Source organism: Caretta caretta, chromosome 7, assembly GCF_965140235.1.
Source record: "Caretta caretta isolate rCarCar2 chromosome 7, rCarCar1.hap1, whole genome shotgun sequence".
Classification (NCBI taxonomy): Eukaryota; Metazoa; Chordata; order Testudines; family Cheloniidae; genus Caretta; species Caretta caretta.
In genome coordinates, this window is record NC_134212.1 from 109931000 (window position 1) to 110075178 (window position 144179).

A 144179-nucleotide genomic window follows, 5' to 3' on the forward strand; every position below is an offset into this window, starting at 1 on the left:
CCACATGCTTGTTGACCCCCTCAAAGAATTCTAATAGATGGGTGAGGCATGATTTCCCTTTACAAAAACCATGTTGACTCTTCCCCAACAAATTATGTTCATCTATGTGTCTGACAATTTTGTTCTTTACTATAGTTTCAACCAGTGTGCCCTGTACTGAAGTCAGGCTTACCAGCCTGTAATTGCCGGGGTCACCTGGAGCCCTTTTTAAAAATTGGTGTCACATTAGCTATCCTCCAGTCATTTGGTACAGAAGCTGATTTAAATAATAGGTTACAGATGACAGTTAGTAGTCCTGCAATTTCACATTTGAATTCCTTCAGAACTCTTGGGTGAAAACCTGATCCTGGTGACTTATTACTGTTTAGTTTATCAATTTGTTCCAAAACCTCCTCTAATGATACCTCAATCTGGGACAGTTCCTCAGATTTGTCACCTAAAAAGAATGGCTTAGGTGTGGGACTCTCCCCACATCCTCAACCGTGAAGACTGATGCAAAGAATTCATTTAGTTTCTCCGCAATGGCCTTATCATCCTTGAGTGCTCCTTTAGCATCGCTGATTGTTTAGCATGCTTCCTATTTCTGATGTATTTAAAAAATTTTTTGCTACTAATTTTTGAGTCTTTGGCTAGCCGTTCTTCAAATTCTTTTTTGGTCTTCCTTATTATATTTTTACACTTCATTTGCCAGAGTTTATGTTCCTTTCTATTTTCCACACTAGGATTTAACTTCCACTTTTTAAAGGATGCCTTTTTGCCTCTCACTGCTTCTTTTACTTTGTTGTTTAGTCACAGTGGCTCTTTTTTGGTTTTCTTACTATGTTTTTTAATTGGGGGTATACATTTAAGTGTACATTTGAGCCTCTATTAGGGTGTCTTTAAAAAAATCCCCATGCCGCTTGCAGGGATTTTACTTTTGGTGCTGTACTTCTTAATTTCTGTTTAACTAACCTCCTCATTTTTGTGTAGTTCTCCTTTCTGAAATTAAATTCTACAGTGTTGGGCTGCTGTGGTGTTTTCCCCACCACAGGGATGTTACATTTAATTATATTATGGTCACTATTACCAAGCGGTCCAGCTATATATTCACCTCTTGGACCTGATCCTGTGCTTCACTTAGGCAAGAATTGCCTCTCCTCTTAAGGGTTCCAGGACTAGCTGCTCCAAGAAGCAGTCATTTAAGGTGTCAAGAAACTTTATCTCTACATCCCGTCCTGAGGTGACATGTACCCAGTCAATATGGGGATAGTTGAAACAAGGGGGACAATCAACATAACCACATTTCCCCTTCCATGAACCTTCTCATATGGCTTTGCTCTCCTCTGTGCTATGGAGCATACGTATGGCTAGAACCCTCAAATGCTGTGTCATATTTGGTCACTCTCATTAGCTAATGAGAACCATTAATCAGCAAAAGATTGAACAAACAGGACTAAGGTGCTGCCTTGTAACAGGTCTTACAGAAGTTCTCTCTGAGGCAGGATTGTCTATCCAAGACATCACAAACAGAACTGTGTCGCCTTTACATAAAGCAAATGACATTACTGTAATCACAGGAAGATACAGTATTCAAGACAATCTTCTAACACTGATTGAAAGCATTACCTTTCAGCAAAATCTTGTTGGAAGTCTCCTTGAAAGGCCCAGAACGGAGCAAACACTGGGACTAATTTCACAAGAAAAGGGGGGGGGGGAAATTTACTATTTAACAAAAGATCTTGAAAACAACCAATGTTTCTGACCTGAAGAAGAAGTCTGTGTAAGCTTGAAAGCTTATCTTCTTTCCAAGACCTGAATGTTCTTTCCACTTGGGAATTGCTACTCTGAGAGCCCTCTCTGCATTCAGTCATTTGATATTTTGTGTCAAAATAAATGTTAGACTAGAAGGGCAGTGGTGAAAATAACATTATGTGTACAAATATGCCCACCTGTTTAGCCCAGACAATGTGCTCAGCAACAGTTTGCGCTGCACGCAAATATAGTCCTTGATAGAGCAGGTGGACTTCTTATTCTACGCTGTGCCCTGTTGATGTAATTTACTGGGGCCTAAAAGGTAGATCCATTGGAGACAGGATTCTCTAAGAAAGACAGAGGTGGAGATGAGCTAATGGGTTGATCTATGTTTTTAAAATTTTATTCTCCTGGCAGAAGCATTTTGAAGGGGGGATTGAATGAGGAGGGAGTAAGGCCTTAGTGACCTGAAATGGGGACCATGTTCTATGCAGAAGGGGGAGCTTAGAAACATACCAAGATGGGAATGCGAAGAAAGAAACGCAAGGAACATGCACGTGCATTACTCAGACACTGAAATCTAAGTCTCAAACAGCGTGAATGCAACCAAGAGTATCTTTCCCTCTTGCACTATGAAGGAGACAGTCTGCCTTTATCCACATGTGTCTCTACCTTGGTTCAAACCTCCAGCAGCCTGAAAGGCAATCCTCTTACAAACAGCCTTTCATTAGTTTTGGGGTCATGCCAGAAAGAATCATCAGTGCATTGTTGATGTGGCCAAAACATCTCATGAACTCTTTGACCCTGGCAACCAGCAGGAATTTTTTACGTGAAGCCCTAATACAAAAAGCATTAGAGTTAATGAAAAAGCTCCAGACCTGCCTGGTGTCAAGGGTCAACAGAAGTTTAGAGACACCTTCACCTAACAGTCCAGTCGTGCCTGGCAGTTTGAGAGCTCCAACTTGTTTTCTGTGGGCTGTATGATGAACAACAACTATGATTCTCGAGTTCTGCTGCAACCTTCTCACAAGTCAGGAATATCTACTCCAATCATTTGCAAGTTTGGCTGAATAAAGGCCATTAGCCATTTTGTTATGTTAACTTTATCTGCAAGCAAAGAATGAATCTGTTGCATCCAATGAATAACATGCTTGAAAGGAAAGATGGGACACAGCAGATAATGAAGATGCTGAAAAGAAAGTTTTTTCAGTTTTTAGCTTTCTTCTGCCCTTTGTTTAAGAATCTCCACTGTGGAAGAAACAGCTGCTTCCCAGAACTTCTCAAATGCGGATGATCAAACACTTTAGAATCCAATACACTTTTCACCAAGAATGGAGTGTTAGATGCCAAACACAATCATTAACTATTCATACTATTTGTTTGGCATCCTTTCAAATCACAGTGGAATGAGAAACTGTTCTGATGAGTATTTTTTTTCATGCAGCTGCCTTTCCTATGAGTATGTATAGGTTTTTTCTTTAAATTTCAAAATAACCTGAAAAATATGACCTGTAAAAGTGGCTTGATTTCATACTCTTGAAATACATCTCTATCTTGCAACTAGCTCTAGTATGCCTTAAATATTACATTAATATACTGGTAGTTAAAATATATACTGCTTTATCAAATCAGATAAAATTGTAGTGTATTTTAATTCTCATTTAAAATGAAATTAAATTAATTTTATTATCATACCTGTACATTTCACCTTTATTTACTTGCCTGGGCAGTTGGGAACCAGGACTTCTTGTCTTCCCAGCTCTGCAGCAGCCAGGGAATTGTGAAGCTTGACAGCCAGCGTTCCTAGGCTCCTGGGTCCTTGGTAGCCCAGTAATTGGACCAAAGAACTTTCTAGTGATGTGCTCTCAAATTTTTAACAAGAGGTTTTTCCAAAAGATGTCTGCATCAGTCAGTAATACACAGGCCTCTCTTCGTTTGGATTTCTAGGCTAGCTTCACAAGGAAGAGGGCTAGGAACCCGTGTTTTAAACTGGAAACAGAGATTCTTTGCCCAAAGGCCAGCTATGTTAACAAAGGACTTTTGAGAGCCTCTGTGTGCTTTTGGCTCTGTTGTTAATGTCTCTTTCTAGTCTTCTTTTTCATTTTGCCACTTGCTTAGTCTGACCGCTGAATTTATTTACGGCAAGGATTCTCCATTTTTAATGGAAAAACAGTCACTCTGATTGGATCTGTAATTGTGGTGTCAATCTTACAGAAAACTTGGGAGATGACTAGATAGCAGTAATGGCTCTTGCTGACTCATGGCAATAATTGCCTTTCACACCTGGCTGGGAGAACCTTTTTACCTGACTGGCATTTCAGAAACGCAGTTACATTTCAAAGAATAGATATGCAGGGAATAGGAAGGCAATTCATTTAAAAGCAAGTGGTGATTCAGTTGTCTGACTTTCAGAAGCAGAGGGTTTTACTTAATTATAGAAAGATGATTGTTGCAATGAGCATGAGCTTTCAGCATTTTTAAAGACCCAGTTTACTAGGCAGGGAATAATTAATTTAACTAGGTTTTTAGGCTTCTCTTTATTACCTAATTGAGCTTCCCCATCACCCTGGCCTTTCCTGAAGTGATAGCAAGAGTTCCTGTATGAGGGAGTGAGAGACCCAGGCTGGTAGAGGGATGGAGATCACTGCTCAATGGTAGGAGCTCAGGAGGAGTTGATTCATTATGGGGTGGGAGGACCAGGGATCAGAACAAAGCACAGGAAGTAGGATTGTGTTGAGGGTCTTGCTGTTGTGTTTGCGTGGTGTAAGGTACAGCTGACCTCTGTAGCCTGCCCTAATGGCCTTTTTTCGGGCTCAGGGTACAATTGCTGTATTCCTTCAATGATCATTTAAAGGAGTTGAGGTGGTAGAAAAGTGAAGCTTATTATGTGGGGACTTGGACCCTTTGATCCCCATTGTGATAGGCCCAGGGACTCATTTTCTCCAGTCTTGGAGGGAGTGGGTGGAAGGCAGTAGGATGGATAGATGCATGGAGTATCTTTATGCTCTGATTTGGGTGAATAATAACTTCAGTGGACTTGGGTTTATATCAGACATTTTTTTGTGTCTCTGGATTTGTTTTACTTGGTTTGTTTTGCTGGTTTTAAGTATGTGTACCAGGGGCAAGAGCTGTTAGGACAGGCACCATAAAGAAATGTAAAGTGGGAAGGAATAGTACCAGAAGGAACCAAAGCTATTCAGTCTCTGTCCTAACTAAAAACATTAAAAGGGAAATTGAAGAAATGTTGTAGTGACAAAGGGAGATGGTTACTTCCTGTCTGACATGGAGAGGTGAGTGTTATGAAAGTTACTGGCCTGAGAGAGAAGCTGATGGTGAGATACTATATTTAAATAGCTTTATAACTTATTGTCTTTCCTATCTGGACGAATACTTGCTCACTTATCTTTAGACATACTAGTAAAGGGGAAGTGCTTGCAAAGTTCTGTTTAAATATGTTTTAACCAAGCAATGCTTCTCTTGTTGTTTCTCAGAATGTGTTGGTTTTAGTAGAGCTCAGTAAAACATATTACAACATTCTAACAGATAGACTTACAGATAGCTCATGCCATGTAATTCACTTATGGAATGGTTTCATCAAAGCTAATTTTCATCTGCACAAGATCTTGTGGGGTTAAAGACACTCAGTATGGAAGTGCTCAGATGCTACTGTGGTGTGCAGCAATAAAAGAGGTTGGGTAGAAGGATGAGAGGCAGCAGAGTGTCTATACACTTTCTTTTCTTATATCCTAAATCAGGTTACTATTTATTGCAAGTAAAATTCCTGTTGGAGGAGGCCTCTAGTTGAGTCAATCCTTCCTATGAGCCTTCTGCAGTGGAAGACATCCCATTGTTGGAATTTATAAAAATTGCTTAGTGCTTGTTGAAAGATGGACAGTGGACAGCTTTGAAGCCTGAAGTCCTCTACTTGTCCTCAGAATAGATTGAGCATAGGAGCAACAGTGCATATTTTCAGAGCCCCTCAACTCTCAGACTAGTAGTTGAAAACCGTTGAGGTGGGACGTGTTGCTAGTAATCATTACAGGAAGAAGCCATTTTCTAGGATCACCTTTGGGGAATCAGAGGAGTGATATTGGCCATTCAGCCTCTGGTCAACCTGAGACTGCCAACAACGTGTGAGCGAGTTTGTTTTTATTTGTTTTGTGATGTGCACACCATTCATTGGGAAGTGAGCTGACACCATCAACTCTTTGTATAGGCCATAGAACAGCAGTCCAATGGTAACTACTTTTGGTCACTGTTGTGCGAGGCCAAATTCAGAATGGTGATCTACAAAAGAGAGGCTCCATATACTGTTGCCAGTCCCCTAGGCCACCAACTCCATTTCCCAAATGTGTTTTCTAATGCGGATTATTGATCAGTGGTCTCCAGGCAGTTGCACTGAAGATAAGTGAGCTGAAATTGTGGATTGGTCCTGCTTTGAGCAGAGGATTGGACTAGATGACCTCCTGAGGTCTCTTCCAACCCTGATATTCTATGATTCTATGAAATCTCCTTCATGAGCTGAAACTAGAAGTATTTACTGTCTTTTTTCATCAATGTTACAGAAAGGAAAACGAAAGGTATGCTACCAACTGAAGTAAAGGAACAATTTAAGAGCTGGCTATCCTCTTAAGGCCCATGCGACTCTTACTAACTCTAATGGGAATCTCCATGCATGTGGCAAGCCCTCTAAAGTAGCAACATTTTGTAAATTGATACAGTCACTAGTATGAGTGCTAATGAATTTTACTTGGCTATTCAAAGCCTCCTGAAACTTGCAGCAGTGACACTAAATTCAAAGGGAGCCAAGGCAGTTTCATATCTCTCTGTCCTACCCAAAGCAGTCTCCCGCTGCGTGAAACAGTGTGCCTGCTTTATCTTCTTGCAGCCTCATAGATGGATGAACTGCTGTTTGGTGAATAACACATGCAAATTCTCATCCTATTGAAGCAGACAGATCCCAGCAGAAAGCACATGATTGAAAGGAGCAGAACGATACAGCCTTCTAGAAACGTATTTGTGAGGATGAGGAAAATATGCCTTCAGGAAATTTCAAAATAGTTCTCATAGCTTTTGTTTAATTTATTTATTTATTGGCACAATGGTTGTATTTTCTCATCCATTCTTATTCCCCTGCTAAGAGCAGCAACTGGCGAAAAAAATAGCAGAAGCAGCAAGTGTTATTTGAGAGCTAGTTAATGTAATTATGTGACATATCATACAGGATTTGAAAATTGTATCTGGGTAAATCTTAATTTTCAGAGCTTCATGTCTTGGCAAATAGTTTGTTAAAGATTAGCATTGCTGTTAATGATTGGAGTCCACTCTGCATCATTCCATGCCTTTCCTTTTCATATGGCACATTATGCTAATCATACTGTATTCCATTTTTCAATAAAAGGTCAGCAGTGCACTGTTTGTGCAGGATGTGCAATTTAAACTTCATGTCTGTCATTAGAGATAATCTAGGTTTGCTGTATCAAGTGGGGTTGTCATAGAAACTAGACCTGAGATCTCTGTTTACTGCCTTTGGAGAACAAACATTTTGCATTTATTTCACTGAAAAATAGGTGAACAATTTAAATAAGGTTTGAAAAAAAAACCATAATAGCCCAGAGAGAGATGTCATTCATCAAAAATCAATATATAAAACACAGTTGGTAAACTCTAAGCATTCAAGCAACTGACTGACAGCAATAGTGAAATATTTCCCATGGGTTAAGGAAGTAACTGGTAGTGTATCATAATGCCTGGAGCAGAATTAATTTAAATTTGCTAATGGGTTTTGTTCTAGCTATTATAACACTGAAGAATATTTGTTTAAATTTCACGTAATGTCAGATAAGGTGTTTTAATGTTATAACTTTGGACATTCATAACAGTACTGAGAGACTTTAGTTTTGATTCCTGTGATCTTTCATGTCTTCCTACTGAAGCTTGTACTTTTCTTCACATTTTGTAACAAGGCTCACAGAGATCCTAAAATTAGCTCTGCTACCTGTTCTGTTTACTTGGTAATCTTCATCTTTGAGCAAGAAGGCTGTAGGTTCCACCATATTTTTGGCTTATCCTTATTGTAATGTATTACTTACCTGTGGAATTCGCTTCCATGAGGTAGTAATATTTTTTAAAAGGATTAGAGCAGTATTTGGTTAAAGGTAACATCTGCAGTTTATAGCAGAAGAAAATTATCAGGACTATTAATTATGCCTCAGGGCATAATCATATCACCAGCTGGGTTTATGCAGGATATTTCTCAATGGCATAGAATTGCACTACTGTTTAAATGCATTATGGGGATTTTATGCCTTCTTCTGAAGCATCTCATGCTGTCTGGTCTCGGAGAAAGAGCATGTGTGTTTAGATGTATAGATGGACGTGTATTAACTAGGTCCTCCAACATTGTAATTGGGTTCCAGAATTGGTGGCTTGGTGCAGACTTTTGAGAAAGGGATGAAACAGGAAACTTAACCCAGATTTATGAATTTGTTACAGAAATTTACCAACCTAGGCACAAAGTCTATTGGTCCACTCTTTGCAGCTTGTTGAGCTTCCATTTTGACAAATGTGATGGTGTGATACAGTCATCCAGTGAGAGCAGCACTAAGGCAAAGCTTACAAACGGCTTTTTACCATACCCTGGTTGTAATGTAAGGGACTGGTGGTCCTGCCATTGTTGGAATGGGCCATTACCTCATTCAGAAAAACAAGAAAAGCATTATAATAAATATGTATTTAACCCTGTTCTAAGCTCTTTTCACAGCTGTAACTGACATTTTTTCCAGTTGGGCTCAACTGCCCCAGACGCCCGAGGAGGATGAACCAGAGCAACAACAAGAGTTTAAAGAGAGCACCTGCACTTCACCGAACAGCCCTGAAGCCACAGCAGGGCACGGAGGAGCACTTTCAAATGTGACCTCAATTAATGAGCATTCCTCCTTCTCAGGAACAGCAGTCGGTCCTAGGGCTTCACACAGCACCCTTCAACATAGTATGTAAATGGTTCTCCAGGTTAACTAGTTCTGTAGGGTGAAGTCCATTGTGGATTTCATGGAGTTTTCCCCTCTATGCTTTCTTGGGTTCTAAGACTCTGCTTACAACATTTTATTTTACAAACTTCTGATTGGGGCGCGAGCTGTAGCTCACGAAAGCTCATGCCCAAATAAATTGGTTCGTCTCTAAGGTGCCGCAAGTTCCCCCTTTTCTGATTGGGGCGCGAGCTGTAGCTCACGAAAGCTCATGCCCAAATAAATTGGTTCGTCTCTAAGGTGCCGCAAGTTCCCCCTTTTCTGATTGGGGCGGAAAATCTCTGTCCGAAAGGACGATCACAAAAAGTCCTACAAGTAGTTTAGACTTCAGTTTAGTCGAGTTTCCTCTGGTAGCAAATCCCACAGCCACACTGTCTTGAGTGAGAATACTTTGTCCCCAGCTCTAGTGGGTGGTGCTAACTGCATTCTCTCAGAGAAGCACTGCTGTCTTGGCAGGATGTGGCTAGAGATTCAACTGCTGATGTAGCTGAGCTTTGTCCTATTGACAGCCTTGAAAATCAGGACTAAAGCCTTGAATTGGCAACAGGACAGGTTCTGAGCCAGGGGGAGGTTCAGAACGCAGCAATGCTGTGCTTATGGTGGTCAGTATCATGGAGGAGGAGGAGGATTCTGCATTAGTGGGAGCCTCTGCCCTATATTCTCCTTCAGCCCCAGATATAGCAAGTTACGGTAATCTAATCTAGAGGTTCTGAACATATGGATCTCTGTGGCCAGACCTACACCTGAGAGGATGGGATGAAACAATCTTGCAAACTGAAGGTGGATGAAAGCTTTTCTTGACATTGTTAGCTATGTCTCCAGCCAGACACCGAGATGTTACATCACTTCAATAGCTCCTTTGGTAGCAAGAGAGGTGAGCACCATGGCTGCTTCTTTGGTCTTGCTAAGGATGGTTATTTGTCCATACCAACTATATGATACACACTTAAGTAACCTGGAGTGAAATTGTGGTTCTATTGATGTCAGTGTAAAACTCCCATTGACTTCCCACTGATTTCTGAAGGTTATACGGTAAAAGCTTGTTATCCGGCACGTTGGGGGAAAAGGAGGTGCCGGATCCGGGCAGCTCCCCACAAACGCCACCATATCCCTGCTGCTTCCAAGCAGCGGCATGGCTAGGCGGCTCTGCGCGCAGCCTCCACCTGCAGCTCCCATTGGCCGCAGTTCCCAGCCAACGGGAGCTGCGGAACCAGCGCTCAGGGCGGGGGCAGCACGCAGAGCCCCTGTGGCCATTCCTCCACCTCGGAGTAGCAGGGACATGTCGCCACTTCAGAGGAGCCACACGGAGCCAGGTAGGAAGCCTGCTGGTCCTGCGCCAACTGGACTATAAACCTGACTTTCAATGAAGATCAGAAATGCCGATTAATAGAGCTTTCCAGCTGGTAAAGTGCTGATAACACAGCTTTTACTGTATTTCTGAATGATTAAACATCTGCCAAACAAAGAAACACTTCTAAATAGCCTTCCTTTTGGGTATAGGACAAAAATAACTTCAATAAGAAACATTGGCCTAACCTGAAGTAAATGGGAGTGGCTCAATGGCTCGGGCCCATTATTTTATCTAAAATCCAGGCTAAAATCATGGGAATTGGCTGTCACTCCACAACGATTCATCCATAGCAATAAATACTAAGTCATGCTGTTGAGGAGCTGACACTGATTCCTGGAAATAGAAACGTTTGATTCTCATTTGCTTGGGAGAGAAAGGGGAAAAAATACATCAATGGGCTTTGAGTAGCTCTGCTCCCTTTTTCCCAGAAAGACTGCCACACTGCCCTCTTTGCCCTAGCAAGGAGTGCTCAGCTGTTACTTGGTTCTCCTGACTGGACACTTCCACACAGACTTTGCTTGCTCAGCAACTGAAAGATTTGACCCCAGCAACAGGGTCCAGATCCTGCAAAGTGCTAATTGGTTCTTGGGAGGTGCTGAGGGCCTTAAGCACCCACTGATTGCAGGATCAGGCCCTAAAACTCCCAGTCTTTGCCTACATATCACTGCAAGGGCCAGATCTTGCAAACCCTTTGGGTATGTCTACACTGTAATGTAAGTTCTGGGTTAATAGAATTCAAGTTAGCAGACCCTGGGTTTGTTAACATAGGGTTTGAGAGTGTACACTCATTTGTAACAACAGGTTAGGAACTGTTGAACCCTGGGTCCCAACCTGGGATTCCAGGGTCTACATTGCATTCTGTGGGCCTGAGTCCAACCACCCATATCCCAGATTTCCTAGCGCTCTCCCAAAACGTGGCTGCTCTAGTCCTTTGTTCATGGTGCAGCATGGGAAAACTTGACTGTACAGAGGACAAAGAAAGACAGCCTGTGGGATAGTTTTGGCAGATTCCCAGCATATAAATTCGGGGTGACTGTGGCTACACTGCAAACAATAGGGTTCAACCCTGGGTCTAAGCTTGACTCAGGCTCAGACCCTCCACTCCCATGGGGTCCTGGGACTCTGGGGCTGAGTCTGGGGTTAGCACTATTTGTATGTAGACGGAAGGTGGGGGTTAGGTTTCAGCCTGAGTTCAAACCCTGGGCTTACACTGCACTGTAGACATACGTACCCAGAGACTCATGAGTAGGACTACGGGCTCTAAAGAGGACATACATTCACAGTTTTTTTATTTGATTTTTCCTTTTCGTTTTTGGATGGAGCTCCATTGTGCATCTGGAGAAATTTTCTGGTGCAGAAAGAGTTCCTTTACCATATTTGTGATGGATTGCCCCCTGATGTGCTGAGATACCACTGAGCCCACCTGTTCTGCCAGCCTGGGCACCCTTTTTACCTGTCTTGCTGAGCCAGGCTATTAAGCCTCCTCCAACACACACACAGGCCCCACACCTAACAGCAGAATGACACAGACACGGAGATCGGCTCTGGTAAGATTCAACTTAAGGGACTTGCCCCAGCACTCAGGTGTCTGTCTCCCTTGGAGACATATTATGAAATCTGCCTCCTCCCTCAATGTGGAGGAAGGTATGCACAGCCTCTTACCCCGCCCCCAATTATGAATTGCACAAATGGGGTTATATAATAAACAAGAAATAAGTTTACTAACTACAAAAGGTGAATTTTAAGTGGTTAAAGAGATAGCAAACAGAACAAAGCAGATTACTAAGCAAATAAAACAACATGCAAACTAAGCTTGTTTCACGAAAGAAATGGTTACAAATAGTATTTCTCACCCTAGATACTGTTGCAGGCAGATTACAGAAGTCTTGAAAGGCAGCTGCACTGGTCTGCAACTTGAGACCTCAGGTATTATTACTCAAAAGCTAGATGGTCTTCCAGCTTGGGCTCAACCCTTCTCCCTCCAGTTCAGTTCTTCCTTACAGGTGTTTTTTCAGTGTCTCTTTGGGTGGGGAGGCAGAGGAGAAGCACAATGATGTCACCCCCCCTGCCTTATATAGCTCTTGTGTAAGGCGGGAACCCTTTGTCTTCGAGTGGAAAAACACTGGCATTCCAAAAGGGGAGGAGGGATATCCAGTACCAGGTGACTCGGACCCATGTCTCTTCATGGCTGTGGCAGCCATTGCTTGTAGGCTGTCTCGAGCGTCCACAGGAAGACTAAGCTCTTTTACAGTCCATTGTCTTTGCTAATGGGCCATTAGCCCTATCTGGCTTTCTCATTGTTGTACCTGAAGGCTAGTTGGGGGTGACACCAAAAGTAACCCATTTGAAATACAGATACATAGTCAATATTCCTAACTGAAGATACAGAAATGATACAGGCATAAAAATTGGATAATCACATTCAGTAAATCATAACCTTTCCAATGATATCTCACATGAGCCATCTTGCATAAAGTACATCTGTTATATCATATCCATATCATAAGCATATTTTCATAAACAATATGGAGTGTAATGTCATAATATTTCTCTATGAGCTATGTTTAATTGTCTTTTGAGCATCTGTAATAATGGTACTTCCATATCCCTACATTTTTCCTTTTGTAAGTCACAGCATGGTTAAGAACTTCCCTCTAAAATTGAAGTTGGATTTTCTCTTTTCTAAATTCAGGGCATTACTCTTTGTCTTATCTCTTGTAATTACCCTGAATAATTCCTTCTCTTCTGCTACTGCTCCCTGAGTATTTATAGACTAGCAGGCTCATCCATTCTCTACTGCCTGTTTCCCATGCTGTATGTGTCCAGTTCTTCCACTTTCACTTTCTAATTCTCGCTGTGGTGGGCTCTGTTTCGGAAGAACTTGGGAATAGGTAGTGATGATAGCTCAGGTTATTTCAGCTTCATTAAATTCTAAAGGATAAGCAGACAGCATTTTCTGTTCCCATAAATAGGCTCACATTGAATTTATGTATGTAAGTGAATTGTAGCAAGGGCCTTAGAGATTGTTCATGTGACAGTTATGAAGTCTGAAGGAGTTATCAATATATTTAAATCTTAGATCATACTAACTTCCATAGGTTGTGTTTTTCATTCAAACATTTTATAGTCCCATAGCCTATGGAGCTCTCAGCGTATTGTGGGTGGATGGTGCTTATAAGTTACATCACCTTTCCTCTTTCTTTATACCATGTTGTTTTAGAACGTAAGCTCCTAAGGGCTCGGACCATGTTCTTGTATGCAATTGTACAGTGCCCAGCAGAATGGGAGCCCTAATCCTGACTGGGATCGTTGAGTGTGATTACAATCTTTTTCTTCTTCAACATTTAGCTGAATGGTCAGCTGTAGTGATCGTTTGCCATTTGGTCCGTTCCTGTGTGGCTGTAAGGGCTTGACGAGCCCAGAGTGCAACGTCGGAACAGATTTGATGCACCCTTGTGATAGGGGATCTGCCTCTGGGCTGCCTCCACCCCTCAGTTGGTGAAAGAGAGACAACACACAAACAAAGGGAAGCTTTTCCCCACCATTTTAAAAAGTTCTAGCCCTCCCATTGGCTCTTTTGGTCAGGTGCCTGTTCTTTTTCCTTTACCTGGGGAACTTTGTTAACCCTTTACAGGTAGAGCAAACAGAGAACAGCCACCAAGAGGGACTTTATAGCTAACTGGCTGGCTGGGTGTCCATAAAAGGAAGCCACCTGCCCCTTCATTTATCACACACCTAAAACAGGGCAGGTGCTTCCAAAAATTATAGCTATAGCAATTACCCTGTGCAGAGAACACAGCGTTTCCACTTCCTAGTGCTGTTAAACCATTTGTGCCAAGAGAGAATGAAAATATTTAAATTATATTTACAGTATTTTTATGAAAGAGCTGTGTGCAAGTTGCAGGTCTCTACCCACCGAAATCAAGTTGACTTCTCTATCGCTTTGAGGGCCTCTGAAACCTGAAGAAGAGTGGGAGCTGAAAAGGTCATGATTACAACTGGCTGCAAAATGGAAATCCCTTCCTGCGATAAACATCACTTTTTGACAAAAATTTCATCCTGAATCGGGACATTTTTCACAGGAGAGGATTTCCATAGAAATTCAGTTTTGGGAGAATTGAAATGGAATTTTTTGCCTTGCTGGCTGCAGGCAGAAAATGAAATGGCAAGAGCCCCAGCCAGGGAGCTGTCCTCTTTGTTTTCCTAATTGATATTTTTTGATGAAATTTTCCTATGGACTATCATGATTTGGCAAAAAGGATCATCGGAAAATCATTCCGATGGAAAATTTCCAACTGGCTCAAGTCATGATTGACACTCATGCACTGAGCTACCCCCAGAAAGCTGAGATGTGACCCCAGTTAAAAGGCTTGGTGCTGATCATAGTTATTCAGTGATTCAGGCTTTAGCTTAGTCCAGAGGACTTTGCACAGGAGAAAGGGAGGGAAGGGCAGAAGCTGGTACTTAAGGTTTTTAATGTCTCATTTACTTTCCCCTAATATCGGACAGCACCATATGGAGCAGAACAGATGGAATGTGCAGAAGGGAAAGGGGGTGGATGGATTTTCTCCCCCAAGCCTCTCTTAAGAGGACAGGGAAAGTGAATTCTTTGCAGGTAGCTTGAACCTTGCCCAGAAAACAGCTTCTGTGATGCAGATCCTGCTGATGCTAGCGAGGAGTCTTTTTTGACCGTGGACAGGATGAGTGGCACTGTCAAGGTTCCTTCCCCACTCTGAACTCTAGGGTACAGATGTGGGGACCTGCATGAAAACCTCCTAAGCTTACTTTTACCAGCTTAGGTTAAAACTTCCCCAAGGTACAAACTATTTTACCCTTTGCCCTTGGACTTTCGCTGCCACCATCAAACGTCTAACTGGGGTTTTTATTAGGAAAGAGCTGTTTGGAAACATCTTTCCCCCCAAAATCCTCCCACCCCTTGCACCCCACTTACTGGGGAAGGTTTGGTAAAAATCCTCACCAATTTGCATAGGTGACCACAGACCCAAACCCTTGGATCTTAAGAACAATGAAAAAGCATTCAGTTTCTGAAAAAGAAGAATTTTAATAGAAGTAAAAAGAATCACCTCTGTAAAATCAGGATGGTAAATACATTGCAGGGTAATTAGATTCAAAACATAGAGAATCCCTCTCGGCAAAACCTTAAGTTACAAAAAGGCACAAAGACAGGAATCTACATTCCTTTCAGCACAGCTTAATTTCTCAGCTATTTAAAGAAATCATAATCTAATGCATATCTAGCTAGATAACTTACTAAGTTCTAAGACTCCATTTCTGTTCTGTGCCCGGCAAAAGCATCACACAGACAGACACAGACCCTTTGTCCCTCCCCCTCCCAGCTTTGAAAGTATCTTGTCTCCTTATTGGTCATTGTGGTCAGGTGCCAGCGAGGTTATCCTAGCTTCTTAACCCTTTACAGGTGAAAGGGTTTTTCCTCTGGCCAGGAGGGATTTTAAAGGTGTTTACCCTTCCCTTTATATTTATGACAGGCACTGACTCACAACACACTTGTGCCTTCTTATTACCAGTTCCCCCCCTCCCTTTTTTTACAGCACCCAGAAGTGCGCTAAGCACTTTACACAATCAAAGATTGGTTATTTATTTAGATTGAAGAACTCCGCACTGATGGGATGTTCAGCCGGAGTGCCAAGTGCCTTTGCACATTTAAAAACACCATAAAGAGAAGTTACACAACCAAACCAATGACAGTACTTCTCCCCCATCCCCAGCTACGTCTTGCACTGACATTCAGCAGACTTGGGGAGAATGGAAACTCCCCCACCCAACACCTTCTACCCAAATGGAAATCTCCCTCCCCCCACCCTCTTCCCATGCCTGCTCAAAGAGGCAGACTTTGCAGTGCGTTCAGATGGGTTCAGGCTGTTTTGGACTGGTGGGTGGGCATTCTAGAGTAAAGGGGTCTTTCCAGAGAACATCCAGCTAGCACCTCTTTTCTTCCGAGAGGGGGCAGAATGGTAGAGCTTGAGTGCTGATCTCGTTTGCAGTGGAATAGGAAGACTGTGGTGTAAAGGAGACATAGAAGACTGGAGAAAAATTCCCTCCAGTGCAAGAGCTGTATATGATTGATGGAAACAGCCCTATTATGCCACTGATTCCATGCATCTCCCAGGTAGCTTCTGCTAGCATAGCATCTATGGAGCCCCAGAGATCAAATAAACTTGTCTTCTGCTGGCACTACTGCTTAAACTCACCCCAGGGCAGCTACCCTCTGTTGGCAATGAAGCCGAGAGGGAGCAAGACAAGGGTACTGGATTGGCACATGCCAAGGTAAAGGAATCAACCTGAATCCCCTCCCAGCCCACTCCTTGCAAAAGAAACTGCTGCCAGAGAAGACAAGTGACACTATCACTTTTATTATGGTGCTAAGATCTCCCCACTGTTCATCCTCTCAACTCTCCCAGAAACTCCCGATGTGAGAAACAAAAATCCGGCATTAAAATAGACAGCTAGCCAGCATGTCAAGACACAGCGCTTTGCTTGGTGTTGGACATCATCAATACGTATATGCTAAGAAAATGACCCACTCTTGACAATGGGTCCCCCCGGGATTGGTGTTGAAACAGTTTAGCTGCTACTGCAGATGGGACCTATTCCTGTTCAGGACCAGTACCAGCATGATTGAGACCGTATTCTACCAAGCTGCTATCCTGCTTTCTGGGATGGTGTCCAAGAACAGGTTTGTCCCATTTGTGCTAGCAGTGACTATTCAATTCCAATCTGAAAAGTGTCAGCTTTTCACGACCATTACCAGCAATGAGGTAATTGTTCTAAAGCAGACAGAAGTTTGTGTGTTTGAAGGTAAAGTGGGGGGAAATTAACGTCAATTTGTCTTTTTTGCATCCATCTAGAGACTGTCCTGATAGTATCTAAGCATTGAACACCACATCTGTGCAGTTTCTTGGCACACCTATCCAGGGATAGATTTCCCATGTACTTACACAGTATTAGTGCAGAAGGAAGGAGTTGTGTCTATTGATCTGGGGACTGGGATTCCAGGTTTCTAGCTTCTCACATGCCTCAAACTTGACTTACTTCTCTGTGCCTCATTCCCACCCACCCCCCAACCCCAAGCTGGAGGTTGTTCCTTCCTCACAAGGTGCTGCCCGATTGAATTAGTGTTTGTAAAGCCCTTGGAGGTGCACTCTTAGGTGACAAATGCTGTACCGTACGTGCATATTACTACTTGTTAATAAAAGTCAGGGGGACCTGAGGTGATTCATTGGATACGTGCCAGTTCGGAGTGTTAAAACAGCCTAGGGAGTGCTTTACTGCACACACCCAATTTCTCAAAGCTGTCTAAAAATGTGTGGAAGGAATGCTTGCATAGACTTGTTCTTGCCCTTTCAGAGGCGTTAACTTCCCTTGTGCAGCTGGAAGATCCCCAAGCTAGGCATCCAATTCTAGAGCAGCAGCAGCCACAAACCATATTAATTTAAAGGGAAACAGTGACAATGCACCCATTTTCTATGGAAAATATTCAAGACAGTTGGGGTGAAAGAAAGATTGGAACAGGGCCTTCAAAGAATTGGACAGAGTGGGAGATGGGGGACCTTGAAGTGAAAGGTTCTCTAGTCTATCCTATTCCCAGTCTGAATCTGGCCGGGTTGGGATTGACTAACAAGTATTACCCCCTGATGGTTGCTCAGTGACCTATATGAAAATCAGTGTTTCCAAGTCTTGCATACTCCTCTGAGAGGGAGGCCTTGCTGTTTTTCCACAGAGATCAGGTAGGCCAGAAACTTTCATTCCCATAACATCCAGACCACGTGAATCTGAAGAATGATGTATAAGATGGTTCAAAAGTGATGTGTTTGTTCATTTGATTGCAAGAGAAAGTAATTTCCAGGAAAAGCACTAACAGCTTGTTACTGCTTGTTTAGTTACGTTTCTGTTCATTTTCCAGTGTAAGTTTCAAGACTTACCAAATCAACCATGGGGGAAAAAGGTACATGCACTGAATGCATCACGGGCACAAAGAGCAGCACACACTTAACAAGGATGGTGCAACATGGTTTGGCAGAGTTACAGCTAATAGGATGCCAACAGTAAGGGTTGTCTAGATGACCCTACAAGGAAAAAAAATAAGGCTAAAAGTGCAATGAAATAGCTATGGGATGGATAAGCATTTTGGATACCGGCATTTGGCAAAGAATTGGGTGGATGGAAAAAGTGGAAAAGACAAAATGTTTCAGAGTCCTATTTGTAGGTGTATTTTATAATGGGGTGATAGAAAGTGTTGATCATCTTGGGAGACATTGAGGCATCCGGTAGAGCATGAGAATATTGTTAAGGGAAAAACAAATGTCATTTAAAAGACATTTCTAAACACTTCATCTAACTTTAAAAAGTGTTGTAGGTCTAAAAACCTATCATTCTGGGGGCAGAATGCTACTGCTGGGTACAACACAGGAAACTCATCTTGCTACCAAGCAACCGAGCAAAGAGATTTTCAAAGTTTTTTTTGAAGTCCATTAAAAAAAAATAGACCCTAGCTCACAATAACTTTGTTTACATCTCATTTCTTGCATATTCCAACAGAGTGAGAGAGTTTCTCTGTCTCCATCTTAGCAGGTAGCTTATCTCCATTCTCTGCATGGCGATATTGAAACAGTGACATATTTCTAGAAGCTGTTTTTAAAAAGCAGTATCTTTAGCTAACTATGTGCTGTGTGTCTAAGGCACTTCAAGCAATCAACTCAGTCTTCCTTTAAATAGTGATTATGGGAAGGACCTGTGATGGCAATAGCATTGCCAGGTCTTGTGATTTTATTACAAGTCTCATGATGTTCTTTTAAAACCCCAGCTCCTGAAGTCAAGTGATTCCATGAGAAATCTCAGCTTTTACTTAAAAAAAGTTTCTAACCTTCCTGGTCATGCACATCACATTGGTGTGGTTTAGAATTCACACCCTTCTAATGTATGTCGCTGCACTGTGTAGACAAGCCTTAAGTCACTTTTGAAAATGAATGCTTCTGTCAACCTCATTTCCATCAACTAGGAAGGAGGTAGTCTGTAATGGGGTGCCTCACCTCTCACGTGCCACCCCCCCCCCAGTCAAGCGGATGCATGCCTGCAGTTTCAGCATCCGCTTGTGACTACTGCACTTGTCAGAAGGGTCTTCAGAGACTCAGCCCTCTAGCTGAGGCACACACAGTCCATGTGCAAACAAACAAACCCCTTCCAGGGTATAAGCCCAAAATGTCCTACTACCCTCCCCAGGTTCAGTCCTTTAACAGTCCAACAAGACCCATTATAGTGCCCTCACTTGGTCTGGCTAGATTGCAAGGCTCCTACTCTGGAATTGAGCAGCACCCCAAGGGCTTCTTCCCTGGGGACTCCTTGCCTCTACTTGAGTTTTCAGTGACCCCCCATCTTCTTGGTGAGCCACCCCTCTTGGACTCAGTTCACTGACCACAGCTCCCCACCAAGTTGCTCCCAGTAACTACCTACCTTGCAGTTCCTATAGCCAGCCCTGCTAACAACTGCTCTGGCCAACCTTTCAGCTCCTGCAGCTAGCCAGGAGCACCTCTTGCTCCCCCAGTCCCTACAAGCAGACCAAATTCATGCTGGCCCTGCAGCTCCTTTTATATGAGCCTGCTGGGCCCTGATTGGCTGCTTCCTGCAGCCCCTCTCATTGGGTGTGTCCCATACAGCTGCTCTATGCAGCTTGGAGGACCTCTCTGTTGCTCTTTTCTGGAGTGGGGTGAGGCAGGGCCGCAAGTCCTGCAGCAAGGGACCTCCAGACCTAGTCCACCTCATCACATGATTCTACAACATCAGAAAAACCCATTCCATTGGTGTAGACTGCATCTATGCTAGTGGTCTCCAAACTGTGGGACATGTCCTCCCAGCTGCAGCTCTGGTCCTGGCCTTGGCTCCTGGCCCCGCTCCTGGCCTTGGCTACTGGAGGAGGCAAGGACAGATTACATTTCAGGTAAGGGGGGAGGGCAAGACCTAAAAAGTTTTGGGACCACTGGTCTACGCTAAGGGGTTATGCTGGCATAATATAGTGTAGAGATACTATTAGTTAGAGACCAAGCTGGTAATACTTACTCCTAGGGTGTAAATTTTCAAAAGAACTTAAGAGATTTAGGAGTTTGAATTTCATTTTTCAAAGTGACTTATGGCTTGTCAACATGGTGTGGTAGTAAGTGTTATGAGGGTGTCAATTCTAAAGTGCATCAATGTATTGCTCGTGAACTGGCTCATGTAGACCTGCTGGTGTGCATTAATAGTTCCCGAATGCACCTGCACATGTAGACAAGCCCTTAGACACTTAGGAGCCTAAAACTCATTGAAATGGGCTTTTGAACATTTTACCCTGATGTTTTACCTGGGATGCTGGCAGACAATCCAAAGTGCTCTTTGTGAGCCAACATCTGGTACCGCGGTAACACAAATGACCCAACTCAAATGCCTGTAGTTTGTGTGTGTATATATATATATATATATATATATAAATTTCCCCTAAGGCAGGTGACGAGTAAGTGGACAAAGGGATGGTATGTTTCCACAATGGATGTGGTACATTTAACTTTAAATTTAGAAAACCATTTTGTCAAACCCCTGGCATCTAAAGCTGTATACAGAGCCCTGAACATTCCCTCCATATGGCTAGGAAAAAAAGAAAGCCAGAGGCTTCATTAGGGAACTAGTCTATCAATCCTGATTGAGAAAGAACATGTTCGCTTCCTGCAACTCCTTAGCAGGTTTCCCTGCCTGGTGTCCTTTGCGTTGGCCTAACCTTGGAGTTGTTTTTGCTGACCTTAGAGTAACTGTCATACAAGCATAAATTGGATGAGAGCTAATTAACTGTCAAAACTCAGGGCAAAAGACCATACACCCTTGCTTCACTTTCTGGTCGGTTTTAGTCCTTTCTCTTTGATGTGACAGCTTGTCCTCTGTTTCTTTTGCAAACAACTACCATTGCAGAGGAAATGCAATACAGCCAGGCAATCACTTATCATCAATGACAGCAAATAAACATGAAAAATGGGGTTAGAAACACTAAAGGACAATGATCAGAAAGGTTTATTTTTTCGTCCTAAAGCATGATGTTTAGTAGTCTGCTGTAGTATGAGAAGTTATTTATACATGTTTGGGCTTGTTAGGAGATATGTTTTTACATAAAGATAAATAATGGTTTTAATCAGACGACACGTGTATATTCTAAAGAAACAAAATCCCAGATTCTGTCATGTAACTATAGTTTGTGGAAAGGCAGTTAACAAATGAAAACCGATCAAGCTGACATTTACTTCAATGCACATGTAACCCACATGCTTATACTGCAGTAGAATTGAAACTATATTTTGCAGAACACTTTTCCATTGAAAAATGGAGTTGCCTGAAATTGAAACTTTTTGCAGGAATGTGTCAATTTCAGAGATATTTGTGACAGAAGAATGTTCTGACCTTATTTCAGTGCTGTCACTGTTTAATTTTGATGAATTCAAATCATTTTGTTTTGACTTTATTGGTTAGTTTTGATTTTTATACTATAGAATATTTTTACCATTATATGATAGTTAATATTTCATATTTTTTACATTATCAAAACATTTCCACAGTATTGAAATGAAACATTTTGACATATTAAAACCAGAACTATTTAATGGTTCAGAATTGATATTTTTTCAGAATTTTCATTTCACAGGAAATGGCAGCTTTGTTTTAATTCCAAATCAGAATAAAAACATCGGAATCCTTTTCAAAATGTTTCAGGTAGAGATTCCTCACAACTGACACAAAGTTTCAGTTTTGACAAATCAGCATTTTCCAATGAAAAAACATTTAGTCGAAAAGCTCCCAGGCAGCTCTAAGCAAGAGATGTATGAGCTGCGAAGGCTTCAGAGAGCGCTCTCCCGTCGACATAGTGCATCTTCAGCAGATGCGCTAAGGAGACCAAAGCTATTTGATTGCGGGACTATAATGGCTGCAAGGATCTTTGGACTGGTTAGCAGAGTTGATTCTGGAGTGTTTGGAGGGGACTGAGAGTCTGCCAGTCTCCTTAGGTTCTGGAGAATACAGGTGACATGTATCTATGTGCATTCTGAGGCCACGCTATAGTGAGTATGGGTCTGTGTATGCTGTAGCTGGAGGTGTAATTTCCATCGTGGGTAGACACACAGGTACTAGCTTTGATCAAGCTAGCATGCTAAAAATATCATGTAGCCGCAGTGGTGAGGGTGATGGCATGGGCTAGCCACCAGAGTATAATCCCATCCAAGACCCTAGGTAACTTCCTTGACCAGCTACCTGAGCCACTGTGGTTACGCTGCTAGTTTTAGTGCACAGCTTCATCAAAGCTCCTGGGCGTGCATCTACCTGACCTGGAAATTATACCCTCAGATGCAGTGTACACATCCCCTGAGAAAGCATATCTGTGAGACCAGAGTGGGATGTGTCTGTAGGTGTGTACCAAAACATAAAAGTGTGTCTAATGGGTCAAACCTTCACACAGAGGGTATCAAGATGGGCAGCTCTGAGAACTCCAATAGGTTTACTGCCTAATAGCCTTTGTTTAAAAGTTATTCTGAAGTATTCCAAATGCTATTTACAATGTTTTTGTGTGTGTATTAAATGTTTGTTTTGTTTAGTAAGTAATTGCAGCTCTCTTTGAAGCTGACTGGGAACTGTTACTAACACCTACGTTCAGGGTTTTGCACGTCATAGCTCTGAGGTTTAACTCTGTGTAATACCTTTTTGAAAGGTCCTGAACAGACAGAATTGTGGCCTGCATTTCAGCAGAGAGGTAAGATGAAGTGCAGGAAAAGAGGACAGGACTAGTTATCTTATTGCCTCTTGGCTGTTTCAGCCATGTCAGTGTTTGGACCGCTGGGTGATAAAGTTCTTTAAGAAAAACATAATGTAAAATGTAAAAATATCAAGCTTTCTAAAACATTGTAAAGATGTTTTATTTTATCCCACATAGGATAATTTTAACACTTTTGTGTATTTTAAATCCAAATGTTTCCAATGGAAGCAAATTCCCTGCACTAAAAGCTGCAATTAACATTTTTACATCCAGGGGAAAAATTATATATACAGTAGTTTAAGGCAATGCCTTTCCCCCTGCTGCTGGCTCTGGGCCAGATCCTGCTCTCAGTTTCACCACAGTAAATTTGGAGGATCTCCACCAGCTCCAAGGGAACACTCATATACACTGTTGAAACAGAGAACTGACTTGGTCCATTGCACGTTGATTTGTGGCTGACTGTGTTATCTGTTTGTCAGCCTGTCTGCTAATCTAATGTGTCAGAAATAGCCACCTGTGCCGAATAATAACATTTGGGAATGATGGAGAAGGTGCCTACTTTGAAAATGGACCCACATACTATGTACCTTTAATCTGCAGCTCACATTCATCAGATGTGCTGAAAGGCATCAATAAAGAAGTTTTCCAGCCTTGCCAGCTTCTCACTGTATTGACCTTAGACTTATACCCCATTTACATGATAGAAACTTGCATCAGTGTAATGACATAACTGACCTTGCTATAGTTACATGAGTGCAAACTCCCAATTTACACATGCTGCCTCTACTTGAAGTGGGGCCATACACTGATGTGGCTTAATCTGGTAATTTTCTTCAGTGCAGTGCATCTACAGTAGGGGTTTGTGCGGGAGTAACTACCTTGGTGTATTTGAACTGCTGCACGTGTCTCTAGTGCAGACGGCCCTTACTGGGCTATAGAGACCTGTTTCTGTATATGCTCCAGATGTCTTATTACAATGTGTCCATGATAACCATTCCTATTTCATCAGCTCTTTGGTAACCTCTATCCCATGCACCTTGTTGTACGGCTCCTCCTAGTTTACAAAAGGTTCTCCTGACTGATTATTTTTTGTTTGGATATTTCTCCATTTGCACCCTCACTGCAGTCTGTTGAAACCAAGCCTGGGAAATAAAGAGAGGTCGCTATCCACATTGATCTTTAGCTGCATGATGTAATTTTGTTACATGGCTTTCAGAATAAATGGGTGCAGAAAGGTGAACTCGCTGAAATTGCTGACTCAGTCACGATGCATAGAAAATATGGCAAGTTTGTGTGCCTCCGTAGATATGGTGGCAGGGTGGAGGCCCACCTGAAATATACTTGAAAAGCTGGTACATTTTAATATGTAGTTGTATGTTGAAATGTAGAGGTAAAACTCAAATCATCTAACGGTGGAAAGCACTGTAATTCTTCTGCAATTAACAGGGTTCTTCTTGTGTCACTATATAGTGTTAGAAATCACATGCATTGGTGGTGGTGTGTGATGAAGCGAATAGACCCTACATGGTGTCAATGTTCTTGACTCTCCACACATTCTATTGGCTTATCCAGGGAGTGTGCTGAAAGGACACCTGAATTACTCAGAGGGTGTGACTCTAACCCCGGCAGAGAGGACGATAGGAGAAGACATTGGGAATGTGAGGGGGATGTGATGTTGGATGGAATTTTTCAATTGACTCAGAGTTGTGATAAGTTCATCCCTTTTCTTTGTAGTTGGATCTGGGGTGACACAAGCATTTGATTTATGTTTAGATCCTGGCTGAAGAAAGCTTTCACTTTACATTGTTTGTTTAAAAAGTGGTTGCAAATTACTTTCTCCACCCTCCCTTATCCAACCAGTTATGGTAATCAAGAGACATCACAGAGGTGTCTTGTAGTTTAAACCAAACTATCCTTCTATTTCTTGGTTTTTAAATTGGCTGCTGGTGGAAATGTTTATACCTCAAGCCTTTTAAAATTCCAGGCACCTCACTTTTCCTCTCTACATAGTCCCTTTGTAGACCCAAACCTCTCTAAATACGTTCCTTTTTGAAGATGTTTTAAGAGATGCTTCACAACCTCTACGCTTCACTATCTGGTGACCATGCACTTCTTATGACCTCAAAAGCATTATAACTAGGAAGAGTTAAAACTTGCTAGTTGCACTAGCATTTGAAGGGCTTGTTTCTTATTTATATTACAGGTAAACCCAGAATTTCTTACCAGCTAGTGCTGATGAGGCTCAAGCATTGTTTCTCAGTGATGCAAGGAATCATATTTTTAAAAAGTTATCCGACACAATGCTGGCTGCAGCAGGCTACGAAGTGCAAAGTCAGTGTTACGTTAAAGGATACTAGCCAAGCATATTCCTTGTTGTCCTCTCTCCGCAGACGGTTTATGTTGGTGCCATCAAGCTGCCAAAAAGCCTAATCCTGCTCTTATTTTTTTATTTTAATAAAGTTGCCATTGATTATATTGGGAACAATAGTGAGCCCTAAATCCCGAATTAAGAAGTTGGACTTTTCTGCCACACTGAATATTTGCTGTGGTGTCAAATTTTAGCCCAGATTGTCAAAAGTGACTAGTGATTTTTTTTTATTGCCACTCTTGAGGTACCTTTAAAGGAGTCTGATTTTCCGAGGATGGGTGTTGAGCCCTTTCTGATCAGCAGGACTGCTTGCGGTGACTGAAGTTCAGCACCTGAAATCACTGGAAAATCTTGGCCCATACTCTTGTGCTGCCATGTGCTCCCCTGTGGTCTCTTCTTGATGTCTCTTCTCTGTCAGTGGGCTTCTCCTTCGGGAGCCAGCCTCTGCTTATTCCTAGGCTGCTCCAAAATGATTCTGATGATCAAACTCAATCCCAGTGGGTGTAATGGTGGTAAATAACTTAGTAAATAGGAAAGGAAAGACTAAAGCAAATCCTCTCTCTCTCTTTTTTTAAAATAGACTGAAAAATGAGTGGGTTATTTACAGGGCTTGTTTGTGGCATTAGGAAAACTTAAGTAGAAACTGCATACAGCAGGGGTTCTCAAACTGGGGGTCGAGACCCCTCCAGGGTTTGCGAGGTTATTACATGGGGGGGTTGCGTTGCGAGTTGTCAGCCTCCACCTCAAACCCTGCTTTGCCTCCAGCATTTATAATGGTGTTAAATATAAAAAAGTGTTTTTAATGTATTGGGGGGTCGCACTCAGAGGCTTGCTGTGTGAAAGGGGTCACCGGTACAAAAGTTTGAGAACCACTGGCATACAGCAAACTGACCATGTTAATTCTTCAGCACTCCTGCCTTGGCATATTCACAAGGATCTCAAACAAGATCCCATATCCATCCTACCTTTAGTGAGCTGGCTACCTGCCACTGTGAACTATCCTGCTCTCCTCCACCAGAAAAGAACAGGGAACTCTGTATTACTTTCCATGCTTTTCTTGGCTACTGCCCTATCATCCTGGTGTGGCTCTGCTTGCCCTACATATCGCTGATTCACGTTTCTTACACACACACCAGGAGGCATTCGGGTTGCAGACTGTAATGTTAATTGGATAGTTGAACTGAGGTAAAAAGATCTTGCGTTGGGTGTTCCAGTACCACATGCCTAATCAAAATGGGGTGGCACATATAACTGGGTGTGTGGTTTTAATTCCATTAAGAAATGCAGAATTCTTAAAACCACTCCCCCTGTCTCCTGATCCTTTCTATCATCAGCAACAAGGAGATTAACTCTGCCCTCTTTGATCATTACACCCCTGTAATGCATAAATAAGAGAAAACTGCATCTGCACTTAGAAACAAGAGCTTAATATTTGCAAATGATTACAATACCTAGGGAGACAGGATAGAGAACTTCATTCCACATTTCCCCCACCAGTAATATGACTAACCCATGGGAGTGAGTCAAAGATGAAAGGCTGTGGTCATGGACACCAGGTTTGTATAATTTGTGGTGGTGCCCAGAATGGGTCCAAGCGGAGCTGACCTGTCCATAGGACAGACCAGGGCAACTGCCCCAGGCCTGGTGCATTGGGGGCCCCACGCTTCTGGGAGATGTGGGGTCCAGGGTGGCCTAAGGGAGTTAGCGAGGGGCCTGGCATTGGCCCAGCCTCAGCCTGCCCTGCCAGCTCCCAGCATCGCTCGGGGGAGAGGGCGAAAGCTGGAAAGAGGTGCGGTGAGGATGTGTGGTCTTGGGGAAAGGGGCGGGGCAGGGGCGGAGCAGAGGCAGGAAGAGTCAGGGTGGGGACGGGGAGGGGGTGCAGCAGGGGTGGGAAGAGGCAGGACAGGACAGGGCAAGCGTGGCAGGCTGTGGCCGGGCAGCCCCGCTAACCTCCTAGGCTGCCCTGGACCCCACATCCCCCTGAAGCACAGGGCCCCCCAAAGTGCAGGGCCTGAGGTGGTTGCCCCAGTCCATCCTATGGATGGGCTGGCTCTGAAAATATAAGCCCAAACATTGGTGGAGCCGGGCTCACGTTCCTGAATATTGGTGGAGGACGAACACCACGGGCCCTTATAACTCGCTGCCTATGGCTGTGGGGTCTGAAAAGTAAACTCAGCTGACATCCAGGTTTGACAGCGCTGCTCTCCCCTCTTCTTTCTAAAGGAATGTTTTTGCTGCCCAGACGATCTTTCTCCGGACACCCATTTGTGCTAGTTTTTGTTATGAAGTCAAAAAAGCCTTTGGTGACCTAATCTTGTTTGCTGCAAAGCAAGAATCGGGAGAGACTGCAGCAAGGAAATATGCTGTTTCTTTTTCTGCCCCATGTCACCAGGCCAGGCTTCTCCCCTGCCTCACCCAGTCTTTTCAAGGAGGTTTATTTCTTTAACAGAGGTAAACAAACAGAAAACTGTCTTTTAACTTGCTGCTTATTCTCAGGTTTCAAGGCCACCCCTACTGAGCCTGTCTGCTACTCCTGCTCCTGTCAGCTTCCCAGTTTCAGTCAGCTTGGTGCCCAGCTCCCTTCTTGGAGCAGCAGCTGCAGGGCTGCTCCCTGAGCCCCTGACCCCTTGGTCCAGGGACCCACCATAGGAGCTAGCTCCACTTCGGTGTGATGTTCATCTCCAGGGCACAGCTTGTCTCAATCTGTTCTCTCCCAGCTGTCCAATAGCAGCCCTTTATAGGCCTGGGTGTAGCCCAGCCCTCTTTAATTGGCTGGATTGGGCTCACCTGTTCTGGAGCAGGGGAGTTGGACTTAGCCTATCCATAGGAACCAGCTACCCTGTTGAGCCTGCATGACCTTCCCTTTCTGCTCATCTCGTGTCTCGCTTCCCCAATAGATCACTGCAATGCAGAGCTAGAGGAACAGAATGATCTACGATGAAATGTGGAGCTCTAGCTAAAGAGGGCAAATATAAATCTTATCCTTTTAATGATCTGAAGAGAACATTATGACCCAGAATAATTTGGGGGACTGTGCTCTGCAATGATAATCACTGCCTGTGACAGAACAACACACCAGTCTGCTGGTTTGATGGCTTCCCTAATGGCCTCAATGTAAAAAGCTCCTCTCACTCTCTTGGAAACTATTCTCCCATCTCCGTTCAACTGTCCCTCTCGCTAGACTGGCTCTTGCTGCTTCCTCCTAAGTTCCAGTGGGGCTAATGCTTTCTGCATCATTTATTTGTGGTGTGTTCCCTCTTAAATTACCAGCATCGGTGCCATATGGCCCAGTAAGTAAGTAAGTAAATAAATAGATCCAGCATATGTGATGTAAATGTTTTCTTATGAATTAAATCACAAATGTGGGACTAATTATTTCATCAGGGAAACAAACTAAGTTTTGAAGACAAGATTTAAAAAAAAAAACCCTACTTAAAGTCAGTGCTGGGAAATCTATACAGACTCTAATGAAAGCATGATTTTAAAATAACCTGAATAGTTTTTTAATTACAGAAGTAGTTTGTAAACCATCTCTTTTGTCAGAATCTTTCACATCTATTGGGAAGTTAATCATATATTCTACAAATGTTTTGCCCAATACCTGCTTCATGCACAACATGAAAAATGTCAGCCCATAAGGTTTTAAGTTTGCCAAAGTTAATGGCAATAGATAACAAGTGGATAGAATGGGAAGTACTAGACAACTTCAATATAGTTGTGGCTACTGCTCTACCTGTAACATTGTCTTCCTCCAACTTAAACCCCTGCACACTCCAATTCTGTGTCTTTCTCAAGGACACACAGCTGTAAAACATCTATGAGAATAGCACCCAATGATGGATTTGAAGGTGCCTGTAATTATTTATGAATACTGTATCTTGACCAGGTTACTATGTTGGTTGTTGGGTGCACATATTGAGTTAATTCACTAGTAGGGCTACCTGGGAATTGCACCCAGGAAAAGAGTGGATCTTGTTATTCCCTTCTCTGCAGACACTTCAGGCACAATACAGAAGTCCATTTCTTACACCTTGGTTTGCTGCCTGAACCAATTTAAGCCAGTTCAGGAAACAAAGGCAAGAACAAAAAACCTTTGCCTGGATTAAAAGACTCCCTAAAGGAGTTAAGCCAGAGAGACAGTTGGGGTGCAGACTGACACCCAGAGATCTGGGGTAAGACAGGCCTGCCTGAGCCTTTAGGTAAGAGAGATGTGTGTAAAGACTGTCTATTGTTTTAAAGTCTTCTTCTGTCTATGCTCTGCCTTGTTCCTACTGTAAGATTAAACAATACTTTACTTTAAGAAGACTGGGGTCATTGTATCCGCCACTGGACACCAAATCTTGAAGGAAAGAGCTGCAGAAAGCATGGTGGAGATACAAGTAGCTGTTAGACTAGTCCATGGGCTACAGTGGGAGAATCACGGATCCCACCCCAGGAATGGGATACCTCTGGGGGGAGCACTCAGAGGCCAAGGAAGGGGTCCGAGGTGTAGCTGGCCATGAACCATGACACACCCTGTGTCTGGCTGTTAACAGCTTAGTGCATTGAAATATCACTCCAGAAAGATTGCAGCACTGATCTGATGGGATATAATGTTACTAGCACTGATGATGCTAGTAAACAGATGAGTTCAAGGGATGTCAGCAGTATACCAGTATGAGATGGCATGACAGGGTACTGCTATAGCCACCCGTAGGGGTGCATGCCCGAGGTGCCACCTTAGTAGGCTATATCTGAGCATGTTGCTTGTGACACCAGCATTCTTGCTCAGCACTATCTCATTTCTAAGCAAGAGTACTGAACAAACTGTACGTTGAGTACATTTTTTCAAAAGTGCTACTTCAGTGCTTAAGTCTCAATGAAAGTCAATGGGACTTAGGTTCCTGAGTAAATTAGGCTCTTTTGAGAAATCTACCCTTTGTCTTTAGCAGCCAGAGGCTGCTCCAGGAATGGGAGCAGGTGCAGCACTGGAACTGTGAGTACATCCAATAACTCTTGATTTTTCTTTGCAAGGCAGCTTTACGGCTGCGTGTGTTAAGCAGCAGCCAAAACAATAATCACTCTGTCAATAATCCACACGGTAAGATTACTTTTCAAAGTGCCCCTCACTTTCCATTTATTTCAGAGACCTCGCTTGATGACATTGCAACACCATTATAAACTCAGAAGTTTGATGGGTAATCTGGTCTGGCTGGGTTTTGGTTGAAGAGGTAGTATGGCTGTGCTGGGTGCATCGGACCTTAACTGTAGGGTATTTTTCCACTCAGAAACTGGATTGCCAGTAATTCTTGGCAGAATGGAGATCCTCTTGGTGTACAGGGAGCCATGCTGCACCATGGCATTACTGGCTGATCTTATAGAGTTCTTGTCCCATCTGGTGTTAGAATGGCTGAAATTAGTGGCAGCTTTGCTGGACCTTCTTCGTTTAAGCAGTGCCAATACAAATAGTATTGGGTTTGGAAAAGAGATGTCTACCAGAAATGTTGTTGTGAAATCTGGCCAGGAGCTGTAGTTAGATATGGAGTGCCAGGTTCTCAGCTGGTGTGAATCAGTGTAGCTTCACTGACATTACACCAGCTGAGAATCTGCCCTGTGTCATAGTCACAACATTGACATCCAGTTCCTGATACAAGTTGTTTCGGTTGCAGCTCTGAAAGCTTAGCCGTGCACTCTAAGCATGCTGCCACTTGAAAGGGGAAAGGTGCTCAGGTTCCCAAAAGGAAATCCTCCCCCTGTTTGAATCTGGGTGGGACAGGGCCAGAGGAAGTATGCTATCAAAATATCTACCACTGTGTTCCTCCCAGGCTGATTGAGTTTTTCCCCCCTCTTGAGTCTTTTAAGAATTTTGAGTAACAAGTTGATGTTCTACATCAGCCATAACATTTCATTGTTATAATCTACCCTGAGGGCCAGAATACTGCCTGCTCAAATAGACACCACTGCTGCTACTGGACTGATTTCTCTTTGGCACCAATCAAATTTACTTCCTTCGTAGAGGCACAGCCAGGAATTTTCTAACCTTTTAAAACTTTTTTAAGAGTAAAAATAATGTTTAGGACATTCTATATCTCTCTATGATCAATATCAAAGTTTCTCTAAGAGTCCAGATGGCTATTCCATTGGGTTGCTCTTAGAATCCGTCAGCACTATTGCTCTCACTACAACATGGAAAACTCCTCATGTCTTTATGTGGAATGAAGTATGTAAAGAAATGAATCCTCTTGAGCTCAGTGCAATATGGGCTTGGAATGATCTGCTGGCAGAAATTTAATTTTGTTTCCAGTAATTTGGGGTTATAGATAGGATTATATCTCCCAGGCAGAGAAAGACATTAATCAAGAAATTGGCCTCTTAATCCTCCTTTCAATTTTAATGAAAGACTGTAAAAATGCCTTTCACCAATGGATGTCAAGTATCAGTTGTGCTGTGATTAACATGCTTTTGTGATAGGTTTACTGTTGTACTATGTACCCAGTTATTCAGCAACCTAATTTAAGCTGTCTGTCAAGTGAAAATAACTACAAAGAGAGCATTATTTTTTCACTGAAGTTACAATAGAAGACTTGTGTTTCTATAAACATTTTATTTCTGAATGCTGGATGCCCCAGACACACTGACATATTCAACCTTCAGAATAAATGAGTAAAGGTTGATGTAACACAAATCACAATGTCCTCTAAATGGCAATTAGGAGATAATAAGAAATGTTGTTGAAGCAGATCTATGCCAAGGGCTTGTTTCTCTCACCACTGTAATTTGGGAATAATTCCACTCCAATTGTTTGGTGTAAAACTGGTATAAGTGAGAAGAGAAATAGGCTCTGTATCTACCGTCTGCTCTCCTTTCCCCTCCATCTTCTGAAGTCCAAGCCCAACTGTTCAATGGAAGCCTCATGGTCTGAATTGCATTCAGCTTCTTTACCTGATTAATGTGAGTTGATTATGTCAGATATGAACCTCCTAGTGGCTTAAAGCCAAGACCAGACAGACCATTCTCTCTCCCGGCCACTGAAATCTGAGAATGAAATGCCAAAGTTGTCATAGCAGTTGGTTTATTTTTAGTTTTTTCTGCTCTTCTAAAAATTAACCGCTTGAAAAATAAAGAACCCAAAGCAGCTCAAAGTACCAGAGACATTTAAAGTAGAGTTCAAGTGATCATAATGGCTAAAATGGTTAAAACCTGTTTAAAACCAAGTCTACACAGGACACAGCCAAAAATACAGGTCATCACCCACTAACATAAAAACAAGCTTCAATAGCTCAGCTAGTGGAGAGAACAATTATACAAGATTTGGAACAATTATACTAGGTGTCAGTGGAACATATACAAAAGGCAGCATAATGTACTGTCCATATTGGCCATTCCACGGTCAGCCCATCCCTTATGGAAGACAGCTATTGGTGATATCCTGCTAATTTTGCAAAGTTTCTAGACCAAGTATTCCTGGAATGCCAAAGTGGGAACCAATTATCCCTGTCAACAATGTCCCAATACCTCTTGGTTTGTTTTACTAGCCACCAGAGGTGAGGATGGTATAGTTGTGCAACAGCTCCTCAGGGAGCAAAACTGGTTGAAGCTCAGAGCTGACATGACATTCATCCCTTCCAGACACCAGTCTGCCCCCAGGGAAGTGGCTAGTCTGAGTCTGGGCAACTTTCTCTGTGGAAAAATGTAGACAAGGCAGGTCAGTGATTGTGTTTCCAGTCAGTGATTCACCAAAGTATTCACTACCCAGCCTAGTTCCACTGCACAGGATTTCATAGGGAAGAAAATAGTTTTCTTTTTTCCATGACAGCCATAGATTGGGATTTCACCCACCCTTTCTATATGTTGTACCACGGGCAACAGGGCTCTGACCTCCAGTCCATGTATATAATCTGTCCTGGGTACTTTGTACATCATGGTGACTACTTGTAACCTCTTAATGGCCATATTAACAACTCTTATTGTAAATGACAGGGCAATTAGTCTCAACATAGCTGCTTGAACAATTATGTTTGTCCTGCTATGGTGACAGAAAATTCAGTAAATGTAATAGGAAAAAACCCATCTCCTTGGGGTTTGTCCCATTAAGTGACTGTGTTGATTATTTCTCTGCCTCCCATTTAAATGGCTGTGAATGTATGTTAAGTTGAACAGTTTCTAGTACCTCTTTTAAAAAACAGTTGTGAATGAAACCAAAGGCCACTCTAACTGTAGGCAAACTAGGCAGCTGCCTAGAGTGACAGATTTGGCCTGGCCATCCCTTCTTTCTGACAGAGGGGAAGCTGAGCCAAATTTGAGGGGCTCCATGGGCCATGTATCTCTATTTCAGATTTTCAGGAGCACAGACGCTCGCTATCACTTACTGATGATCAGGAAAACCGGCTGCCTATCTCCTGAAGAATCAAAAGGTGGCAGTACCTACTGAATGATTCAACATACTGCATGCAGTCTATGGTTTGCCCACTGACCTATAGCAGTGTCTGGTAGAAGGATCTATTTTCTTCAACCATTCTCAAAGTGTTGAGCACTTCTTGGAGGATTTTCCACCATGGAAAAATAATCTGGTTTGTATATGCCATTTGGGAATTGCATATGGATTCGGCAAACCCTTTTGTGTATTCTTCTGAGAGCACAGACTGGCCTGGAGGGTGCTGGACACTGTATTTTTTACTTACACTGACTTGAGGAGCTCACCGCTTAGATGGACAGGACAGGCAAAGCACGGGAAGAGGAAACGGAGGCCTTGCTCAAGTGGCAGGGCTGGCAAGAGTGCCCTATCTTGTGACTCCCAGTCAAGGGCCCCGTTCACTCATCCATGCTGTTTTTGGAGCAGTGTGCAAGGAAGACTTGTGTGGACTGAGAGGCAGTTTGTCTATGTGCAGGCATTTCCCATGTGAGTAAACCGGCTCATTTTTTCAAGTAATTTGGGATTGGTTTTCCTGCACCCATCTACTCACTTCATGGCAGCATGCAGGAATCGCTGCATGCTACCAGGCTCCTATCTAGGGTCACATACCAACCCTAGCGATCATTCACCATTTACACACCAGAACAGCTCAAGGCCCTCCATACTCCTGGAGAAAAGGACAGGACTGGCTCCTACATGGAGAAAATTTCCTTATACAGCTTTTTTTTTTGGACAGGTCTGTGCATTCACCTTTCTCCATTTCCCTCTCACTACTGGCAAGTACAGTAATTTTCCATGTGCCTAAAGTCTGTTTCCCTTTCTGACCTGAGAGACTCCACGGGAGCTCTGTGGAGTTAGGGATTCACAAAAGAATTTGCAGCAGGATGGGGGTGGGGGGTAAGCGGGATAGTCATGGAGGTAGAATCATATTCCTCCCTCTCTGCATAACTCTGGTGGACAGATAGACACTTATAGGATTGCTTGTAAACAACTTGGTTGGGGAAGCAAATTGTCTTGCTTAAACTAACCATGATGTGTTTTCTCCTTCACACACAAACCTTTAAACCTTCTGAGGGTCTCGATTGATGGGCCATTGGATTTTATTTATTGATGTATTTGAAATATAGCTAGTGAGAGGATGCTGGTTTTGTGTGTGACAGCTGCTTCACTTTTCGGTGGAATCTATAATTGTGGCTATATATTAGCTCAATTAAAATATCAGGACTACATTTGGGATACAGGATCACACCATCTTTTTGAGCACAGTGGGGGCGATGTGGCAAAGCTGTCAGCTTGATACAAAGAAGCAGTAAGAATAAATGAGTTTTTAAAAATAGGACAATTAAATTTGGGGAGAGAGATGAGAGAATTCTCCTTCATTTTTATCCTGGTTTTCATACGATGTAAAACATGTTGCATCATTTTCTTCATTAGTACTGAAGTGACAAACTGGATGGCTTCCAAAATAGCTGGCTCCAAACTGCATTCATATTGACCTGACGTGTCAACTGCTATTATATTCTGCTGACCGCTGATCGCTACGGTAGCTTCAGAAACAATCTTCTCCTGCAGCTTTTTATTTTGTCTGTCTTGGTGCCTCATAGTGTTTGAAGTATGAAAGTCATAGGAAATGATAGTGCCTTTAATTTAAACCACCTCTCACTCCAAGTGAAATTAATTGTTAATCTTTTAGTTATTCTTAATCTGGTAGTTATTCATGTTGGGAGAGTACTTTCTGTGCAGACACATTGTATTTGCTGCTTCTAGAAGAATTCCATTTGACCTTCCCCTGTTCTGCCTCACAGACAAAGAACTGGCTAAGTACCTCTAATTAACTCCCCTATCATTTTTTAAAGAAAAAGTTAGCCTTTGACGGAACAATGTAAATTGCTATCATTACATGCAGCTAAGGAACCTGCCTTCGGGTTATTGGCTTATCCAGTGAAAATGCCCTGTAAACATACGCATGGGAAGATGTGGTTCTTATAATTGATGGCATGAAGCCTAATGTTACACAGGATGGACATCTTTTTATTCATGGATCAGATATGTACACGTGAAAGGAGAGCTTTTGGGTAGTACTCTTACAATTCATATGGAACACTAGGAAACCTTGGATAAATTATCTGGTATTATGCACTTTAGGGAACAATCTGATGTAGGCAGGGAGATGGACTTGATGGCCTGTAACAGGGGTGGGCAAACTTTTTGGCCTCAGGGCCACATCGGGTTACTGAAATTGTATGGAGGGCCGGTTAAGGGAGGCTGTGCCTCCCTAAACAGCCAGACATGACCCGACCCCCCACCCCTGCTTCTCGCCCTCTGACAGCCCCCCGGGACTCCTGCCCCATCCAACGCCCCCGTTCCCTGACCGACCCTGGAACTCCTGCCCCTGACTGCCCCCCACTGCCCCATCCAACCCCCTCCTCTCATTACTGACTGCCTCCTGGGAACCCCTGCCCCATCCAAGCCCCCTGTTCCCTGCCCTCTGACCACCCCAACCTCTATCCAGACCCCCACCCCCTGACCACCACTCCGAACTCCCTTGCCCTCTATCCAACTCCCGCTGCTCCCTGCCCCCTTACCGCGCTGCCTGGAGCACTGGTGGCTGGCAGCACTACAGCTGCGCTGCCCAGAGCAACAGGACAGGCAGCCGTGCTGCCCAGCTGGAGCCAGCCATGCTACCGCACAGCACAGAGCACTGGGTCAGGCCGCGGCTCTGCAGCTGTGCTGCCTGGCAAGAGCTCGCCGCCCAGAGCATTGCAGTGAGCTGAGGTGCGGGGGAAGGGGAACAGCAGGGGAGGGGCTGGGGTGAGCCTTCCGGGCCAGGAGTTCAGGGGCTGGGCAGGACGGTCCCGCGGGTTGGATGTGGCCCACGGACCGTAGTTTGCCCACCTCTGGCGTATAAGGTGTTTTTTATCTCTAAGTTTTGTGACTCTATGCAATAGATTATTCCTACGGGGTTTATATACATCCTTCTGCAGTTATTCTCCAGGTCTCTTCCAACTATATGCAACTTGCTAAACAAGCATAGAGGAACTGGATTCAGTACTTCTGGGTAGAATTTACATAAGATAATTAACCATAAGCATTTTTTCCATTAAAAAATAAACAAGCCTATTATTCTGTTAAAGGCCAGAGTGAAACATAGAGGATCAAAACAAGTTCAGTGAATCTACTCTTGAGACGCGGCAGCCTTCAAATGAATTACAGTATTAGGCCATCTTTACACTAAAAACTTTGGTCAATGGAAGTTGCATCAATGTACAGCTGCTGAAGTTTGTACATTGATCAAGCTTGTGCATACTTGGCTATTTGCGTCGGTGCTGCACATACTTAGTAGGTGTGCTTTTGTCTATGTAAAGTGCAGTGCACCATGGGTTGGTATCCGTGTGCCATGCACTACCACCTGGTGAAATGTCTTTTGGGACATTTTTTCAATGTTTTATGGGATAGTAATGACTCACCCAGGAATATCTGGGAGCTAGGGATCAAGTTCCCAACATGCAACTCTCCCCCTCCCATAGTACTATTAATTTTTTATAATTTTCATGCCTTTAAAAAAAAAAGCTGCACTTTTTGGTGTTCACTGTTTCTGACAGATGCAAGGAGCCCACAGAGTTCTGTGCTGCTCTTGTTAACATTGCAAATACAGGATGCACAATTCTCCTGTATTTGCAGACCCTTGGGAAGTACCTCAACAACCACAAACATGAGGATTTCTTCCAGGACGGTTTGCTGAGGGATATATCAAAAAGCACATCAAGGTTGTTGATGCTGTTCCTAGAGCAGCTGCAGAGGGTGGAACACTGTTTCTAGGCCTGAGAAGCTGGCACTGACTGGTGGGATCACATCATAATACTGATGAGCAGTGGCTGCAGAACTTTTGGATGCAAAAGGCCTTATTCCCGGATATGTGTGATGAGCTCACCTCAGCCCTCTGGAATGGGAGCTGCATTGACAGTGGAGAAGTGAGTGGCAATTGCACTGTGGAGGTTTGCAATGCTGTGTAACTACTGGTGAATGGAAAATCATTTTGGAATTGGAAAATTCACAGTGCCAGTAAGTGTTTAGGGCCATTTAATCATCTCCTGCCATGCAGGACTGTGACTGTCAGCAGTGTGCAGGATAGAGTAGATGGATTGCAGCAATAGGGTTCCTGGACTGTGGTGGGGTGATAGCATGCATATTCCTATTTTGGCATCAGCCCCCCTTGCAACAGGGTAAATCGAGAGAGGACTACTTTTTCTATGGTTATGCAAGTGTTGATGGATCACTGGGGCTGCTCCATCAATTTCAACATGGATTGGTCAGGGAAGGTACAGATGCAGTACATCTTTAAGAGCACAGGAGTGAGGTTTTTAAGGCCTGGCTTGACAAAGCCCTGGCTGGGATGATAAAGTTGGGGTTGGTTCTGCTTTGAGCAGGGGGTTGGACTAGATGACCTCCTGAGGTCCCTTCCAACCCTAATCTTCCATGATTCTATGATTCTTTCCCAACTGGTGGATAACCAATTATGATGTTGAAATGCCGATAGCAATTCTGGGCGACCCAACCTATCCCTGGCTCCCCTGGCTTATGGAGCCGTACTCCAGCTACACCAACAGCACCAAGGAAAGTCTGAGCTACTAGCTCAGTAGGTGCAGAATGACTATTGAATGTGCTTTTGGCAGATTAAAAGGGTGCTTGTGGTGTTTACTCTCTAGATTGAATTTCAATGAGAAAAATATTCCAATGGTAATAGTTGCCTGTTGCGTCCTGCATTATATCTGTGAGATAAGAGGAAAAGCTGCTGTCAGAGAGGAGGGCAGAGGCAGAGCAGCTGTCTGCTGACTTTGAACAGCCAGACACGAGGGCCATTACAAGAGCCCGATGTGGAGCTATGCAGTTGAGGCAGGTTTTGAAAGAGCATTTTAATGGTCAGCCACAGTAGTGCTCTCTGAGTTGGGTAGTGCTTGCAGTACATCTGATAAATATGACCGGGTGTGTTCCTGAAACTATGAATTACGTGGTGCCTGGTGTGCATTAGCAATTACTGTTGGCTTTGACAAGCACTATGCATTCTGCAGTATTTGTTATGAACTAATAAAATTAATTCAATTCTCCAAAATAGACCTTTTGTTGAGTGGAAAAAACAGTGCAGAAAATCAGTGTGTAACACCCCCCCCCAAAAAAAAGACAATAAAATGTTTGTGTCCATTTGAGTAAACAAGTATAGTACATTGTGTTTAGACATACACTAACCTGTGAGAACCACAATTGGTGCATGTGAAGCTGTGTTTTTTCTTATTGTTCCCCTGTGTGGAATGGTTGGCTAATGATGCACCCTGTGATGCCCCATGGTATTTTGGGGGGGGGGGGAATGGGTGGCACAGAATGATCTTGATAAATTGGAGAATTGGTCTGAAATCAATCATATAAAATTAATTTCAATAAAGACAAGTGCAAAGTACTACATTAAGGAAGGAAAAATCAAATGCACAAATCCAAAATAGGGAATAATTTTCTAGGCGGTGTTGCTGCAAAAAATGATCTAGTGGTTATAGTGGATAGCAAACTGAATCAACTTTTGTGAAAAAGGTAAATGTCATCGTTCTGGGATGTATTAGCAACAGTCTGTGTAAGATATGGGAGGTAATTGTTTCACTCTCTTGGCAGTGATGAGGATGCAGCAGGAGTACCATGGCCAGTTTTGGGCATCACATTTTAAGAAAGATGTGGCCAAGTTAGAGAGACTTCAGAGGGGAGCAACAAAAAATAAGAGGTTTAGAAAACATGACCTGTGAGGAAAGACAGAAAGAATTGGATATGTTTAGTCTAGAGAAGAGAAAGCCATGGTGGGACATGATAAAGGCCTTCAGATACATAAGAGGATGGTGGATAATTGTTCTCCATGTCCACCAAGGATAGAACAAGAAGCAATTAGTTTGGCTTGCAGCAAGGGAGATTCAGGATAGTTTTTCCTAATAGCTTTCTAATGATAAGGATAGTTAAGCACTCGGACAGGTTACCTAAGGAGGTTGTGGAATCCCCATCACTGGAGGTTTTGACCAACAGGTCAGATAAACACCTGTCAGAGAAGATCTAGGTATACTTAATCCTGCCTCAGCACAGCAGAATGGACTATATGATGTCTCAAGGTCCCTTCCTGCCCTACATTTTGAGGGTTTCTATGCCCTGGTCTACACTAGAACTTTTGGTCAAATTTAGCAGCGTTAAATCAATGTAAACCTGCACCCGTCCAAACGATGAAGCCCTTTATTTCTACTTAAAGGGCTCTTAAAATAGATTTCCTTACTCCACCCCTGACAAGTGGATTAGCGCTTAAATTGGCCTTGCTGAGTCGAATTTGGGGTACTGTGGATACAATTCGACAGTATTGGCCTCCGGGAGCTATCCCAGAGTGCTCCATTGTGACCGCTCTGGACAGCACTCTCAACTCAGATGCACTGGCCAGGTAGACAGGAAAAGAACCACGAACTTTTGAATCTCATTTCCTGTTTGGCCAGCGTGGTAAGCTGCAGGTGACTATGCAGAGCTCATCAGCAGAGATGACAATGCAGAGCTCATCAGCAGAGGTGGCCATGATGGAGTCCCAGAATCGCAAAAGAGTTCCAGCATGGACTGAACGGGAGGTACAGGATCTGATTGCTGTATGGGGAGAGGAATCCGTGCTATCAGAACTCCGTTCCAGTTTTCGAAATGCTAAAACCTTTGTCAAAATCTCTCAGGGCATGAAGGACAGAGGCCATAACAGGGACCCGAACCAGTGCCGCGTGAAACTTAAGGAGCTGAGGCAAGCCTACCAGAAAACCAGAGAGGCAAATGGCCGCTCTGGGTCAGAGCCCCAAACATGCCGCTTTTATGATGAGCTGCATGCCATTTTAGGAGGTTCAGCCACCGCTACCCCAGCCATGTTGTTTGACTCCTTCAATGGAGATGGAGGCAACACAGAAGCAGGTTTTGGGGATGAAGAAGATAGCTCACAGCAAGCAAGCGGAGAAACCGGTTTTCCCGACAGCCAGGAACTGTTTCTCACCCTGGACGTGGAGCCAGTACCCCCCGAACCCACCCAAGGCTGCCTCCTGGACCCGGCAGGCAGAGAAGGGACCTCCGGTGAGTGTACCTTTTAAAATACTATACATGGTTTAAAAGCAAACATGTGAAAGGATTACTTTGCCCTGGCATTTGCGGCTCTCCTGGATGTACTCCCAAAGCCTTTGCAAAAGGTTTCTGGGGAGGGCAGCCTTATTGCGTCCTCCATGGTAGGACACTTTACTACTCCAGGCCAGTAACGTGTACTCGGGAATCATTGTACAACAAAGCATTGCAGTGTATGTTTGCTGGTGTTCAAACAACATCCGTTCTTTATCTCTCTGTGTTATCCTCAGGAGAGTGAGATATCATTCATGGTCACCTGGTTGAAATAGGATGCTTTTCTTCAGGGGACACTCAGAGTTGCCCGTTCCTGCTGGGCTGTTTGCCTGTGGCTGAACAGAAATGTTCCCCACTGTTAGCCACGGGGAGGGGGGAGGGTTGAGGGGGTAGCCACGCGGTGGGGGGAGGCAAAATGCAACCTTGTAACGAAAGCACATGTGCTATGTATGTAATGTTAACAGCAAGGTTTACCCTGAAAGAGTGTAGCCACTATTTTATAAAATGTGTCTTTTTAAATACTGCTGTCCCTTTTTTTTCTCCACCAGCTGCATGTGTTTCAATGATCACAGGATCTTCTCCTTCCCAGAGGCTAGTGAAGATTAGAAAGAAAAAAAACGCACTTGTGATGAAATGTTCTCTGAGCTCATGCTGTCCTCCCACACTGACAGAGCGTGGAGGCAAATAATGTCAGAGTACAGGAAAGCACAAAATGACAGGGAGGAGAGATGGCGGGCTGAAGAGAGTAAGTGGCAGGCTGAAGACAGGGCTGAAACTCAAATGTGGCGGCAGCCTGATGAGAGGAGGCAGGATTCAATGCTGAGGCTGCTGGAGAGCATACAGTATGCTCCAGTGTATGGCTGAGCTGCAGCAAAGGCAGCTGGAGCACAGACTGCCACTACAGCCCCTGTGTAACCAACCGCCCTCCTCCCCAAGTTCCATAGCCTCCACACCCAGACGCCCAAGAACGCGGTGAGGGGGCCTCTGGCCAACCAGCCACTCCACCGCAGAGGATTGCCCAAAAAACAGAAGGCTGGCATTCAATAAATTTTAAAGTTGTAAACTTTTACAGTGCTGTGTGGCATTTTCCTTCCCTCCTTCACCACCCCTCCTGGGCTACCTTTGTAGTCATCCTCCTATTTGTGTGATGAATGAATAAAGAATGCATGTGAAGCAACAATGACTTTATTGCCTCTGCAAGCGGTGATCGAAGGGAGGAGGGGAGGATGGTTAGCTTACAGGGAAGTAGAGTGAACCAAGGGGCGGAGGGTTTCATCAAGGAGAAACAAACAGAACTTTCACACCGTAGCCTGGCCAGTCATGAAACTGGTTTTCAAAGCTTCTCTGATGCGTACTGCACCCTCCTGTGCTCTTCTAACTGCCCTGGTGTCTGGCTGCGCGTAACCAGCAGCCAGGTGATTTGCCTCAACCTCCCACCCCGCCATAAACGTCTCCCCCTTATTCTCACAGATATTGTGGCGCACACAGCAAGCAGTAATAACAGTGGGAATATTGGTTTCGCTGAGGTCTAAGCAAGTCAGTAAACTGCGCCAGCGCGCCTTTAAACGTCCAAATGCACATTCCACCACCATTCTGCACTTGCTCAGCCTGTAGTTGAACAGCTCCTGACTACTGTCCAGGCTGCCTGTGTATGGCTTCATGAGCCATGGCATTAAGGGGTAGGCTGGGTCCCCAAGGATACATATAGGCATTTCAACATCCCCAACAGTTATTTTCTGGTCTGGGAATAAAGTCCCTTGCTGCAGCTGTTGAAACAGACCAGAGTTCCTGAAGATGCGAGCGTCATGTACCTTTCCCGGCCATCCCATGTTGATGTTGGTCAAACGTCACAAAGTTCCATGAAAGTGCCCTTACGCATGCGAAAGTTTCGCAGCCACGGGGAATCGTCCCAGACCCGTAACACTATGCGGTCCCACCAGTCTGTGCTTGTTTCCCGAGCCCAGAATCGGCGTTCCACAGCATGAACCTGCCCCATTAGCACCATGATGCATGCGTTGGCAGGGCCCATGCTTTCAGAGAAATCTGTGTCCATGTCCTGATCACTCACGTGACCGCGCTGACGTCGCCTCCTCGCCAGGTATCGTTCTGCCAGGTTCTGGTGCTGCATATATTGCTGGATAATGCGTGTGGTGTTTAATGTGCTCCTAATTGCCAAAGTGAGCTGAGCGGCCTCCATGCTTGACTTGGTATGGCGTCCGCACAGAAAAAAGGCGCGGAACGATTGTCTGCCATTGCTCTGACGGAGGGAGGGGAGACTGACGACATGGATTACAGGGTTGGCTTACAGGGAATTAAAATCAACAAAGGGGGTGGCTTTACATCAAGGAGTATTTCAGGCAGGACTTCATGGAGGGTTCCAATAAGAAATGGTGCACCTAAGTAATTGTTCTTATTGGAACAAGCAGGTTGGTCTGGCCTCTGATTGATACATGGCTAGATTTACCTCGCTGCAGCTTCTCTGTGAGTGACTGCAGTGTGACCTAGAGGAAGGAGTCCCCTAGATGGGGGAGGGGGGGAAGCAAATGAGTACAAAACAAATCTGGTCTATTTCTTGTTTTGATACACTCCATCTATCTTTTACATCTTTGGCTGGCAGCAGACGGTGCAGAAGGACTGCAAGCCATCCACATCTCATGGCTGCTCGGCAGAAGATGGTGCAGTAGGACTGCTAGCCATCCTCATCTCTTGCCTGCCTGGCAGAAGATGGTACAGTAGGACTGCTAGCAATCCGTATCGCCTGCCTGCTCACCATAAGATGGTTCAATAGGACTGTCTGCAGGACTAAAGAGAATGATCTGGTCAAGTCACTCCAAATTTAGTCCCTGCACCCAAGTCTGCCCATGCGCTCCTGGCCGATGTGGCCAGGAGCACCTCGGACATGATGATGACAGCTACCAGTCGTACTGTACCGTTTGCTGCCATAAGGCAATGGGTTGATGCTGCTGTATAGCAATGCAGTACCACGTCTGCCAGCACCCAGGAGACATACGGTGATGGTTACCTGAGCGGGCTCCAGGCTTGCCATGGTATGGCGTCTGCACAGGTAACTCAGGAAAAAAGGCACGAAACAATTGTCTGCCCTTGCTTTCACGGAGGGAGGGAGGGAATGGGGGCCTGACGATATGTACCCAGAACCACCCGCGACAATGTTTTAGCCCCATCAGGCATTGGGATCTCAACCCAGAATTCCAATGGGCAGCGGAGACTGCGGGAACTGTGGGATAGCTACCCACAGTGCAACACTCCGGAAGTCGACTCTAGCCTCGGTACTGTGGAAGCACTCCGCCGAGTTAATGCACTTAGAGCATTTTCTGTGGGGACACACACACTCGAATATATAAAACCGATTTCTAAAAAACTGACTTCTATAAACTTGACCTAATTTCATAGTGTAGACATACCCTATGATCCTCCCGTCCTTGTAGAGGACTTCAATGGATGTTTGCCTTGCCCATTGACATCAGGATCCAGGGCCTTTGTGACTAAATGGAGAATGTCAGTGTCTGGATTTGTCACCTTTCACAAACACTCAAATTACCTTAACTGTGTTTATTAATTTAAAATAATGTGGGTATCCGACATCAGTACATCAGAAAACACAGGTAAGCAGTAGCTTCCTTAAATGTATGCTGCCATGTGCCTTTTCATCAGGGATTCTGCACTGCAAACACACCAAACCCACCACCCTTGATATCCGGTTGGTGGGGCCCATCTGATGCTTGGCAGTGGGCCATGGGAGAGATTGAATTCCCCACTCTGATTAGTGTTTGGAAAATTGCACTTTGATCTTGGTAGCTGGCTTCCCACTTCAAATATGGAGGTGGGGGACACACATCCTTATTCAGTTGTGGGGGCTGTCTTCCTAAACTGAAGACCATGTAGCCTCATAAGCTGCAAAAACTTCTTTACTACCTACATGGCATGTGCATCATCCTGCCAAGTGAACACATAACTCCATTGCTCTGTTCCTCTCAGCATTGTCCTTCCTTCAGTCAGATCTAGTTTTAATATTGACTGGAAGTTCTTTGGGACCAGGAGTACATCTTTATCTGTATTGCAAAGCACCAGGCTCATTGATGGTGTTATATGAGTAATAAAGAGGTATTTGCTGAGGTAGGTGTCTGTGTGATCAGTATATGGAGTATATGAGGCTAGGTTGGAAGGGAGCTGGGTAGGAACCCTCAGAATCTAGGACTAAGCCATATCTTGAGGAACAGCAATAGTGTGATGGACTGTGAGAATGTTAAGGAACTCCATGCTTATTTTCTCCCCATTTTGTCCTGGGTTTCTAAATAAGGAATTGAATATTTTCCACTGCATACATTCCACTCTTCCTTTTGGCTCTGGGCCAGAGCGTGAGCTGACCCAAAAAGAAAGACCAACTTTTATTTAAACAAAGTCCAATTGGGATTAGTTTGCCCAACAGTTTATTACAATGTGAGTACAATGGATTCTCTCTCTAGCAAAAGAGAACTCAAGTCACTATATTGCAGTGTTCTTATTCATCTTATCTAAAGGCACCACAAAGCAGAAGTTGTTAATACTTTTCTATGTGAAACTATTTTGGAGATACTAATCCTGGCAAGTATTTCAACTCCCTAAAACGCTGGATGTTGCACTTAAGTAATGTACCATTTTAATCCAGGTCTGTGTAAAGAAACACTGTCTTCTCTTATTTGGGAAACTCTGTTCTCAAAGCAAAACTCAAACATAGAAAACAAACTTTAAGAACAGTTCGGGTGGCTAAAGATGACAAATGATGCCCTACTCAGAACCACGAAACAGTGTAAAGCTACACACACAAGTTTCACACGTGCCTGCATCCACTCAGTGAACACATTCCCCAATGCAAGTATATCAAGTTATAAATCACCGTCACGGGTGTGACCCAACCAACCTTAACTCTGCTCTCTGTCAGGTAACTTTGGGATGATTCTTTTCCCATGGTTTTAATTTGGGCATATGGAACTTAAATTGTTTTTAAGGGGGTTTAACTATTTTGTAATGTTCAACTTCTGAACTATATTGTGTTGCTTTTAGTCAGGAGCACTGTCACATTTTTGTGGCTTCTAGAATAATTATTATTGATTTAGCAAGGAAGAGTTAGAGTGAACCTTGGGGTCTTTTTGTATGACGTCCAACAGAGCAGAGTTAAAGGTGTTTGGATGTCCGCTTGCTGAATGTTGATTTGCTTGGGGTAAGGGTGGTGTGTGTGTGAATACTTTAAACTTGGAGTACGTTGGTCTGAGGAAAAACAGCTGAAGTTTTCCTTGTCAATTGCCATGCAAAGATGCTGGTAAAGGCTCTGCTATTTTTCACCTCTCTGCAGAGAAGAAATTTGCCTCAGGCAGCTGTTGCTTTTATTGTTGTAATAATCTGTGGAAAGCAGCAACAGAATTGCACTTGGGGCTGGGTCCTGGATGACTGGATTCAGTAAGCGTTTTGTTATTGACTTTAATGGGTGCATAGGGAAGGAACTATGGCAAGTTAAGGAAAGTGAGGCATAAAGGATGCTGTAAATCATATGGCAAAGCTAAAGGAGGGATAGCCTTGCAGAGGATAGAGGTAGGTAAGATGATTTCCAAGATAAAACTGCTCCTGATGGATGAAAGCCCATGATTAATTGATAACCTTTTGAGAAGGAGAGTGGCTCTTGAAAAGGATCTAAAAATATCTTTGTTTACATAATTTCAAAATAATTAAAATATTAGCAGCATGATTATTTGTCATATAAAGATGATACTTTTTTTAGTGCAGTTGTAGAGGTGCCTGCATATCCATGCAGTTTGCCCCGAGAGGTTCATTTCTAGTTGCATAAATATCAACACTAACCACTCGTCATTTCTTCGTTAGTAGAAAGGAATTGAATTGTTTGTAACTTTAGCAAAAAGTACAGTGTCCTTGATGGGGCTCTCAGGTGAGGGGAAGATCCTGGTGACATCATTCTGATTTATTATTTGGATTACTGTGGGGCCTAGAGTCCCCAACTACTCCATTTTGCAAGTAGTAGTAGCCAAAGCATGCCCCAGGACTGTAACAGTTTCCATGCGGGATGTTACTGCACTGTAAACTCGTACTCTATAGATTCCTAACTGGGTTTGCCATGCAGTGATGTCCCATATAAACAAGCCTTAAGGTCCCATTGTGCTAGGCCAGTGGTGTAGTGGTTAAAAAAAAGTCTGTTAGCTAAGCAAAACTAAACGCCATATTCATCCAAATGAAAAGTGGGTAAATTCTGTTTACTTGCATTTAACTCTTGATGACATTACTACGCCAGGTGCTGCCCCCAGCAGAGTATCCAAATCATCAAGACAGCCAAAGTGTCAGAGGGGAAACAGAAGTAGAGAGCGGTGAAGTGGTTTGCCCAAGGTCACGCAGCAGGTTGGTAGCAGCATCAGGAATAGAACCCTGGACTCCTGACTCATCGTTCAGTTCTCTCCCCGGTTTAACTGCCTGCCTTGTTAACCTTCTACCACTCCATTTAAGGAAAGGTTGGGATGACTTCCCTGCCTCTATCTGAGTTCACCCTCTAGTCAGATGCTGTTGACTTATAAAGCTTTTCAAGAGCAAATCTGCCTCTAGAATGGACCAAATGATACACATTTTCAAACCTTTTCCCAGGAAGAGGACTGCACCATATCTTCTTATCAGGTCTTCACTCCAACTCCCTACCACTTCAGTGTATGTTAGCAGAATCCATATTTTTCAGGGGCAAAGGATAAATATGTAGCAAGTTCATCTTAACAGAAGTTTTGTTTACCTTCCTCTTTGAGTAGAAGATAGTGGCTTTTTTTAGGGTGCCTGTATGTCCTGTTTTGGCTAGGATAGTCCCTTTTTTAAGCCCTATTTTGGCAAAAATGGGGTGTGGAGGAACTTGCTGGGGGAGCGAGTGGCAATGCCAGCCCAACGCAGGAGGGCAGTCAGGGCTCCGGCAAGCAGCAACACCAGCCTCAGCCCTTCACAGGGGGGCCCTCGGGCAAGTGGCTCAGGTCAGCACTGTAGGAAGGGGCAGGGGGCTGGTGTTAGCCCCACACCGGTGTCCCATTTTCCCTTTGGGAAATATGGTCACCCTAGGCTTTTTGTTTAAATGGGTAAACGGACTCCCCAGTGTGTCTGTCTCAAGTCCCCAGCCACAGCACATGCGGCTTATCACAGACTAAGGAGTAGGTGGGGAGTTCGGCTGGAGCCCTTTGTTAAAATATTAGCAGCACATCATTGTAAAGCATAACATTTTAAATCCAGTTTTTATGACCTCCCACTCCCTTTGATTGTGGAAAAAAGTTTCCACCAAATAAAGGACCTGTAAATAGAAACATGCTTTTGTATGACACCTTGTTAGCCTTAATGACAGTTTTCTCCCTATAAATGCAGTAAAGTATGGAAATATTGCTGTGTTCCGGGGTGCAATTTTATGACTGTGATTTTCGTTGATAAAAGCCTTTAGAGAGTGCATTTCCCTTCCCACTTATCTCCTGTCAAAAGACAGCAACGTATATGAAAAATTCAGCTGTCACTCTAAACAAAATATGCAATTACTCTGGGTTGTTGTTTTAACAAAAATGATTGTCATAGCAAAAACCTGGAGCCACTTTCTAAATGCAGTGATGTTTGCCTCCAGATCTTTGCATTATGAATGTATCACCTGTTCTAGCTACTTGAATGAAAAGATGAGCTGTCATTAGTTAAAACTTAGTGCTTGGCCAAATTAAATATTTGTTGTGCTCTCTCTTGTTTGTTGCATGACTAATGTTTTGCATGGGGATGGGGGAGGTAGGGGGATCGCTTCTAACCAGCCAAAGCCAGTTATTTTAGGAAATTGAGTAAGTTGGCAGATGACGTTCAAGTAGTTGAATAAGAGAAGGAAACAGAATATATTAACTCTTCTGGAATGTTCCTGAAACAGACACATTGGTTTGAATAATTCTAAGCAGTAGTGAGAGGATTAAGCTTCAAATTTTGGATCTGGATTTTTACCATCTTGAAATGAAAAATGTGGGGATTTCTGTATCTTCTGATTTGCAAATGCCCTATATTTCCACACTGGGTTGAACCTCACTTCAGGGCATCTCTGAACTTCAGAGGCATTCAGAAATCCAGATCCAAATTTTTGTGACTTGATCCTATCTCTACCTCTTATAAATAGTGTGTGCTAGAGATGATAGAGAATGTAGCCTTAAGACAAAAAAAGTATTTGGTACTTATTCCTCATCAGATATTGCTTTTTTTTCCACACATCCTATTTTTGCTGAGGGGATTTGTAGTAACTGGAAAGCATCACACCACAGCCTGTTCTGCTTTTGTAGAAGCAAATATGAATTCATTCTCCTTGTGCAAATTTTCTTGTTGCAATTTAGACTTGGCTTTGGTAGAGTGACTTTTTGCACAGAAGGTTCTTATGAGTTAGTGACATAATCAGATTAGAAGTAAAGAATTTTGGATTCTTTACAATTTAAGGTTCAGGCAGCAAAGGAATGGAGAAAATCTAAATTTGGGTAAGTGGCATCTAGCTGTGTTATGTTAGTTAATAATCCAAAAATAAGCATTTGGCTTTCCACTCGGTGTAGGATTTGCTCAATTTTAGTGACCCAGTAGGCACGGACATTAGAATTGTAAGTGACATACATAGTTGCTGTTACAACCTGGGCTGGTCCTGCTCTCTGGAAGGAAACCAGTTTGTTGTGATGGAATCCAACTGCTTAAGCTCCCTGGATCTGGTTAGCAGCAGATCACTGTTCCTAGCTCTGGTTCTCTCAAGCTTACTCCCTGGTGCAGACCCTGGGTATGACAATTTTCTTGGGTAGTGGGACTATGTAGTCTGGCTGCCTAGACCCCAGAACCAGTGCTTCAGTCCTCCTGAGCCTCCTAATTGCTTAGACACAATCCTTACTGAAGTCCACCGGTCTGTGGAAGCTCTAGTTTCCTAGTTACGTCCTTCAGGGATAATATGGAAGTAAAATGAGGAACACAAGCTTAACAAAAGAATTTATTTATAGAATACACACACAGGCACAAAGGACCTGTAAACAAAGTTAACAAAGTACAAGAGAGTAACCAATCTAGGGAGAACAACAAAACCACAAATGCAATCCTTGAGTCTGATCATTCATGCCATCTGTGTGAGTCCTGCGCTTGGTCCAAGCCCTTAGGCCAGGTAGCCCTTCTGGCCTAACTTGGCTTGGCCATCTTGCTTTTGGTGGTGGAATCGCCCCTCTTCACAGAGAAGCCACCTGCTTTTAAAAAGAGCCTTTGTTACCATTTGTTCCCACATATTTCTATGGGAAAATTTCCAGGCTCCAAACTTCCACCCCTATTGGCTTGTGGGTAGAGAGTTAATTCAAAGTTAATGACCCTGCCAGTAGAACTCCCATTGTTATAGTATGGAAGAGTTATTAAATGTTGATGCCCCTTGATTGCTCTGTCACAGCTTCCCAGACATAGCCACAGCTATAAAACTGATACACTAATCCACCCAGATGGTTACAATCATAAGACACTCACAAAACAGGAGAAAGAAGGTGGGTGAGGTAATATCTTTTATTGGAAACTTCTGTTAGTGAGAGAGACAAGCTTTTGAGCCACACAGAGCTCTTCTTCAGGTCTGGGGAAAGTATTCCGAAGGTCACAGCTAAATGCAAGGTGGAAGAGATTGTTTAGCGTAGATAGTTAGGACATGTCCATTCAAGGAAGAGTGGTCCATTAACACCTCTGCAGTCACAGGACAAAAAGAGGGGGGTTAGTGAACCAATGATATACCTCAGGTACATCAATGATATTTTCATCCTCTGGACAGACAGCTTAAACTCCCTCATAGATATCCACCACAACTTCAAACCTCACCCCCTCCTCCTCATCCATTACACGCTCTGGAACATTCCCCCACCAGTATTAACTTCCTGGACACCACAAACAGCTTTAACAATGGAGCCCTACAGACAACCATGTACAAAAATCCACAAATCACCACACCTCCTCCATAGATCCAGTAACCACTCCAAACACACCAAGAAATCTGTTATCTACAGCCAGGCACTTAGATATCACAGAATATGCTCCGAGGAGAAAGTCTGGGATATGCACCTTAACACACTTAAAACCTCCTTCACCACACAAGGATGCTCCACCAGAGATATAGATCACATCATGGAATGGGCCACTCATATACCCTGAAAGAACTTGCTTCAATGCAGAAATAAAACCCCCTCCATCCACACACCACTGGTTGTCACCTGTGACCCCACACTGGAACCCATATGGGATATTGTAGAAATGTAGGACTGGAAGGGATCTCAGTAGGTCATCTAGTCCAGTTCCCTGCACTCAAGGCAGGACTATGTAATAACTAGACCATTCCTAACAGGTGTTTGTCTAACTTGTTCTTGAAAACCTTCAATGATGGAGATTCCACAACCTCCCAAAGCAATTTGTTCCAGTGCTTAACCATCCTGAGAATTAGGAAGCTTTTCCTAGTGTCCAACCTCAACCTCCCTTTCTGCAATTTGAGCCCATTGCTTCTTGTTCTATCCTCAGAGGTTAAGGAGAACAATTTTTTGCCCTGCTCCTTGTAATAATCTTTTATGTGCTTGAAAACTGTTATCATGTCCCCCTTCAGTCTTGTCTTCTCTAAACTAAACTACCCAAGTTTTTCAATCTTTCCTCTTAGGTCATGTTTTCTAGACCTTTAATAATTTTTGTTGCTCTTCTCTGGACTTTCTCCAATTTGTCCACACCTTTTCTGAAATGTAACACCCAGAACTGGACACAGTAGCTGAGGTCTTATCAGCATGGAGTAGAATGGAAGAATTATTTCTTGTGTGTTGCTTACAACACTCCACTAATACATACCAGAATGATATTTGCTTTTTTTTTTTTTTTTGCAACAGTGTTACATTGTTGGCTCATGTAGCTTGTTAGCTTGTGATCCACTATGACCCTCAGATCCTTTTCTGCAGTACTCTTTGCTAGGCAGTCATTTCACATTTTGTATGTGTGCAACTGATTGGTCCTTCCTAAGTGGAGTACTTTGCATTTGTCCTTATTGAATTTCATCCTGTTTACTTCAGCCATTCCTCGAGTTTGTCCAGATCATTTTGAATTTTAATCCTATCCTCCAAAGCACTTGTAACTCCTCCCAGCTTGGCATTGTCCCCAAACTTTATAAGTGTACTCTCTATGCCAGTGTTTCCCAAACTTGGGACACCGCTTGTGCAGGGAAAGCCCCTGGCGGGCCCGGCCGGTTTGTTTACCTGCCGCGTCTGCAGGTTCGGCCGATCGCAGCTCCCACTGGCTGCGGTTTGCTGTGCCCGGCCAATTGGGGCTGTGGGAAGTGGCGATCAGTATGTCCCTTGGCCCGCACCACTTCCTGCAGCCCCCATTGGCCGGGCACAGCAAACTGTGGCCAGTGGGAGCCGCAATCGGCTGAACCTGTGGACGCGGCAGGTAAACAAACTGGCCGAGCCCGCCAGGGGCTTTCCCTAAACAAGCGGCGTCCCAAGTTTGGGAAACACTGGTCTATGCCATTGTGTAAATCATTGATGAAGATATTGAATGGAACTAGACCCAGGATCGATCCCTACGGGACCCCACTAGGTATGCCCTTCCAGCTTCACTGTGAACCACAGATAACTAATCTCTGGGAACCAGTTATGCACCCACCTTATACTAGTAGCACCTAGGCTGTATTTCCCTAGTTTGTTTGTCATCAAACAACTACCATGCAATATTCCATGGGGACCACATCCTGAAAGAAATCTTTCCTGAACCTCCACTTCTGGCCTTCAAACAATGTCCCCCAACCTCTCCTCATCAGAAGCAAGCTCCCCACAGACCAGGACACACCAACCTCAAAGCGGCATCAGACCCTGCCAGAACAACAGATGCAACATCTTCAGACAGATCTCCACTGCTACAATGATCAGCCACCCCCACAACACAGCTCTCAAGATCCATGGATCCAAACAGAATGAGGAATAGAACCCAGATCTCCTGGCTAATGCTCTTTCCATTAGACCATGTTGTCTCTACAAATGTATGCAACTGATTTCAGAATGTTCAAATTTATCTCATGGGGTGAGGGTGACACAACTGTGTGTGTAAAAATACATTGAAGCCCGAGAAGTCTCAAATATATGAAGTTTCTTTGATTGCATTTAGTCTGAGAAATTGCCAGAATGTAGACTTCATTAGGAATAGCTTTTTTTATGCATATGACAGAGAAAAATTGTAGCCAGTGGTGTCTTCACTGAAAAGACTCCATTAGATTGCCATTAGTTTTTAGTAATACATCATAATTGTTCTTATAGGGTTAAGCTCATCTGTTTCCTCTTCCACCTGCCTTGCAGAGATAACCTCTAAGACTACTCTGAAGGTCTGTCAGATTCCAATTCAAAAGCTTTTACCCTAACTGAATTTTCAAAACAATTCATTACCTACAAAAGATTGGTGGGAATGTAAAGATATGGGTCTTTCTCTCTCCAATTTTCATTCTCATATGACTGCACTCAGTGCTTAGTCAGACTCTGGAATAATTTGATTTTTTTTCTATTATTATTAGGCAAGGGTATTCTGTATATTAGTGCAATGTCCATTCATCAGAACTCATCTCATTTGCAGTTAGTTGCACAAACACTTGACTGTATTTTAAAAATTTGCCAATCCGGGTTATGCGACAGTCTTCTGTCTAAAACATTGATTTTTATTTAGCAAATCTATCATGGATTTCAAAGGTCTGAGTATAATCAATGTTCATTTATAAAAAGAGAGCTTTTGAAGAGCTGCATTTACTCTAAAGCTGCATCACTCTGACTGTCTTTTAAATTCTATAGGTGTTTGCTTGGAAATAGTAACTTGACACGTTTAAAACATTTTTATGTTTACTTCTTCCAAGCGTCTTGTGACTACCAACCTCTTGGTCTCATCAGTCATGCCCAGTGTTAACAGCCAGTGCATGGCTTGAGTGTAGGTTTGTTACATTCATTTGAATTATTACATTGCTGAGAAAGTTGCAATTGTTGTTATTGGTATTTATATTGTACTAGTGTTTAAAGGCTGCAGTCATGACAGGGCCTCCTTGTGCTAAAGCACTGTACATACAATAATAAACATATTTAGCAAAAATAATGAGGAATCCTTGCGGCACTTTAGAGACTAACAAATCTATTTGGCATAAGCTTTTGTGGGTAAGAACCCACTTCATCAGATGCATGGAGTGAAAATACAGGAGCAGGTATAAATACATGAAAGGTTGGGGGTTGCTTTACCAACTGTGAGGTCAGTCTAACGAGATAAATCAATTAACAGCAGGATACCAAGGGAGGAAAAATAACTTTTGAAGTGGTAAGAGAGTGGCCCATTACAGACAGTTGACAAGAAGGTGTGAGTAACAGTAGGGAGAAATTAGTATTGGGGAAATTAAGTTTAGGTTTTGTAATGACCCAAACACTCCCAGTCTCTATTCAGGCCTAATCTGATGGTATCCAGTTTGCAAATTAATTCCAGTTCTGTAGCTGCCCAAATATATTTGTTAGTCTTTAAGGTGCCACAAGGATTCCTCGTTATTTTTGCTGATACAGACTAACACAGCTACTACTCTGAAACCTGACACACATTTAGATTTTACCAAAGTTTGTTGGAGAATGAGACTTCCACCCCTTCAAAAAAACTCATGAAAAATGTGTGTGTGTGTGAGCGGGGGGTGGGTGTGGGGGGGGTGTTGGTTACTTTTTTTTAACCAGCTCTATGGCTCACTAACAGGCAGGATGAATTTCCCCCCAAAATTTTTACAAAATCTCCCTCATCAGTTCAGTGAAAAGTTTAATTGACATTTGGAAAACTTTGAACATAAGAACGGCCATACTGGGTGAGACCAAAGGTCCATCAAGCCCAGTATCCTGATCTCTGACAGTGGCCAATGGCAGATGCCTCAAAGGGAATGAACAGACAGGAAATCATCAAGTGATCCATGCCCTGTCACCCAATCCCAGCTTCTGGCAAACAGAGGCTAGGGACACCATTCCTGCCCATCCTGGCTAATAGCCATCGATGGACCTATCTTCCATGAATCTATCTAGCTCCCTTTTGAACCCCGTTACAGTATTGGCCTTCACAACACCCTCTGGCAAGGAGTTCCAGAGGTTGACAATGCATTGCATGAAAAAATACTTTCTTGTGTTTGTTTTAAATCTGCTACCTATTAATTTAATTTGGTGGCCCCTTGTTCTTGTATTATGAGGAGGAGTAAATAACACTTCCTTATTTACTTTCTCCACACCAGTCATGATTTTATAGACCTCTATCATATCCCCCCTTAGTCGCCTCTTTTCCAAACTGCAAAGTCCCAGTCTTATTAATCTCTCCTCATATGGAAGCCATTCTATATGCCTAATAGTTTTTGTTGCCCTTTTCTGAACCTTTTCCAATTCCAATATAACTTTTTTGAGATGGGGCGACCACATCTGCACACAGTATTCAAGGTGTGGGCGTACCATGGATTTACCAGCCCTAGACTTCAAAAGAATGTCCATAAAATCATCTGATAATAGTTGGTTTTAAAATGGCCTAGACAGTCCCTGCCCCAGAGATGCCCAACTGTAGCTTCATGTCTAATATAAAACATAACAGGTGGGTGAAGCAAAAAAGAAGGCAAAAGGGGAAGGAGGACCAAGTAACAAAAGTAATAGGATGTTTTAGCAGAGAGACTAGCTGTGGGCACATCTCATAGCCAATCAGTAGCAGTAACTGCTGTAATTGGAAATTGTTACCTACTTAGCAAGTATGTCTGAGACTCTTAAAATGAGTTCTATTAATATTAATTACCTAACTAAATTGCTGCAGTTTTATCCATCTCCATTTAATTCTACTGCTTTTTAAAGGTGGAAATAGATTTTTATTGCTCTTTGTTAGTGATCAGTCTAGAGGACAAAGGCTTAGAATCTCGATATCACATTAAGAACTGGCACCTCACCATCCCATAGAGGAGGTTTCCCCTCTCATATGTTAGTGTTATCAAGTGGATTTTTCCTAGAGGAGGCAAGATTTCCTCTCTGATGTCATTACTCAGGACAGCAATGATGATTACAAGTGAGAGCATCTTCCCTAAACTACAGAGGGTCTCTGAAGTCAGGGCTGTCTTTATCTCATTGATCTAAGTAACTTGTTACTTAATCCAGGCTCCAAAACTTCAGAATTTAGTAAATTAGCTTATATTAATTTGGTGACTGTAAATGTCACAGAAAAATAATCTCAGATTCAGGATCAAATCAGGAAAAAAAATATGGTTCTAATACATATAATATAAAAACTATCTGACCCAACACAGAGGTTCAAAATCAAATAACTTGTTCCTCTCTCAAAACCAACACTAAGTTCAGGTTGAATCCACCTGGCACTGGAGAGACCACGATGGTCAAGGAGGAAGCTCAGGGGCAAAGTTGTCCCTGGATCCTCTCCTAAAATGAGAAGTCTGGTAAGAGGTCAGGAGAGAGACAGAGCACTCACAGGGGTGGGGTAGGCTCTGGTGATGTGCCCTAAAAGAAGGGCACAAACTGACTTTCCTGGGAGGCATTTAACCATGAAATGAAACAGCGGAAACTAGAGAGGGAGGAAACGTCAAACTCACAGAGGGCAGAAGTAGGTTGAAATCTATTCTTGTTGGTTTGTACTTTTGAGGGATTCCAGGGGAGGGCTTTGAGGGTCCTGGCTCTGAAAGGAGGGTGAACCTATAGTGGTTGTGAGGGAGAAGGCCTGAGAAGCTTAGCAGGAAGAAGTCCAGGGAGGTGGCAGCGAGAAATCTGGTGTAGTGAACCTTGACTGCCTGTCCTAGGGTCCCTGGAATGGAGGGGTTGGGTTGGGTGGGGTGGGTGCCCCTACTAGCCACTGGTAGGGTGACCACCCATCCCAAATTGGGTGGAACAGTCCTGAAATGCAGAGTTCAAGTCCTGATCCTGGGCTCAATGACTTGGGACAGCATTTGTCCTGGATTCTCTGTGGCGCTATGATACGGCCGCCCAAGGCTCAGGGGCAGTTCCAGCTTCTTCCTGGGGGCTGGGGGCTGGGGGTGCGGGGGGCGGCTGAGGTGGGCCTTAGACCCCCCCCTCGCCATGGGGCACTGCACCCTGCTCCTCCTCTCCCTCATCTACCCCTGAAACCTGCCCCCTGGCCATGCCAGAAGTTGGATCTGGGCAGTAGTAAGAGCTGCCCAGGGAGCCCAAGACACTGTGTGAAGCCCTGGACCCTCCACCTGCCCTGGGGGGCAAGGACACAGGCTGGGGACTACTCTTGAAAGGATTCCCCCCCCCCCAAAGGTCTGAATTCACTAATTTGAGCCTCCAACAAAACATGCAAATCAATATGGGAGTTCTGAGTGTGAACAACATCATGATGCAATGGCTATAGGCAGAAGTAGAAGTTACGCATGTGGCCATGTAGGTGCCCTCTCTCCACAGCAGAGCTCACTGATAATGAGACATGTCCATGGATCAAGATTAGTTTGTGTCCCTAGCCTTTGGCCCTTTGTTCTTCTCTTGAAATAAGAATAGGTATAAATTGCTCGTTCTTCCAAGTCATCTGGGATGTACTGAAAACTGTTAAAATGAGAAGCTATTACTTTGAATTATAAGGGGTTTCCTGGTCTGCTTGTAGGCTAGGGGGCTCAGAGGGAAGCCATGTGACTTGGGTTCTCTTGGACAATCTGAACAGGTTGGTTGAAGTGTGCCTCTGTGCCTTAGGTCTCTGTCTGTGTTGTTGTGAGTTAGTGTTCTGGGTTTTAAGAAACAAAGGAGTGTTATGTTGCAAAATTCCAGAAAGGGCATTTGTGTTTTTCTTCTTCTTCTCTGTGTGTATTCAGGTTTCAGAGTAGCAGCCGTGTTAGTCTGTATTTGCAAAAAGAGAAGGAGTACTTGCGGCACCTTAGAGACTAACCAATGTATTCAGTGGACATAACATCCGCCATCCCTTTCCCTTCTACCTCTGTCCCTTTCCAACAGTGTGCATCTCCTTCACTTAAATGTAACCACCTGACACATGTTGGGGCTTTGCACCAGCAGAAAAATAGTTTTTTCGCTCCTTAAAGAAGAGACGCAATACATTTCCATTTATATCACATGGCAAAAATTATCTACATGCTGTACATTTGAGGGCAGAGTAAAGACCCTGAAGTGCTAATGCTGTTGCTTTTGTGGCAGCCTTAATCTATGTATTGTTCAAGAAATTGATTTCCTTAGGAAGGGAACTCATCAGCAAAATGGAAAATACAACTCACATGCTGGGAAGGGCCCATTCGAGGAATACAGGCTCATTAGATCCATTTAAAATGATACTGTGTATGCCATTGGAAAAGCAAAACAAAGGTCTGGAAATCTTGGCAGGAAATCCAGCCAAGATCCACTATATTATCTTCCGCATGACTTGTTAGCAGTGACATCAATTGACGTCTGAGACTTTTTTGCTTACGTTCTAACATGAGCCCATCTTAATATGACCTGATTATGTTGCTCTATTATATGAAGTTTGACAAAATAACATTTTGAGGAAACTCCTACCAATGACCCTGAGGATGTCAGAAAACTCTCTTGGCTAGAATGTTTCTGTTAATGAGTAGAATGACCCAGATCTAGTTCATAAATATCTCAGATGAATGACTCCTGCATGCTGCAGTTTAGGTAAAGTTACAAGAGCTCTGTAGTTCCCTGTCTACATTTCCCATCTCTTAACAGCTTGGAACTGTTGAGTGTTAAAAATGTTGTAATTCTCCCACCCTCCTCAAGAACCTCTTAAGGACCAGTGACATCAGTAGAGTCCAGCTCAGGACAGCTAAAGAATGAGAGGAGATGAAATAAAAACCAATGTAGGGGTCAGGACTGTAAAATTTGAGGAATTATTTTGGCAAAGCTTCTATAAAACACATGAATGAGAATTGTGAATCCTCTGCTACTTCTGTCAATATCACTAATGATTTTTTCTTTATGGTCTACTTGTGTTTTAAAAACATTGCTGATCATCTCCGATCAGAGAAAAACAGCTGTAGACTAAGGATCTGATGCTGATCTCTTTTGCACCCATCCTGGCAGTAACTCTACTGATGTAAATGTACCAGTGTACTGTAAAGCCCTGATGTAAGTTAGGGGGGAATCTGATGCTGAATATTCACAGAAAATACTGAAGGGACAAGATTCCTTCCCTAATTCTGTAATTAATGAACTATTAGAAGTTTACCCAACTGGCTGTTTCTATGGGCAGGTTTACGCTAGAAACGCTATATTGGCGTAGCTGCACTGCTGTAGCGCATCTGGTGAAGACGCTCTATGCCGATGGGAGAACACTACTCCACCTTCACGAGAGGCTGAAGCTGTGTTGGCAGGAGATCATCTCCCACCGACGTAGCACTGGTGTGGACAGCACTTGGGTCATTGTAACTTGCGTCACTCAGGGGGGTGTCTTTTTCACATTCCTGCACAACGTAAGTTCAATGGACTTAGGGCAGGTCTATACTACCACTTAAGTAACTAAAGAGAGATGGCTGGAGAGACTTAAAGAGAGTTCCTATGTGTGTGCTATGTTTGGAAGAGTAGATTTAGGCAATATCTTAATGTCATTGTAAATCACAGAAATGGAAAGATTCCGGGTTTCCAGCTGTAACAAAACATATATCACTGAGAGCACATTTTTGTGTTTCTGAACTACGAAAATTATTCATCATCAACTTGAGTCAAATGAAAACAGTGACAAGCTGCTTTGGGATCCATATATTTATGCATGAACAAAAAAGTTAGAATGAGGGGTTTTTTTGGCACAAATTGCATGTGCCAGTGATGGATCAAACTTTTCCTTTATTGGCTGAAGATACACAACCCAGCAATGTGCTGCATACAACCTTGGAAATGGAGCTAGTCACCTGGAAAAGGGAGAGGATTCTAAATATTACTCTTCAGAAAGTGAAAAGTGAAAGTCCCCTATGGGGCAATACTTGCCCTTAAGCTTAGTGATACAGAGGCTGCAACAGGAGTGGATGTCTCTTCATCGCCCACTGCCCAATGGGAAGAGGGTGGAATGGGGTAGTGGGGTTGGTTCCGGCAGCAGTACCCCACTGGAAGCTTGGCTGCTGAGTTGGACAGATAAAGAGGATAGACAGCCAAGCCCATTCAGTCTGCTTCTGCTACTATGCCAATCATGGCAATATTTTTGAAAAGTCCACACCTACCTGTTATGAACTGAATGGCACTGAGCAATTTGTTTTACACTGGCCTCCAAATAACAGTTAGATGTTATCATTTTCAGTCACTACCAACCTAGGCTGGATTTGCACTGGTAAATTTAAGATGGAAGATTCCATATCCTCAGATATCATGGTGAAGAGTAATGCATAAAATCAGATGGAGCCTATTAATCCCTTGAGCTATTCAGTGCCCCATTAGTGACAATCTAACATAATGGCCCACTGGAAGTATATAATCATGATCTAATTAATCTAAAATGAGTTAATTGTGATTCATGCCCTAGGAATACCAAAGGAGTTAAGACAAGGTGGTCAAAGAGAATATGGCCTAAATTCTGAGGTGGTTGTGTAAGGGGGTGCAAGGTGCACTGCAGTTAGAGGCTGAGTCTTATTTGGCGTAATTTACACCAGTCCCTGGTGTATAGCTTATGTCACCTTTTGTATCCTCTGAATCTACCCCTCAGCATTGCCAACACAAGGATTTGTACAGAGCGTACTGAGTTTTCTAACCTGAAACCCAAGCTCTTCCCTGGTCACTTTATTTTTTCACTGAACATACATTAGAGAAAATCTACTCTTCAGTGAGTTCAACGAAATTAGATAATCAAAGCTTCAGCTAAGTATATGAGTGACTGACTGCACAATTGTCCATGTACGGTAGTGTATTTGGCTGTGTATGGGAGATCATGCTGCCCTGGTTGGGGTCGGCTCAAAGAGACTGGGACTTGCTGCTGCTTCCAGCTGAGGAAGCAATCTAAGTGGCAGAGAGGCCTGTGTTTATAGAGCAGAAAGAAAAGCTTCTAATCCCAGCTTCCCAGTTGTGTGTTTTATTTAGTAACTATATCCGCAGCACCTGAATTCATTACAGTGCATTAACACATTTTTGCCTTCCTCCAATGCATCTGCTCTAAGTGAGGAACCTGTTTTTTTTTTTCAGTTTACTTTAAAAAAAATGACCCACCAAAGCAAACATATGACAACTGGTCTTTAGAAAATAAATACCCAATATTTATTTTTGCTGTGTGCATACTTCTTAAATGATTTTTTTTTTACTAAATAGTTCATATTTTATTCCTTTTCTTAAGGCAAATTTGTAAAAGGCAAGGAAATCAGATTAAAAATATCCAAGGCTGCTACTTCTCAGAAAGCCCTAACAGTAAGTCATCTGACTTTTATAAAAAAAATCCCACTGTTGTACTATTCAGTTTGATACAAAAATTAACAAAATCAAATTTAGATTTGTGTAAAAGAGAAACTCTTACTCCTAAAAACGAGTCCAATTATATAAAACAAACACAGAAAAATAGCAAAAATGAAGCAGCAGAAAGCGTAACTGCAAAAGTATAAGTACCAGATTACGTGTTCAGGTATTTCAAGTCTTACGTTTGCTGAGGCTTACTTCACTTCTCAATAGACTAAATTCACTTCTCAATATCATCAGTTTTTATTTTCTAAGAAATTCAAGGGAGTATTTTTGAATTCTTAGAACAGCTGCAATACTCCAGGAGTAACATACTGAGCTATGATTGTCTATAATATTTTATGAATTACAGCTGTTAAAGATTTGTTTGCAAAACAAACTCCTGTATCTTACTGGCTTTGACATCAACTGGATGGAGTAGGTGACAAATAGATGTAAATAAATGGGAACTTCTGTGAGACTCCCGAAAGGAAAGTATCATGTAAAATACAAAGTAATCCAGAACCAATTGTGTGTGTAAAAAGAAAAGGAGTACTTGTGGCACCTTAGAGACTAACAAATTTATTTGAGCATAAGCTTTCGTGAGCTACAGCTCACTTCATCGGATGCATTGTGTGTGTGTTTCCCCTATTCACAGATTCATCTGAAGGAAGCATGCACTGTGTGTTTAGATGCTTAATGCAGTATAAATTCTAGAGCTCATTCACTGAGAGGAGACTTTCAGTATTTATTTTCCAGGAAGTCGTGCAAACAAGCAGATTCTAATATCATGCCATGAATCAAATCAATTTTATTTATTTTATTCTTTCAATTTATAATTCATCCTTACAAAATACTCTTAAGTGCAGGCATAATTTAAAATGAAATAATATAATAGATAAGTAGATAGTGTGCTAACGTCTGAGGAACATTTACTTAGTGGAATGAAAGATGCTGTGGATTAGAGAGGAAATGGGATAGAGACTTGTTTGGGAACCTATGGATCTTGCATAGAACGATTTTGTTGGCTTTTTTAGAAGTGATCAGGGCTGGTTCAAACAACTGATAAACATTAAATTAGGGGACCCCAGCTACAAGGCCCAAGATTCAGTTTATGGCCTTAGCACAGCACCAATAGCTCTGCCATGCCAGATAGAGGAAGGATTTAGACCCAGAGTGTGACAGCCTGTTTGGAATGTGTCCACAACTAGCACGTATCTTTCAACAGGACAGTTACACTAATCAGTCACTAGACTTAAAGCAGATTGTGCCTCCTACCAGATGACATTGTAGGAGGAGTAGCAAACATCCCGCTAAAATTTGGATGTATTGGAATTGTCCTGCTAGATCAGGTCAACGATCCATCTATTCCAGTATCCTGGACCTGACAGATACCAGTACAAAATACTTCAGAAAAAACCACAAGGATGGCCAGTTATGGAATTCCCATAAGGGAACTTTCTCCCCAACCATCAGTTAGTGTTTGGCTAATGCCCTGTAGCACAAAGGTGTATATTCCTTATGCTGTTTTCATCGTATCAAATATAACTGTGGATGTTCTCATTATTCATATAAATGCTGAGTCCTGCTAAACAACCAGCCTCCATTTCGTATGGCAATGCGTTCCATCGGTAAACTATGCACTGTGTAAATGAATTTATTTTATCTGTTTTAAACTCTCGTCCTTTCAATTTCACTGGACATCTCCTTTCTCTTCTATTATGGGAGAGGATAAATAGAAACATCCCATACACCTCCTCTATTGTTTTGTGTACCTCTGTCATTTCCCATCTTATTTATCGCCTCAATCTTTTCAATATCTGGTCACATGAGATTCCCAAAAGGAAAGTCTTGTGTAAAATATAAAGTAATCCATGGCTCTGATCTCTGGGTCTCAATCCCTTATCCATAAAAAGGAGGGGAATGGTACTTACCTACCTCATAGGAGGTGGTGGAAGGCTACATTTATTAATGCTTATGAGGTGCTCAAATACTACAGTGAGGAGAGAAACATATTAGTACCTAAATAGTGACTGTGATGACAGGATCTAATTCAGGAATTTTTGCATTTTGTGCATACTCAAAAGGGAGAAAAATACTTGTATTTTAATATCAAATCTAGCAATCTAAGCAGAAAGGGAAGTCATTATACATGAAAGAAACATGGTCTTTTGTAATTAGGTGTTTAAAGTATCAGTTTCATTCTAATCATAATTTTTTTTATGTTTAGATTTACCTTCTAATATTTTAATAGCTTTAGTATCAAGTAAGGAAGTCCTTTGTAGCTTAGCTCATGAACCTGTCCAGGACATTGCACTTAATGAGGTTTATAATTCAATAGAACTACATCTGCATCTTTAATTACGCCTAACACTTAATCTTCATTGCACCACTTGAATCGAAAGATCTAAAATTAAACCTGCTGCAGCCTAATCTAATAATAAACATGCATGACATTTTGTGCAAAATATGTGCCTGAATGGTGAATATGTGCCTGAATGCACCTCAGAATGGTGCACACTTACAATTTTGCTTGAAGTAACAAAACATAGTTTATTTATTTTAATTTTATTTTTCAGACATTTTAACATATCCATATAGACATATTCAAATACAATGACACAGAAAATACAGCAGTAGTACATATTTAACAATAACACAGTATGAAACATTGATAGATAAGTACTCCTGAGCATAATAAGATAAATAATTTCCTAAAAACGCCTCCCCGCATAAAAGAGAAGCACCAGAAGCCCAATTTACTTGGAGTCAGTTTGTAATGCTCTCATGAAAGACCAAGTGTCTTCATAGTTGGATCTTGTGCCTCTGATGAGGGTGGTGTTGGTTAGCTCAGTTAGCCAATCAAAGAATTGGGGGGGATTAGCAGATTTCCACTTTTGTAAAATGACTCTTTAGGCCACAATAAGTGCTCCAGCAATCCATTTCCTGGCATTACACAAACTGGGTAGATCTTCTAGAATGACCAAAACACAGGAAGACTGATGTAGGGGGAAACCTCTACCCTGGTTACCTTGGAGCACCACCCACTTCCTTCCAAAATGTGGATATACTTTGACATTCAAAGACTATATAAGACAGGTTTGCATTGGAGCTGTCACATCTCCAACATTTACTATGTGGAGCTAGTCCATCTATACGCAATCTCTCAGGAGTCCTATAATATTGACTTAGAATTTTGTTCTGAAAGAAACGCAAAAACATGAAAATATGGTGCCAGATATTATCCCACCTGTCAGAGGAAATAGAGATGGTTAGCTCCTTGTCCCATTTTTCTTCTATGGTACAGTCAGTAGGATAAATCAAGGAGTTCAGCCCACAAAATGTTTTTGGCTAACATGCTTTTTAAGGTGCACTTCAACTGGAGTACTGTTTGTGGCCTGCCAACAATTCCTCAGATGCTTTATAATTTTGAGTGGAGGTTTATTGTAGAAAGGACCTTCTCTGGTGGGGCTGGTATTTATCACAAAGGTATGTGCAGGAAGCTAAAGTTGTGCTTTTGATAATATCTTTTATGGTTTATATGGCCTTGGTTAGCCAGGGGCATTTGAGTTTTGAGCTATTAGCCAATGTAAACCAGGGACTATTCCAGATTGGCAAGGAAGGAGTTCATAGAATCACAGAATATCAGGGTTGGAAGGGACCTCAGGAGATCATCTAGTCCAACCCCCTGCTCAAAGCAGGACCAATCCCCAACTAAATCATCCCAGCCAGGGCTTTGTCAAGCCTGACCTTAAAAACTTCGAAGGAAGGAGATTCCACCACCTCCCTAGGTAACGCATTCCAGTGTTTCACCACCCTCTTAGTGAAAAAGTTTTTCCTAATATCCAACCTAAACCTCCCCCATGGCAACTTCAGACCATTACTCCTTGTTCTGTCATCTGCTACCACTGAGAACAGTCTAGATACATCCTCTTTGGAACCCCCTTTCAGGTAGTTGAAAACAGCCATCAAATCCCCGCTCATTCTTCTCTTCCACAGACTAAACAATCCCTGTTCTCTCAGCCTCTCCTCATAAATCATGTGTTCCAGTCCCCTAATCATTTTTGTTGCCCTTCGCTGGACGTTTTCCAATTTTTCCACATCCTTCTTGTAGTGTGGGGCCCAAAACTGGACACAGTACTCCAGATGAGGCCTCACCAATGTCGAATAGAGGGGAACGATCACGTCCCTCAATCTGCTGGCAATGCCCCTACTTATACATCCCAAAATGCCACTGGCCTTCTTGGCAACAAGGGCACGCTGTTGACTCATATCCAGCTTCTCATCCACCGTAACCCCTAGGTCCTTTTCTGCTGCCTAGCCATTCGGTCCCTAGTCTGTAGCGGTGCATGGGATTCTTCCGTCCTAAGTGCAGTACTCTGCACTTGTCCTTGTTGAACTTCATCAGATTTCTTTTGGCCCAATCCTCTAATTTGTCTAGGTCCCTCTGTATCCTCTCCCTACCCTCCAGCATATCTACCTCTGCTCCCAGTTTAGTGTCATCTGCAAACTTGCTGAGGGTGCAATCCATACCATTCTCCAGATCATCGATGAAGATATTGAACAAGGACTGACCCTTGGGGCACTCCACTTGATACCGGCTGCCAACTAGACATGGAGCCATTGATCACTACCCATTGAGCCCAACTACCTAGCCAGCTTTCTATCCACCTTATAGTCCATTCATCCAGCCCATACTTCTTTAACTTGCTGGCAAGAATACTGTGGGAGACCGTGTCCAAAGCTTTGCTAAAGTCAAGGAATAACACATCCACTGCTTTCCCCTCATCCACAGAGCCAGTTATCTCATCATAGAAGGCAATTAGATTAGTCAGGCATGACTTGCCCTTGGTGAATCCATGCTGACTGTTCCTGATCACTTTCCTCTCCTCTAAGTGCTTCAGAATTGATTCCTTGAGGAGCTGCTCCATGATTTTTCCAGGGACTGAGGTGAGGCTGACTGGCCTGTAGTTCCCAGGATCCTCCTCCTTCCCTTTTTAAAAGATGGGCACTACATTAGCCTTTTTCCAGTCGTCCGGGACCTCCCCCAATCGCCATGAGTTTTCAAAGATAATGGCCAATGACTCTGCAATCACATCCGCCAACTCCTTTAGCACTCTCGGATGCAGTGCATCCAGCCCCATGGACTTGTGCTCGTCCAGCTTTTCTACATAGTCCCGAAACACTTCAGCTCTCTGTGGAGAAAGGTCACCTCCTCCCCATGCTGTGTTGCCCAGTGCAGTAGTCTGGGAGCTGACCTTGTTCATGAAGGCAGAGGCAAAGAAAAGCATTGAGTACATTAGCTTTTTCCACATCCTCTGTCACTAGGTTGCCTCCCTCATTCAATAAGGGGCCCACACTTTCCTTGACTTTCTTCTTGTTGCTAACATACCTGAAGAAACCCTTGTTGTTATTCTTAACATCTCTTGCTAGCTGCAACTCCAGGTGTGATTTGGCCTTCCCGATTTCACTCCTGCATGCCCGAGCAATATTTTTATACTCTTCCCTGGTCTTTTTTCCAACCTTCCACTTCTTGTAAGCTTCTTTTTTGTGTTTAAGATCAGCAAGGATTTCACTGTTAAGCCAAGCTGGTCGCCTGCCATATTTACTATTCTTTCTACACATCGGGATGGTTTGTCCCTGTAACCTCAATAAGGATTCTTTAAAATACAGCCAGGTCCCCTGGACTTCTTTCCCCCTCATGTTATTCTCCTAGGGGATCCTGCCCATGAGTTCTCTGAGATTGTCAAAGTCTGCTTTTCTGAAGTTCAGGGTCTGTATTCTGCTGCTCTCCTTTCTTCCCTCTGTCAGGATCCTGAACTCGACCATCTCATGGTCACTGCCTCCTAGGTGCCCATCTACTTTTGCTTCCCCTACTAATTCTTCCTGGTTTGTGAGCAGCAGGTCAAGAAGAGCTCTGCCCCTAGTTGGTTCCTCCAGCACTTGCACCAGGAAATTGTCCCCTACGCTTTCCAAAACTTCCTGGATTGTCTGTGTACCGCTGTATTGCTCTCCCAGCAGATATCAGGGTGATTGAAGTCTCCCATGAGAACCGGGGCCTGCGATCTAGTAACTTCCGTCAGTTGCCGGAAGAAAGCCTCGTCCACCTCATCCCCCTGGTCCAGTGGTCTATAGCAGACTCCCGCCATGACACCACCCTTGTTGCTCACACTTCTAAACTTAATCCAGAGACTCTCAGGTTTTTCTTCAGTTTCACACCGGAGCTCTGAGCAGTCACACTGCTCCCTTACATACAGTGCAACTCCCCCACCTTTTCTGCCCTGCCTGTCCTTCCTGAACAACTTATATCCGTCCATGATGGTACTCCAGTCATGTGAGTTATCCCACCAAGTCTCTGTTATTCCAATCACATCATAATTCCTTGACTGTGCCAGGACTTCCAGTTCTCCCTGCTTGTTTCCCAGGCTTCTTGCATTTGTGTGTGGGCACTTGAGATAACTCGCTGATTGTCCCGCTTTCTCAGTATGAGGCAGGAGCCCTCCCCTCTCGCGCTCTCCTGCTCGTGCTTCCTCCTGGTATCCCACTTCCCCACTTACCTCGGAGCTTTGGTCTCCTTCCCCCGGTGAACCTAGTTTAAAGCCCTCCTCACTAGGTTAACCAGCCTGCTTGCGAAGATGCTCTTCCCTCTCTTCGTTAGGTGGAGCCCGTCTCTGCCTAGCACTCCTCCTCCTTGGAACACCATCCCATGGTCAAAGAATCCAAAGCCTTCTCTCCGACACCACCTGCGTAGCCATTCGTTGACTTCCACAATCTCAATTGACTTCGACGATCTCTACCCAGGCCTTTTCCTTCCACGGGGAGGATGGACGAGAACACCACTTGCGCCTCAAACTCCTTTATCCTTCTTCCCAGAGCCACGTAGTCTGCAGTGATCTGCTCAAGGTCATTCTTGGCAGTATCATTGGTGCCCATGTGGAGGAGCAGGAAGGGGTAGCGATCCAAGGTCTTGATGAGTCTCGGCAGTCTCTCCATCACATTGTGCATCCTAGCTCCTGGCAAGCAGCAGACTTCTCAGTTTTCCCGGTCAGGGCAGCAGATAGATGACTCAGTCCCCCTGAGGAGAGAGTCCCCAACCACCACCACCTGCCTCGTGTCGTGGAACCCCCATCCCTAGGACAGTGCATCTCATGCCTTCCAATCAGCAGAGTCTCCTTCTGTTCCCTTCCCTCAGATGTATCATCTAGTCCACTCTCCACATTAGTATCTGTGGAAAGAACATGAAAATGGTTCCTTACCTGTATCTGCGTTGCTGGTACATGGACACTCCCCTTTCTTCTTCAGGAGGTCACATGCTGCCAAATTTCTTCACTGTCCTCCTGTCCCCGCTGCGCAGCCTGCTCTGAATCTTCAGAACATTGTGTCCGTAGAAGCATATTCTGATGTCTGTCCAGGAAATCTTCAGTTTCTCTTATGCAATGCTGGGTCGATACTTGGTTCTCCAGACCTTGAACCTTCTCTTCCAATTTGGAGACCAGCTTGCACTTTGTACAGACAAAATCGCTTTTGTCCTGTGGAAGAAAGACAAACATGGCACATCCAGTGCAGGTCACAACAGCTGAACACTCCCCATCCATATTACCTTCCTTCTACGAGCTTCCTCAGGAGTTCTAGTGACTACTCAGAGAAGCTGGCAAGATGTAAGCCTCAGTGGGCTCTCCCCGGGCGAACTCCCAGGCAAACTCCCTCTGTTAGCCTCTCTGCTGTTCGCAGCTCACTGGCTTTTTATAATGGTCAGGCCCACTCAAGGCTCACCTGGAACAAAGCACTCCCAATTCACACTTTTCAAACAACCAATCAAGCACATGGTCAAACTGTCCCCACAAAAGACACTCAGTTGGTGAGATTAGAAGTGGTAATGGATGTGCTTTTCTGAACAACGCTCCAAAAGGAGGTAAACACTTATGTTTTTCCTTAAAGGTGCAAAAACATTTTTAAAAATGGAAGTGCAGAGAGAGAATCAAAGGGGTTAACTAATTTTCCTTCAATCCAAAGCCACACTGCATCTTGGGAAGAGCTGATGGGACAGAACCGTCTTATTAAAAGTGTAACCCTTCTGCCCGTCAGAGTTGGCAGCAACAAGGGCCGGGTTCAATATCTAGGGGATCCATTCGAATAACACAATGCAAACCGGCTCGAGCCCCCACCCAGTGACCTGGGACAAATATATACCACCCCCGCTGGGCGCCTCCAAGAGGTAATACTTCCCCTCTCGCAAGCACATAGTCTGAGTGTAGCAAAAGCCTTTTAATAACAGAGAGAAACAATGTGGCATTATGTTGGGGAAACACCACCAACAGGATTCATAACACAACCCATGAGCAAAAAAAAAAAAAACCCACCCCAAGCAAATTGGGGCATGCCCTTTTCCCTTTGGTTCTTGAGTCCAGCAACCCCAAATCACCCAAAGTCCCAAAAGTCCAATGCTCCAAAAGTCTCTGTCCCTGGTCAGGGCAGCCCCAGACTTCGAAAGTTTATCTGCGGAGCTTTACCTCCCAACCTGGGTGGAAATGGGACGGGGGTAAGAGGCACCTTACATGATCTGAAGCTGACCGCCCCATAGCTCCATAGCAGCGCTCCGCTCCGCCAGCCGCCCCACGAACTCCTTCGCTCAGCTGCTCTCCGCTCTGCCAGCCGCCCCACGAACTCCTTCGCTCAGCTGCTCTCCGCTCTGCCAGCCGCCCCACGAACTCCTTCGCTCAGCTGCTCTCCGCTCTGCCAGCCGCCCCACGAACTCCTTCGCTCAGCTGCTCTCCGCTCTGCCAGCCGCCCCACGAACTCCTTCGCTCAGCTGCTCTCCGCTCTGCCAGCCGCCCCACGAACTCCTTCGCTCAGCTCCACGGCCCACAAGCAGCTCCTGCCATCCACAAACTGCTCCGCGTCGAACTGCTTCACCAGCCGTCCCGCAAACTGCTCCACAATATATCTTCAGGCTCCCCCACTACTTAACACAACACTCAGTGATTTCAGCTCTTAGGTGAATTCAGCTTGTAGTAGGGGAGCCCCAGTGCTAGTGCACTGTCAGCCCAAAATGAGCTCAGCAGCCTACAACTAGACTTCTAATGAAATCAAAATTAGCTCTGATATTCCACAGTGGAGAGAGGAGGAAGTGCAATTAGCATGTAAGGCCCTCACCAAGGGGCCCATGCCACCAAGTATTAATACTTGTCCCCAGCCTCTCTCTATTCACACAGTTTTGGAACCCATGACCCTTGCCTAGCGAGTGCTACTTAGTTGATGGTGAATCCCTCCATCATAACAAAAGGCCAAATACAGTTCCAAGCACAGTTCCCATAATCAGGGTAATAACAATTTATTCTTTCTGCCCCAATAACAGAGACACTGGGGATCCCACAGCAGCCAAAGTGACCATTTGGGCAGCTATGGTCTCATTCTAGGCGTGGTGGGTGTGCCTATGCAAATGAGATCGGCCCCTGAAGTTCTTTTCCACAACTTGCCACACCTCACCACCAGATGTCAGGGTGGAGCTCATCCTGACACTGCTTACAAAAGTCTTAATTGAAAAACCAGGTGATATAAATATGTAACCCTTCTGCCTGTCAGAGTTGGCAGGAACAAGGGCCTGGTTCAGTATCTAGGGGTTCCATTCCAATAACACAATGCAAAACCGGCTCGAGCCCCCACCCAGTGACCTGGGACAAATATATACCACCCCTGCTGGGCACCTCCAAGAGGCAATACTTCTCCTCTCGCAAGCACAGAGTCTGAGTGTAGCAAAAAGCCTTTTAATAACAGAGAGAAACAATGTGGCATTATGTTGGGGAAACACCACCAACAGGATTCATAACACAACCCATGAGCAAAAAAACCCACCCCAAGCAAATTGGGGCATGTCCTTTCCCTTTGGTTCTTGAGTCCAGCAACCCAAAATCACCCAAAGTCCCAAAAGTCCAATGACCCAAAAGTCTCTGTCTCTGCTCAGGGCAGCCCCAGAGTTCAAAAGTTTATCTGCAGAGTCTTACCTCCCAACCTGGGTGGAGATTGGGGCAGGAGGGGTTAAGGGGCACCTTACGTGGTCCAAAGCTGATGGCTCCACCTCTCCATGGGGCTCCGCTCTGCCAGCCGCCCCATGAGCTGCTCTAGGCATCCAACAAACTGCTCTGCTCCACCAGCCACTCTGCTCTGGTCGCTGTCCTGCAAACTGCTCCGCTCCACCAGCCACTCCGCTCTGCTTGCCATCCCGCAAACTGCTCCACCATATATCTTCAGGCTCCCCCACTACTTAACACAGCACTCAGTGATTTCAGCTCTTAGTAAGTTTAGCTCTTTTGTGATTTCAGCTTGTAGTAGGGGAGCCTCAGTGCTGGTGTACCATTAGCCCAAAGTGAATTCAGCTCAGCAGCCTGTAATTAGACTCCTTAATGGAATCAAAATTAGCTCTGATATTCCACAGTGGAGAGAGGAGGAAGTGCAATTAGCATGCAAGGCCCTTATCAGGGGGCCAATACCACCAAGTATGAATACCTGTCCCTAGCCTCTCTCAATTCAGAGTTTTGGAACTCATGTCCCTTGCCTAGCAAGTGCTACTTAGTTGATGGCGAGTCTCTCCCTCATAACAAAAGGCCAAGTACAATTCCACTGTCCTTGATTCCCATAATCAGGGTAATAACAATTTATTCTTCCTGCCCCAATAACAGAGACACTGGGGATCCCACAGCAGTCAAAGTGACCATTTGGGCAGCTATGGCCTCATTCTAGGCAGGGTGGGTGTGCCTATGCAAATGAGATCAGTCCCTGAAGTTCTTTTCCACAACTTGCCACACCTCACCACCAGATGTCAGGGTGGAGCTCATCCTGACTCTGCTTACATCTACAATCAGGTTATGCCACCTCCACCATGATTTAAATATCTTGTGGGATAACTGTGGTATCTTCAAAAGTGGCAAAGAGTCCTGTGGCACCTTATAGACTTGTATTCCATAACAATTGTTTTATAACTCTATTTATTCTTGTCAAAATTGAAGCAGGAAATTTAAGTGGAATTAAGCTAAGCATATACATTAGTCTTGGTCCTACATTCATTTTAATAGCTTCTACCTTTCCTAGTAAAGATAATGGTAGTGAACACCATTTCTCCATGTCTTCCCCCCTCTCCCACTTCTCTGTGTATGACATCCAGGTGTGCACATGGGCAGTGAGTGGAACCCCCCCTTTGGGAAGGTTAACCCCTGGCTCCACCACTTCCTCCCACCCCTTCCCCCCCATGCCTGGAGCCCTGAGACCCCACCCCCGTGGCCAGAGCCACAAACCCCCCAGCTGGAGAAGGCCGGAGCACACCCCCCCTTGACTGGAGGAACCCTGGGCTGGCTGAAGCACTGAGCGCCCCTCCCCCACCCAGAGGAGCCCCTGGCTGGCCAAAGCTGTGCCATGCTTCCCCTCCCTGGATCCAATCCATCCAGGGGAAAAGCGTCTGTTAAAAGATGTTTTTGATATGCCTCATGCAGGTTCTGGGGTGGCTGAGGAGGTGGTATGTGCCTCCTCAGCCACCCCGGAACCTGCATGGGGCATAATAAAGCAAAAAAATTTGAGGCTGTTAATCTATTGGGCATCAATTAACAGCTGAACAAGCACTGATTTTTCATTTACTCTGTTAAGTTTTGTTCCTGCAATGTATGGGGGCTTAATGAATCCTCCCAGAGAATCAAAACTTTGAGGCACTCAAAATCAAATGGATGTCATACCACTTTCCTTAAAGAGATACTTTTAAGGAATGATGATGCAGACAAAAAACTATGGGTGGGATATGAGTATCACACCTCTTTCAACTTCAGAAGCAGGGAAGTAGTAATACAAATCCACAAGAGCCTACATTTTCAATTTATTCAGTCATCGTTGGATCCAGAGGGCAGTTAATAATTGAAGTCATTTTCAATACTAAGATTAATTTTGGGGAATTCTATAATCCTAATGGTGGCAATGCACCCTTTATCACAGAAATACTTTACATCATTTCTAATAGACTGGAACGCTATCATCATTGATACAGAGACAAATCTCAGTGTTCTATGAGAAAAATCTCAGGCCTTTGCAAATCATCCATTATCCCTACTGTAGGATATTGGACTAGTGAATATTTGGAGACTGAAGCATCCTACAAAGTGTGACTACACACATTTCTCCACAGTTCATGCCTTCTATTCCAGATTTTTTAAATGATATCTAAGGTACTAGCTCCTGCATATCTGGAGGCAGAAGTTGGTATTATCATCTCTGATCATGCTCCAATTTCTCTTCATATAGATACTGGTCATAGTACTATAAGATTCTCAAGACGGAAGTTAAACACACATCTACTTAGAGACCCTCAATTTCTTTAGATGATTGAAACATCCAGTACCAACATCTTGAAGGAAAATACAAATACTGTCTCCTCCACTAGAACTTTATGAGAAGCATTGAAGGCTACCTTAAGGGGAGAATGCATAAAATTCACATCTGAAAAGAAGAAAAGTTTTATTCACAGCAGATTAGCAGCGGACAATACTCAAAAGATATTCCATTAATCTGCCAGGCACAAACAACTGATGTGCCAGTTGCTAGCTTATCACTAAATGCTAAAAAGGCCTTCGATCCAGTGGAGTTGCCATACTGGCCTATTATACCTGCTTCCCATGGGTGTGCAGATACTACTTTTGATAAATCAGAACTTATCCTGATGCCTAAGTAGGTTTATCTGTTTGCATGAATGAAAGGAGAATGATTGTATTTGAGATGGATTTGGTCTATGGGAAGTATCTGTCAGTTGAGACTTATCCCAGTTTATCCAAAATTCTGATGTCTCACTGCAGATAATAGTGGTAGAATTGGAGAGGAGGGATTTTTGAGAGTGAGCAGAATGTCATTGGTGTATAGACTAATCTTGTATTCTTTATCCCAGATGGTAATTCCTTCAGTGGAGGTTGTCTGTCTGATATAGGTTGTTAGCAGTTCCATTGCTATAGGAAGTAGTTTTTTCAATTTTTGTTATCTCCTCCACTATAGTTAAAGCAAGGAATACATCGGGTATGCCCTCTATCGCCTTAACTATAGCCCTTTCAAGCTCCAGGGGAGGCAAACTAGGATCCAATCCTAGAATCTCAGAGAGTGTGTTCTGCAGAAAGCTAAATTTTTTTTTCCTTTCAGTCCTTCAAGGACCCCCAGTAACTGCAAATTATTCCTACATGATCTATTTTCAAGATCTTCTTCCTGTGTCTCCTCAAGAATAGTTAGTCTTTGCCTTAAGGAATCAGTCTTTGTTTTAATCTCCTTCAGTTCTGTGGCAGCTTTTTGTAGTTCGTTACTTAAATAGCTAAAATGAGCTTTGACTTCTCCCACATATTCAGAGAGCTCACAGATATCTTGAGATAAAAGGTCAAATGTGGTAGTTAGAAAGTCCTTCATAGCTACATAATCCTGTGTGAGAGACTGTTGGGTTTCCTTGGCCTTACCTTTCTTTCGAGACTCAGGTCTAGGTCATTTGGCATTTCTATTTTTCCCAGCAGAATCCATAACACAACTAAAAGGGTCCCCCTTGTTTAATTAGTACATTTCTGGCAGAAAGTTATTGTTTAGATACTTGGGAGCCCTTAATTGATGAGGATTTGGGGGAGGGGAGGTTGAGAAGACCAGGAGTCAGGCAGCTATCTTCTTTATGGGTCACCTTATCCCACCCACAAAAGTTTAAGCAGCCAGATCTAGGTTGCAATAGCAGCTGATGCTTGAGTTGGGATAGATATATCTGATTTTTTAAACACTAAGGTTTTTCTTTCTCAAGAAAAGGCTGGTCATAGTATTATCAGCCATCTGAGACCCCCAATCCTGCAACTGACAGCAGTGCATTCACATGGAGCCCTGTTGGGTTCAGTGACCTCCCTGTGGATGTAGCACTTTGCCTGAATGCTGTCAATTGTAGAACGCAATCAGAGAGAGAATCAATGGTGCATAGGTGGGATGGCTTAATAAGGTAAGTTTTATATTTAAGAGGAAATGGGTGGTATGGATGAGTACTAAAATGTTTATGAACAATTGAGTAAAAAGTATTTCTATTGTCCTGTATGGTGAAATTCACACCTATGCAGCGGTCCAGTGGAAGGCCTATGCAGCACTTAAGTCCTGTTTGAAGAACTTAGGCCCTGAAACTACAAGGAGCTTTGCATGGGGGGCGCGCTACTGAAATCATGGGACTCTACATGAATGCAGGGCTTTGCAGAACTCTTGTAAGGCCCTGATCCTGCAATGGAACCAAAATGGTGCCTTGGCCTTTTGCTGGCCCTCTGCACATGGGTAATTTATGTATTATAGTCAAGTTATTATGACACACACTTGATCTTTCCAATGCAATATTGAAATTTTATCTGTGATAAAAAGGAAATTAAAATGGCTAAAAAGAAACGTAGAAATTATTTATGGAATAAATGCTTGAAAGAAAAAGCAATATGGCAGATGCATCTGCAAGAACTGCAACTGATGTATTCCTGAAAGCTGAGCTCATTTACTTACTGAGAGGCTAAAATATACCATTGTACTTGGCCTGAAGATAAATCGAGGGCCCAGATCCTACACCGAACTCCACCCAACGTCAGGGGTCTGCCTATGTCAGGGGTTTTCCTTCATGGAGTTCAGTGAAATATTGTGGTCCAAATTAGGGCCTGTTCCAAAACTCCTACAGCTCAGTGGAAAGGCTCCAATTGACTTAATTGACTCTGGGTTAGGCTCTTACTGGGTTTTAGAGTACTTTTGATGTACTTTGAACTGAATGTAGTAAAACATAGTGAATCACCCCAGATGCGTTATGCTTCTGTGACATTCACTGGAAATCCCAGTAATGAATAACAAGACAGTACTTCATCAGGAGTCTGATCAGAATAATTAAACATCATCTGGGTCAGGGCAGCTAGCTTTGATCAACAGAGATGAAAGATTGGTGAAAACTCCACTGGGCCACAGAGTCCCTTGCTGTATTTTGCAGCCTGAACTAGACTTCATGTTTCAACTACATGCTATCTGATTGTAGTTAAAGAAGAGAAGATCAAAGCCTACAAATCTTCCTGATCTATATCAGTGCAGCAAATTAAAGGTAAAAATCTTGGTATCTTTAAAACACACAAACACAAAGTGAACAGTGAACTCTCTGCCATTCACCAGGAAATACAGCTTGTGCTTATGGATTTGGAAAGTCACTATCTTCTGATCAGGTGTCTTAAATTTGTGTCTTGTTTCTTTTTTTCTACTGTATTGATTTTTATCTTTGTGTTTTCTTTAGCCTTAAGGTATGCCAGGGGCTATATCATAACTAATGAATCAAAAGTAAAACAAAGGCATATAGTTGCTCAAACAATAAATAGAAAAAGAAAAGGAGTACTTGTGGCACCTTAGAGACTAACCAATTTATCTGAGCATAAGCTTTCGTGAGCTACAGCTCACTTCATCGGATGAAGCTGTAGCTCACGAAAGCTTATGCTCAAATAAATTGGTTAGTCTCTAAGGTGCCACAAGTACTTCTTTTCTTTTTGCGAATACAGACTAACACAGCTGTTACTCTGAAACCAATAAATAATGAATCATTCACTCAGTTCTTCATATTGCATGGCCATTTTCCCTTCTTCCTCCCCAACACACCTGTACCAGATAGGGTGGGGACAGTTTTGATGATAATTTCTCAAATTGACCCAGTTGGGAAAGAAGACAATATAATAACATGGATCCACTGTCTGTTACGATCAATTTTTATGTGAAGGGTTTCTAATTGTGATGGAAAAGCTTGTTTTCCCTTAGCTACCTTGAGACCAAACTTGAATATATGTCACATCTGGCTGCTTGGTTGCATCTTAAGACGAATGCTGGATCCAGGCTTTACAAGGAGCAAAAAATAGAACAGTGGCACCTTGCTGCCTTGCACAGAAATGGGAAAGCAATGTGGAAAGAATCTGACAGACACATGAAAAGTAATGGAAATGCTGTAAGGTCAAAAAGAGGGAACCAATATAGAGGTGTTAACTGCTATGATGATATAGGCAAAGTTGTGAATTGCAGGTTTGCACTAGGCCAGCTTAATATTATGTTTGTTTGTTTATTTTTTTTTAAAAAAGCTCTATCATTGCAAATTACAACTTCCCTTGTTTACTCTAGGAGCTTGCCTCAATGCATCTATGCCAATGGCTGGCTACAGATGGCTGAAGTTGAGACAAATCCCCAGTTTAAACACAGACTTATTTGCTGGGGTCAAAATTAAGGAGGAGATGGTGGGTAATTGATTTAGTAGGCAAGGGAGGAGGCTGTTTTAATTGTATTTAGAGCTGGCTATAAATGAGATGGCTATAAATGACACTAGAGAAAAATGGAAATTGCTCTATTGTAGTGAAATTTGATTGGAGTGCGTCAAGGGCAAGAGAAAGATGTGCCATTAACAGACCTGTCAAAGTGGAAAGTCATTAGTTAGCTAGCTTCTGGTTTTTGTTGTTTGGAAAGGTAGCAATAAATAACAGCTCTGAGATCAAGAATGCCAGATCTCCAAATCATACTAAACTGGGAAAAATAACACAAACACATAGATACAGAATGTTTAACAGATTGGGTGGATGAGGTTAGTGAAATTAAACCCAGAATAATAAGCCTCAGAACAGAGAATTAAAAAAAGCAAAAATATCTGCTGAACAGAAGGATGCTACAGCACAGAGACAGGAATGGCAACTGGGGAGTCACAAGGAAATATTCCTTTCCTTAATGTGCACTGAAAATGCAAATGCAACGCTAGGTTGTATTGCTCCAGGAATAAGAGATGTCATTATATAAAACAGTGGCTTGGCTTCCTGTTAGGATGTACTACATTTAGTGTTGCTGAATGCTAGTACCCTCAAAATATTGTGATAAAAAGCATATAAAATGCTGCTAAACTCTCTGAGATTGAATATAGCAAAAGGAATTAAAAAGCAAAGAGAATTAACCATACTTTTCATTACAAAGAATAGAGTTTGTAGCAGGGCCATCCCTAGACCAAATTTCGCCCCAGGTGATGAGAATCTTCAGCGCCCCCTCCCATCCGCTAAACTTTTGGATACCGTATTTTTTATTTAATTTCTAGCCAATTTCATGACTTTGATGCATGATTTGCATACATGATTCATCCCTGTCATATAAGACGATAACTTTGCATGCTAGGATATGTAAATCTGTGTTTATTCATGCCATATATAAGCAAATAAAAAAATTCATTTCCTTTAAGCTTACAGAAACTTTTTAATATTAAGAATAAATTGAAATGTACTAACCTCAAGAAATTTAATTGTGCCCCAACATTGGGTGGACCAGTATTAAATAGTGTTATGGTAGGTGACAGGTTTAGAATGTTAACCCTAGTCCTTTAGTTCAAAAGGTTGCTTTTTTCGTCTTTGACCTTCTGTACTGAAGCACAGCGTCAGAGAGATCCAAAGACTGGTCAATGGCATTTTCAAGTGATAAAATAGCAAGCGATGTCAGTCTCTCATTGGTCACTGTCGATTGAAGTTATGTTTTAATGAGCCTGAGCTTAGAAAAGCTGCGCTCACCATTTGCGACTGTGACCGGCAGCATGAGCAGAATCTTCAGAGCTATCAACACATGAGGAAAAGGGTCCTTCAGCGCTGCATCATGAATGAATTGGAGAATTTGGAGTGGAGAGTGCTTCCCATGTTGCAAACTGTGATGGATGTTGTCCAATTGGACATAGAGGTGTTTTTCATTGATGTCCAAACATTCCCTATGCGTCAGCATCCGCTGAAGATCTGTACAGTTGTTCAAGAGTATTTTCCTGTCTGCCGGCTGCTTACTACGGTCATACACAGGTCTTTTTGTGGTGCTTCATTTGTCTAAACCTTTCTTCAATGGACTCTCCCGCAGTGCCAATGAGTGACCAAAAAAATTCCCTCTTGAATATGTGAGCCATATTCTTTTTTATCATCATTCTCCTTTATACTACCATGAAAACTAGATGATTCTCAATCACTTTCCTCACATTTCCATTCCAGATCTTTTGGTAAATCTGCCAGTTCCTTAGTAATGGGACTTCCATCATTTATGCTCTGTTCCTCGATTTCTTCTGCACTGGGATGATCACTGCTGCCTAAAGCGCAGTCTATGTTGCTCTGTTTCAGATATTTTCTTATCAAATTTGCCCCTGGCTGCAAACTAGATTGCAGTTGAGCTTGTCGCTCCCTATACTGAGCTCCTGAAGGCTTCTTTGGGGGCATCTTTTATTTTCTATGGGGAAAACCAGACAGTATTAGGAAGAGCAAAAGTTTATGTTCCGCAGTCTTAGAAAATCATCAAACATTATGTGGTAAGCATGGCAAAAGTAGTCACAGTATTTCTTTTATATTGTTATGTACATAAGGGTTTGATAGCTATCTCTGGTGTCTCATTAAATATGTACTTTATTAATCGCTATTTACACTCTTCAAGTCTTAAAACACAAGTGCAATTTCACAATTACACAATAAAACAAGGCATTGAATATCACAGCTGGGCTCTCACTTCACTTTGTTCTTATATCTCACTGACTTACTGGCGACACCCTGTCCTTTATATACTCGCAAGGCATGGCTGACAATATTTTAGGAGGTTCAAGGAAAATATAATTCTGAGAAAGTCTAGAGGGTTCCACAAGATTCTACAAAGGTCCAGAACATTCTAGAAGGTTATTGAAAAATTAATCCGCGTAGAGAACACCTGAAATAGTTTACTTCACACATTCTATTTTCCCTTTTGTTGCTAACATCAAAAACAGCACCCTGAGCCTGGTGTCTCCCCCCCACCCCCAAGCCCAGCACCCCAGATGGTTGTCAGGGTCTTCTGCCCCCAAATCTGGCCTTGCTTTATAGGACAAGGTTGTAACTGATTATTAAATTGGGTTCCCTTTCAAAATATTTCATCATTCACATGACACTATTCCAGGGCTTCTCAGACATGCTGAGCTTTTACGTCTCCCAGTAACTTCACTGGGAGTTGGGGCCACCTACCACCTTGCAGAAGGAGCTGGGCAGATGGCAAGACTAGCCTCCCAATCCTTTCACTGTTCTATATGGTCTCTCCACTTGAAGACATATGTGAGAGACAGGTTCCAATTACCATGCCGAGATATGCTGTGCTTAAAATCTGCCCTGAAGAGCAAAATCACATCTAATATCTGCCTTATGGAATCTCAGCAGGAAGGCTGTGACTTGTAACATATGTGACAAAGTTCCTCCTCTGCCTTGGTGGGTCCTGCACTTATTGGCAGATTTGCTCACCTCAGAGATTCCCAGCAGCCCTCAGTTTGGCCACTTTTGCTAGTGGCTCAAACCTGCTGTCCTCTCAGCTAATCTCAACACTGGCCAGCATGGGGGAAACAGAGAACAATTCCCGCAGTCTCTGTGTCCCACCTAGTGGGTCCAGAACAGGCCAGATCCCTTTCCAATTTAGAGCTTCCCTTCTGGTGTTTCTCACAGACCAGGTCAACTCCTCCTGTGTCCGATCAGGAGTTGGAGAATGGGGGGGAACCTGGGCCCACCCTCTACACCAGGTTCCAGCCCAGGGCCCTGGGGGTAGCAGCTGTCTACAATATTCCCTGTATCAGCTACGTGACAGCTACAACTCCCAGGGCTACTGCCCCATGGGCTTCCCCCAGCACCTTCTTTATCCTTTATTCAGGATCTTCCTCCTGAAGCCTGACCATGCTTGAACTCTTCAGTCCTCCCACAACAAGCCTTCTCACTCCTTGCATACCCTCCTACTAACTGATGGGAGGTCCTTTTTGAACTAGGTGTCCTGATTAGCCTGCCTGCCATAATTGATTCTAGAAAGTTCTTAATTGGCTCCACGTGTCTTGATTAGCTTGCCTGTCTTAATTGGTTCTAGCAGGTTCCTGATTGATGTAGGGCAGCCCTTGCTCTGGTCACTCAGGGAACAGAAAGCTGTTCATCCAGTGGCCAGTAGATCTCCCTTCGACTCCTCTGCTGAACCTGACTGGCCTGGAGGGAGACTGCTGCTCCTGCTGCTGCGGGGCCTTGGGCCCTTGCTGCTGCCGCCACTGCCCCTGCTCCAGCTGCTCCCCTGGCCGGGCCAGACGCCATCTCCCCTACCTGGTTGCTGGCCAGCTGCTGGACCCATCCACCCACCCACCCTTGGGTGCTGTTGCTATGCCCCAACTACAGCCCCTTGGGGGGGTGGGGACAGCTGGCCCGCTCCCCAGAGGGGGGGGGAGTGAGGGACCCCTACCCCAGCCGTTGCTGCTACCGCTGCTGTGAATAATACCACCACCACCATCAACACCACCTGTGAGGGGTCCTCTCTGCCTGCCTGGCCACCGGGCTGCTGCCTGGAGCTGCTGCTGCTGCCTGAGAGCTACCGGACCCCGAAGGAGGAGGGGACGAGGCCATCTGCTGCTGGGGGAGTGCACACGGACTTTGTAGACCACTGTGGAGGGGGCCAGAAAGCTGAGTAACTTTCGGACTGTGCTCTTGTGGTGGGGGTTTTGACTGTATTTGCGGGGACACAGGGGGTGTGGCGTGGAGCCTGCCCCCTAGTCCATCACTGTGACCCTCCCCCCAAACCACCATCACCACCACCACCGTCGGCGCTGCCCCCTCCACTACCCCCAGTGGACACTCACCATCTGCCTCAAGCTCCTGCTTCTGGGACTCCGCTGCTTGGGTGGCCTGCTGCCCCCTTTCACCACCTTTGGGGCCTGCAGCAGCAGCCAGCCCGCACTGACTCTTTCGCAAGCGCACGTGGGCGCACGTGCCCCCCGCCCCATCCTGGACTGACCCCCCTTACCAGCCCCCAGCTTTGTCCCTGGCTCCCTACCCCATTTTCCCCCTGCAGCCTTTCTGCCCTCCCCTTTACCCCAGCACCTCGCTGGCTTCAGTTTGTTTGCCTGCCCCGCCCTTCCCCCTCTGCAGCCCTTGCTTGTTTGCCCCGCCCTTGCCTCTGAAGCCAGCCCCTGGGTTCCCTGTCCTGCCTCCAGCCTGGTTCTCCCCCCTCCCCATGGGATAGCCCTGCCCCGATTGGCCCCTTATTCAGTGCGCCCATGCCCACTCCCATGCGCTTGTGCCCTTCCCCCGTTTGAGTTTGCCCTGATCTCACTGCACTCCCTGAATGTTGTTCTGACCCCCCTCCCTTAGTGCAGCTAGAGGAGCCGGTTTTTTTTTTTTTTTTTTACTCTGAGTCGGTGACTATCCCCCACAAGCCCTCGAAAGCCCCCCTGTCCAGCCCATCCCGTTTGGCGCCCTCCTCCCCTGCCTGCAGCCTAGCGGGGAGGAGTGGTTGACCTGCCTCCCCCTTCCCCTTCTCTTTCCGGTGTCCTTCCCTCCCTCCCTGCTTATTATGGCGGGGGATACGACGGGTGGGGCCCCTCCAACAGCCCTCGTTACCCCTCCCCCGCCTGCCCCTCCGTCACCCCCCCAAGCCTCTACCTCAGCCGCCGCTGCCAAACCACCTGTTACCGCCCCCGCCGGGGTGCCGGCAGCGGCGGGCACCGGGGTGACCTCCGTTGCTGCCACGTTCCTCCCCCCCTTAGATTCTGGGGGAGTCCCCCCAGCCGGCGGGAAGGGCCGGGGTAGGAAGAAGGGGAAGGGCCCTGCGAAAAAGCCCAGGCCCTCCATGGCAGGGACTGCCCTCACTGCCGCGACCCTGCCACCGGTCGCAGCCTCCCACCCCGCTGCTCCTTCCACCAGTTCTGCGGGTGTCCCTCCCCCGGCCCCCAGGGCATACGCCCAGGTGGCGGCAGCCCCTCCACCTACCGTTACGTCATCTCTCCCTCCCGCCGCCTCCACTACCAGCTATAGCGGCCGGGGCCCCTTTCCCACCATGACCAGGAAGCACGGCGTCCGTTGCCTCCTGGTGCCCGCCTCACCCCACGTGGAGACATACGTGCGGGCGTTGGCGAGGGCGGTGGGGCCCATGGCCATTGTGGCGGCCTCCAAAATGTACGGGAAGGTGGTCTTCTTCCTGGCATTGGAGGCTGCCGCCCAGGAGGCGGTGGAGAAGGGCCTGGCGGTGGGGGGCGTGTTCGTCCCCCTCGAGCCGCTGGACGACCTGGGCGTCCGCCTGGTCCTGACCTCCGTCCCTCCCTTCCTTCCTAATGCCGCCCTGTTACTTGCCCTCTCTACCCTGGGGAAGCCCATCTCTGTTTTGAGCCCTCTCCCCTTGGGCTGCAAGGACCCCGCTCTCCGTCACGTCCTCTCGTTCCGCCGGCAAGTGCAGCTGCAACTGCCGCCGGCGGCGGCGCGTGACGGAGAGGCGCTTGAGGGGTCCTTTTTGATCCCCTACCAGGGGGCCCACTACCGGGTGCATTATTCCACAGGGGAGGCCCGGTGCTACCTCTGCCGGGTGATGGGGCACGTCCGGAGGGACTGCCCATTGGCCCGGCAAGGAGAGGCAACCGGGACACCCGAGCCCCGGCAGGGCGCTGGCCCCATCATCGCCGGCGCCCCTGGCTGCCCGGTGCCCGAAGCCGCCCCTCCTCCCCCTCAGTCCATCACTGCTCTCGCTCGGGCCCGAGGGGCGCTCCCCCCAGCACGCCCAGACGAGCGGGAGAGCCCCACCTCTGCTGCCTGCAATTCGGCGGGGCCCCCAGAGGAGGGTGCGGCAGGGATGCCACCAGGTGTGGGAGAGGGCCCACCCCAGGGGGACTCTTCCCTCCCTTATTCCGCCCCATCGCTGCCTCCCACGGTCCCTGAGCCATCATCCTTGCCCCCTGACCCGACCCCTGTTAGCCAGCCCCCCGATGATGCCATGGAGGGATGGGCCCTAGTCCAGGGGAAGTGGGGCAAACGGAAGGCTCGAGCTCCGCCCCTTTCTACCGATGCGGAAGCCCCCCGGAAGACCAGAAGGGGGGGCGCCGATGCTGAGCCCTCTGCTTTGCCCGCGGGTGCACACCATCCCCTGGTGCCGGCTGGGGAAAACGTGGCAGCACAGGAGGGCAGTGCCATCCCTCCCTTAGAGTCCCTTCCCTCGAAGGACCCCGATGGAGCTCCGCCTGCCCCATTACCATCCAAAACCCCTGTGAGCCTCGGGGCGAGTGTCGCTCCGGGCACTAGCGGGGAGACCTCCGGGGTGGCGGACGGAGAGCTCCCCTCCATATACGAGGAGATCGAGGCCCTGGGTCTGACCCCAGTCACCCAGGGGGAGGACGACCCTCTGCTAGCGGGCCTCGATCTGAGCGACCCTCACCCCGGCCCCGCCTGTCCCATGTCCCCTTCCCCTAACTGCCACCTTTGCTCCTGCCTCCGAGGGTTCCCAGGGCTCCTCCATCTGCCCGGCCGTGGATGGCACCCTGCGGTTAGCCGCCGAGCCCACCGAGGCGACCGCTGGTGCACTGCGGCTGGGACCCGAGCCCCATGGGTTGCCCCTCGAGGGCGTGGGGCGACTGACCTCCTTCCCGGGCGGGGACCCCACTGACGGTGCTGTGGCAACTATGCCGGCCGTGGTGCCAAAGCCCGGCATCATGGAGGGCCCCCTGCCCCACCCCCATCTCCCAGAGCCTGATCGAGAGGGGCCATCTTCCAACGGCTTGGCTCCTGGGGCCCAGGATCCTACCTATGCCCCTCTCCCTGGCTCTGCACCCAACCCTTGCCTTGCCCTTATTCTGAATCCCTGCCCTGCTCCTGATGTCAACCCCACCCTGTTCCCCCCACCTCCCGTGTTGTCACTGCCGCCCCTGGGGCCGTCATCTCCTCACTCCTAGAGGATAGCCCCCAGGGAGCAGCTTCTGTTTTCCCTAGTCCTGACTCGCTAGGGGCTGCTACCTTCCCTCCGTCGCCCCCGCTCGAGCCAGGGGTTGAGGGGGGCCACATGGTGTCAGCCCATCAGGCGCCACGTCGGGGGTCTACCCCTTGCCTGCCCGTTTGGGTGGGCCATGGGGCTGTGTCAGTAGTCCCTCCGGAGGACAGCCGGGGGCTAGTGGCCCCGGCCCCCCTTACGCTGCGGGAGGAGCTGCGGGAGTTCCTTGAGGACGTCCGGGGCTCCCGTAATAAGGTGCAGCTCACCCTGCAGCAATGGGGGGATTTCCATCTCATCCTCCGGGCCGCGAGGGCCCTCATGGGGGAGGGTAAAAGGACCGGGAAGCAGGCTGCTGTGACTTACCAGCGGGTCCGCCTCTTCCGTGACTCCCTAATTACCTACGGGGTAGGTCACGGATTGTTGCGTGGCCCGTTGGGAACCGCGAGCGTCCCTGCCGGTGAGGATCTCCCCCCCCCCGCCCTCCTTATGGAACCTCTTACCATCATCACGTTAAACACCCGGGGATGTAGGATGGGTCTCCGCAGGTGCCAGGTGCTCTCCTTCCTTCGGGAGGGGGGGGTACTCTGTGATTTTCCTGCAGGAGACCCATACGGATCCGGCTGCCGAAGCTAGCTGGTGGCTGGAATGGGGGGACAGGGTCTATTTTAGCCATCTCACAGTTCGTACGGCTGGTGTGGCGACCCTGTTCTCCCCCGACCTATGGCCCGAGGTGCTGGGGATCGCCGAGGCTGTGCCGGGCCGCCTGCTGCACCTCCGGGTCCGTTTGGAGGGGCTCATGGTCAATCTTGTCAACATCTATGCCCCGACATCGGGCCCGGAGCAGCTACGCTTCTTTCAGCAGGCGTCCGCCTTCCTCGGCACTTTGGATCCTCACGAGTGCCTGGTCCTAGGCGGGGACTTCAATACAACCCTCGAGGAGCGGGACTGCTCGGGAACCGAGCAGTGCCCGGCCGCCGCGGACGTCCTCTGGGAGATAGTCGACCATCACTCCCTGGTGGACGTCTGGCGCGACCACCACCCGGACGACGCCTCGACGTTCACTTTTGTCCGGGTGGAGGCCCGTTGGTCGCGCTACTCCCAGTTGGACCGCATCTATTTATCACGTTTCCGTCTTTCACAGGCCCACTCCTCCAGCATCCGGCCGGCCCCATTCTCCGATCATCACCTGGCCACCGTGACAGTCTCTCTCTGTGCAGAGAGGCCGGGGCTGGCCTATTGGCATTTTAATAACAGCTTGTTGGAGGACGTGGGCTTCGTGGCGTCCTTCCGGGAGTTCTGGTTGGCCTGGCAAGGGCAGCGGCATGCCTTTCCAACGGTGGTGGGACCTAGGGAAGGTGTGCGCCCGGCTCTTCTGCCGTGACTACACCCGGGGCGCCAGCCGACGGAGGGATGCGGCAATAGGGCATTTGGAACGGGAGGTCTTAGAGCTGGAGAGGCGTCTGGCCGCCAGCCCTGAGGATCCATCCCTCTGCGGAGCATGCCGGGAGAAGCGGGAGGAGCTCTGGGCCCTCGAGGACCATCGGGCCCAGGGTGCTTTTGTTCGATCCCGCATCTGCCTCCTTTGGGAGATGGATCGCTGCTCCTGCTTCTTCTACGCCCTGGAGAAAAAGAGGGGGACCAAGAAGCACATCACTTGCCTCCTTGCAGAGGACGGCACCCCCGTCACGGATCCGGTGGAGATGTGCAGGAGGGCCAGGGCCTTCTACGCAGGCCTTTTCTCCCCGGATCCGACCGATCCTAACGCTTGCAGAGTGCTCTGGGACAAACTCCCGACGGTCAGCGCGGGCGACCGAGACCGGCTAGAGCTGCCTCTCACACTGGCCGAGTTCTCGGAAGCCCTCTGCCACATGCCCACCGATAAATCTCCGGGCATGGACAGGCTGACCGTGGAGTTCTACCGCGCATTCTGGGATGTCCTCGGCCCAGACTTAGTTACTGTCTGGGCCGAGTCTTTGCAGAGCGGGGTCCTCCCTCTTTCGTGCAGGCGAGCCATGCTCGCCTTATTGCCAAAGAAAGGGGACCTCCGCGATTTATGAAATTGGCGTCCCGTCTCGCTCCTCAGCACGGACTACAAGGTCCGAGCGAAAGCCATCTCGCTGCGGCTAGGGTCCGTGCTGGTGGACGTGATCCACCCAGACCAGACCTACACCGTCCCGGGCTGCACCATCTTCGACAACCTATATCTGGTCCGGGACCTTTTGGAACTCGGGTGTAGGGACGGTCTGTCGTTCGCCCTCCTGTCCCTGGATCAGGAGAAGGCGTTCGACAGGGTGGATCACGGGTATCTCCTGGGCACTCTGCGAGCGTTTGGCTTGGGTCCCCAGTTTGTGGGTTTTCTCCAGGTGCTGTACGCCTCCGCAGAGTGTCTGGTCAGGCTCAACTGGACCCTGACCGAACTGGTCAGCTTTGGGCGAGGAGTACGGCAGGGGTGCCCCCTCTCGGGCCAGCTGTACGCTCTGGCGATCAAGCCCTTCCTCTGTTTCCTCTGCAGGAGGTTGACGGGGTTGGCGCTACGGGAGCCGGAGCTGCGGCTGGTCCTGTCGGCATATGCCGACAATGTACTCCTTGTGGTCCAGGACCCGGGCAACTTGGCACGGGTGGAGGCTTGCCAGGCTGTATACTCGGCAGCCTCCTCCGCCGGGGTCAACTGGGTCAAGAGCTCTGGCTTGGTGGTAGGGGACTGGCGGCAGGCGAGCTCCCTCCCACCCGCGCTTCAAGCCATGCGGTGGAGCGCGGGTCCGCTGCTCTATCTTGGCGTTTACCTTTCTGCCACGCATCCGTCTCTGCCGGAGAACTGGCACGGTTTAGAGGGCAGGGTGGTAGAGCGGCTCCGGAGATGGACAGGACTGCTCCGGTGTCTGTCCTTTCGAGGGCGGGTACTGGTGCTCAATCAACTAGTCCTGTCCATGCTCTGGTACCGGCTCAACACCCTGGTTCTGGCCCCGGATTTCCTGGTCAACCTCCGGAAATTAATTCTGGAGTTCTTCTGGTCAGGACTGCACTGGGTCTCTGCAGGGGTTCTCCATCTACCCCTGGAGGAGGGAGGGCAGGACCTGAAGTGTCTCCGTACTCAGGTCCAGGTCTTCCGCCTCCAAGCCCTGCAGAGGCTCCTTTATGGTGCAAGTAGTCCGGCGTGGAGCACATTGGCGCACGCCTTCCTGCGCCGCCTCCGAGGGTTCCGATATGACTGGAAGCTCCTTTATCTCCATCCGAGGGGTCTTCCGCAAGACCTCTCTGGGCTGCCGGTCTTCTACCAGGACCTCCTCCGGATCTGGAAACTGTTCGCAGTGACCAGGTCTGTGGCGGCCTCCGTGGGGGAAGATCTCCTCGCGGAGCCCCTGCTACACAACCCCCAGCTCCGTGTGCAGGCAGTGGAGTCCCCCTTGGTGCGCCAGAGGTTGGTCCTGGCAGAAGTCACCAAAGTCGGAGACCTCCTGGACTACGACCGGGGAGACTGGCTGGATCCCCTGACGCTCGCTCAGCGCATGGGGCTCTCCAGACCTCGTACTGTCCTGCGCGTACTTCAGGAGGTGAGGGCCGCTTTGCTGCCCGCTGCTCGGGTTTACCTCGACCGGGTCCTGCGAGAGGGCGCGCCCCGCCCACCCTCCACCCCAGGCCCTCCGGACCTTTTCATCGGGCCCCTGCCCCGTGGAGCCGACCGACCCCCCCCGCCCCTTCACCGTGAGCCGGCTACGCGAGCTGCAGCCAGTCCGGTTCCAGACCGCGCCAAAACATCTCTACATGCTCGTGCTCCACACCCTTCATGTCCTCACCCTCGCGTCCCGCCCTGACACAAAGTGGGGGGACCTCCTGCCACCTCTAGAGGGTGAGGAGCTCTAGTGGGCCAGCCTCTATTCCACCTTAGTCCCGAGGCCCGCCGGGGATATCAGTTGGCGGCTCCTTCACGGGGCGCGGTTCACTCCAATCCCGGACACCTGCCCCTTTTGCGGCGTGAGGGAAACCCTGGCGCACGTCTATCTGGAGTGCGCCAGGTTGCAGCCCCTATTCCGGCTCCACACGGATATTCTGTTAAGGTTTTGGTTGCACTTTTCTCCTCACCTCCTTATCTACGCACTCCCTGTCCATGGCCCCATTAAGTTGCGAGACCTCTTGGTCAACCTCCTCCTGGCCCTGGCTAAAGTGGCCATCTATAAAACCAGGGTGAGGAGGTTGGCCGATGGAGTCTCCTGCGACTGCAGGGCCTATTTCCGGTCCTCTGTCCGTTCACGCCTCCGGGCAGAATTCCTCTTGGCGGCGTCCACTGACTCCCTTGACGCCTTTGAGGAGCGCTGGGCGCTGTCCAGGGTTCTCTGCTCGGTGTCCCCGTCCGGTTCCCTTCGTTTGACCCTTTGACCGCACTCCCGTCCCTGTTGTTCATTAGTTGTCCCCCATAATTACTTGGTTTTCCAGGTCCCGTGGATCTCCCCCTTAGGCTGGGGGGGGGGGGGGGAATCCTTTAGCAGTGGGCGAGCTTTGCCTGCCCACTTCCTGGATCCCAATAAGACCAGAATCCTGTACCCCACTGGTCTGGGTCTGTCACAAATAGCAGCAGTGTTGTTAATTAACTTTAATAAGGGAGATTTTTTTTAAGTGTAAAATCTATACAACACTATGGATGTCTATAAATTAAAGTTTTAAAAAGACACCTTTTTGTTTTTTAAACACCTGTCTGCAAGTTCCCCTCCACTTTGCAATAGGAAAGATGATGGTGTTGACTTATGAATCATGAAAAGGTTAAGTTCTTGATTAAAATATAGTATCAACAAAAATTAAACAATGCTGTTGGAAACCTCCCTTTGTGACACAGGTAGAAATCCACCTTTGTGCAGAAGGCCAGCTCCAGGCTTATGCATGATGCAGCACTTAACTCCCACTTAAATCTTATTTTGAGATCACAATTTGTGCATAGGTTTCTTGGTGGGAGGGTGACCACCTTTTCAAAATGCAAAAACAGGACACATGCAGAAGACCTGCCCCCCCGTGGCCCCACTCCCACTCTTCCTCTTCTCCCTGAGGCCCCGCTCCATGGCCAGGCCAGAAGCTGGAGCTAGGCAGTGGTAAGAGCCACCCAGGGAGCCTGGGCCGCTGCAGGGAGCCCTGGACCTTCCACCTGCTCTGGGTGGGGAGCTGGGGTAGCCAAGAGCAGCCCCCAGCCTGTGTCCCCACTCCTGGGGCACCCCACCCAGGGCAGGTGGAGGGTCCAGAACTCTGGGACTCCCCACAGTGGCCTGGGCTCCCTGGGTGGCTTTTACTAATGCCTGGCTCTGGCTTCTGGCCTGGCCAGGGTCAGGACATCGGGGAGAGGGGGGGGCTTTGTGGTGAGGGAAGGCTAATGCCCACCTCAGCCTCCCACACCGGGAAGTGGGTGGCGCCATCCCTGTATCTGAGGCAGACACGGACTATGCTGCAGGGAATCTGGGACAAATGGACTTGAAATGTACATTTTGGGACTGTCCCAATCACTTAGGGATAGGTGGTCACCCTATTTGGTGGCCATCTCCACAGGGATGAATTTTCCCCTAAAAGCTCAGTTTGGGGCTCAGATATACTAGGATAACTTCTGCTGACATTGTTTCACTAGGGATAAGAGAACAGGCAGGCAGAGCTGTAGGAAAGAGATGTTTAATAAGCATACTGAGGCCTTTGTTACCTGCTAGGGTGTTAAGAGTTTGAGTGCAAGCAGCTTGTGGCCCAGGATGCATTTCTGAGCCCCCAGGCCCACACCAAAGTAGGGACCCTCGTTCTCCAGCTCCACTCATTATGCTAGACATCAGCAGTGGAGGGCAAGTTGGGCACAAAAGTAGATTCAGGCATCTTTTTGCCCTTAATGTAAAAAGGCTGAAGTAAATACTTAAGTCCTAACTGTGGGATTTTCAAAAGCACTCAGCACTGGCCTAACTTGAGGTGCAGATAGACCAGAGCTGGCCTTTTCTGGAAAACTCCACTCTCAGTATTGGAGAGGTGTGTGTGAAAACTAGTCTGAACTGGTTGCTTTCTTTAATTAGTTACATTACCTTAACCACAACATGAACTACTTGGGGAAAAACACTACTGGCTGGTATATGCCCATAATAAATGTTACTGCCCCACAAAGTGCTGGTTGTTTATTCTGACATGTACTTCTTGTAATTTTTTAGCTAATAGGTGCCGAAAAAGGAACAATGAACTAATGGCTCCAAATGGCTGTCAGTAAATTTATTTTGTAGTTAACAGCCTTTGTAATGCACAGACTAACTTTATCTCATTTCACTGTGGGTGTGCTGGGATAATTGCTGGAGTACTTTGTTAAAAAGAAAAGCTCTCTGTATTTCCATTAACTCACTGCATGGTGTCTGTTTCACTTGACTGCACTAGATACCATTTACAGTTCAATTTCACAATCATGATGGACTGAAACATATAAACCTGCTTTGTCTCCACTCCGCTACTCACATGCATTAATAAACAGGGAGATTCATAAGATCTTTTATTCTTTTTTTCCTTTAAGTCTCTTTTTGTGACTCAAACCATGAGCCTATTTCTTATTGAAATCCAGATTTCCACAGGTATAAATAAAGTACCTTCTTATTCAGCAGGGTGTAATAGGTTACTATTTTCTGGATGCAAACCAAACATACAGAGGTTGTTGCAAATTAAAACTGTAATAACAAAGAATAGCATTGTGTGATGTCAATCTACAGAATGCACGTGTTTATATAATCGCAATGGAATTTACTTTGAACTTTAGCCTGGAAAATTCACTTTGTGGGGGAGGGGAAAAAATTCAAGTATCTAAACAATGAAGTAGCTAAGACAGAATAGTAAAACTGTGTAGCTGGTTTTATAACAAAAGCCACAGAAAAATGCAAAGAATCCCTTCTGTAATGGATAGGGACTAGCAAGCCGCTCAATCATTACCGTATGAAATAAGTATACATGGGACAGGAAATGCTAATATTACTCGCATTCCTCTCATTGCTTTTCTTAGGATGGCTATTTTTTTTTTTTGCCTTTTTAAGGAATTGTTTTTGAACATGACTTGCTCTTGGTTTTTTTTTTTTTTTTAAAACTGAACAGCTGAGATGATTAAAAAGTGAGAAAACAACCCCGATCACCATGCCATGAATTAAAGCATGGCTGGAAGATCAGAACACCGAGGGCTGTCTTCTCTCCATGGTTTCTTTTGTCAAGCAAGGAGGAAAAAATGTTTGGGCCACAGTGAGGGGCAGGTTTGTGCTGCAATGGTCTTACTTGTGTAGTCCCAATTTCAATGGTACTTCTCATGTGAGTAAATACTCCTCAGTGGAAAGGCTGCAGAATCTGGCCCTTAGTAAATGGGGATATTAATGTTTCCCTCTCTTGCAGGCATGCTGTGAGGTCTCGGTAAATGCGTGTGAGTAAAGCACACTGGTCTGTTGGGCCGGATTTTCACCCAACAGCTCCTAGCAGGACATTTGTGATCAGATATTAAGAACTCAGTACACTGGATACTGAGCTTTTCTGAAAACCTGCCTACTTATTTTGGTGCCAAAATGGGAGCTGAGCCCTCTTGAAAAGCTGGCCCATAATGTGCAAAGCCGTTCCGACCACAAAATGGTAATAGGCTCTGCTTATTTAGGGCCCATCCTTCAGCGTTTACTTGAGCAAAAATCCCACTACAGTCAGTGCAAGTTTTGTTCGAGTAAGGGCTGCAATACTGGGCCTTCTGATTTTTCATTTCTTTCTATCAAGAAAATAATCCTCAGATTCTTATTATTAAATCACTGATATTTTAACACTCGAGTCCCACTGTCTTCATTTTTTTAAAAAAATATTTCTTTTTCAGCATATTATTCTGAGAGAAAAGTATCAGAGAATTAAGATGGCTGGGATTGTATCTTGCGCTTGAACAAACATTAGAAAGTATGCCTCATTCCAAATAAATGCCACCTCTCCTAAAAGCCAGTTGGGTTGCTTCTGTGATAAACCACCTGCAGTGTACAAAGGCAATGTGATTCACCTTCAGATTTAGCTATTGCTTCAATAAGGTTCTTTTCAGACTACAGCTAAGGTAATCTAATGACAATATTGGAGCTAGAAGACATACGCATATTGTAACTTCTTTTCTAAGTGACTCACATAGTGTTTGGAAATTAAATTATCCATAGCAGGTAGTCTTTGCTTGTAATTCACTCTAACACCCCAACTTGTTATCAGTTTAGGAAACAAGTGCTTCAAAGGATGGCACCCTGCGCTCCTTAATGAGTAAGGGCTCCAAGGGAAAGGTAGCAAAACATGGCTCTGGGTGGCCTGTGTGTGTTGGGGGGATGATGGAGCCACACTTCGCTTGCCTAATGACTCCTCCCTCCATCTCAAATCAGTAGATTGCCCTCTGCAGGAAGGGGAGTGTTGCTGCAGATGTGGATGCAAAAAGGGAAGCTGGGCTTTAAAATTTGGCCCCATAAACTCCACAGACTCCAGAAGGGTTATATTGAATGTCCTTGATGTTCTGCTATTAATGGAACATGCCAGGGTTGTATTTAAATGATCAAATGGAAGATGTTTGAAAGAGCATAGGCAGACTGCATGGACTGTTTTTTCATGCAGTACCATGAATCCAGCTCTCTCATGAGAGCTTCAGCTGTGGTGTTAAACATTCACCTCCCACAGAAGGTGAAAAGGACATCTCTGGTGCTCCTATCTGTATTCTGTGGTTGTGCACAGATCTGTAGATATAAGCTGTGGATGTTCTTGTGCTTGAATATATTTCACCCAATACAGAATAACCAGCTCAAACTGTTGCCCTTCCCAGGTATGGCAAGTATTTGGCTCTGTGTGTTGACTGGAGAATTGCATTTTTAGTTTGTTGTTGAACACTTTTAGACAGTATTTATTGTAAAGGGACACTGTCAACTTTAAAATATTTTTAAAATCATACATGTACTTAATGAGGTAGGTGAAATTTACTTTCCAATTTACTTTCTCTTCAGATTTACAGCCTGTTTTCATATGCTAGTTCCTATGGGAGACTGAGAATTTGTTTCCACAACCTAGTATTTGCCCTTGGTGGGCCTGATCCAAAGCCTTTGATGTCACTGGGAATCTTTTCATTGACTCCAGCCCACAAGTGCCAGTATAAATATGCTATCTTGCTTTACACCCCACCCTAGAAGTCACTTGCCTTCTCCTATCTTTCCTTCATTCTGTAAGAACAGGACAAAAGGTATAATACGTGCAGGGCTGATGGGGGGGGGCAATTGTGTCAGGGCCCCAAGCTCAGCCCCCCCCTCCCCGCCCAAAACAAACAAACAAAAAAAAGCCCATCAGTAACTGTGGTGAAATGGGCCCGGTAGAGGTGCAGCTCTAGCAGACGTGATGTCTCAGGGCCCCAGATTTCTCTCAATGGGCCTGAATATATTAAGTAAAGGTATTAACATGCTGTATTTGTAGGAAGAATGCCCTTCCCACCTCAACATACAGTGTAGTGGAAGGTGGTTTTTCAGTCCTGAATGTTTCCTGTCCTCTAGCTTTTCAAGACCAGCTCTTTTTCTGAGCAACCCTTGCAGGTTGCAGCAGTCCAGGCCAGTAGGACTCAATGGCCGTTCCTGTGGACCATGAGTACCAGGTGATGCCAATGGGGGTCATCAAAAGATGAGCCTGGGCTGGTGACCTGCCAATAATGCATTTCAGAGAAATTTTAAAAAGTCAGTGTTTGTGGGAGAAGGGATTAGGGATGTACGTAATATAAAAATTAGTACTTTTAAAGTGATAGTATCTTTTTATATATCAGAAAATTCATTGTTTTATCAGGTTACACCGTCTTTTCTGGCTTCTGCTTTCATGCTGATAATGATGGCTTTAAATGGGAAACAATATAACAGTAAAGTGACAACCTGTGTTCCTGAGCTAGATTCCTTGCCAAAATAACAACACTGAGCACTTGCACAGTGCTTTTTCTTCATATCCCATTACAAACCAAGTCAGACCTGGTGAAAGCAGCAACAGCTTCATTGATTTTTGGTGGCAGAATTGCTTAATAGGTTTCATAAAAGAATTACACACTTGCATGGGTAATAAGAATATCGCCTGCTGCTACGCTAGGTAAAATAAAAATTTATAAGGGATATCAGGTCTCATGCTTCAAGCCATAAACCAGTCATCGGCTACTGGGGATCAGTGAGAAATTCCCTCATGCACAATTTTGCAACATGCCTATTTATTGGGGTGTCATACTTTTCTCTGAAGCCTCTTGTACTGACAGCTGTCAAGGACAGGTTACCGAGCTAGAGGGACTACTGGTTTTATATGGCAATTGCTCTGTTTCTAGGAGTTTTCTGTTTGCCCTGGAGCTATATTTGGCCTATAAACTAACTAAAGGCCTGGTGTGCTCAACACCACCAGTCTTAATACAAGAGCACCTGACACCTTGCAGGGCCTGCCCCAAATATTCTAAATACCCATGTGAAATATGTGAGTCTTATCTCCACTTTTCAGTAGAGGAAACTGAGGCAGAGAGCTTATATGACTTGCCCAAAGCCACAGAGGAAGTCAGTTGTCAACTGGTACTACAATGTTGGAGTTTCTGACTCTTTCTCATGTTCTCAGCCTAGTATATCACAACCCTCTTCAGGAAGAAATCTGTCAAATTTGAAGCAATACAGGGCTGTGTCTAGCAAGTAATGAATAAACCATAGAAACTGGCAAACATTCAAAAGTGAAATGTCCTGTTGTGTCTCTTCGTCTGTTCCTGCAATAGTTGAATAACCTTCCCCGGAAATCATTTGAAACTGGTAATATTTAGCACCAGTTCAGCAGTGTGGGAGGCTCCTGTGGGCACTCGTCGAGCCATATAAAATGAGTGGAATTCTAAATTAAGAGCATTTTGGCACCTTCAGGAATGCCTGAACAGGACTCTGCACTACTATGCCTTTTATGTAACTCAGGTCCTAGCTACTGAAGACACTGATGTTGCACCAAGTGCCTGAAACTGAGATGTCAAATGAAATCAAAGAAGTTGTGGATGATTCTGACAAAAAACCTAAAGAACTGGCCAATACATGACCCAGTAACTGCACTGCCTGTGACATATAAAACAATGGAATAGCAGCCACCTGATATTTTACATAGGGGGGATATGGTTACAGTCAGTGCAAAATTGTGGTATGCCTCTTCTGCAGTAGTGTTTCTTACTACCGATATTAGGGAATTAATGCTAGGTTCCCCATAGTCATAGTACATTAAAAATATAGGCCAATATTTTAAAAGTGGATTCCAGGGTTCTAAAGCCATATATATGCACTTAAGTGGCCTAATTTATTTTTCCAGAGGCACTGAGGAACCACAAGTCCATGACCTATGTCGTATTCATCAGCACTGTGATGTTTGCATGGCCTGTGATTGTCAATCCAGGCACTCCACAGTGAACATCATCCTTAATGTGGATAGAACTGTCTGAACTGTGCATGCAGGACATGGAAATTGCTAGCCCAAATGTTACACCCCAGTGATTTGTGAAATGTTGATTTGGATGGTTTAACAACTTTTATTTCAATAACTATGAGTGTCAACTGACAACCTTCCTCAGCAGCCTGGGGAATTATCAGCCACTCCCAATTATCAGCCACGCCCCAATCACCCCCTTGCCTGGGGGCTCCATTTATTGTCCAAACAACGAAAAAACTTGCAAAAAGGAAAATGAGACTTCCAACTGGAGCTTTCTTCCCAGTCACATCTCCTATGTGGAGTCTCCCATTTCCATGGACTACTCTAGGAGAGGGTCCTTTCCTGCATCTGCCCTCTCCAGATCACCCTTTTCTATAGCTCTTTAGAGGGAACATCTATCCTCTTGTCAGCTGTATCTGATTACTGAACAGGGCTGGTTGTCCCCAGGCCTCTGGCCCTTAGAGGGGTAGGCCAGCTTGTTACACATGGGTGAGTAGTTAACCTTTTTTTCTTGTTGTTGCATGTTTTGGCCCTTGGGGTATTGACATAGAGCATGCCCCTCTCATGGCATCTCCTGTGATGTTGGCTCACATTCTTGCAAGTACGTCTATGCCAAATATTTTGAATTTTTCTTGTTGTTGTTTAGATTGCACTGTTTTATTTCTTGCCTCTTCTGCGATCTCACCTGACTACTGAATCTATTGTTTTCCCTTATAAGAACGTAAAATCCCTCGGGGGCAGCTGAATGGGTATCCTCTGTATCATCTCCAGGGCTCTGGAATTTGCTCCCCAGTTTGTCCTGAAATAGTCTTAATTTAGTGACCTTCCAGGCATGCTGCAAAATACATTAGTTTGAGAGGGCTTAGGAAGAGGGCTGAGGGTATGCGTCCCACAATGCTGAGGAGTGGAAAGGGGTTTTTGAGGTGGCTGAGTTCCTGTTGAACTGATTATTGTATTGCTGTTTGAGATTTAATTGTGATTCTAATAGTGTGTTAGGGCACCTAGAGCCTTGGATAGTCATCCTTTTAGTCATGTATATTGAAATAAGTAACTAGATAGGTCCTCAAGTCTCCCCCTGGGTTGAGTTCTATTTTGATCTCGTCATATGCGGGAACGAGCAGAGTAGACCTCCAAGGATCTCTCATGTGAAGCGGAAGGGGGAATTTAGACTGAGTTATGTCATTGTGCGCCCTCCCTGCTATTTCATAGTTTCTCGATTGCCTGTAAATGAACTATTTTATAGCAGCATTCAGTCTTTGCTGTACTTTTCTCAATGTAACCCCAACAGATTCCAGTTGTCGGTGGGTGGGATTGAACCTGGGACCTCTGGAGCTTAGCGCATGAGCCACTACTGCATGTGCTAAAAGCCATGTGGGGGTCACAATTTAAAGGTTCGGCTGCCCCTGAACAACTCAAGTCACGGTTCGGGCCAGCCGTTCATAGCAGTGCTCACGCCAGTAATGCCAGGCAGGGCCCGGGGACAAAGCGCCATCTCCACACCCTGACTCACCTCATCGGGCCACCCAGTCTATCTGCGTGGTGGTGGGGAGCACAACTAAAAATTGTAACTCAAAGTGGGGGCTCAGCTCAAAAAGCCCCCAACCACGGGTGGCATGTGAACCCCCCTTCAGGGAGGCTAGCCCCTGGACTCGCCCCTTCCACCTGAGGCCCCACCCCTACCACGCCCCTTAAGCCCCCACTACCACTACAGCTGGAGGAACCGCCCCGAGCACTGGCCTGCCCACTCCAGCTGCCCCAGACCCCTGGCTGGCTCACCCCAGCCATGCCAGCCACCCTGAGGCCCAGGCTGCCAGCCGCTCCAAGTCCTGGGCCACTGGCCTGGCCTGACCCCCCTGGCTGCCGGGCAGCCCCAGATGGCTGAGCCCTGAGTTCCAGGCTCTGGCGGAAGCTGAGTCCGCACCAGCTTTGGGGGAGAGTGGGAGCGAGGGTGGGGCCTCAGGGCAGAGCGTGAGTGGGGGCATGGCCTGGGTTAGGGGAGGCTTTGCCTCCCCGGTCTGTTATACCCATCAGCCGTGCCCCCAACCCAGATAGGCTGGGTGGCCCACTGAGGTTGGGGGTTGGAGGTGGCACTCCCTCCCTGAGCCCCGCCACGTGGCCCAAGCCCTACCAGGCTCTGCCCCCACAAATATAGATGTCAAATTATGCCTATGCTCTAAACTTCTTCAATTTCTGTACAATGCTGAGACTAGTATTCCCACCGTGCTGGCACCAGGTGAGCTGTACCAGTGGGAGATTTCCTGGAAATTGTCAGTGTAGTCACAGCCTGCAGGTATCTCTCTTGTGAGCCAGATTGTCTCCAGCTGGGGTATCCACAACGACTCTGAAAGCTCTGATTGTGTAAAGATTCAGAACTAATTCCTTCTTGTTCCCTGTTCACGTGGGTTCAGTTACATTCTGAACTGCACCTAGTTTTTGTGGTTTCATCTTGTTTTTTCCCCAAACTAACTCAGGTGTATTTCTTTCCACTCATCATTATCTACTGTTCTAAAGTAAAAAGAAAAGGAGTACTTGTGGCACCTTAGAGACTAACAAATGTATTTGAGCACTCACTTTTTTCTCCCTTGTGCTTTCTTCAACAAAATCAAATTTTTAAGGAGACCCTCCCATTATGCAATCCTTTTCTATTTTCCTGTGCTTCTCAGCCTCTTTATCCCATCACTTCTTAGAGTCTTCATTTGCTGCCTGTCAAACATTTCCCACACAGGCCTGCAGCTTTTATTTGATTCCTCTGGCCCTACGATTAATGATTCCTCCCCTGTCCCCTCCCTTTCAAATATATTTTGTTTCCAAATCTCACAAATAGCTAGAAACTGCTACAGAAACTATATCTAGTTTGACCATAATTCTTGCCAAGAAAGTGATTTCAGATCACTGCTTTTATCATTCCTAGCTTCCTATTTCACATCCTCTCTCTTATCCTGTTCATCTAACAAGATAAACAATGGCTGCAAATCACACCAGTCCTTGTCCTTGAAGATTTCTTTCCTGAAGTAAAATACCTTCTTGTCCCCCCAGTCTTAATTTTAACGTGCTGTGATTGCTGCTTTGTTCCACTCCAATTCATTGTTAAAACCAAGCCTCTCTCTTTATTACAGATATTCAGATTTTTTTCTCTTAATACCATACTTGGTTTTGCCCACACCAGTGTCACAATCATCATTAGTCATGTCTTTAGTAGCATCTCACCAGCTGCACCCTTAATACTTTTCGTTCTCAGATGCCCAAGGCTATGCTACATCTCTTGGGGCAGCAGGTTCAGTGGGTGGCTGTTCCAGGCTATATATCATGTTGCCAAGCTCAGCATAATCATGCCCATCCTCTGTGATTGCCTTTTGTCTTTCCAGCTGTTAGAGACCTTTCCCTCAGTTGCCAGTGAATCTGTCCTAGCAACAGAGAAAGTAGCTGCAGTGAAAAGGCTAATCGGAGAGACAAGTTATAAAAATATGTTAATGATGATTAACCCTGCAGTACTATTAGCTAAGAACAACCTGGTTCTACTGATTCTGAAAAAACTCGGCCTTTATACAATGGAAACCTGGTGAGAATCAATCCTGTAATCTGCAGTTACTGCTTATCTTTAAAATACAAATATGATAAAAATAACAGCCCTTCAGAGTCTGAGCTTGATAGATCAAGAAATACCCTGTGGTATATTTAAGATTAAATCCTAGACTAGCAGTAATTCTTTAATTACAGCATGAAGTCTTTATTTTATGTTGGAATATGGCCATAAAGACTGTTTAGCAGAATTGATTAAAGATTTGAATAATGGTTGAAATATTTAGAATATTGTCCAGCACCCAAGAGCCAAGTACTAAGTGAACAAATAGGAAAAGCTTTCTCTTCCAAAGCCAAGCTTCTAGGATGATTAATACAAATGACTAACTGTATGAAAATAATGCAATACTCCTTGAAATATTTCAAATGTTTTAAAAGACCCATTTGTTTGGATGTGGATGCTCCTGTGCAAGACAAGATCAAAATGAATAATATTTTCGTGCCTTCCAGTGGTAATATCTTGGTACTGGAGGGGAAAAAAAGCATATTATCTTTCTGTCTAGAACAACATTATTTTGCAAATCTGTCTCTGGTAGTAATATGCTAGGAGAAAGAGTGATCATAATAATTTGGTTATGAGACATTGAGTAAAACAAATGATCTTTATAAAGCAGGAGGTGTCCTTACTTTTCATTTTCTAAGGCCCATGTTGCCTATAATTTTCAGATGCCTGGATAAATATCAGCTGTTGGGATCCTACCAGCTATGCCTCTTCCTGAAGAGACTCTGGTATCACAGAAAAAGATGAGCAATGCTCCTTTGGAGAATAATCTGTGCTACAGTAACCACGAATATAAGAAGCCATTTCATGCCCAGGAGAATTGGTGTTCATTGGCACACCCCCAGCACCCAAAAAGGTCAATACCTAAAATGATCTTTGTTCAGTGTCCTTTTAGTGTGCAGGGAGAAAAGCTGGCCCTAGGTAGGAGACTTTAAATTATCCCCTCTCTTCCGTTCATAATCATATGAATTTGCAATATGAGGGGCAACCATTGCATGTAGTTTTAAGGCATCAGGATACTACATAAAAAGAGAAGGTGACATTTGCCAAAGAACCATAAAAGTATCTGCATTTTTGTAGCCTGGTGACTCAACGAACAGCAGGTTGTCTATAACCATAGCAATCAGCTGTGGTGTGACAGATTCCAATTATGCTGATCACAGAGGTAATTTCATTGGTTATGAAGGGGAAACTTGTCTTGTGTTTAAGCTGTTATACTAGGTTTTTACTAATTATACTGTTAAATTGGCATTGTTAGTCATATTGTGATCTCTGCTATATTGGGAAACCAGCATGCTGATTACACTGGGAAATTTATATCTTGGTTATAATGGGGGACAGGATTTACTAGAAACTGGCATACTGCATTTACTTGTTATGATACGGAAAGTGGCTTTGAATGATTTTATCTTGTATGGTACACTGGTTACCAGTTTCACAGGATAAGTAGTATGAAGTAACTGAAAGTAATATAGATTTTAAGGCCAGAAGAGACCATTATGATCATCATTCCAGTCTGACCTCCTATCTGACCACAGGCCATAGAACATCCTCAAAATAATTCCTAGAGCATATCTTTTAAAAAAAAAAATCCAATCTTGGTTTAAAAATTGTCAGTGATGGAAAATCCATCATAACCCTTGGTAAAGTGTCCCAGTGGTTAATTATTCTCACTGTTAAACATGTACGCCTTATTTCTACTCTGAATTTGTCTAGCTTCAACTTCAAGCCATTGGATGATGTTATGCCTTTCTCTGTTAGGCTGAAGAGCCCATTATTAAATATTTGTTCCCCATTTAGGTACTTATAGACTGTGATCAAGTCACCCTTAACCTTCCATTTGATAACCTAAATAGATTGAGTTCCTTGAGTCTATCACTATAAGGCATGTTTCCTAAACCTTTAATCATTCTCATGGCTCTCCTCTTAACTGTCTCCAATTTATCAACATCTTTCTTGAATTGTGGGCACCAGAACTGGACACTGTATTCCAGCAGTGGTTGTTCCAGTGCCAATAACAGAGGTAAAATAACCTGTCTACTTCAGATTCCTGTGGTTTTTGTATCCCAGAATCACATTAGCTCTTTTGGCCACAGCGTCACATTGGGAGCTCATGTTCAGCTGATTATCCACTGTGACCCCCAAATCTTTTTCACGTTACTGCTTTCCAGGACAGGGTCCCCCATCCTGTAAGTATGGCCTACATTCTTTGTTCCTAGAGGTATACTCTACATTTAACCATATTACACATATTTGTTTGTGCCCAGTTTACCAAGTGATCCAGACCTCTCTGAATAAGTGACCTGTCCTTCTCATTATTTACCACTTCCCCATTTTGTATCATCTGAACTACATCAGTGATGATTTTATCTTTTCTTCTAAAGGCTTGGCTACACTTGTGAGTTGGAGTGCATTAAAGGAGCCCCGAGCGCACTAGCTCACTACCTGTCCACACTGGGAAGCCACGTAGAGCGAACTGACTCCACGGCTGATCCGCTCCTGGTACTCTACCTCGGCGAGTGGAATAACATTGTGGGCTCCCCCACTGGGTCGCCATGGCGCCAGTGTGGATGCCCTGGTGTTAGTGCGCTCTGATTGGCCTCCAGAAGTGTCCCACAATGCCTGTTCTAGCCACTGTGGTCATCACTTTGAACTCTACTGCCCTGCCCTCAGGTGACCAAGCGTCAGACCCACCCTTTAAATTCCCTGGGAAGTTTGAAAATCCTCTTTCTGTTTGCTTAGCCAGGCATGGAGTTCTCTCAGCGAATCTTTCCAGGTGACCATGCCTCTACGCGCCAGGAGATCCCCAGTATAGAGCAATGGCGAGGTGCTGGACCTCATCAGTGTTTGCAAGGAGGAAGGTGTCCAGTCCCAGCTGCGCTCCAGCCGTAGGAATTACGATACCTTCGGACAGATATCAAGGGACATGATGGAAAGGGGCCATGACCGGGATGCACTGCAGTGCAGGGTTAAAGTGAAAGAGCTGCGGAATGCCTACTGCAAAGCCTGCGAGGCAAACAGCTGCTTCTGTGCTTCCCCTGTGACCTGCCGTCTCTACAAAGAGCTGGATGCGATACTTGGGGGCGACTCCACCTCCACTCCGAGTACCACCATGGACACTTCAGAGCCCAGTTCAACAAGGCGGGAGGAGGAGGAGGAGGAACAAAGGAGGAGCGAGGGTGCTGAGGCGGAGAAAGACACCCCAGAATCCCTAGATGCATACAGCCAGGAGCTGTTCTCAAGCCAGAAGAAAGGTAGCCAGTCACAGTGGCCAGTGCTTGGGGAAGAACAAACAACAGAGGAGGTGCCCGGTAAGTGGCTTTTATTTTGGAAAGGAAGTTATTCGGTGCGGGCTCTTGGGGTGAGGAGGGTTAGGGCTGCATGCATGCCAAGATGCGGAAGAGGGCATTGATGTGCTCTCTCACATCACGGTAATCGGCCTCAGTGATCTCTTCAAAGGTCTCATCCAGAACTTGGGCAATGCGCTTCTCGGGAGAGCCACTGTGGTCCTTGCCCCAGTAAGGCTAATTTGTCCGTGCCACTGTGCTGTGAGGGGTGGGGGGACCATTGCTGCACACAGGCAAGCTCCATATGGGCCGGGGTGGAATCTGCATTGCAGTAGAAGACCCTCCCTTGCTTCCGAGGTCACCCTCAGCAGCGAGATATCTTCCAGGACAAACTCCTGTGGAAAACGTGGGGACAGTGTTCAGTATAGGGGCCCCCTGCCGCTGCTGCCTCTCCCCAAGGCACAGAAACTCAGAGGACAGTACAGCCATGAAACAATCAGTCACACTTGACTCTGTGCTTTATTTACCATTTTGGGGCTCCTGTGGGTTATGTGCACTTGCTTTGGGACAGGCAAATTATGCCATTGTGTAGACTGTGCTTGCCCTTAAGTACGGGGGAATCATTGCTCTCTCTGGTGTGAATAATGCTCCCTCTGTTAAGTGTTGCATTTTGCCTTTACAGATGCAACCTTGAGATCTCAGCCGTTTGTCTTATCTCCAGCCGAAAGACTCCAAAGAATCAGAAAGAGGCCACGTAGAAGCAAGGAAGACATGTTGCATGAAGTAATGCAGCATTCAAGTAATGAAAATAGAAAAGTGCAGGAGTGGCGGGACAGTGAAAGGAGGATCCTCCAGCAGAATGAGGAGCGCCGGCACAAAAGCGCGGTGCTCCAACAGCAAGGCACGGATCGGCTGATAAGCATAATGGAGCACCAAGCGGACTCAATCCAGGCGCGCGTAGCCATGCAGGCAGAGCACTACCGTGCCACCACCCCCCACTCCCCCCCGCAGCCCTTGTCCCAAAACTCTTTCCCTTGTGCCCCCATGTCACCTTCAACCCGCTTTCCCCAACATCCGGGTTCTTACCGCTACCAGCTGCCTCCAACACCTGTAGCTTCACCACCCAGCCCTGAAAACTACGACCTTTACTCAGTGCACTCAACCCTCATCACCATGCAGTATAGCCATCCTGAAGTGCAGCACTCATTGCACAGCACTCCAGACAGGAAGGCTGAGTAGGATAACAGGACATACGCAAATCTGTGATTGTACCATTCCCCACCCCACCCTCTTGCCCTTTCTGTTTCCCAAGCAGTTGTGTTTCTGTTCAATAAATGAATTTTCTTTTCAATAAATGGATTTTTTGGCTTTGAAAACATTCTTTATTATTGCATAAAGTAAAAGATACCTTGCATAAAAAAGGAAAGAAACAGGCACTGCAAGTCAGCGTAGCAAACACTGATTCCTACTAACATTGGAATCACTCCCATGCAGGGCACCAGACATTACTGGTGGCTTTCAGCATCAAATTGCTCCCTCAAGGCATCCCTAATCCTTGCAGCCCCTTGCTGGGCCCCTCTAATAGCCCTGCTCTCTGGCTGTTAAATTCAGCCTCTAGGTGTTAAACCTCCGAGTTCCATGCCTGAGTGAATCGTTCACGCTTCCCTTCACAAATGTTATGGAGGGTACAGCACGCGGATATAACCGTGGGGATGCCGTCATCGGCCAGGTCCAGCTTCCCATACAGAGAGCACCAGCGGCCCTTTAAATGGCCAAAAGCACACTCCACAGTCATTCTGCACCGGCTCAGCCTGTTGTTGAACCGCTCCTTGCTGCTGTCAAGGCTCCCTGTGCAGGGTTTCTTGAGCCATGGCATTAAAGGGTAAGTGGGGTCTCCAAGGATCACAATGGGCATTTCGACTTCCTCTACAGTGATCTTCTGGTCTGGGAAAAAAGTCCTGGCTTGCAGCTTCCTGAACAGGCCAGTGTTCCTGCAGCCCGAAAGGGAAGATGGAGCATGCGGTACAAAAAACGTTGAAAGATGGTGCCAAATATGGACAGAAGCACAGGGATTGCTGGGATGCGAACTGATGCATCATGGGGCATTGGGACAGGACCCAGAATGCCCCACACCGCCTGCCCCCTTTCCCACAAGCCACAGTGCCAGAATGGGAAGAGGTGCTCTGTGGGATAGCTGCCCATAATGCACCACTCCCAATGCCGCTGCAAGTGCTGCAAATGTGGCCATGCCAGTGTGCTTGTTCCTGTCAGTGTGGACAGACTGCAGCGCTTTCCCTACTGCGCTCTCCAAAGGCAGGTTTAACTCGGGCCTTGTCTACACTATGAAATTAGGTCGATTTTTATGGAAGTTGATTTTTAGAAACCGATTTTATACAGTCGATTGCATATGTCCACACTAAGCTCATTAAGTCAGCGGAGTGCATCCTCACTACTGTGGCTAGCATTGACTTACAGAGTGGTACACTGTGGGTAGCTATCCCACAGTTCCCACAGTCTCTGCTCCCATTGGAATTCTGGGTTAAGCTCCCAATGCCTGATGGGGCAAAAACATTGTTGCAGGTGTTTTTGGGTACATGTCGTCAGGCCGCCCTCCCTCCCTCCATGAAAGCAATGGCAGATAATCATTTCACGCCTTTTTTCCTGGGTTACCCGTGTAGATACCATACCACGGCAAGCATGGAGCCCGCTCAGCTCACCATCACTGTACATCTCCTGGGTGCTGCTGGCAGATGTGGTACTGCATTGCTACACAGCAGCAGCTCCTTGCCTTCGCGGCAGACGGTGCAGTAAGACTAATAGCCATTGTACGTCTCCTGTGTGCTTCTGGCAGACCTCGTGAGGTCGATCAGGGGCGCCTGGACAGACATGGCTATCCTTCTCTTAGAGCACCGAATGGGAGCCAGAGACTCCAGGTCATTCTCTTCTTTAAGTTTCGTCTCATGGAGATTCAGTCTGGCCTAAAATATCATGCGAGCTGGAGGCTTCTGCCTGAGGCTGCTCTCCCAGCCGGCAGCACTGACGGTCGCACCTACCCCCGCCTACCCCTTGCTCCCATGGCTCATGAAGTCTGGACAGTAGTAAGGAGCAGTTCAACTATGGGCTGAGGAAGTGCAGAATAGTGGTAGAATGTGCCTTCGGATGTTTAAAGGCTTGCTGGCGCTGTTTGCTGACTAGGTCAGAACTCAGCGCAACCAACATTCCCATTGTTATTGCTGCTTGCTGTGTGCTCCATAATAGCTGTGAGAGTAAGGGGGAGACGTTTATGGTGGGGTGGGAGGTTGAGGCAAATAGCCTGGTGTCCGATTTTGAGCAGCCAGACACCAGGGTGATTAGAAGAGCACAGCAAGGCGCGCTGCGCATCAGAGAGGTTTCAGTGTGACAGTTGTGTGTGTTTCTCCTTGATGCAAACCCGCCCCCTTTGTTGATTTTAATTCCTTGTAAGCCAACCTCCCTCCCCCCTTTGAAATAAAGTAACTATTGTTTTGAAACCATAAATTCTTTCTTTATTAATTAAAAAAAAAGAGATAACCGACAAGGTAGCCCGGGTGGGGTGGGGGAGGAGGGAAGGACAAGGCCACATTGCTTATTGTACCCACTCTAAAAATCAAACTGTTTGAATGACAGCCTTCTGTTGCTTGGGCCATCCTCTGGTGTGGAGTGGCTGGGTGCCCGGAGCCTTCCCCCCGCGGTGTTCTTGGGCATCTGGGTGAGGAGGCTATGGAACATGGGGAGGAGGGCAGGCAGTTATACAGTGGATGCAGCAGGGGTCTGTGCTCTTGTTGGCTTTCCTGCAGCTCCAACAGATGCTTCATCATGTCCGTTTGCTCCCCCAACAGATGCTTCGTCATGTCCATTTGCTCCCCCATTAGCCTCAGCATCTCATCCTGCCTCCACTCTTTGGGCTCACTTAATTCTTTCCTGGCCTCTGCCACTGAATGCCTCCATGAATTAAGCTGTGCCCTATCAGTGCGGGAGGACTGCATGAGCTCAGAAAACATGTCATCGCGAGTGCATTTTTTTCGCCTTCTAATCTGCGATAACCTCAGGGACGGAGATGATAGGGGGATGTTTCTACGCTCTACGATTCTAGGGGGATTGTATGGTCACCTGTGCTGCTGAGTTCGCCACGCTGACCAAACAGGAAATGAAATTCAAAAGTTCCCGGGGCTTTTCCTGTATACCTGGCTAGTGCATTGGAGTTCAAAGTGTTGTCCAGAGCCATCACAATGGAGCACTCTGGGATAGCTCCTAGAGGCCAATACCATCGATTTGCATTCACACTACCCCAAATTCGACCCAGCGAGCTTTTAGCTGTACTCCCCTCATCAGGGAGGAGTACAGAAGTCAATTTTAAGAGCCCTTTAGGTTGACGGGACGGGGTTGGTTGTTTGGATGCAGTCATTTTAAAATCAACCTAACGTGGCTAAATTCGACCTAACCCCATAGTGTAGACCAGGCCTCAAAGCACTGTACATCTGCAAGTGTAGCCATGCCGTAAGTCACTAATAAAAATGTTAAATATTGTAGGGCCAAGAACTGATCCGTGCAGGACCCCACTGGAAACACACCAACTTAATGACAATTTTCCATTTACAGTTACATCAGTTAGCCAGGTTTTAATGCATTTAATGTGTGCCATGTTAATTTTATATCATTCTAGTTTTTAATCAAAATATAAGCTGAGGCAGGCATATAAACAGTACAAATATATTAAAACAAAGTCTTAAGTACTAATAGAAGAACAATTGAAATATTAGATGTTAATCAGGAGGTTGCCAAAAATTGTGCTTACCTGATCTGGACATATTAATATGATGCTGTACACTTTTCTCTGGGTGTGTGTATTTGTACATAACTCTCAGTTCTGGAGTGGATTTCTCATTGATGTGCATGGTATAGTGTATGGATCAGCAGTACAGTAAAAGAAATACAGATCACATTCATAAGAGATATTTGATGCATTCAGAGGCTGATATTTTATATACACAGTCCTCTGCTTGCTTGGTATTGCTTGCACTACATTACATGCGTTTATTGGCAGTATGAGTTCACTGGGGGCATCCCTGTCACCATTCGGTCATAATTTCAGTGTTAGCCTTCTGTCCTGTGAGTATCTATATACCCCAAGAAGCAATGAGCATACAGCAACTCTGGCTGCATTTTCCTATGTGGAATTGGAGCTGGGCAAAATTTTGTGGACAAATATTTTATTTGACAAAAAATTGTTTTTGGTTGGCCTGAAATTACCTGTGAATTTGACATGAATAATTTTGGCCAGTCATAAAAGGCCCAGAAGAGGAAGAGGTGCTGTAACTGCCTTCTCCCCCCATCCCCCACTTCTCTATAATCTTTAGCCCAGTGGTTAGGACACTCATCTCAGGTATGGGAGACGGGTTCAAATCCCTGCTCTGGAAGGGACCCAAAACAGATTTTACTGATTTGCCAAAAAATTCAGATTAATTTTGACCCAACAGAATCTTTTTGGATTTTTTTTGATAGACCTGCCACTATACCAAAACATCAGTTATTTGTGCAACTCTTTGTGGAATGGAACAGGACTTAAGCAAAGTCAACCTCCCTTCTGCACTGCTTTTGTATGGGTGCACAGACTGTATCAGAGATTCATGCATGGCCACGCCTCACTTTCCAAAGCTTACACGTTTCCAGAGTGCTCGCGAAGTGACAGTGAAATGCACATTGCACTATGCTCTCTCCAGATGCCTTCCCTCACCCCCTGTGCTTGTGATGAGGAACAAGCTATATTTTTGTTGTAGCAAGCTTTATTGAGAAGATTCCATGTAATTTAGTTCTTTTCTGTCAGCCACTCAACATGCACCAGATGGGAGTCCCAGGTGTGTAGCTAGACTTGGGGGCTCTAACAGTCAGGAGCTCTGCTCAGTTCTCTCCTCCAGTCTGTTTTATAATGAACACAGACAGCATCCAGTAAGGGCTCTTTTCTATTCTAAATAAAATGCTTTCAGCCTCATCTTGAATATCTCTGTAGGAAATGATAAATTTGAGAGAATATCATAATTCTCACTTCAACACAGCCTGCCCAAATGTCAGGAAAGCCATTTATAGAGAGCATACAATGATTGCATACTTAATATTTCATCAGCTATATTAAGCATAATCTCACTAAAATAGATATGGATTTGAAAGGATCATTTTGAAGAAATGTGGTTTTAGAGGTTCTTGTGTATAATGATAGCTACAGTACATATTATTGTAGATGTTGCTGTGGGCTTATTGCTGTAGAGAGCAATTATATGAAGTTGAAGAAATTTGGATTCTGTTTCTAAATCTATTTGGATAAAAAAATGATAAAATGGTTCAAAGAATGCCAGACTTCCATTTCTTCTAACCCCTCCTCCTTTTTCCTCCCCTCTGGTACCTTCCTTCTCCCCTTTCCCTATTCATGTATGTCTTCTCTTTTATTGCTGTTATCCCACCCTATGTCTGTGTAGTATTGTCAGGTTTTGTGTTGCCTGGTCTTGCAGCCTTGACAAGTTGTAAAATGGCATAATTCTTTTGGAGATCCCATAAAGCATGCAGTATTTGGAAACATTTTTGTACTTTTCAGTCTGTTTCCTTATGGAAATGAATAAAAAATTAATCACAAAAAGGGATGCTTCAGCGCAGTAGACAGTTGCTGCAAAAGCCTGCCACGAAAAAATGGTCCAAACTATCTTTTAACATAAGGCAGAGGTGTTTATTTTATAACAGTGCTTCAATCCATTTTAATTACACTGTATTATGCTACCACTACAAGCAAAATTCTGAGGCTTAATAGTGCTAAATATATATCTGTAACCTAGTGAGCTTATCTGCATATTGAACAAAAAGAACACCTTTATGGACAGTGCTGAAATGGCAAGCCCCAGGGGTTTCTTCTTTAGTTAAAAATATTATATTAGTTACAGTATGTCTCTCTTTTACTAAAAAGAAAAGGAGTACTTGTGGCACCTTAGAGACTAACCAATTTATTTGAGCATGAGCTTTCGTGAGCTACAGCTCACTTCATCAGATGTATACCGTGGAAACTGCAGCAGACTTTATATATACACAGAGAATATGAAACAATACCTCCTCCCACCCCACTGTCCTGCATGTTAATGTTTGGAAATATTTTCATCAATTCTCTGAATAACTGAGCAAAAGTGATTTCCTATGTACATGAAGGCTGGAGCAGACAGGCAGCCTTGTAGGAAAGAGATCTTTATTAAGTATGTTGAGGGGCCAGCGTTACATGTGGGGACTTTAGAGTTTGAGAGCTAGCAATCTGGATGCACCTTGCATTTTTAATGCTCCACCGGTGTTACATTGAATTAGGCCTCTCCTGAAATCTAATCTTCTTTTTCCAGTTCCACTCATCATACAGGCTTTCAAAATGTGTATTCTCCCAACTTGAGTGTGCACAAATTTTGGTGCATGTAACCCCAGAGTTGTACATGCATTTAGAGCACCACGCGCATGCAAAGGATGGTGTGCATGCACACTGAAATTTGTGCACATCTAAGATAGACATGCACAAAAGAGTGGATCCATGTTAAAAAAGGTGGACAAGGATGTCAAACCTAGAAGAATACCCATCACGAGGACAATGACTTATTATCTGCCATTATTGGCAGATATGTTATCCCCTGCTTGAAAAAGTTAAAAAATATAAGGTACTTGCATGATGGGAAATGGAGGCGTTATTACAGGACTCTGTTTGTGTAACACTAGAATATTGCCATGGATGCTATAAGCCTGGTGTCCCTTTGTGGGACCAGCTACCAACTATCACGTCCCATTGTGATGGGACTCTTCATTAAATGTAACCTTCTATTGTAAGTCTTGTAGATGTAAAATGCACAGAGTTAAATACAATTAAACCAGTTTTAACCTACTACTCATAGCACCATAATTAGTTGCGTGGGATAGGTAGTCTTCACCTAAACACTGTTTTAGGAATACAATGATATGTTTTTTATTCCAATTATATTTTGGTAACCCCTCTAATTTTCTCTTTATGCGGGGGAGGGGGAATAGCAAATTCTATATTATAAGCTGCCTTCCCCATTACAGTTTTTACGATGCTGCGTGTGATTTAGTTATGGAGTAACTGCTACAATGTAACAATTTATATTGACTTTCCAGTAAGCTGGCACTGTTCCTGATGGATATATAGCACTATCTCATACCTTTCTCCCTCCTCCATATGGAATCAAAAGCTTTCCTCCCACTTATCTTGTTCTTGTTGTGTTAATTTTATTCAAACAGTGTAAGCTTTTATTTAGTCTATCTGTAATATCCTTCCATTAAGCTAGGAATAAATATATCTGTACTACAGTTATTCCATGAGTTAATTGCTTATTGCCTATTATTTATAAATATATTATAAATATAATTATAAATATTATAAATATAAGGGGAATTTATAAATATAAGGGGAAATTATTATAATGTACCTCCCAGTTTCTTATATTATTCAGTGTAATAAATTCTCTATCGTTTAAAGAAGTTACTGCAGTAATTGTATACCACTTTTTCTTAAGCTTCTTTCTCCATTATTTACGTGGTCTACAGAAAAAATGTTAAGTTCAATAATAGGAGTAACTGGAATTACCTAATTTTTTTAAATCCACTTTCCTTTTTATTCAAGTCCATGGGCAAGATTTTCTAGCTTAGTATGGTATAATTCAGGGGTAACTGCATTGAAGCCAATTGATTTACTCTATTGTTACACTGATGTAATGTGCAAGAGATTCAGGACCATATTCTTAGTGGTGCCATAAGTAAGGGATGTTTTTAAAGTACATTTTCCTCGCTCTCGGCCCATGGAAGAGCAAAGGAAGATTTAGTATCCAGTTCCAGCTCCACTTGGGCATGTTTGTGTCCCCACCTGTGCGGAGCTCATTATAGGAGTAGGGCTTCGAACTGGACAATTTCTTTTTCCATCTGAATTCAAAGAGAATCCCATTTCCCATTATTCTAGTTGCAATCCTTCTTAAGGTAGCTTCCCAATAATAGTGCTTAATGGTTGGAAACCCCTTGCCACTTTGTTCTGAAGGTAACAGTGGAACTTTCTTATTAAACTGAGCATGTCTAAAGGGCCACAACAATCTAGTAGCAGTTTCTTTTCCAAGGAAATCTTCGGTATTTCTATGGGGAGCATAGAGAAAAGGTCAAACACATGAGACAGCCAGTTCATAGCCACCTAACCAATTTACACAGGTGGTGGTGTTTTTTTAGCTGTGGCTTCCTGCTGGAATGCCAGACTCACAAAGTGAATAAGTCTTGTCAGTTACATATTCACCTAAGTATTTTTGTTGAGGCCCATGAGAAATGACACTTGCATTCATCAGTGTTGATGTAGTGCCTCATTGAGTACCAGAGCCTCATTCTGCTAGGTATTAGACACACACATAATTAAAAGAATATTTTAGCTTCTCTATAGTTTCTTGCTTTATCAGAATAGTCAATAACTCTAGGTTTTGAATGTTTACTTTAAAACCTGAGACCTGGCTAAAGCTTGCTATCTTCTGGAAAATCAGTATGTGTTAAAGATAAGGGTTACATAAAGTGAATGTTTCAGAGTAGCAGCCGTGTTAGTCTGTATCCGCAAAAAGAACAGGAGGACTTGTGGCACCTTAGAGACTAACCAATTTATTTGAGCATAAGCTTTTGTGAGCTATAGCTCACTTCATCGGATGCATGCAGTGGAAAATACAGTGGGGAGATTTATATACACAGAGAACATGAAACAATGGGTGTTACCATACACACTGTAACGAGAGTGATCAGGTAAGGTGAAAAAAGAAAAGGAGTACCTGTGGCACCTTAGAGACTAACCAATTTATTTGAGCATAAGCTTGCATCCGATGAAGTGAGCTGTAGCTCACGAAAGCTTATGCTCAGATAAATTGGTTAGTCTCTAAGATGCCACAAGTACTCCTTTTCTTTTTGCGAATACAGACTAACACGGCTGCTACTCTGAAACCAGGTAAGGTGAGCTGTTACCAGCAGGAGTGTGGGCAGGCGGGAGGGGAACCTTTTGTAGTGATAATCAAGGTGGGCCATTTCCAGCAGTTGACAAGAACGTGTGAAGAACAGTGGGGGTTGGGGGAGAGAATAAACATGGGGAAATAGTTTTACTTTGTGTAATGACACATCCACTCCCAGTCTTTATTCAAGCCTAAGTTAATTGTATCCAGTTTGCAAATTAATTCCAATCCAGCAGTCTCTTGTTGGAGTCTGTTTCTGAAGTTTTTTTGTTGAAGAATTGCCACTTTTAGGTCTGTAATCGTGTGACCAGAGAGATTGAAGTGTTCTCTGACTGGTTTTTGAATGTTATAATTCTTGACATCTGATTTGTGTCCATTTATTCTTTTACGTAGAGACTGTCCAGTTTGGCCAATGTACATGGCAGAGGGGCATTGCTGGCACATGATGGCATATATCACATTGGTAGATGTGCAGGTGAACAAGCATTTGATATTGTGTCTGATGTGATTAGGCCCTTTGATGGTGTCCCCTGAATAGATATGTGGACACAGTGGTATTATTTAGACAGAAGATATTTTGTCCTGTGGTTTCATCTGATACAACCAGTCATATTACGTATTTAATGCTGTTGTGTCAGTTCTGTAGGGTTTGCATGTTGCTATGTGTACACATTGGTGTAGAAATCCTGAAAGGCAGATTTAATAGCTCTAGGATTGCAGATTGTACCCCTTTCATTTCTTATATGATAAACTGCTTTCCCACAAGCTCTCCTTCTAAGGAGATATGCCAATATTTTATCTCCTTTTTTGCTCTTATTTTTTTTATAAAAGATTCTTTTAGCTAGTTTTATTTGCCACTCTGCATTTCTGCTCAATAACCTCTTAACTTCTTCACTTACATTTATAAGATATTTACATTGATTTTGATTTTCCATGCTCTTAGGATGAACTTCCTATCTCTGTACTTCTTCTTGAAAGAAAGTAATTCTTTCCATCTGTTTTTTTTTTCCTTTGTCATGGCTAATAATCTCCCTTGCCGCTTTTTGGCCACTTCCCAGAGGGTACCATTACTAATATCTCCTGGATTCTCTAGTTTTATATAGTCAAGAATACCCTATTATTTTTTCTGATGATCCTTAGGTTGTGTATTATCATTAGGTTTTGATTCACCAAAGCCTTAAATATGTATGTAAGTCCCATTGATGCCAGTCATGATAAAAATCAGTAATTTTAGCTTTGTTGCGACCTGGAAGCCTGCTTCCATGTTCTTAGAAATGGCCCTGTTTCTATTTTTGAGGGCACAGCAGAAATTAACTCATTCCTGGTGATGGAATTCAGATCCTGACATGCAATGGGAGCTGGGAGCTCTCTGCAGTTTTGAGCCACAAGACCATCTAGGTAAATATTTGTATTTACAATGAACTCTAGGGAGATTAAAACAAATAACCCCCTTTTTTGGTAGACATTAAAAAAGGGACCGGTAACAGGCACTGTAGAAGGGTGATGAGACTCAGTTGCACTTGTCCTATTCAAAAGTGATCATGGTAGAGAATAGCAAAATGAATATGGGGGCTTGTTACAGGTTAGCATGATGCTCCTTTTCCTTTTGTACTACTTGCTTTGAGGAGTAGGCCTGTTCGGAGAACGAATGGCTCAGGAGATTGATAATTGTTTCCGAGGCCTTTCATTTTCAGCAGCCTGGTTTGAAAACAGGCCATTTCAGTCTCCCAGTTAACATCTGATGATTGCTTGGGAGCGTGTAGGAGATGCCTGAGAGCAACAACTCCCATTTCTTACAAACAGGCATCCTCGTCGCAAAAATCCTGTATTGCAGTTGGCATAAAGTGGGGCACTGGCTGACTGGGAGCCTGGTGAATGAATAAGCATGAGAACTGAAAACCCCTCTCCTTGTCCGATTGTGTCTCTCTACACCGGGACAGGAAAACATTTGGTGGGGTAATGGAGGGAAGCTAAAACAGCTGCTGCTCAAACTGTACTTACTTATTCTATGGCTAGAGAGACAGCTGGTGCAGTCTGGAGGAGAGGGAGCTAGGGTGGGAGCTGGTGCGGTCTGGAGGAGAGGGAGCTAGGCTGGGAGCTGGTGCAGTCTGGAGGAGAGGGAGCTAGGCTGGGAGCTGGTGCGGTCTGGAGGAGAGGGAGCTAGGCTGGGAGCTGGTGCGGTCTGGAGGAGAGGGAGCTAGGCTGGGAGCTGGTGCGGTCTGGAGGAGAGGGAGCTAGGCTGGGAGCTGGTGCGGTCTGGAGGAGAGGGAGCTAGGCTGGGAGCTGGTGCGGTCTGGAGGAGAGGGAGCTAGGCTGGGAGCTGGTGCGGTCTGGAGGAGAGGGAGCTAGGCTGGGAGCTGGTGCGGTCTGGAGGAGAGGGAGCTAGGCTGAGAGCTGGTGCGGTCTGGAGGAGAGGGAGCTAGGCTGGGAGCTGGTGCGGTCTGGAGGAGAGGGAGCTAGGCTGGGAGCTGGTGCGGTCTGGAGGAGAGGGAGCTAGGCTGGGAGCTGGTGCGGTCTGGAGGAGAGGGAGCTAGGCTGGGAGCTGGTGCGGTCTGGAGGAGAGGGAGCTAGGCTGGGAGCTGGTGCGGTCTGGAGGAGAGGGAGCTAGGCTGGGAGCTGGTGCGGTCTGGAGGAGAGGGAGCTAGGCTGGGAGCTGGTGCGGTCTGGAGGAGAGGGAGCTAGGCTGGGAGCTGGTGCGGTCTGGAGGAGAGGGAGCTAGGCTGGGAGCTGGTGCGGTCTGGAGGAGAGGGAGCTAGGCTGGGAGCTGGTGCGGTCTGGAGGAGAGGGAGCTAGGCTGAGAGCTGGTGCGGTCTGGAGGAGAGGGAGCTAGGCTGGGAGCTGGTGCGGTCTGGAGGAGAGGGAGCTAGGCTGAGAGCTGGTGCGGTCTGGAGGAGAGGGAGCTAGGCTGGGAGCTGGTGCGGTCTGGAGGAGAGGGAGCTAGGCTGGGAGCTGGTGCGGTCTGGAGGAGAGGGAGCTAGGCTGGGAGCTGGTGCGGTCTGGAGGAGAGGGAGCTAGGCTGGGAGCTGGTGCGGTCTGGAGGAGAGGGAGCTAGGCTGAGAGCTGGTGCGGTCTGGAGGAGAGGGAGCTAGGCTGGGAGCTGGTGCGGTCTGGAGGAGAGGGAGCTAGGCTGGGAGCTGGTGCGGTCTGGAGGAGAGGGAGCTAGGCTGGGAGCTGGTGAGGTCTGGAGGAGAGGGAGCTAGGTTGAGAGCTGGTGCGGTCTGGAGGAGAGGGAGCTAGGCTGAGAGCTGGTGTGGTCTGGAGGAGAGGGAGCTAGGCTGGGAGCTGGGATTACCTGTGTGCTATCCTGGGGTTCTGCTCACTGAGCCACTTTGTGACCCTGGATGAGTCACTTTTCTGTGCTGCTCTTTAGATGGCCAGGCCGGCTTGGCAGGGACTGCCTCGCACTCTGGGCTGGGACGGTGCTCCCCAGCATGGGTAGGCAGACGAACAAGCCCATTTAAAAATAGCTACATGGCTGCAGTGGTACAGGCCGTGGCTCAAGCTAGCCTCCCAAGAATATCCGGAGGCTCGCCGGAGCCACTGTGGTCACACTGCTGTTGTTAGCGTGCTAACTCAAGAAGAGCTGGCGCGTCTGTCTACCCACCGTAGGCAGCACCCTCCAGCTGCTGTACCCAAGTGTGTGTGTGTGCCATCCCTGACACAATGGGACTCCAATCTTGCTTTTAGCCTCTAGGTTCTAGTGTAATACATGTAATTTAAGAGGCTTATGCTCAAAACTGGTACCTTTGATTAACCACTAAGTCCATCTATTAAAGAAAAACGAATCATCACCATGCTGCCTGTCAGCAAAATACCTGGGTTTTCTAGGTTAGATACTAAATGGAGTTAGCCCAGGTTCAAATGTTTCATTCATTATAAAGCCTAACACCACAATGTCCTGTTTACCAATGATACCCCATTTTCCTTTGGCTTTTCCCTATAGAAGTGTCATTAATATTTTCAACCCTCTGTATCCTTAATGATCTACTTGGCTGACCCGCATCAGATACAATACTTTTTCATTACAACGATTTTCCTGTTTAGATTCCCATGAGATTCCGATATGTAATCAGTTTTCTCTAACAAATGACCCCCTTTAACTTCATTAGTTCAGAATTAATTTGGTCGCATGTATCTAAGATATTCAACATCTTTGATTAGTCAAATGCAGAAAAAAGAATCTTTCCTCTTTTGTGGTCAAGACAAATGTTAATTAAACCCCAGATTTGTTTGCTAATTTTATTTATGATACAATTTAATGAAGTGTTTGGGGTGTGCCATGTTTCTAATTGAGATGGGGATAGGATTAATGGGTCTGTGTTCTTGTAGTATATTGAAATGATTGCATTTTGCAGGAAATATTACTCCCTTCCTGCAGCATGCAGTGAGTTTTTAAATAAGCAAGCCCAGACAGTGACATTCTATGTGCCATGCAGCAGGGCAAGAAGGTAGTGAGGGCTTATAGGTGGATATGATTTCTGATGGCTGTTGTTTCTCAGTTATAGCCATTCACCTCTCCTCTATGGGCACATCAGCGTTAGCTGTCTGGCTATTTTCTGTCATATGTCGGTATCTCTCATAACAGGTATGTCCTCATCTCAAAGCATGGAAATTGACAGAATTAGACACACATCAAGATCATACCTTAGTCTTTGCAGCATTCCATCTTGCAAATCTGCTGCAGCCAGATCTATCCTAGTGGCACATTTTTCTTCCTCTTGTTTGACAGTAAGTGTGCTTGCTTTTTGCACTACCATGCAGGATGCTTGATGAGGCTTTATGGAATGTGTGTAATGAATGACGGTAAGGCATTGATTATGAAATAGCCATTACTCGTGGAGAGATAGGACAGTCCCAGGGTGGCTGACTTGAGAGGATTTGTGTCCCTCTCTTCTTATGTATTTTGATTTTATAAAGACAAAGATTCAACAGGTTCAAATAACACTTCTAATAAACTTGCTTCCTTCTAATGTGGTTAGCTTATTTATTTTATTATTTAACCTAATTGCTGCTGCACGTGATAGAAATGTACTGACAGATACTTAGGAGATGGATGACTTGGTTTCTTCTCTATTATCATTTGTAATGTGATAACATCTAGGAGTTTCAGTCATGGACCAGTACCCCACTGTGCTGGGCACTATACAAACACAGAACAAAAAGACAGTTCCTGACTCAAATAATTTACAATTTAAATTATCTCAGAAACAATCTCAGCTACAGAGCCAGCTGTCATTTGTCTGGGATGTGATTACTTTTTTTTTTAAGGTATGGATTTGCGATATCTTGTTCTTCAAGATGTTGTAGCCAGAGTGGTCCCCAAGGTATGTGTGCATGTGCTTCATGCACCCAAGATCAAAATCTTCTGAATAGCATTTTCCACCAGGGCTGCACATGTGCCCTCCTAGTGCTCCCATGTGAGGTCATAAACGGCAGAGCAACTTCAGCACTTGCACAATTCCCTCATACAACCCATGACAGTGAGCGACTTCTGCTGCTTCTACCAACCTTACTCTGGGTTGGTCATTCACTTGGATAGCCTTCCACCTTTCTGGCAGGAAATCACAAACCAAAAAGAAAGAAGAAGAACTTAGACCATCCTGTACAGTGGGGCTGAGCCTTTGGCCCTCCTGCCCCATGGTGGACTCCAAGCCCTGCCCATCTGGATCCTGCTAACTGATGGCCACAGCAAGTCCTTATTCTGCATGGACAAAAGCACAGTGTGCTGCACCTTTCCTAGCAGGACATGCTAATCATGTGACACTCAACTCCAAGCTCTGCTTGCTGAAGCAGTCTGTGAAGGTCACCTCAGACCCCAAAGAAGCACATACTGAAGAAGTCAACATCTATGATTGCCCCCTCCAGTAGGCATGACACCCAAATTCAGTATCAAGAAACACTCAACATCAAACAAAGAGCTGGCATGAGAGACAACCCAGCAAAGAGAGGGTGTTCCGAGCCCAGAAGTTGAGACTCCAGAAGTAGCTTGGTATCATCCCACAAGGAGAGACTGGGACATATCCCCAGGGATAAGATCACTAGTTCCTAAACAAAAACAAGAGCTAGTGATGAAGGGCTGGCTATACTTTCAGTACTGACAAACCGCCCCTGTGATGACTGTACTGGAATTGGTGAGCATGCAGCCACCAACATTGACTCTGTCTGTAGAAAGAAAAGGAGTACTTGTGGCACCTTAGAGGACTAACCAATTTATTTGAGCATAAGCTTTCGTGAGCTACAGCTCACTTCATCGGATGCATCCGATGAAGTGAGCTGTAGCTCACGAAAGCTTATGCTCAAATAAATTGGTTAGTCTGTAAGGTGCCACAAGTACTCCTTTTCTTTTTGCGAATATAGACTAACACGGCTGCTACTCTGAAACCTGTCTGTAGAGTCCCTCATGGTATTGGCGAAGTCCTTCTGGAAGAACCCACACTGACTTTAAGGGTGACTCTGGCACTGAGACAAACACTGAAGCTGGAACAGAGTCTGGTACTGAAAATACCATTCATCTTGGCATTGCCCTTTGCCAGGCCATATCTTCTCACCATCCCCAAGCAGGGAACTTCTCCCTTTGGGTTTGCAGGTGACCCAATTGACAAACCAGGAGCTTCCTTCTTTAGGGCTCCATCTCACCATCTCCAGGAATCAATCAATTAACTTCTCTGCACTGGGGATAAGACGTTTCATGCTGTGTGTGTTTCCAGAGCTTTACTCTTTTCTACTGACAGAACCAAACCTTTCTGTCTCTTCTGTTATTTATAGCTGTAGTCCGCTATCCCAAAGGTTAGGCCATTTCGTCACAAAACAATATCTAAGGGGATCACATGGCACAGCTCCAGCTGTTACCAATTGGCTGGCGTACTTCTCTGCTCAAATATGAAGGCTCACTCCACCAGAGCACAAGCAACATCTTCTGCCTGCTTTAGAAATGTGCCAATATGTGAAATCAGAGGGTGGTGACAGGGAATAACCCAATTACTTTCATCAAACGTACTTTGAATTTAGTTGCTAGGTCAGATGCTAAGTTTGGGAGAGATTTACTGCAAGTGGACTAAATCAGCGGGCACTCCTCCTCATTCTCACCATCCTGGTGGGGTGCTGCTTGCTGGTCACCCCAGGAGTATCCATACTTACACATTCTCAAAGAAGTTAGAACGGTTGCTTATCTTTATAGTGCACGTGTTTTTCTGAGATGATGTTGTCAGTGTGGATCTCACAAACCACCCTCTATCCTTGCTTTTCAGAGTCCTCAGCAACCATGGGCTTTGAGCTGCGAGTGAACTGAGGGAGGCTCTGGCTGCTCTGCCCTTTTTACCCTCGCATGGAAGCATGAGGAGGTACAGAATGCACGTGTGTACCCAACTGATGCTGCTGTTCAGAAGATGCTGAGTTTGCATGCGTGAAGCACATATGGACCTACAGTGGGAGCCACACGGACAGCATCTCAAAGAACCACAGTTACTGAAAGGGAAGTAACTTCTTTCTGAAAGTGTGGCTGAAGGAGATATCCATGTAGCTAGTCAGTGTAAAATAAGGTTGTACTATAATTGCATTGCTTACCATGCCCAGAACTTACCTTCAGTCCATGGTCCATTCGTCACCTAGACAAAGATGGGATTTTGACATTTGCATTGCTTCCATTCTCCCACCCATCTCCATCATTGCCTTCTCCACAGAGGGTGCTGCAGCTTCTGTTCAGTCACATGCTGAGACTGGGTGCCGGTGAACAGAAGTATTCTGTGACTGTGTCCCTACTACAGGGCTCATGACAAATCTTTACCTGGACTCCAGTTGGGGACAAGCCAGCAGAGATTTATTGAGGACTGTTCTCTTCAGGGGTGCCATTGACCGTAATAGTCCCATTTAGACAATAAACAGGTCCTGAGTAGAACAGTAAACACAATGCCCCAGGTCAAAAAGGGCACTCAGTAGTCCCAGGTAACAAAGTAAACACAAGTCTCCCTCGAAGCCTACTTTCCTTCAGGGAGGCTCTGGCATCTATCAGTCTCTAATTGAGGCCTTTCAGGAAGCCAGCATAAGAGATCTGCTCTCCCACCCAGCCTCCTCTTAGCTGAGCTGGCTTTCTCCTTTTAACTGCCCCCTCCAAGACTGACAGGTCTTGTGTGTGAAGCAAAGCAGGGCTGACTGAACCCATAGCAGCTTATGAAGCCTTCCCTGGCAAGTGTGGGGTTTGTACACCCCATCATATATGGACACAAGACACTGGTGTGAGACTGGCCTGCTAGCATAGCTTAATTTGTGTTGGGGCTTGCTGGGACTCAACCCTGGCACCTCTTGTGTCAGGGATGTACAAGGTGTGACCTTTCACGTATGATGTGTGCAAGGTCACACTGTGTGGAGGACGTTATTGCTTGAGTCCTGGCAACTCTTTCTTTACAAATTAAGCATTGCTGCAGGCCAGTGACTGATCAGGATGGTTCCAGTGACAATATGATTCCTTTCCTTCCCTTCCCCCACCCCACCCATCTCACACACATATTTCGAGTGGACTCTTAGGCATCCATCTTGGCCTAAGCCTGCACTTCCCCATATCATACAACCCTCGACCCCTCACCTCTCTCCTCCCTTCTAATTTAGAAAGCTGCCTTTGTCTGTTTTGAAGTTGGTTTTGTTTCTTACCCAGGAGGAGTATTTGAAAAACAGATCCATGTCTGATTTTTGAATTAATATATAAATAAAAGGTTTCTTTTGAAGTGCTTTTTCTAACCCAAGAAGTGTTATTTCACAGACTCTTTCCAAGGGTGTCTCTGAGCCTGGTCTTTTTTTATCCCTTTATTCCTCCGAGTGCAGTATCTCTTATTTCCATGTCACTGGGCTGAGAGGTACAATATGCTGCTCACGTACCTGCTCCATCATCCAATCTACAGAACAGCATTAACGGTAGTTTTGAAGGCTGCTTCTGTTCTGCTGTCTCATTGGATGTGAAGTGTTGCAGTGGTGGCCTCTGAGCAGGGGAAGACAGGGTTGGAGGGAAATAAAATGGGGGCAAATGGCCTGGTAAATTGATCCTACTGTATTCATAGAAATAAACCTTGCTATGAGATTTAGGCAACCAATTTAGATCTGAAGGAAAAGAGATTGAAAACACTAAAGCAATTTATTACCTTGTAAATCTGGGGGGAAATCATAAGTAGCACTTAAATTTAACTATCTGCAAAGGCAAATAAAGAAAACCGTAACATTTCACAAAACCATAATCCACTACATTATGAATGCATTTTTCCCATTTTGATGTGAACAAAATAAGTTACTGTTTCACAGCTTTCTTTTAACATGTCTGCTACAAAGCAGCATCCAGGAATACCAGGTGGGGGATTCAATCTTGCTTCTGATTTCATTCTTTCTGCTGTCTTATCATTTGCATGAAATAGAATTCCCCCCAACCCACCCCTTTCATATTGCTTCACAAGTTTTCAGCACAATAAGTATTTTGCCCACAAGGCTTATATCTAATGTTGGTTCATTTTGAATGTCTTTTCCCATTTACATGTTAGTCCAGAAAACCAAAGTGATTGTAATCGAGTGAGCATGCTCAATGTATCGTTTATATGGCTACGGGGTGATTTTCTTGGTCTAATGCAAATGCTCCTAGAGAACAGGATATAGATGATTCAGGAGTTGTTCTAAGAAGAGTCTTGCTCATGGCAATATTTACTCAGAGGTGGATTAAAAGAATAAGAGGTGGCATCTGAGGAAAGATTAAAAACAGAATGTGCCAGAATCTGCTCTGTTACACCAGGGCAAATTCATTGAAGCCAGTGGAGTTGCACTGACATAGGTGAGACCTACATTTGGCCCCTGTGCTTCAAATAGTGTCTCAGCAAAGCCGTCTCAAAGTCCAAGCAGTTCACCATATAAACAAAAAATTAGGGGGCAATCAACCCCAATAACCTGATACCTAGCCAAACCGCTATTATGTGTCTCCACTCTTAATACTTCCTTTCAGACTTCATGGGCAAGGCATTCTGTGGAACTTTCCTCTTTCAGATCAGGAAGAAATGCATATTCTTAAGGACACTATCCCTGATTCAGTAAGGTTGAATGATTAAGGGCTTGTCTACATAGGAAAATTGACCAGCAAAGCTATTGCAGAATAATTATGCCACTATAGGAATTCCAGAACAATTCCCTTTGTGGAGGCCCTATTGTGACTTTATTCTGGAATAATTATGCTGCTTTGGATGTGAAGTAATTATCTTGGAATAAAATCACTTTTATTCTGGAATAGAGTGTCCACTTGGGGTAGTTATTCCAGAATAACTGTGCTGGTCAATTTCTCTCACATAGACAAGCCCTAACCCGTGACTAAGGCCTTGTCTACATGGGGAAATTTAGTGGCATGAATATACTGGTATAATGATAGTGCTACAGTTATTTTGGTACAGAGATACTGATATAATTATATCAGTATAGTAATGCTGAGAAACTACTTCTTATAGATAAGCCAAAATTGAAAGGGCCCTGTACTGAGAATGCTCTTCCATTTTCCCCACCATTGTACAAATTTAGGGATGATCAGTGAAATGGCTTCAGCTGAACTCTGACATCAAGTCAGAGTCTGAAGCCTTCCCCAACAGCACCCAAACCATAAGACACTTTGGTTGGAGCAAAACTAATAATCTGCAGCAAGGACATTTGTTCACCAATCTACCCCTCTCTCTTTTTGTTCACAAACTGTCTGTGAGACGCTTACAATTTTCACAGGTTTATTAGATATTTATAAATATTTGAATAATTTCTGCAAACAATTCTTGGTCTGTAGATCTCTTAGGCTACAGATCTGCTGGCTCTACAGCCACTTTAGAGTGCTGGAACTAGTGGGGCTTAACACAATGGAGAATCTGGGCCACAACGTGTTAGTTTAAAAAAAGCGGAGCTGCTTTTCATAATGTATCATCCAAACTTGATAGGAAGTATTACACTAACCATAGCCATAGCTAGGGCCCTACCAAATTCATGGCCATGAAAAACACGTCACGGACCGTGAAATCTGGTTTCCCCCCCGTAAAATCTGTATAGTATAGAGCAGGGGTCTCAAACGCAAATGACCACGAGGGCCACATGAGGACTAGTACATTGGCCCGAGGGCCGCACCACTGACCACCCCACCCCCCCACGCTGCCCCAGCCCCACCCCCATCCCACCCCTTCCGTGAGGCCCCTCCCCTGTCCCGCCTCTTCCCACCCCTTCCCTGCCCCCATTCCAACCCCTTCCCTAAAATGTTCACAAATCTGCCACTCACACCAACAATTTTTTCTCTTGGAGAAAGCTTCCTAGTTAGGACACAATTTAAAGTGGAACCACACCAATATTTACATGAATCGCTGCCCCAATTTTCGGTCATCACTTTACTTTTAATTTCAGCTGCTTTGTTTTACTATGAGGCACCTAGAATGTTATGGCCCATAGGCACCATAAAAGCAAATTTATTATTATTAGCTACAAACTTCATGGCACAACAGAAAAACGAAATAATAATTTGTGCCACTGCATAAAACACACAAACAAATAACGACAAGGAGCGTATTTTATTACTTTATGCCATATTTAATGAGAAAATTACTGCACTTTTTGACCCCGCACCGTAGACACTTGTACAGTGGTTCTAGAATCAGATATATAATTTTGTATGACACTATTGCTTAGTATAAAATCATAAAACTTATCCCTTAAGACCTAATCTATTCTCGAAAATGTTTACTGGGAGAGCTATATTGGCAAACCCTCCTAGTGTAGATGCAGTTTACACCAGCAAAAGGGTATTTTTTGCTGGTAGAGCTTATACCAGACCCCAAATGAAATAAGCTATAGCACCAAAAGCCCCTTTTTTTGCCAGTATAACTGAATCTACACTTGGGCTTTTGCTAGTATAAAAATGTCATAAAAATCACATCCGCAACCAATATTAACACACTGGCGAAAGTTTCTAGTGTTGATCTGGCCTAAGAAGCTAGCTGGTTCTCTAGCTTGTCATCTGTGGCCTGGCTTCTTAAAGGAATGGGTGCTCTCTAGGTGGTATTTGGATTCAGCCAGCACACTTGTGGTATGGCATGCCAGCACCTCTCTCGTGTTGCTATCTTGTTCTCCAGAATCTCAGCTTTCATTTTCTTTCTTTCTTTCCTTTTTCTTTCTAAATCTCTGGCCGTTATGGTTGTTGAGGGTATACACACTATGGGGACAAGGGACTAGGCCGACATAGCTATGGCACCGTAGCGTTCCTGGCATGGAGCCATAGGCAGGGCCAGCTCCAGGCACCAGCGTTCCAAGCAGGTGCTCGTGGCGGCAATCTGCAAGGGGCGGCAGTCCGTGTGCCATTAGGGCGTTTCCGCGGCGGTGGCAATTCTGCGGCACCCTCCCTCTCTTCTGCCGCCCTCGGCGGCAAATCAGCGGCAGCTTCTATCTCTTCAGCCGCTCGCAGTGGTGGCAATTCAGTGCGCTGCTTGGGGCGGCAACAAGGGTAGAGCTGGCCCTGGCCATAGCTATGCCAACATGGTGTCCTAGTGTAGACACAGCTTATGCTGATGGAAGCAGTTTTTCCATCAGTGTAGGACACTGCCTGCCTGAGCTGTGGCAGTTAGGTCAATGGAAACATTCTTCCGTTGACCTAGCTGTGGGTTAGGTTGGCATAGGTACATCACTCAGGGGTGTGGATTTTTCACACCCCTGAGAGACGCAGCTATACTGACCTAACCCCAGTGTAGACCAGCACTAAGTTGATGGAAGAATTCTTCTGTTGACCTAGCTACCACCTCTTGGGGAGGTGGACTGCCTACACTGACAGGAGCAACTCTCCTTTTGGTGTAGGGAGTGTCTACACTGAAGCACTACAGTGGTGCAGTGTTTTAAGTGTAGACAAATTTTAACTGTAAAACAGGCCATAATAAACATCAGAAAAGTGAATGGGGTTTAAATGTCTGCAGGGAGCTGGAACCATAGTTCTGAGAATTGTGAACTGCCCTATTATTCTCAGTGAGGTGTTAACTCAGTTGATGATAATCTAAATGTCAGCATTAACTATCCTTTTTCTCATGTAAGAAAGGAGAAGGGAGTGTCACAGATCTGCACAATGTACTTTGAGTGATGTCTCATTTTGGTGCCATAAGTAGGTGGTGTTTGGAAAATACTCCTACTTATTTTTTCCATCAGTAGAGAAGGAACCAAGACCAAGGAATCCAGCATAGCTAATGGACATATTCAAGACGCTCCCCACCCCACCCTGGAGGGGAGCCAATCTTAAGGAGCCCAGTGAAGCTCATAAAGCTGCACAATTATATTTTGAACATCTGCACAATCTACTCTGAGCAGTGTCTCATTTTGATGACTCATGTGGGTGGAGCTTGCTTTGTGGGCGGAATGTGGAAGAAGACCATTGCGTCCTCTTCTCTTCCCCCACGCATTTCTCTGCCTCTAGGATGCACTGTAGCAGGGAGAAAGGATGGTCAATACCATTCGGCAACAGGGCCCCAATCAAGACTTATGTCTCTCACTGGGTGTCCTGAGGATTGCTGGCTTGCTAGTGTTAGGGACCATGCCCTCCCCACATTGCCCCCTCACTATGCTTTAAGTCCTGCTGCTGCTGTGACAAGCCTCAAGCCAAGAAGTATTAGGTGATAGTAGTACATACCAGCAGCAGAAATTTGTGTAGAGCCTACAGTAGCTTCATGCAGGGAACCAGAGTTTGCAAAACTGGGAGACATAAGTAAATGGCCAAAAGTATAACTGGGTTCAAAAAAGAATTAGATAAGCTCATGGAGGGTAGGTCCATCAATGGCTATTAGCCAAGATGGTCAGGGACGCAACCCCATGCTCTGGGTGTCCCTAAACCTCTGACTGCTAGATGCTAGGACTGAATGACAAGGGATGGAGCACTTGTTAATTGCCCTGTTCTGTTCTTTCTTTCTGAAGCATCTGACATTGGCCACTGTCAGAACACAGGATACTGGGCTAGATGGACCATGGCCTGACCCAGTATGGCCACTCTCATGTTCTTGTGAAGTGACCTCTCCTCACACTGTAACTGCTCCTGGTTAGAGCTGGTTGAATTTTTTTGCGAGGAAAGATTTTTTCCCCCTCCTGATAAATGCCCTTTGTTTTTCAAAACTGATTGTTTTTGTGAAAAATTGTCATCATTATTAATATTTCCCATATTTTGTCTACATTTTCCACAATATTTACCAACATTTTTACAGAAATTTTGGTTAAAGTTTCATTTAAAAATATTATGAAAAAATGTGAAAAAGCTTAAATGGGTCCATTTCGACCCCTGTGCAATGGAAACAACGTTCCCCTCCCCCCACTACTTGTTTTCTGCTTTTCAGTCAGTTCTAGTCATGCCAGGTTGGTGTGACAGATTGGTCCATCATAGACAGTGATTTTTGATTGGCTGGAGTCTAGTGATGGCAGGGTTCGGGAACTATAAAGCTTGCTCCAGCTTTGAATGACAGTCTATTCTGGGAACTTGGCTTAGACAGAGGTTTGGTCCAGTTTTGGAAGACTTCATTAGACTGGGACTGAAACTGGCCTGGAAGCCTGATGTAGACAGAGGCCTGCACAGTTTGAAAGATTCCTGTTGCCCTGAAAGACTTTGTTTAGCCTGTGGGTTTGGCTTAGACACAGGCTTACTCCAGAGATGAAAGCAGTCCACCTTGGAAGTTGAATGTAGGCAACAGTTTGCTGTAGCCCAGAATTATTTAGTGTAGTTAGGGAAGCTTAGTTTCAGGCAGAGGCCTGCACCAGCCCAAAAATACTGTGTTCAGCCTGGACAAAAGCTAGTTTTAATTCTGTAGGGACTTTTAGTTAGAAAATACATTGTCCTCAGGGTGTATGAAAACCTTTGGCACCTAAATTATTTCAGTTCCTATGGCACTTAAAATGTTTAAAAGTATAAAATTTTTAAAAGTATATTTTTCCTATTTTGCTGCCATGTCTCTTTCGGCCTTTTCCCCCTTTCTGCCTCTTTCCCTTTCACAGGATCTCTGTCATATCTATTAGACTGATGAGTATTTGGGGTTGGGACAGGGTAAAGATGTAGGGGGCAATCTCTTTGGAGAAGAAAAGGAGGTGGTGGAAACTGGCACACAAAGAGGCATGCGCTGGGTTGGGAGTGGGGAGGAACTTCAGGTTGAGTATATTCACCTTCCGGGCCATAAGGGTTAAAAGTGTTTTTCTTCTCCCTCTCTTCCCGTTCTCCTTCCCCGTGCCCATCCCCATTACCATGACATCTAAATTTGAATGTGGGGTGATTAATAATTCACTAGACTCTGATCCAGAGGGAACATTGATGCACTTTAGAGTCCTAAAGCACAACATTGCTAGATATGATGTTGCAGGAAGTTAAAAAATTAACAGCATTAAACATGTTTATTACCAAAACATTATACACCAGTAGTGACATTTGGGTTGTGTTGCATTTCTGGACTTCCAGTAGATGGGTGAGTGCTACTGAATTGTTTCCTTATCCAGAGATCATGGCTTCCACCGCAGATACCATGGTGATGAGTCTGGCACAATTGCCTAGGAAGATAGATCAAATTAGCGCTCTGTTCCTGGAGCTGGATATAAATGCCTGCATTCCATATGCGCAATGTTGCTCTTGAGATAAGAAAAACTGACCTATAAAATTCTCATTGACCTAACAAGTCAATTAAAGGTACAAAAGGAGCAGTTTGATGGCTCAGTGCAGCAGTGGAAATTATTTGCTGTTGATCAGCTTGGACCTCAACAGTTTCACTACTTGCAGAGCTGAATAACTAAGTGGGCTTTTGGGGATAATGCAGCCACAGAAGAGAGAAACCAAATCAGGAAAATAAAATGGGCTAAATTCATCCATGGTGTAACTGCAGAATGAACTCAGCGAAATGGCACCTGGAATTAAATGTGTCCTAACACCATTTACGTTTCCAAAGAGCTAGCGTTACAGGCTTTATTCATCAGCCTCTGATGAAATATTAAGGATCTGTTTCTGCTCACAGAAGAATTAATCATGAGAAGGATAATTTACATCATCCTTATGTGAGAACAAGCTGAGATGTTGCTACTACGTGCTAATCCACATCAGCAATAAAATGGCTCTGTGGAAGGGAACTGGCAAAGGTTATCTCTGACTTACTTCTTCTTTCATAATTTTAAAAACGGCCCTGTAAACAAGATACAATGGTGAAGCAAAGGACTGAGTCAGATGAGGTACTGAGAGCTTCTTGCCGAGTGTTGTGTGCCACTAGATCAATGGGTGTTAGGGATATTCAGCACCTTGCTGGATAGGTCTCTAATTCACATACAGTCTCAGGTATGCAATCTACCTATGTATTCTTTTCATTGAATAGCCGAGAATAGTCAATGGGTTTATAGCACCAATCTGCAGTAACTTAATTTTTACATGGCAACTGTGGGGCCCTCAGCAATTCTCTTTTTTTTTAACTGAGTGTGCGTTAACATTTAAGTGCAGAAAGGGCATTCTTTCTGGAATGACTTTGAACTTTTTGAGCGTGCACATTCTCTTATAAAGTACAGTCCAGTAGCTCTGCCCACAAGCACTGATAGGGCTTAGGGCTGGCCAAAAACTTTCCATCAAAACTGAGTTTTTAACTAAATAATTTTTTTGCATGAAAAGTGCCTGTTTTCCATGGAAAATTTCAACTTTTTTGTCACAAAAACTGAACTCCAGAAAACTGAAATAAGTTTATTCAGAAATGCTGCTGTAGTGCTTCATGGGAGTTGTAGTTCAGTTTTGTCTTGTCCCCATTCTTCTCTGTAGGTTGGGCTCCCCAGCTGGACTACATCTCCCATGATGGACCACAACCAAGGACTTCCATGATACAACTGCATCCCCTCACCATGAAAGGCAATCATGGTGCATCTTGGGAGACGTAGTGTAACCCTGGCATCCAGCCTACAGAAGAGAAAGGGAACTGGAAGCATCCAAAGTACACTCTGGCAGCATTTGTAAATTACAGTATTTCAGTTTTTAATTTTTTTCATGGAAAAGTTGAAATTTTCCACTGCGGGGGGGAAGGGGGGAAGTGGAGATTTCCTACCAGTTTTAGCCTTTATCTGTCTGCTATCCAATGTGAAGCACAGAGGTAGGAATATGTTTTATGTAGATTTGACATGATAAAAATTTACAGGATATATGAAATTTAAATAAAAATTTAGTTAAAAAAATAAGTGAAGGCATGGTTCTGCCACCCTTACCTACATCCAGAGGGATCTTACTCTGTGAACAGTTCCACTGACATCAAAGGGGCTACTTGTGGATCAAGGTAGTACTTACTGTGAGTAAGGGCTTAATTATGCAATCGTTGCTGACCCTGTTACCTCTGCTCTGTCCCCACAGGGACAGTCTAGGGCTAAGTTAGTGACTCTGGGCCATATTCTATTTTCACACCAGTATAAATGCAGTGTAATCTCTTATTTACATTGTTGCGAATGAAATAAAATTTGGCCCTTGAGCTATAAACAGGGAAGATTTCAGGCCTTCATTCTATTCTCTTCCTCTTCCTCCTTTTTTATCTCTTTCACCTTTCCTGCTCCTCTTCAGTCTCCTCCATCTCCCCTCAGATATGACTGCTTTCCAGCTAAGACTGAAGGGCAATGTGGAATAAATACATTAATCTCACACACTTTCATGAACATCAATTAAAACTTGAATCCCAGAAGATTCTTCTTACTTTCGGTAGATCTGAGGCCTAATGCCACAATTCCTAATTACTCAAATCCTTTCTCTGGGGTGTTTCTCTTGACTTGAGTCTGCCATCTTTCCCTCTAGAGCATGAGGGTATTGGTGATATTTTCTTTCTTTTTTCCCTGTGTTTCTATGAATATGATCATCATCAGGAACAGGAATTCCCCCTTCTGTCCTTGAAAGGCAATAGTCATATAAGTGCTTCGATAGACTTTGGAACATAGAGAGGCGTATAAGCCTATGTAGCTTAATTACCTTAGAATTTAGCTCTTACATGTGTGACCAGATATCACTGTATTTTCCCAGTAAAACTGAAGTTTAAAAGGAAAGAAAAATTTGGTGGTGTCAACTGGCAGAGTTTATGTACTCCTGGGAGACCGGGCTGTTTCTGAGGGAGTAAAGGCTTCTCTGATTGTGTAGTCTCTGTTGTGTTAGTTTCAAATTTTCCTGGCAACCAAAAGGCTAACAACATAAAGCAAACTTGAACTCTATTCTATTCTGCACATGAAATCCCCCTTTGCTTTCAAAGAATCCAATTTTACGCTCAGCAAAACTCTCACTACTTCATTGCGAGCAGGAAAAGGCCCAAAGACAGCTGGTAACTGGTCCAAATTATTATTATTAGTATTATTATTTATTATTTACTATTTATTTGTATTGCGATACTGCCTGAATGCCCCAGGCATGGACAACGACCCCATTGTGCCAAGCACTATACAAATACGAAACAAAAAAGGAGACAGGACCCCAAAGAGCTCACAGTCCAAGTAATGCATACAAATAATGATCACAGCAGTTTCTATAAGGGACAGAGTTGTTGATATCCTACTCACAACTCCCTCCAGTTACACTCTGAAAAAATTGTTTTAAAATGGAGAGTAGGGAGCATGAAAGGTGTGTGTAAAGTGATCTGTCATTAGACCTGCTCAGGAAGTCGGGCCTTAAAAATGGCTAAGTGACTTGGGGGATGGGAGGGTGGAAATTTGTGAATGAAGACCAAATGTTTATCTATCACTCCTAGGTTAAGGTCTTGCAGTCTGGTGAAGTTTTATAGCCAGAGATCGCATTAGGAACGCTGACCTTCAATTATAGCAGAGATAATGGGCATTTCTATAATATAGAAATAACTAAAAATAAAGGCTTAAAAATGCCAGTTGAAATATACAAAATATTGCTAAATGTGGTCATATTTTCTGCTAATGGAACAATACTGTGTGAGCCTATGCACTGCGGAAGTTTCTTATCTTTCAGATGCTAAGGGCATATTTACATGCAGAGTTGGACTGGTTTAAGTCAAGGCGTGATTTTAAACCAGTGTCAAAGGCTGTGAAGACACTTTTATTTCATTTAAACCAGGTGTATTCTGATTGATCTTAAATTGCTTAGGTGCCTCTCTCCCTCCCCTTCTCCCCCACAAAAAAAGACTGTCAACACAGGGTGTTGCATTAGATTAACTAAACTGGTTTAAATAAACCAATGCAAATTTGTTTGTGGACGAGGTCTGTTTATCAGAATATAGATTCCTTTATAGAGTGTACTCCACTTAGGGCCTGCTCCTTTGAAGTGATGAGTATTTCATGTCCCACATCAGCAGACATTGAGGCGCTGGTCTTCTCTCAGATTGGGCCATTAAATACCTATTTTTTGATGAAATGGAGGCTACCAAATGTTCTTTGTCTGTTTTGTGGTTTGAAAATACTTTGATTTATTTTCTAACATGAAATTTCCCAAAATTGTATGTGCAGTTTCCGATAGTGCCACAAAACTTAATTTGACGTTAATATAAAGAGATTAAATTGGCATGTCGGAATGAGATCAGCAAACCAAACAAGGGAAAAAGAGAACTGCTTATTGTTCTAAATGCCCAGGAATAACGTGATGCATAAACTGAAGACCCCTTGAAATTCATTCATTACTTTTAAGGAATTTTGGGGATCTGGGATTTTATGGATATTTTGGGGGGATGGACGGGGGAGGGGGAAAGCTCTTTCTAGGTTTTGTTGACAAACCTGGGCTTATGCAGATTAAGCTACTTGTGCATTGTTTCAAAATGTACCAACAATTGTAAACTTTGAATAGCAGCTCTATTAATATGCTAGTCAGAGCTAACATTACGATACAAGTTACAGAGAGAATCTCAAAAGTTTGAGGAACAAATGTCTAAGCATTAAAAGCACTCACACCACACCCACGTGCATATTCTTACACAATAGAATCTTTCTCCTATTGCTGTTGACAAACTTCGGCTAATGTTTCTGCTCACTCAATGTTTTCTGCCAATGCAGCAGCATATTGCAGATAAAACCTAATGAGCTGAGTTTAACAAAAAATGCCATGTGGCTTTCTCACAGTGATGCCCATCTGTCGGCTTGGTGAAGCAGCAGTGCACTGCAGCTGTCCTCCTTTTCTTTTTATCAAATCAAAATAAAGCTGTGCACCCCAGAGTCAGGTATGATAAACAGGCTAGCAAATTGCCTTACATGGGTATCATACAGCTTCTTATCTGTCGCACTTTTCAGTGCAGCGTAACCAGATGGCTTCTAACAGTGGGTGAAAATCTCTCCGTTATGTTTCTGGCAGCGAGCTAGAGGGAGGTTGTCCAGAAGTCCACCACCGAAACAACAGATATTTAAATTGGACTGGGGCTGATATTACAGCCTGCAAACAGAACTTTTGAAATTAAAGCAGATTCCATTAATAGCAAAGGAAATGCCTATTGAGAGCAGGCTTGGTGTAACAGAAAGGGCACAAAACAAAAAAGAGGGGCTTTGTGTGCAGCCTTCCAGAACAACAGGGGCACTGGCTATGTTCCAACCACCCTGCTGGCTAGTGCAGCATTACAGCTTTTCCCTCACCCTCTTGTTCATGAGCAGGTTGTTGTTACCAGGCTCAGAGACTCCTCTGATCACTAGGAGGTCCCGGCTGCCTGCTCCCTATCTGTTCCTCTGTGGTGTTCAGATGTGCAGAGGGGACTAATAATCATGCTGGTCTTTGGACGAGCGGTCATTAGGGAGGTCTGGGGATATGGAGCAGCTGCATGAGGTCACAAATACCAGCTGAGAACTGGAATCCACAGATTTAGGGCCAAGGTTTCTCCTGGATCCCCAGCCAGCCATGTGGCCAATATTTCTCTTGTTAATCTTCTCAGTTTGTTGTGGCAAGGTATAAAATGTAATGTGGAATTCACTCCTCTTTCAGTGAGGAACCATACAAATACTGGTTTTGGTAATCCGTGGTCTTGGCTTCAACCCCAGGCTTGGCCTACAGACAAAAAAAAAAAAAAGAATTAAACTCTTACTCAGTGAGAAGACAGTCCATTTAGCTTCTCAGCATTTGGCATGGGAGTGTTGTTAACGCATACTGTGCCCAGGTTGTGTAGTTGTGTGAGGTTTGGAAGTTGGGGTTGGAATTAGGTAGGATTTCAGGCATAAATAGCTAGCTCACCAGTTTGCTGCATTGTATGACAGCGCCTTCATCATGGAAAAATCTGGAACAGATTTAAACAAGTCAACAGCCCTTGCTCAAAATGAGGGGGGGGGGGGGGAAAGTATTCAATCAGACTGGTTGAGATTTTCAAGATTTTGAGTTTTCCATGAAAATTTTCATCAGATTCAGTTTTTGATTGATAAAGACCCAGTTGAAAATGTTGTTGAAAATGTTTGTGGTTTTTCTGTCCATCTGTAGTACCAACTTTGCCAAAAGGGGGGTAGGTAATTTACACCTTCCCAAAAGGTTGCAACATCGTCAATTGAAGGCTAAGAACTAGTGTTTCATCGCTGTGAACAAATCTGCTTAAGGTACCAAAGGAATCAGATCCAAGTCTGAAGAATTTGTTCAAGGTTTTATCTGTGGATGTGGTCAGGATTTTCAAACCTGGGTGCCCAAAGTTAGGTTCCAAACTCCAGGGTTAGGCCGCTAAATAAAAATGGCTTGATTTCCCAAAGCATTGAAGTCCCACTGATGTCACCTGAGTCTGAGAGACCTGAGTACCTTTTGGAAAATCAGGCCATTTTTATTTAGCTACCAAACCATGGAGTTTGGAGCCTAACTTTGGGCACCTGGGTTTGAAAAGTGTGACTTTTCGTCCATAACACAGTACTACTTTTCAGTAAAATGTAATTCTGTGACAGGGCCTGTTGAAGAGGTCCAAAGACAGATCTGTACTGTAGATATGTTGAAGGCCATGCTGAGGTAGCTTTGGAATCGCCAATGGGTATAAAACCAGCATAGCTGGCTCTTATGCTACCCACCACTTCAGTCCTTGGTGTGTGGGGGGGGCATGTCAAGGATTTGAGGACGCTGAGCTCTGGCTGTCCATGGCTGATGGATGGCCCGTTGGGGGTCATAGCCAGCTAATATAGATTAGAGCAGGGATGCTCTAATCTGTATCGGGGCAGGACTGTCATATAGCGGGTGTCAGAATCAGGGAGCCATAACTCATTTCTTTCTCTCTGCCTCTCTCCCTTCCCCCAGCAGCTGCATCCAGCACAAGGGAGAAAATGAGCATGCAGAACTCCTCAAAAGGGTCTCAGTTACCTCACCCTGCTTTTCGAAGTAACTCCTAGACAGCACTGTGAAATCCGTATGTGGATCTCTAGCAGTGATACTCAGACTGAGACTTTTGAGCTGCAAGTGGCTCTTTAATGCATTTCCTGTAACTCTTTGCAGCACATGATATTAAAGCACTGTTTGATTGAACATATAGTACTATAGTAAATGAAACAATGAATTCACATGACTGTGGCTCTTTGGGGTGTTGTTGATTGCTAATTTGACACCTGAACCACTGAGGTCTGAGTGTTACTGGTCTATAGTATATCTTGAACATGAGCCCAAAGTTGTGGCCACTTTGGAAGTGATAGCAAATGTGATGTTAAACTAATTTTACATGAACAAGGTCATATCTTGGCATTCTCAATGATTTAAGGGGAAATATACCATAAAAATATATGCACTTGGAAACAAATCTGCTGTTTGCAGGGGTGGTCACCTGATTTATATGTACAATCAGATGGGAATTTTGTGCATGAAATTGAACTCCCAGTTTAAAAGAGCAATCTGAGGATGTGCTATTATAGGCTTGTCTAATCTACAGTGCATCGGCTTGTTGCCCACTAACTCGCTGTGTGGACACTGCTGCAGTGATAGCACTCCAGGACTTTTGCTGCAGTGTACCAGTGCCCACACAGTGAGTTCCTGGTCAGCAAGCTGGTGCCCTGTCGATTAACACCCTGACTTGCCATGCTCCAACTTGCTGAGTAGACAAACCCTGCGTTAACATTGTGGGAACAATGCTATTGTTTAGAATTTTGGCACTTCTGAGTGTTTGATGATCTTTCCTTAACATCCCTTAGTACTGAAGAACAATTTAGAAATCTGGCCCTTTCTGTGATGTTATAATTTACCTTAAAAGCAGGTTGAATGATTTGACTTTCTTCCTGGTATTTTATTCATGATTGCAATTCCCTTCTTTTAGCCAAACGAGAGTTAAGAGGAAGAATGAACAAGATGGCTGAGTTAAATATAGCACAGGGGTTGAAGAATAAAAGTCATCAAAGAAAAAAGAAATTGCTTTAGGGAAGATTAAGCACTGTCTCTATAGAAGTTTTACATGAGTAGCTCCATGGTTAGCCCAAAGGTAAGAGGAGGTTCATGACTCTCACTCCTGAACTAGTTTTGGCTGTGACAGAGCTTCATTGTGGAGTTACAATTCCCAGGAGTAATTTTCTCTGTACCTACAAGAAGTTCTGCATGGCACTCCCACTAAATACTAATGGAAGTTGTGCACAGAAATCCCACAGAACTGAAGGTTGAATGTATCCCTTCTGTTTATGGTTGGCAAAGAGCATCACTCTTACAAGCCTTCTTTGTAGTCTTGCTGTGGATTAACTCTACATGGCCTCTGAAGAAGCTGCCCATCTGCATTGTAGGCTGCAGGGTCTGTGCCACACACAGAGCCATTTAAAAACTAAAGGGAGAGGGATGGTAAGTGGATGGGTGGGTGGAGAATGTAGACTGGAACGAAGGGCCGGAGGAGAGTTCTATAACTGACCTTGGATCCTGCGCTGCTTGCCAGTTTTGTGATGAACACAACACAGCTGATCCTGCAGTATTTCATGAGATGTGAATCTGAACAGGAATCCGTGCTGCCTGCCCTGCTGTGTGCCACGGAAAGAAACAATTCAAGATTGATGTTGGCATTCACGGAGCAGCTGCACATGGTGGATTGTCACTACTGGGCTCAGGAAACAAGCATCCAGTGGTGAGACTGGATTGTGATGCAGGTATGGGATGATGAACAATGACTTCAGAACTTTTGGATGTGCAAAGCCCCCTTCCTTGAACTGTGTGTGGACCTCTCCCCCGCCCTGTGGCACAAGGACACCAAATTGAGATATGCCCTAACTGTGGAAAAGGGAGTGGAGGTCACTGTGTGGAAGCTGGCAACTCCAGACTGCTACCGATCAGTCATGAATCAGTCTGTAGTTGGGAAGTCCACCATGTGGGTTGTGGTGATTCAAGTGTGCAGGCCCATTAATTGCCTCCGGCTACGAAGGACCCTGACTCTGGGCAATGTACAGGAAATAGTGGATGGCTTTACAGCAGTGGGAGTCCCTAACTGCAGTGGGGCGATAGATGGCATGCATATCCCTGTTTTGGCCCCAGACCATCTTGCGGCGGAGTACATCAACAGAAAGGGGGACTTCTCTATGGGACTGCAAGACGGGACAAAGGGTCTGGATGGTTTCAGACGAGGATCAGGACAAGCACCTGGGGACACTATTCTGAATACTGGCACCGTTTTCCACAGGTGGGGGCTATGGAAGCTGAAATCACACTACTGAGGGTAACCGAAGATGCAGTGGTACAGCTCCTGCTCACCTGTGCTGCTTTGGTTCCTCCAGAAGTAACTGCTGATTGGCATGGCAAAGTTTCCTACAATGGGGGAAGAAACAAAGCAGCTCTGCCAGAGGATTGCAGAGTGTCTGCAGGAAAGTGTCCTAGAGATCTCTATGGAGGATTCCCTGGGGATCTCCCTCTGCATTAACAAACTTTTCTGCTGGGCCTCCACTGCGTATCTGCACAGGGGAATGTGAAGCAAATGCAAACAGTACCTAGTGTTAATTTCGTTCCCTTCTCCCTCTACCTCATGTAACTGTGCACTATCAAAGAAAAATGTTTACTTACTGGCGCTCCCCTTTTCTGCTTCAGGCACACCAGAGCCAGACTTCTGGTAATGGCTGGGCCCCCGTGGAGTCAAAAACAGGCCCTGGCTTGCTTCACCACCAGACGAGCCCGTTGCCTGTCTTATACATTCTCCACTTCAACCTCCTTGTCCACCACTTCATCCTCGGGATTGACTCCACTGGCCGCTGCCTCCAGTCCCCCCGAAGTATCCATGGGCTCTTGGCAGTGGAGGTGGGGTTGCCACTGAAGATGCCACTTGTAGAAGGGGCATGTTTTTGGTGCTGCACCAGAATGATTGGCCTGCCTTGCCTACTGGTACGCCTGCTCAGCTCCTTGATCATCCTACAGCACTGCTGCCTGCCCCTTTTGTGCCCCTCCTCGTCCATGCCTGGAGCAATCTGCTCGTATCTGTCAAAGTTCCTACAGCTGGATCGGAGCTGCGGCTTCACAGCCTCCTCTCCCCACAGTCCCAAAAGATCCAGCAACTGCGATGTACTGCATGCGAGAGCCAGCATAGTCAGCTGGGAAGATGCAGTGTGAGCTCTCCACGCTGAGCAAACAGGAAACGGAATTTCAAAAATTCCTGGAGCTTTATAGGGGTAGGGGTGCGTGCCTGTGTACCTAGCTGCAGGGCAGCGGAGTAGAAACTGCTTATCAGAGTGGTCATGGTGGGCATTGTGGGACACCTCCTGGCAGCCACTTAGGGTGCCATAAGCCATCGCAGTGTCTACACTGACACTATGTTCCTCTACCTTTGTCGGAAAAAGCTCTTTGCTGCTCGTTGAGATGATTTTATTATGTTGCCGTAGCAGGAGAGTTAAATCAGAGGGAGGAGCATTGTAGTGTGTACACCTCCACTGTTTTGTCGACGAAACCTGACGTTTGTTGGCAAAACTGTAGTGTAGACAAGGCCGTAGAACCACCCTGCCTCCAACTCTGAACTTTGAAGTTCTTGAGTTGCCTTGGGTATAAAATTATAAAGCCATCACCATGCACAAGCTTCCCATGTTCAAGTCTTGAGGCAGTCCAGGGGTTCCCTGTTTTGCTTAATCATACTGCTGTGAGCATCTGACAGCTTCGTAATCTCATTTTCTCTAGGGTATGTCTATACTTGTGGTGGCGTGCAGAATACAGGCACTGCTCTCCTAGCTAGCATGGGTCTAAATTGCAGTGTACACTTGAGGCACAGCTTAGGTGAGGAGAGGAGAGTGCCGTACATGCCTGAACCCCCAGGCTTATATCGTACACACCCAATCAGTGCCTCCCATGTCTCCCACTCTCACAGCAGAACTCCCATTTCTTAGAACGAATAGGATTCCTGGGCTTGATTCTTCACTCCAGGTACCACTGGAGTTCCATCATAGTAAAACCAGTGTTACAGAGTAGAAAATCAGTGCCTTTAACTTGCCTTTTTGATCACCAAGATATGCACTGTCTTAGGATGCCCTTTGTGAAAATAACCTATTCCAAACCAAATCTTCATTCCCATGCTCACCTGACACACTGGAGCCTACATCAGCTTTTACACTGGTGTAGATCAGAAATAGCCCACTGAAGTCAGTGGAGATATATTAGTCTGAGTGAGGCCTGCCAACTAAGTCTAGCTGCTGGTTCTAGTGGCTTTATTAGTTAATTTTATTTTAATAATGGTAAGTACAGCTGATTTTTAAAAAAATGATTGAAAAAATTTTCAGTGGAAATTGGCTTTGATATTTTTGGTGATAATTTTTGGCTTTTCCATAGAAAAATAATATGATTTTGGTTTTCAGCAACCAATAATTCTATTTTTTAACCCAAAAGATTCATTCTTTGAGTGTTTTTTCCAATGAAAAGCCTCAAATATTGTCAAAGAAAAATTTCAACAAATGGGGGGGAAATGCGTATTGTTTTTGTCAATTTTTCACAAGAAAAAAAATCCCAACCAGCTCTCCGGTTGAATTATTTTTCAATTTGGTAAATTAGATCAATCTATCTAGGTACTTAAATGGTCCTCATCACCATCTCACTGCTCTTCCAATTGCATCTGTCCAAGCTTTAAAAATAACCACTCCAGCTATTTAGAAAATCCTTTTTATATATGAGACTGGATGGTGAAATATGGGATGGGATTAAAGCTGGGTGAATTTTGGGGGGCAAACAGTTTAGCCTGGTGAAAGGACTCATCTGGGAGGTAGGAGATGTGAATTCAAATCCCTTCTCTAATTCAAGCAGAGAGAAGATTTAATCCACATCTCCTACCTTCCAGGTGAGTGCCTTAATCACTAGGGCCAGGCTGTAGAGTCATTCCCACTCACTCTGTCTTTAGTACAATCAATAGTTAAGTATTTATACAAAGTGGAACAGCTTTAACAGGAGAGATTGAGAACAGCTGACCTCAGAATAGCCTAGACTATAGCCTGCTGGTTAGACCATTTACCTAAGAGAAGGGGGATCTGAATTCAAGTCCCGCACCAGAGTTGGGATTCAAACACAGAACTCCCACCATCCAGACAGGCGCCATCACCCCTGGGCTAAAGCTTACAAAGGAGGAAAATGTGCCTGAAATAAATTTTTCCCATTTGCCGACATATTCCAAACATTTTGGAAGCTGAATCAAATATTTCCCCAGATTTTGTCTGTTTGCTGGCAGAACTGAAAATGTAATTATTCACCCAGCTTTAGATGGGATTCAAAGCCTTTCAGCTCTATATCCCTTGTGGAAATCTAGCTCAGGTTGACAGTGATGAAAAATCATTATTCAGAGACCATGTGGTGGGTCAGGAGAAAGAGGCTGGTGTTGTCACTGGCCAGTTCTTAGCAAGCAGGCCACATTGCAAGAACAACTACCATGATGAGGATTATTTAACAAAGTACTAATGGTCTCCTGGAGTGCAGAGTAGCTTGGCAGTATGAAAAGAGAACAATAAGAGGCTCTTGCCCAGAGGATCATGCATCTAGGATCGGATATGACACAAGATGAATCAGGGAGAGTTTATCTCTGCCAAGAGGGAGGGAAGAGATCTATACAGTGGGCACTAATTGGTAGTACTGGTGTTGGCAGTCTCAGCTGAAAGGCCTAGGATGGACAAAAAAGGAGATGGATCTCCTGGTTCTTATATGGTGGGGATGGTTCCTCCAAGTCAGCTTGAAGCATGCTGGTGGGGCATCATGTGCTGAGGAATCTTGTGTGGTAGGCAAGATGTCTCCAGGGATGTCAGACGGGCATTTTTGTCATGAGCACTAAGTTCACTTACATCAAAAGGGAACTAATTGAAGCAGTAATGAAAAATAACCTCTGAATGGATCCCTTCTCCATTCTCCCAGCAAACGTACACCATCAAAACACTCTGTCAGAGATTTCAGCTTGGCCTAATTTCATAAAACACCAAATATTCATGTAGCGGTTTTTTCTCCTCCTCCTATTGTGGTGGCAGCTGACACCGATCCCTGAAAGCCTTTGACAGAGATGATAATTGTCCTCGTTGAATCTTGTTTCTATTTCAACATCCCGTATAACGGCATCTTTTCACACCTTTACAGATCTGCACATTACGCCCATTATTCACGTGCAGCTGCTTTCAGCTTTTGAAGTCCCACTGTCTCACAATAAGCGTGTGTGTTTTTAAACACAGAGCATATCCCAATGGAGCCAGCTTGCGGCTCACACTCTTGACAATTTTGACAGAATATGCATTAACACATCCTGGCCCCTTTTGTACAGCTGACACGTGTGGTAATTTTTAAGAGTTATAAATAAATAAAAATCAGGTGTCCAATTCATGACCCCTCTGCTCTCTTGTTAGCATTGTTCCTCGTCATTGTACAGAATCGTTGGGTGCCTGGAAAATTTGATCAACTGCAGCACTTCACACATCTGCAACTGGCTAACTTGATTACAGTAGTATAATTCTGCATGATATCAATCAGCTCTGTACACAGTAAGATGAATTAATGCCGTCACTTTGTCAGTTATATAATAGGAAGACACAGATTCTGAATGACAGATGCAAATTTGTGGAGAGTGCTAGCCAATGTATAAGTCTGCGAATGTTTCTCCCCAGGGAAAGAAGTTCTACAAAAGGTAATCTGATCTGAGACTCAAAGCCCACTCATGGTTTGAGATTCTCACCCACACCCACTCTCTGCTAAATTCCAGTGGACAGACTGTACTTGTTGGTATCTGTGATAATTCCCTTATTCTTTCAGCCACCATTCAAAGATTAGATTTGTCCAGGCAGGTGAACTCCATGTCATAATAAGTTATGTAATGATCAGCGCTTGGAATAGCTGCCCAAATATTTTTGTTTTCAAGAGACAGTCTGATCTATATATACAGTTGGGGCCTGATGCTCTGCACCTTGTATTATTCTTTACATCCGTGCAAAAATACTACCAGAGCAGAATGGCAATGATGTACAGCCACTTTGCACTAGTGTAAATGGCTACTTGGAATGAGGAACTTCCCACTGATGACAAGACAGTGGAGCAGACTGCTATGCCAGCTGTCCAGCCCTCAATCCCACCCTGGCATAGGGGCCATGTTGGGTGCATGATGGGGACATGGCAGAGCAAAGTGCCATTGTCCTGATTCTCCATTGGCATGAAGTCCCTTATGGACCTTATACCAGAGGAATAAGATAGAGCAACCACTCAGCTGCTTTAACTAGAAGCGGGTCTGGGCCAGCTCTGAATCGAAGCTGTAACAAGTTTCCTAATGACCCCACCCTTCCCCTAGATTGAGCAGAATTTCACACACTAATTCAAAGGTAAAGGTTGTCTTCACGAAGCAGGCTCCCGAGAAATGGAGCCAACCTTCCCATTGGCACCCATTCTTCTGCAACCTTCCCAACAGGTTTTTGTCTTCCTGGGCCTGATTCTCCTCTGCCCTGCACCATGAGGATAGTAATTTACACCAGTGCAAAGGAGCATACGGTACCACCAGCAGTGTGAGCCAGTGGAGATTTCTGACTTGATTTGACAGCATTTTACACCCATTTTGCCCTGGTGTAATGAACGGACTACACATGGTGCAAGGCAGGGGAGAATCAGGTCTTTGAGGGTGGTTTTTAAAATGTGTGAACACATGCAGTTTTCTATAAACAAGCAAAGGAATAAATGTGTGTCTTTATCTGTGATTAAAATGCTATGTACATTTATATGGAAATTAGATGCGGCCACACAGTTCCTGCCAAGTTGCCAATGCGCCTCTTCATTCTGCATATGCTGTAGACCACTGAGCTAGGTTAATTAGGGTGTGCTCTTGGAACTTGATTCAGATTCACTTTAAAAAAAAGTGGCAAGAGTTCCAAGCAACCAGGAACTGAGTTTTTGGGTGAGTACCTGAAAACTGGCAGGTTTAAATCTGTTTTATATCACAAGGTTTTCATTAGAGATGAGCTTGAACGAGAACCCCGGTGTGATGTGGCAGATCAGGTGCCATGAGTACTGACAAACTCATTGCTGGAAACCAATCTGTTTCACCTGTGTGTAAGTATGGTTAAGATGGGTATTGGATTTATACCAGTGTGTTTAGACTTTATGAAATGCTTGTAAGATGCTGCATGCATTAAGCTCACTTGTAATATCTTTATCATATGCTATAAGGTAATATTTAAATTTTTGCTTTGTAAATGTAAAAAATGTTTGCTCTGTGTAAGGAGTAAGGCTCTAGGCTGCCTGGCAGACTGCCCTGCCTGCCTGATTGAGGAAGCCAGCAGGCTGGTTCTGAAACCTAGCAGCAGCAATTGCTTGCTGGCTACTCAGTGCACATGCTCATGGACTCCCTACACTTGTCTCTCCAAGCCCTACTCCTGCTTTGCTACTCCACTGCTCCAGCCCAGATCCTGCCCTGCATCCAGCCTTGTTTCCATCCTGTTCCAGCCTTGATCCTGCCTCAGAACCAGCCCTGCTCCTGTCTTCCCTGACTCCTGGTAATCTGGTTCTGACCAGTGATGAGCTGCCAAAATCTTAACTGGTTCCCTCCTCACCCCACGAGGGGGTCGTTGCCCACCCCTGCCCCATCCAACCCCC